This window comes from Miscanthus floridulus, chromosome 8, assembly GCF_019320115.1.
Source record: "Miscanthus floridulus cultivar M001 chromosome 8, ASM1932011v1, whole genome shotgun sequence".
NCBI lineage: Eukaryota > Viridiplantae > Streptophyta > Magnoliopsida > Poales > Poaceae > Miscanthus > Miscanthus floridulus.
Genome location: NC_089587.1, coordinates 13,562,784 through 13,702,448, shown reverse-complemented (window position 1 = coordinate 13,702,448; position 139,665 = coordinate 13,562,784). Strand labels below are relative to the sequence as shown.

General features: G+C 47.9%; 14 protein-coding genes and 4 pseudogenes across 17 annotated transcripts; 7 read left to right on the top strand and 11 right to left on the bottom strand.

Annotated features, from left to right (window-relative positions):
- Positions 1-39,126: 39,126 nt before the first annotated feature.
- Positions 39,127-40,145, bottom strand: LOC136471155 (early nodulin-like protein 18). The gene is made up of 2 exons (XM_066468884.1): positions 39,919-40,145; positions 39,127-39,830 (listed from the first exon to the last, which is right to left on the bottom strand). The coding sequence occupies exons 1-2, from the start codon at positions 40,094-40,096 to the stop codon at positions 39,127-39,129; spliced, it is 882 nt and encodes a 293-aa protein (XP_066324981.1). The 5' UTR covers positions 40,097-40,145.
- Positions 40,146-41,234: 1,089 nt separating this feature from the next.
- Positions 41,235-42,997, bottom strand: LOC136471154 (CRIB domain-containing protein RIC10-like). The gene is made up of 5 exons (XM_066468883.1): positions 42,871-42,997; positions 42,536-42,626; positions 42,239-42,333; positions 42,041-42,128; positions 41,235-41,636 (listed from the first exon to the last, which is right to left on the bottom strand). The coding sequence occupies exons 2-5, from the start codon at positions 42,591-42,593 to the stop codon at positions 41,407-41,409; spliced, it is 471 nt and encodes a 156-aa protein (XP_066324980.1). The 5' UTR covers positions 42,594-42,626; positions 42,871-42,997; the 3' UTR covers positions 41,235-41,406.
- Positions 42,998-46,224: 3,227 nt separating this feature from the next.
- Positions 46,225-49,171, bottom strand: LOC136468589 (uncharacterized; annotated as a pseudogene).
- Positions 49,172-49,558: 387 nt separating this feature from the next.
- LOC136471153 (uncharacterized) lies at positions 49,559-54,886 on the top strand. Of its 2 annotated transcripts, XM_066468881.1 has the most exons (17): positions 49,559-49,957; positions 50,180-50,341; positions 50,429-50,557; positions 50,661-50,843; positions 50,930-50,987; positions 51,135-51,185; positions 51,265-51,347; positions 51,618-51,705; positions 51,887-51,931; positions 52,001-52,075; positions 52,183-52,251; positions 52,738-52,853; positions 53,377-53,489; positions 53,720-53,799; positions 53,975-54,095; positions 54,204-54,270; positions 54,388-54,886. In XM_066468881.1, exons 1-17 carry the CDS (start codon positions 49,638-49,640, stop codon positions 54,518-54,520), a joined length of 1,893 nt encoding a protein of 630 aa, XP_066324978.1. In that variant the 5' UTR covers positions 49,559-49,637; the 3' UTR covers positions 54,521-54,886. The 2 variants fall into 2 exon arrangements, with proteins under 2 accessions (XP_066324978.1, XP_066324979.1); XM_066468882.1 differs by lacking the exon at positions 50,429-50,557 and having other exon boundaries at positions 49,560-49,957; positions 54,388-54,884.
- Positions 54,887-55,554: 668 nt separating this feature from the next.
- LOC136475778 (polyubiquitin) lies at positions 55,555-58,022 on the top strand. Its single transcript, XM_066473369.1, has 2 exons — positions 55,555-55,712; positions 56,673-58,022. The coding sequence occupies exon 2, from the start codon at positions 56,673-56,675 to the stop codon at positions 57,816-57,818; it is 1,146 nt and encodes a 381-aa protein (XP_066329466.1). The 5' UTR covers positions 55,555-55,712; the 3' UTR covers positions 57,819-58,022.
- A 1,599-nt stretch (positions 58,023-59,621) lies between these two features.
- On the top strand, positions 59,622-61,582 carry LOC136475780 (uncharacterized). The gene is made up of 2 exons (XM_066473371.1): positions 59,622-60,382; positions 61,129-61,582. Exons 1-2 carry the CDS (start codon positions 60,018-60,020, stop codon positions 61,580-61,582), a joined length of 819 nt encoding a protein of 272 aa, XP_066329468.1. The 5' UTR covers positions 59,622-60,017.
- Positions 61,583-70,825: 9,243 nt separating this feature from the next.
- LOC136468588 (uncharacterized) lies at positions 70,826-71,446 on the top strand. Its single transcript, XM_066467101.1, has one exon. It carries the CDS (start codon positions 70,826-70,828, stop codon positions 71,444-71,446), a length of 621 nt encoding a protein of 206 aa, XP_066323198.1.
- A 715-nt stretch (positions 71,447-72,161) lies between these two features.
- On the bottom strand, positions 72,162-74,030 carry LOC136468587 (pentatricopeptide repeat-containing protein At5g50390, chloroplastic-like; annotated as a pseudogene).
- A 4,710-nt stretch (positions 74,031-78,740) lies between these two features.
- Positions 78,741-81,714, top strand: LOC136475781 (polyubiquitin 11). Its single transcript, XM_066473372.1, has 2 exons — positions 78,741-78,889; positions 80,806-81,714. Exon 2 carries the CDS (start codon positions 80,806-80,808, stop codon positions 81,493-81,495), a length of 690 nt encoding a protein of 229 aa, XP_066329469.1. The 5' UTR covers positions 78,741-78,889; the 3' UTR covers positions 81,496-81,714.
- A 3,795-nt stretch (positions 81,715-85,509) lies between these two features.
- Positions 85,510-89,298, top strand: LOC136475779 (peroxidase 30-like). The gene is made up of 4 exons (XM_066473370.1): positions 85,510-85,863; positions 85,973-86,164; positions 86,263-86,425; positions 88,706-89,298. Exons 1-4 carry the CDS (start codon positions 85,594-85,596, stop codon positions 89,143-89,145), a joined length of 1,065 nt encoding a protein of 354 aa, XP_066329467.1. The 5' UTR covers positions 85,510-85,593; the 3' UTR covers positions 89,146-89,298.
- Positions 89,299-90,139: 841 nt separating this feature from the next.
- On the bottom strand, positions 90,140-91,159 carry LOC136471152 (receptor-like protein EIX2; annotated as a pseudogene).
- Positions 91,160-92,970: 1,811 nt separating this feature from the next.
- Positions 92,971-94,660, bottom strand: LOC136471151 (probable leucine-rich repeat receptor-like protein kinase At1g35710). Its single transcript, XM_066468879.1, has 2 exons — positions 94,466-94,660; positions 92,971-94,136 (listed from the first exon to the last, which is right to left on the bottom strand). The coding sequence occupies exons 1-2, from the start codon at positions 94,581-94,583 to the stop codon at positions 93,256-93,258; spliced, it is 999 nt and encodes a 332-aa protein (XP_066324976.1). The 5' UTR covers positions 94,584-94,660; the 3' UTR covers positions 92,971-93,255.
- A 1,117-nt stretch (positions 94,661-95,777) lies between these two features.
- Positions 95,778-101,905, bottom strand: LOC136475777 (zinc finger CCCH domain-containing protein 13-like). 3 transcript variants are annotated; one of them, XM_066473366.1, is made up of 11 exons: positions 101,605-101,902; positions 99,794-99,931; positions 99,650-99,683; positions 98,900-99,035; positions 98,755-98,817; positions 97,959-98,056; positions 97,794-97,865; positions 97,472-97,659; positions 96,850-97,040; positions 96,315-96,512; positions 95,778-96,135 (listed from the first exon to the last, which is right to left on the bottom strand). In XM_066473366.1, exons 1-11 carry the CDS (start codon positions 101,825-101,827, stop codon positions 96,100-96,102), a joined length of 1,377 nt encoding a protein of 458 aa, XP_066329463.1. In that variant the 5' UTR covers positions 101,828-101,902; the 3' UTR covers positions 95,778-96,099. The 3 variants fall into 3 exon arrangements, with proteins under 3 accessions (XP_066329463.1, XP_066329464.1, XP_066329465.1); XM_066473367.1 differs by having other exon boundaries at positions 98,755-98,805; XM_066473368.1 differs by lacking the exon at positions 96,315-96,512 and having other exon boundaries at positions 101,605-101,905.
- A 4,727-nt stretch (positions 101,906-106,632) lies between these two features.
- LOC136475771 (formin-like protein 10) lies at positions 106,633-111,248 on the bottom strand. The gene is made up of 6 exons (XM_066473362.1): positions 110,848-111,248; positions 109,760-110,444; positions 109,214-109,673; positions 108,933-109,132; positions 107,741-107,976; positions 106,633-107,609 (listed from the first exon to the last, which is right to left on the bottom strand). The coding sequence occupies exons 1-6, from the start codon at positions 111,001-111,003 to the stop codon at positions 106,785-106,787; spliced, it is 2,562 nt and encodes an 853-aa protein (XP_066329459.1). The 5' UTR covers positions 111,004-111,248; the 3' UTR covers positions 106,633-106,784.
- Positions 111,249-111,267: 19 nt separating this feature from the next.
- Positions 111,268-112,421, bottom strand: LOC136475776 (uncharacterized; annotated as a pseudogene).
- Positions 111,801-121,740, top strand: LOC136475772 (CBL-interacting protein kinase 26-like). The gene is made up of 2 exons (XM_066473363.1): positions 111,801-112,422; positions 119,772-121,740. The coding sequence occupies exon 2, from the start codon at positions 120,062-120,064 to the stop codon at positions 121,445-121,447; it is 1,386 nt and encodes a 461-aa protein (XP_066329460.1). The 5' UTR covers positions 111,801-112,422; positions 119,772-120,061; the 3' UTR covers positions 121,448-121,740.
- Positions 112,568-119,755, bottom strand: LOC136475773 (uncharacterized). Its single transcript, XM_066473364.1, has 2 exons — positions 118,845-119,755; positions 112,568-118,814 (listed from the first exon to the last, which is right to left on the bottom strand). The coding sequence occupies exon 2, from the start codon at positions 117,225-117,227 to the stop codon at positions 116,421-116,423; it is 807 nt and encodes a 268-aa protein (XP_066329461.1). The 5' UTR covers positions 117,228-118,814; positions 118,845-119,755; the 3' UTR covers positions 112,568-116,420.
- A 2,626-nt stretch (positions 121,741-124,366) lies between the features above and the next one.
- LOC136475774 (uncharacterized) lies at positions 124,367-125,074 on the bottom strand. The gene has a single exon (XM_066473365.1). It carries the CDS (start codon positions 124,874-124,876, stop codon positions 124,634-124,636), a length of 243 nt encoding a protein of 80 aa, XP_066329462.1. The 5' UTR covers positions 124,877-125,074; the 3' UTR covers positions 124,367-124,633.
- Positions 125,075-139,665: the final 14,591 nt, after the last annotated feature.

The following is a 139,665-nucleotide window of genomic DNA, read 5'->3' as shown; positions in this document are numbered from 1 at the left end:
CGCTCCTGGACATGTTAAAAACACTGACCAGACACTGTGATCGAACTCGCAGGTGCTGATCGGACGCGCAAAGTTCGGTCACAGACCTTTTAGCGCTAAAACGGCTATAACTCTTAGCTCCGAACTCTGATTTCGATGATCTTGGACATTTTGGAAAGCTTACTCAAAGGGCTACACATCCTATATGCATACTTGATCCAAATCACAATGGATCAAAATAGTATTCCAATCCAAAGACCATCCTATAGTTTGGAGTACACCGAAAACCCTTTTTCTCTTGTCTAAGTTGATCCACAACAACTTCAACTTCTTCTCCTTTGCAAATGTGCCAACACCACCAAGTGTAAGTGTGTTAGCTTTTTCACAAACATTTTTTAAAGGATTAGTCACTCAATTTACCACTCCACTCGATCCTAGCAACATCACAAAGTTAGATCACTCAAGTGGCACTATATGACCGATATGTAAACAAGTTTGCCCCTCTTGATAGTACGACCATCTATCCTAAACCCGGCCATCAACTTCTCTACACACCTACGACCGGTGAAATAAAATGCCCTAGGTTATACCTTTGCTTTGTGCATTCCATTCCATCTTCTCCAATGTCGATGCAACATATGCACCAACACGACCAACAATGATATGATCCACTTCATATCATCACGTGATCATATTGGTTCATCGATGTTGACTTCACTTGCTCTTCACCGTTGCCTCGGTCCATCGGCTCCAAGTCATCACTCAACTTGCCCTTCACACTTGCAACCAGTCCATCAAGCCTAGTCATGTCTTGATCTTCTCCACCTTGATTACATGACTCAATGTCGTGTCTCATGTGCAATGAGCTCCTTCATCATCACACGTGTGAGCTTTGCAACATCTCTAAGCCATTTCCACCTCCATGGCATATGTTGCTCACATACATGTACCTGTGGACTAATCACATGTGCATCTCACATAAACACAATTAGTCCACCTAGGGTTGTCACTCAATTACCAAAATCAAACAAGGACCTTTCAATCTCCATCTTTTTGGTAATTGATGATAACTCTACAAAGATATGGAAATTAAACTCTTTTGGATTCATGTTGCTTGCCCAAGCAATTTTACCATGTGTAAATGATTTTGGACAAGTACCACAAATCTGAAATGGTAGTATTAGCTCCCCCTACATATGTGCTAGAGTGTTTGGTTTGAAGCTCGCACATATGCATAGATTGAAATTGTGGGAGAGTAATTACTACCAAATGATGCTAAGGTGTATAGAATAAACCTTTAAAGTGTGATACCAATCGGAGTTGTACCTTTAAGTTTATCCTTAGCACCATGGTTAGCTAGATATCACTTGGAAACAAAAGCACTAGATACCTCGTGAGATCAACATTTAAAAGCAAGGTACTAGCACTACTTGAAAAGCATACCAAGTGTCTAGCTATCATCCTATGCATGCTAGTTTTCATTTCATCAATCAAATTCTACAACTAGCATACACCACACAAACATGCATATTGAATTTTAAAAGATTTATGCAATGCAAGCAAGCACATGAATATACACATATCAAATGCAATCGATCAAAGTTCATAAGCTTGCTCCCCCCTACTCGTGTGCTTCTCTTGTCCAAGAATTTTGATCCATCTCTTTTCTTCAATGTTGCTCCCTCTTTATCCATGTCCATGTCCAACCTCTACTTCTTTGTCTCAATCTCTCCCAAAGCTTTCATATCTTTGTACAATCTCTCCCCGTTTGTCATCAATTTTCATAAAAGGTGCTTCTCATTGATGCAAAGGTTTGCATTTGGGGTAGATGGTTGAGGCTTAAATCTTGCATTTTTTATGAACATCACTTGATTATTGGAATGACACCACTTGTATAGCTTCTTGAGATACCACACATAGAATCTTTGACCTTGATACCAATTTGTGGGACACCTCCCCCTATGTCATAGCATGGGTCATCCATTTGATAAACTTGAGCTCTTGTAGGTGAGGGATGCATTCTTCATTTGATGATCACTTAAAGTTGAGGATCACTTGTGGAACCATTATCTTGCATGATTCATACCATGTGTAGATGTGATAACACTTGAAAGAATTTTCTAGTATGGAACCACTTGTTGGATTTATCAATAAAAACCATTTCTTGAGCATTTGCATTGTTGTCTTGTGCTTTTACTCTTGTTACTTATCATGAGCTTCTAAGTTGACTTGAACTATATTGATTTGCCTAAGCTTCCAAGTCCGGTTTGAACCAATGACAAGCTTCTTCACACCTCTTATAAGGGTTATCTTGCCAGTGTTGTACTTGTCACTTGTTAGCAATCCAAATTAAATCAAGTACTTGGGTTCACTAGCTCATGAACAAATTCATATACTAACCACTAGATCAATTAATCATTCAAGCAATAGTGGCAGGATATGAATTTAAATATTTCATTTGTTATGCATGATCCTATGAAGCATGTACTATATGCACTAATCGCATACTAGTAAGGGATGAAATGATCATGCACATTATAATGATACCTTTGATATATTAGAGTAGAAGATAGTCACATAGATTCCAATTCATTACTCCAATAGCAATGTGAAGTCTAATTATAAACTTGGTGAAGACCAATCATAAATAATGGAATCCATTCTTCATCCATATGAAATGAGAACCACTAATATGATTAAGTGCACTATCTTGTTGTGGTTAGCTTGCTTCAACTTTTGATCAATGCTTGCATGAGAGCATTATTTGAAATACCACTTGAATTGCCACTACTAGCTCTCTTTTGGGTGTTGCTTGTTTTTCTTGATCAACCCTTTTGATTGCTTCAATTAAGCATCTCAAATATCCCTTAGATCACCACTTCCATGTTAGCCTTTCAAGTACCACACTTGGTTTACCTACACATAGGCAGCAAGCCCCTACACTAGGGAGAAGTGACATTTTTCCAAGAACCATTCTTGACACTCACTTGAAATATCTTGATTGATTGATCCAAGTGATGGACTTAACTTGATGAGTAACCTTGATTCCTTCTTTAAGTCCTTTTCTTTCTACTTGTTTAAGTCCTTTTCTTTCTACCAAATGATCTCCAATAATCTCTAGAACTTAAACTTCATCTTCATCTTGAGTTTGATCTTGATCTTCCAATTTGAGTACTAAATGTGTGCAAAGTACACTCCACAATCAAATGCCCTTGTACTCTTTGCTTGTCATGCTTCTAGATCATCTCAAAACCAAACTTAGGTGTCTCAATCACTTATAAACATGTTTCCAACTTGAGGACCTTTCAATCAAAGTGACTCTTGATCAATCTAATAATTATCACTTTCCTGACAGATTTTGTACCCTTCAATAAAAAATGCATATCTCACAAAGTATAAATCCAAATACCATGAAATTTAGTGGAGATGTGCTTCACTAAGTTATCTAGCAGATGTAAAAATTTGAGCTTCATTTAACATCTAGATTGCTATCAGATTTTAATTCTTCCACCACTGTTACATGCTAAAAACTGCTGCACTCTAGCTGATAAGGTCCACTCCAAAACCAAAGCATCTCTTATCCAATTCTCATGAAATTTCTACAGCATATTATAATATAAGTCTAAAGCATATACACCATTTTTTTGCCAATCCAATAAGTTTTGATCACTCAAACATGGCTAAGATCATAGCTCACTCAGATTTTCAATAAAGGACAAATTTCAATCACTTGAGCTATACTTCATCAAATGTGAATCAAACTTGAAATCAACTTGTTTGAATACTTTCACAAGACATAAATCCATTCAATCCACTTACTAAATGTCATCTTATAAACTTATCCAACACAAATCAATCCAAACTTGATTACTAAGCTATTTATCCATTCAAACATCTCATAGCAAGCAATATTGCATATTTATCCAATTCAATCAACTCATGTGCACCCAAATGAAATGATCAACAAGAGATATACCTCGGTTAGCTCATGATCAATCAATTTGCAAGCTTCAACTCAAATTCTTGCAAGCCATCAAATATATATCCAATAAATCATCCATAACTTGAATATGACACTTGTATGTTGTAGCACTTTTGGACTTCACTTAATTTTCACTTGGCATTGGGTTTGGATGTGCACTAAGCTTCATAACTTGACTCAACATATGATATGCAATCAATTGAATCAAGTCTCCAATGCCGACGGTACCTACAATCATTCATCCACTTTTTGATGGTACCCAAACTAGTTTGGGTCCTCTCAAGTTAGGTGCAACATACTTAGGCATAGCTTTAGTATGAATAGCGGGATATTTTGCAATTGCAACCAATGAGGTACCATTGCCATCCTTTCTAAGCACATTATTATCAACAATTGAAATAGGCTTAGAAATGTTACCTAGGGGACATGAATGTGCCATGTGTCCTCTTTCCCAGCATGAGTAGCACTTCCTCTTTGATTGAGCCTTCTCTTCCTTGCTCGTGTTGTGCTTCCCATTGCCGTGCCTCTCATGGATTGCTTGAGCCTTCTTCTCAAGCTTGGTAGGACACTTAGAGGCAAAATGTCTCGTATTTTCACACTTAAAGCACTTGATGTGAGCATAGACTTTCTTCTCATCTTGTGTCTTGCTCATCATCTTGGCATCTTGAGTTTGCATTGGATGCCTTGCCTTTTCACCCCTTCTTGTTTTCTTCTTCGTCGTCATCAAGTCACTACCATCTTCATGATAGATCTTGACTTGCTCTTGGGGTGTCTTCTCTTGCTCAACTTATGGCTTTGATTGAGGCTCTTCTAGTTGCTTCACCAATTGCTTGGTTGGGCACAATGAGGTAAGATGACCCCAAGTGCGGCACTTGAAGCACTTCACATGCTTGAGCCTCTCTTCTTCTTTTATCTTCTTGAGCTTCTCAATGTTAGGGCAACCATTTGCAAGGTGTCCCGCTTCATGACACTGGTAGCACATGGTATGAGAGAGCTTTCTTTGTTATAGCTTCTTCATCTTTCTTTCTCTCTTTCTTTCACCCTTTATCATCTTCTTCTTGAAGCCAAGGCCACACTTGTCACTATAGTTTCTTTGAGTCTTCAACAAGTGTCCAAAGGCAACTTTTGAGGTGTAGCATCTCTCTAGCTTGTTGCTCAAATTCTTCACTTTATTTTTAAGCTCATTGTTCTTCTTCAAAAGGTTAGTCTCACAAGACATAGAAGTAGAACAAGCATCTATATGTGAAGAGCATGTCATATCTAATAAATCATCACTAGAGGTGGATACATGTTTTTCCCTACATTACAAGAGTTAGTCACATGTTGCAATTGATCACTTGACTCATGTGATGAGCTCTCATTATTTAAGTTTCTTTGAAAACACTTTAATGAGAAAAGCATGTTGTTCTAATAATTCTTCATGAGATGCAAGTAGTGTCTCATGAGTCAATTTTAGCTCACCATATGAAGATTTAAGAACGTCAAGTAATTTCTTATGTTCTTCACATGAGTTCTTTAGAAATGAGTTTTCATTTTCCAATTTCAATGTTTTAGCTTTCTCATTTTCTAAAGACATGGTCATGCTAGCAAGTCTACTAACTAGCTCATCATATGAATCAACATGATCAACCATATTAGCATTTGATACCTTGGTGTCACCTTGTGATATGAAACAATGTGGTGTAGTGGATAGGCTTGTAGTAGCATCACAATCATGGCCCAAGCACGAACCATCATCACCATCAAGTGTGCATGGGGTAGGATCATCATGTGCAACACTTGTGGCATCATCATCAACCTTGTCAAGTGATCTTGTGGTAGTATGATCATCATCATCAATTGACCATAAGGTGGAGCAATCTTCCACAAACACCAAATTGTGGTCATGCTCAACACACTCATGTGCCTCCTCCTTGGGCTTCTCCTTCTTGAACTTGCCATCATCCCACGTGGAGGAATCACCAAAGGTGTGCTTGATTGATTCCCATATCTCACGAGCAGTTCCCACATAGTTTATCCTTTTCATTAAATCAAAGCTCAAAGCATCCATTAGATAACAACAAGCATGTGCATCAAGTTCATAGAGAACTCTTTGAGGTTTGGTGAGATTTCTATGGTCCAAGACATGGGTGAGACCACTAGTGACAATCCACCAAAACTTAGGTCCCTTTGCACGAAAATGATCAAGCATGTGATTTTTCCAAACTGCAAAGTTTATGCCATAAAAAATGTGTCTCACAAACATCTAGCCCACTAGACGTCATCCTCTCGGGTCGGTGAAGACCACAAATAAGAGACCTAGCTCTGATACCACTTGTAGGGTCGAGATGACGGACTAAAGGGGGGAGGAATAGTCCTTTTTAAAACTTAATCGCGCTGGCTAACCAAAACAATTGTGGAATTAAAACTATCGGTCTAGCCAAGACTACACCCCTCTATCTATGTTCTCTAGCACCTTGCAAAGATCCTAATTAAGCAACCAAGGTGCCAAGCTAGCTAGAGCTCACCTATCCAATTCTAGGAGCAATGTCACACAAACCTATGCCACTAGAATTTTGCACAACGGGGAGCTCCTACACAATTCTAGTAAGCAAAAGCACAAAGCTCCTAAGCTCACTAGCAATGCTCAATAATAAGGCAACCAATGTCAAATTAGAGAGAGCAAATACTTAGCTACACAAACTAAGCACTGTGACTAACAAGGTTACCAAAACTAAATTAGCCACGCAAGGGAACTACTTCTATGCTACACAAGTAAGAAGTAACTAGCAAGCTACACAAGCTAACTAATTACAAGAGCAACTACAAAAGTACAATGTATATGAAACTAATTACAAGCTTGTGTAAGGGGATTGCAAACCAACGGAAAGAACAATGTTGACACGGTGATTTTTCTTTCGAGGTTCACGTGCCTGCCAACACGCTACGTCCCCACTGTGTCGACTGCTCACTTGATGGTTTGGCGGCTAAATGGCATCACCCGCCAAGCCCGTAGGTCGGGCACCGCAAGAACCTACCACAAAAGTGAGGGTAGTTCAATGGCACGCTCAAGTAGAGTTGCCCTTCGCGGCTCCTGCGGGGTGAGCACAATGCCCCTCACAAAGCTCTTCTCCGGAGCACCGCACAAGCTTGTTGTGGGTTTCGACAGAGACCACCACCAAGCCATCTAGGAGGTGGCAACCTCCAAGAGTAACAAACACCACTGGCTTGCAACTCAAACACCTAGTGCCACTCAATGCAATCTCACAATGCAACGCACTAGAATCACACTCACTCACACTCGATTCGCACTCTTGCAAGCACAAGTGAGTTAGAGAGCATCCAAGCACTCCTACACAACCACATAGGTGTGAGGGTATTCAACAACCAGCCTAAGGCCGATCAATGCTTGGTTTTATAGCCCCAAGAAAATAGAACCGTTGTACCCCTTCCCTGGACACTTTTCGAACTGATCGGACTCGCAGGTCATAACGACCGGACACGCAGGTCACAGAGTCCGATCGCTAGGATGAAGCCACGCGTCCCCTCCTTTCGAAGCCAACCGTTGAGCTTCAACGGCTAGCTCCCGCATGAGCATACTCTTTACCGGACACGCCTAGGTCCAATGACCGGACTCACCGAGGCTGAGTCCGGTTACCAACGCATTTCTACACGACTGACCGGAGTCACCTTTATCTTATGACCAGACTCGACTCTCCCAGCGTCCGGTCACTTTCTTAGAGGTTCTAGAGAGCTCTTTTGATGACCGGACGCATCAGGTCATCACTGACCGGACTCTCTGTGCGTCCGGTCACTCCTAGACATGTTAAAAACACTGACCAGACGTTGTGACTGGACTCGCAGGTGCTGACCGGACGCGCAGAGTCTGGTCATAGACCTTTCAGCGCTAAAACAGATATAACTCTTAGCTTCGAACTCCGATTTCAATTATCTTGGACATTTTGGAAAGCTTACTCAGAGGGCTACACATCCCACATGCATACTTGATCCAAATCACAATGGATAAAAATAGTATTCCAATCCAAGTACCATCCTATAGTTCGGAGTACACCAAAAAACATTTTTCTCTTCTCTAAGTTGATCCACAACAACTCCAACTTGTTCTCCTTTGCAAATGTTCCAACACCACCAAGTGTAAGTGTGTTAGCATTTTCACAAACATTTTTTAAAGGATTAGCCACTCAATTTACCACGCCACTCGATCCAAGCAACATCATAAAGTTAGATCACTCGAGTGGCACTAGATGACCGATATGCAAACAAATTTGTCCCTCTTGATAGTATGGCCATCTATCCTAAACCCGGTCATCAACTTCTCTACACACCAATGACCGGTGAAATGAAATGCCCTAGGTTATACCTTTGCCTTGTGCATTCCATTCCATCTCCTCCAATGTCGATGCAACATATGCACCAACACGACCAACAATGATATGATCCACTTCATATCATCACGTGATCATATTGGTTCATCGATGTTGACTTCACTTGCTCTTCACCATTGCCTCGGTCCATCAGCGCCAAGTCATCACTCAACTTGCCCTTCACACTTACAACTAGTCCGTCAAGCCAAGTCATGTCTTGATCTTCTCCACTTTGATCACATGACTCAATGTCATATCTCATGTGCAATGAGCTCCTTCATCAACACATATGTGAGCTTTGCAATATCTCCGAGCCATTTCCACCTCCATGGCATATGTTGCTCACACATATGTACCTATGGACTAATCACCTGTGTATCTCACATAAACACAATTAGTCCATCTAGGGTTGTAACTCAATTACCAAACCAAACAAGGACCTTTCAGCGGCTGGCTCGGCCGTATAGACCTCACGGTGTGTGAGCTTCTGGTAGCGCTTGAAGTCATAGGCCGCCGACCCCCCAAAGATCATGAGGTAGCCATCCAGCGTCAGAAAGCCACCGTCCTTCTCCTCGGCATCGTCCACGGTCGGCCTAGGGTCCTTCCCATGCTCCCCCTTGTTGAAGCCTCTAGACAAGAACCGCTTCATGAGGCCACAGTCCTTGTATAGATGCTTGACAGAGAAAGCATGGTTCGGGCATGGCCCTTCGAGCAGCTTCTCGAAGTGGTCCGGGGTACCCTCTGATGAGGACATGACACCCATGCATATGACCATGTTTGGCGCATGGTATGGAGGGGTAGGAGGCCAGCAAGGGTGTCCAAGTCAAGAAGGAGGTCCGAGGCTAATTCGGTTCGAGTCCCCGAGGTGAAGGCCCAAAGCAACTCAAGTTCGAGTCTGCCTCGGCCTTCAGGACCAGTCTGCCTTAAACTGGTCACCTAGGACACATCCGGACTCCATTTTCGACGATCCACATATGGTTGGAAAGCTAATTTGATAAGGAAGCCAATACAAGTGGTCTCACGTCAAAAGACCTTCATAATCTACAGGAATCATCAAAACAAGTCAGCATCTAGAATCTAGCAGGGTGCTACAACACCGTCTTTTGGTCCGTTGGACCGTGTATCATGTTTGGGCCCATTAGGGGGCGTGTCTAGGGGGGTGACACCCAAGACTCTATAAATAGCAGCCGTCGCTCTCCTTAGGGTTTGGGTTTTGTTTAGCTCTTGATTTTCCCATGAAACAGACATCGTTTTGCTGCAACTGTGCCGCCAAGGCTGCTTGCTATGAACCAGGGCTCCAGTTCTTGATCTTGTTTGCCTGTGGCGATTAGTCCTTTTGAATAAAAACTTGAACTCCTTCTTGTTATCATAAGCCTCATATTTATTTGCAATTTCAGATTGTGTTCATCCTGTTCTTGCTTGTGTTCTCGATTCGCTTGCAGGAAAGCCTTCTCGGCGAGGTCAATTGCGTTCGCGTGATTGATAACCAATAGAGCAGTGGTGTAATGGTTGCGATGGTCCGAATCAGTCTTGGTTCGAAGCCTAGATTGTGAATGTTGAGTCTCCACCAATCGACGCTATCATACCTTTTAGAAGATCGGGCCTAGTCTACATCACCCTCGGTGGGCTTTCGACCCCCCTACGGTCGGCGGTGGCCACGAGCGAGCCCTCACGCCGCTACTTGTTCTTCCTCTTGTTGGGATGGTTGCAGGCACCTTCACTGGTGTCCTCATCCTACTTCGCCTTGCCCTTGAGGCAGTCGAAGATCGCTCCGACCGCCTCTTCGCCCGAGGCATGGCTGGTGGCAATGTCGAGGAGCTCCTTGGTGGTTCATGGGCCCTTACATCCTAGCTTGTGAACTAGGGACTCGCAGGTGGTCCTAGATAGGAAGGCTCCTATGGCATCAACATCGGCGACATTGGGCAGCTCGTTGCACTACTGAGAGAAGCGTCGGATGTACCCATGAAGGGTTTCCCCGGCCTTTTGTCGGCGGTTTTGAGATCCCATGGGTTCCAAGGATGCTTGTATGTGCCCTATAAGTTCCCACAAAGATATCTTTCTGGTCCGCCCAACTTTGAATTCTATTGGGCGGAAGGTGTTCCAACCATGTTCGCGTCGAATCGGCCAGGAAAAATAGAAGGTTGCGGATAATGAAATCGTCATTATCCGCTCCACTGGCTTGGCAGGCAAGCCGATAATCCTTGAGCCACAGTCTGGGGTTCTTTTCCTAAGAGTATTTTGGGATGTTGGTTGGTGGTCGGTACCGAGGCGGGAAGGCGGCGTTGAGGATGTGTTGGCCAAAGGCCTAAGGTCCCGGCAGATCGGGGCTCGGGCTTTGGTCCTCGCCGCTGTGTAGCACCAGCCACGATGAGGGTGGTAGCCACAACAAAGGTGCTAGCTCCCTCCCTCGGATCATCATGGGCGCGCCTGTGGGCATCGAGGGTGTCGCACGCGTCACGGTTGGGGCCGAGACGCTCATGCACTAGGACCACAGTGCATGGCCTGCCGCCTCGTGGCGCCTGGTGGACTAATGCATCCTTGTCGGGTCACTCCGAGGGCGTGCACTGGCTGGCATCGAGCTCATGTTGTCAAGACAGTGAGCTCTTGGCCTACTGTGCCACCACATGCTCGAGTAGCGTGCAAATCTTGCGATGGGCCCGACGACCTTTGGGCGTCGTGGGCCCCGAAAGCCCCTAGAGCAAGGCCACCGCCACAGCAATGTTCTGGCTCACTCGGATGAAATGTTGGAGGGCTTCATCATCCTCGATGATCCTTCGGTTCATGTCATGGGCCATGGTGCACGCACGCCCACCGTCTCCATGGTGCTCGATCTCTCGCTCGAGCGCCGCGCGCTCCTGCTCAAGTTGAAGTTGCGCTTCCTTGAGTTCTTGGTGCTGGACCTTCAGCTGCTCCACCCGCAGGCGAGGTGGGGCCCCTGCATCTCCCTCGACCTCATCATTGAGGTCATTCGTTGGGGTAGCCTCTTCCTCATGGATGCTTTTGACGTGTCCCTTAGGGGTACCTGCCATGAAACATTCACGAGAGGGGTGATGGCTTCCCCAACTGGAGTCAGAGGTGGAGAGTGACTCCGTTTCACCCGTGAGGAGGTCATGGAAAGACTCCGCGACATATTCGGTCATCCCCACAAACTCATCGTTCGTGGGGGATGGAGGCATGTGTTGCACCACAAGGTGGCCAACGGTCTCTGCGGTGTTGCGAAGACTGAACAGGAGCGTTGTCGGGGCGCTTCGAATGAGGTATTCCGAGGAGAGGGGCTCTCCACCGGCAAGCTGTGCCATGATGTTGGCGAACGAGAAGGTGAGGTGGTGTTGGTCCTCCTGGGATGGTCGGGGTCCCATGAAGGCGCTAAGCTAGCGCTCTAGCCTTCCGTAGTCGAAGCCGAGGAGCTGGTCGCTCCTAAGAGCGTGGGCCTCCAGTGCGTGCAGCTGCAGCTCCTCAAGCGCCTCGACGATTTTGTTGAGGCCGGTGAAGTGGAGAGGTTGGACGGTGGCGGGAGCCTACGCCAACTCTCCCTCCATCGTGATGATGAAGTCTAGGTCCTCGAAGCGCACGTGCACGCCTAGGACCCAGCTGATGTTGTGACTAGCCATCTGAGGCCTGGTGTGTATGTCGAGATGCGCAAAAGGCCCCTACCTGGCGCGCCAACTATCGATGTTTTGAGTAACCACCGATGAGTAAATTACTAATATTGTGAACGTGAGGCCGTTCAGAGCCAGTGGTCCAGGTGATCTGGCCGATGGTGAACGTGAGGCCATTCAGCGTAGCCATGGAACCGGGGATGATGACCATCTTGTTTGTCTAGAGAGCAGTACACACACCCCCTACCTAGCGTGCCACTATCGATGAAATATGGTCGGCAGTCTACCTAGAGGTATGCCCAAGGTAGTAGATTATCGGCAGACAGATGCACAAGCTACAAACAAGATGGTGACGCAAGATAGATATGAGGTTTTATCCAGGTTTGGCCGCCATGAAGGCGTAATACCTACGTCCTGCGTCTAATTGTATTGTTGTATGTCAATGAGAGATGTTTTTGAGAGGGGTCCCCTGCCCGCCTTATATAGTCTAGGGGGTAGGGTTACAGATCTAGAAACTAATCCTAACCAGTTTCAACTACCATAGGTGGCCGGATCAGGATCCCTATTCTAACCGACCAGGATCTTGCTTGATCTCCAAATCTGCCTTGATTCCTTGCGTAGGACTCCGAGCAGATTGGCCGGGCCACACGTCGTCTTCTAGTGGGCCAGACCTCCTGGTCTAGGCTAGCCCAAGCCTAGCCATAAGGGTATAGGGGTTAATACCCCCACAGCTAGTCCTCAAGCACCATGTATTATGTTGTGACATGCCATTCGATCTTCTTCGACTAATGTGATCTGTCTTCATGTCATCTCCAACTAGCTGAAACATTGACCAAGCAAATGTGCTAGTATTCTAGTCAGTACAGAGAGCAGTAGACCATGATTATAGCCAAAGATTCCGGTTGTCCGAAGAATGCATGGTGCTCTAAAGAAAAAAAAAGATTTCTTTCCTGATCAAGTGTGCCCACTTGTATTTCTGAAAAGAAATGTAAGTGACCCTTGTACAATAGTAGTTATGGCCAACAGTCAGAGCGTAGGGGTCGATAAAATAAGCACATTCACCGCAAGGTGAAGTGTGCCCACTTAGTCCCCGAGCCTGGTAGTAGGTGACGCAGGCACGTGGTGCCAGGATCTAAAAAGAATTCCTAATTAAGTTGAGAATCCAATCATCGTACAAGCGATACGAGATGCACCAGCAGGTGCATCGTACCGATGTAGTCCCCAAGCTTGCTGGAAGGCGACGTATCAGCCTTGTAGCAAGGTCTAAGTGAGAAAAAATAAATGCCTCTCAACTGTATGTGAGTACAAATCACATGTAGCCAAGGAGAGCGGTCTCTGAGCAATGGTCGAAGAGTGGTCGGGGCAGTCCTCGAGCACGAGAGTCCCCGAGCACGATGGTGGTCTGGACAGTCCCCAAGCACGATGGTGGTCTGGATAGTTCTCGAGCATAATGGTGGTCTGGACAGTTCCCGAGCACAAGGATAGTCGCGATAGTCCCTGAGCACGAGGGTGGTCTGGTATATCCCCAAGCATGAAAAGTGTGGCAAAAAACCATATGCCACTTGTACTATTATTTTATGTATTTATTTACTTGTTCCGTCAAGTCCAATCTGACACGTCTGGTCAAAAAAGTAGACGGGTATAGCACGTCATACTGCCTTTTTGTCTTGTCAAGCAAACAGTTGCATGGCACCTGTCAGTAGGTGCGTCAGCGTGGGCCCTCCCACACTAGCAACGAAGAGGCACATATATTGGCGTAGATCTCGAGGCTATGAAAACAATCGTCTGCGGCGCGTGCGCACGTCTCCTAAGAATTTCAGGCAGACGAAATGGCATAACTCTTGGGTTAAATACAGTATATGATAGGTTAGTTACTATTAACTGAACCCCATTGCCATTCGCAACTGCAGCTTTCTTCTTCCTCTTGCCAACCCTAATACATCTGAAATCGCCACCAATCAATCCGCCGCCATTTCCCCATTCACTAGCAAGGCCAGAGTCATGGCAAAAAGTGATGCGCAGAAGAAAGCAGGGTCATGGCAAAGAAATGGTGGAAATCGAAAAGCAACGAGCAGACCATTGAAGACCTCATCACCATGGGGGTACTCCACAACAAGGAGCTCGCAGGATGGCGTGTGCCGGAGGGTGAGGGGTACCCTGATACACAACCAGATGAGATTGTGGTGTTCGAGGATTTCTTTAAACGGGGATTTGGGGTTCCAGTACATCAGTTTCTTCAAGGGCTCTGTCTTTACTATGAGATTGGGATTTGCAATCTGCATCCCAACTCGATCCTCCTTGTCGCCACTTTTATACATCTCTGCGAAGCATATGGTGGCTTCTAGCTCCATTTCGACTTTTTCTGCCATCTTTTCTGCCTGTGGAAGAAAGGAAGCGGTGGTTCGAAGATAGCCGGAGGTGTGTACCTCAACCTCCGTGACGGCATGAAAGCCCAGTACCTGCACTGCCCATGGAACACGTCACTCGAAGACTGGTACAAGAAATGGTTCTACATTCGTGAAGAGCCAAACACGATCATGCTGTGCGACGTGGGCTACATTCTGGAGAAGAGGACAAGCTGGTCAGAAAATCCTGAGCACCTAGAACAGATTCCAGAAATATTTGGAATAACCCCGTGGAAAAAACTGGATGGTCCGAGCATGGTCGGGAGCTTCATCAGCCGATGGATCCAGCCCTGCTAGAGGAGGGTACATCCTGGCTATGAGTATCAAGGGAGCGCGGACCTGATGAGGACGAAGCAAGGGGCGCTTGACAAAATCGAAGTCAAAGCCAGAATTGGCGAGCTATTTAACTTAGCCGATCCAAATTATGCCAGATTGAGCGACATCGAGCATGCTTTCAAGCTTGCCCGACCTCCCCCAAAGGTAACTCGTCTTGCCTTGTACCCATAGTCTTATATTGTGGTAGGATAAGTAGAAACTTCCTATGTTCACTCCCTTTTGTTACCTAGGTTAATGGTCGGGATAGAGCGACAATGTTTGTGTCACCACCCCCTAGAGTAGAGTGGCCACAAGGAGCTGATCCCACCACCCAAACCAGCGTCGAGATCGATGACAAGGACGTCGACTGGGCGGTGCTTGGAGCTAGAGAGGAGGCAGCAGCCAAAGCTGCTGGTAAGTGGCCGGCTACCCCTAAACAGTCAAAGAAGAGATCAGTAACCACCCTGCTCACCAGGGAAGCGCTAAATATCAATGAGCCCGAGGGGGGCCGGAGGAGAACATGGCCAACAAGCGTCGGTAGGCGATTTTTGCCTGGTCGGACAATGACGCAGAGGAGGGAGAGGATGCAGACATCTTTCGACTTGTCCCTTGAAAAAGGAGGAAGCAACTGGAGTCGATGGAGCAAGGTGGCTCCCCTATGCCTGTGGGACCTACATCACCGACAGTGGTGAAGGATGCAGCCGGGTCGACCTTGGGAGTACCTGGGCAAGGAACTTGACCGGCGACGGGAGCGACAACTCAATCGAGCACGCCACCGACCACTACAACGCGAAGGACGAGTGGCGGAGGGGTTGAGCACCAAGGCCCAGCGATAGTGCTGGATGTAGAGGGAGAACAGGAGTCATCCGCACAACACATGGAGCAAGTATGGCCGAAGAGACACGCCTTCTCCACATCATTCCGTGCTTCCAACATGTAAGTATTTGTAACCTTAATGTAAGTTAGCAATTTGCATTGAATATGATTGCCTTCTGAACTTATCTCGGATGTACTAGTTCGGCGTCCACAGAAAGTCCAGACCAGCTAGCCGAAAGTAGCGTGGCTCCGCCAATAAGTTTAGAGCAGACTGCCCAGCAGCCGGCCACCGAGGAAGCCATAGCAGAAGATCCGTCGGGGCCTCAGCAAGCAAGCAGTCAGACAACAGTCCCCAAGCAGGTGGTCGAGGGACCAACCGAGCCAGGCATGGGTGCTCTGAGCGCTAGACCTGCTGAGGGCAACACCTCAGCGTCGAGGATGACAGAACAGACCGAGGAGCAGCGGCCCGAGGTGAGAGCATAGCCCACATTTACCGATGCTACAGCTCGTGGGAAGGCTGTGGTGATCACAGATGCTGCCGACGCCAGGCCAGCACTAGGACCCAAAGAAGAGCCTGAAGAGGATGAAGTGGAGGAGGTCCTGGGCCATCCGCAAGACAAGCGACAACATGTGTATGTGTCGCGTTGGTGGAACGACCAATGGGTTGTCCATGAGGAAATCCTAGAGGTCGAAGAAACTAAGAAAGTTGAACGGGCGGTGAAACGGCTTGTGATGGAGGTGCAGGTAAGCTTTGCTTCACCCCCTGGTCTTGCTATCTAGTCATAGTTGTCTTACTTAGCTATCTGCACACAGGACTTAATGAAGACCGCAAGGTACCGCAAGAAATGCTTCGACCAGATCGAGGGGATCGCTACAAGCAACAAGGAGCTGACGGCGGAGGTGGGACGCTTATGCCAGCGACTTAAAGTCGCCAATCATGAAAAGACGGTGCAAGAGTCCCAGAAGCAGAACTTGGTCATCCAGCTCAGTAATAAAGAGTTGGAAAGAACAAGTAAGTAGCCATTTTATCATACCGACTACTGACAAGTGTTGTTGCGTTGTTGGTAGTAACAGCTGTAGTGCAGGCTTAGAAGCTAAATTGATCCGTCTCTGAGAGGAGAACAGTCGTGCGGTCGTGGAGTGTGATCGCCTGAACGAGAACAACAGAAAACTGGCACAAGACCAGTCGCAGCTCCGGGACCACACGACCAAGATGATAGAGGAGCTAAAAGGTAAGTTGTCCAAACCCCTTTGCTCATTTTTGTTGCTTGCCGTAGTTTGGCATGGTCTGACGTTTTAATAGCGTGTGCGGTTTGCAGTTATAAAAGTCAATGCAAAGAAGCATCTGGAGGCCATGATAAAAGACCATGACGGCTGGAAGGCGCAATGCCAAGAGATCACCAAGGACCGTGACACCTGGAAAAGCCAGTGCCAGGAGGTGGCAAAGGGCATTTTGCCAGTCCTTAACCTCATCGATCCGGCGCTAGTAGAAGATGTGCCAAGGACGCCGTAGCTGGGATTGATCGAGAGATGCCAAAAGGCATGGGGATGGTTCTAGGAGTTCGTGAAGGAGGTAGGAGAGTACGCAGGCACACATGTGCTGAGCATGGTACGTGCTCACTACCCCCTGATCGATCTCAAGCGCCTAGAGGCTGGATACCTGAAGGAGGTAGATCTAGACAAGGCTAAGGAGCTACGGATGACCCAGCTAGACTTGTCGGTGAAAATAATTGGCAACATTAACCTTTGTGGAGGTGCGACACCACCCATACAAGGAACGCCGTCAATAAGTCGGCTGGGAGCGCCTTTATTTTCAAGCTAGACAACGAAGCCTGTGGTCTCGACCAGCCAGGCGTCGGCAGGGCCATCTTCTTTAGCTCGATCAATGCCAGAGTCCCCGAGACCCAAGCACGATGTCAGGACCAGCGAGCAGCAGGTGTTCCCCAACCAGCCATTAGTGTAGGCTACAGCTGTAGAAGAAGATGTTGTTGTGTTATTGTAAACTTAGACCTTTTCAGGCAAGCTTGTAATAACGTAACTGTATATCAATATGAGCTTGTTTGTTTTGTAGAAAATGTGTTTAAGCTCGGATATTGTGCTGATGTAACTAAGTTAGAATGTGTTGGTGTTCTGTTTAGTTGTACCAGTTTAGTCGACACATCATCCTGAAAGGTTTGTATGGCCCTGGCTTGTCTTGTGGTCGGAGTGTGAGGTGCATAGCTTGTGCACACGTAGAAACACACAAGTCAAACCAGAGAGCACCTGCCGATCACCCGTAGCATAGAGAGCGGATCCCATGCACGTGTTGGGAGGAACCAGAGACAAGGCCTGCTCCGAAAACCCAAGAAGGAATGGTGGTCGGTTTTAACTGGTAGAGTTAGAATAACAATAGACTTTGAAATGACACATTAGAGTGGTCGGAGAAATCATAATAGCTTTATTGAAATAAATCAATAGTACAAGAGGGGTACATATCTTAGTAGCTAAGCATAGAAACGTCTAAGCTTGATGATGTGCCAGGAATTGGGTACGTCTGTGCCGTCTAGGTGAGCTAACCTATAAGATGTAGGGTGTGTAACCTCCTTGATCATGAAGGGTCCTTCCATGGGGTTGTGAGTTTGTGGACACCAGCCTGATTCGTCTTCCACTTTAGGACTAGGTCCCCGACCACGAAGAACCGCTCCTTGATGTTCTTGTTGTAGTACCTACGCAAAACAGCAAGGTATTTGGCTGTACGTACGCAAGAATCGAGCCGCTTCTCTTCTGCACTATTCACTTCTAGCTCCCATACTTCATTGGCCTTGTCTTCGTCGAAGTTCTCTACCCATGCTGATCTGAAGGCTATATCTGCTGGGAGCACTGCCTCAACGCCATAAACCATAAAGTATGGTGATACGCCGGTATTGCGACTGGGCTGGGTTTTGAGACCCCAGACCATAGCTGGTAACTCTTTGAGCCATCTTCCAGGAGCTTTGTCATTCTCTCTGTACATCCTCTTCTTGAGTGTGTCTAGGATCATACCATTTGCTCACTCGACCTGTCCATTAGCTCTAGGGTGTGCCACCGAGACGTATTTTACTACTATGCTCCTTTCATCGCAGAAGTCCCAAAAAGCATTCTCGGTGAACTAAGTACCTAGATCAGTGATGATGCTATTGGGTATGCTGAAGCGGTGGATGACCTGGTCGATGAACGTGACAGCCTTTTCTAAAGATGCCTTGACCAGGGGCATGTACTCTATCCACTTAGAGAATTTGTCGATCAGCACAAAGACGCATGTAAATTTCCCAGGGGCCGGTTTGAAAGGCCCGATCATATCTAGTCCCCAGCATGCAAAGGGCCAAGAGGCTGGTATAGTCTGAATCTCGTGTGCTAGTATGTGGATTCTCTTGGTGAAGAACTGACAACCTTCACAATGGCGGACTAGCTTCTCTGCATCGGCTACGGCTGACGGCCAATAGAACCCTGCTCGGAAAGCCTTGCCAACCAGCATTCTCGAGGCCGCGTGGTTGCCGCAGGAGCCAGAGTGGATTTTGTCTAGGAGATGTTCACCATCCTCCTAGGTTATACACTTCATCAAGATTTCCTCCTTCGTGTTCTTGCGCCACAATTTGCCATCGACGAGCAGATACTGCTTACTGTGACCCATCAGGCGTTCATTTTCTGTCCGATCGGTGTAACCGCTACCATCTGTCAGGTACTTGATGAAAGGTACTCTCCAGTCAGGCTCCTTAGTGGTCGAAGGTGGTTTGGTGGTGTTTGACGCCGGAACCATAGCCACCAATAGCTGGTCTGGAGGCTTGTCGACCGCGGGATCCTCTTCTTTGATGGAGGGCACGAGCAGGTCTTGGACAAATACGCCATGTGGTACTTTGGCTTGGGATGATCCTAACTTTGACAGTGCATCTGCTGCTTGGTTTTTGTCCCGGACCACATGTGTGTACTCAATGCCATAGAACTTGTCTTCTAGCTTTCTGATCGCTTTGTAGTATGCGTCCATCTTTTTGCTGGTCGTATCCCAGTCCTTGTTGAGTTGGTTGATGACTAGAGCTGAGTCTCTATAGACATAGAGATGTTTGACATCGAGCTCGACCGCAATGCGTAGACCGTGTAGGCATGCTTCGTACTCGGCGGCATTATTAGACGCCGGGAAATAAATCCTGAGGACATATCGAAGCTGCTCCTTGGATGGTGATACGAAAAGGACTCCTGCTCCTGCGCCGTCGATGTTGAGAGAGCCATCGAAGTACATATTCCAATACTCGATGGGCCCTTGAGAGGTAGGTGTGCTTAAGTCTATCCACTCAACGATGAAATCGACAAGTGCCTGAGACTTGATTGTAGTACGGCTTGCAAATTCCAAGGAGAAAGGGCATAGCTCCATTGCCCATTTGACGATGCGCCCATTTGCATCCTTGTTGCAAATGATGTCTCCTAGAGGGTACTCAGTCATGACCACCACGCGATATCCATCGAAGTAGTGTTTCAACTTTTGGGATGTGATTAGTATGGTGTAGATCAATTTCTGAATCTGTGGGTACCTGGTCTTCGATTCATTAAGCACCTCACTGACGAAATAAATTGGTCACTGTACCTTGTAGACGTGGTCGGGCTCGTCGTGTTCGACCACCATGGCAGTGGAGACCACTCGATTAGTTGCCACGATGTAAAGCAGGAGGGTTTTGTCTTCCCTAGGAGCAGTGAGGACCAGAGGTGATGTAAGGAATTGTTTCAGCTATGTAAAGGCAGCGTCTGCTTCCTCCGACCACTCAAACTTCTCAGATGCTTTGAGCAGCTTGAAAAATGGTAGTCCTTTTTCACCTAATCTTGATATGAAACGACTGAGGGCAGCCATGCATCCGGTAAGCTTCTGAACATCCTTCACCTTTTTGGGCGGCTTCATGTCCAAGATAGCTTTTACCTTCACTAGGTTAGGACGTCTGCCATCATGACTGACGACGTTGCCGAGCAATATACCAGATGGAACACCAAAGATACACTTCTTTGGGTTTAATTTCCATTGGAATGTGTTAAGGGCTGCAAAGGTACGTTCCAAGTTGTCAACAAGGGTGTATGCTTCCTTGGTTTTAACAACTACATCATCAACATAAGCCTTGACGAGGTTGTCTTTTATCTCGTCTTTGAGGCAGGCCTGTATGGCGCGTTGGTAGGTCGCCTCGGCATTCTTGAGCCCAAATGACATGGTCATGTAGCAGTAGGCGCCGAAGGGCATGATGAAGGATGTCTTGATCTAGTCGTCCTTTTTTAGAGTGATCTGGTGATAACTAGAGTAGCAATCGAGAAAGGAAAGCAACTCGCAACTGGCAGTTAAATCTATGACCTCGTCTATGCGAGGTAAGCCAAAGGGGTCTTTAGGGCAGTGTTTGTTGAGATCAGTGTAATCAACGCACATTCTCTATTCATTATTCTTTTTGCGTACAAGAACCGGGTTGGCTAACCACTCTGGATGATACACTTCTTTGATAAATCCGGCTGCCAAAAGTCATGTAACTTCTACCCTAATAGCCTTCTTTTGTCGTGAGCAAACCGTCGTAGCTTCTGCTTGATAGGTTTGGCCTTGCTATCGACATTTAAGGAGTGCTCGATCAAGTTCCGAGGTACACCGGGCATGTCAGTGGGTTTCCATGCGAACACACTCACGTTGTTCCTCAAGAACCTGACGAGCGTGTCTTCCTATTTAGGATCCAGGTTGGCCCCGATAAGGGCCGTTTTGCTGGGATCACCGTCGACCAGCTGGATCGCTTTGTGCTCTTTGGACTTGATGTTCTTGCATGGGGCCTTGAGCTCTAGGATCTCTAGGTGGTCGGCTGGGGTCTTCTTGGTGTCGAGCGTGGTCTCAGCCATGTGAATAGAGAGGTCATGAGCCTCTGCTATTTTGAAGCTGTCATCCTTGCAGGTGTAAGCTACGTATACGTTGCCCCTAAGAGTTAGAACCCCCTTCTCAGTAGGCATCTTGAGCACCAAATACCTATAGTGAGGTATGGCCATGAACTTGGTGAGCGTTGGTCGGCCAAGGATAGCATGGTAGGTGCCTTCAAAGTCAATGACCACGAAGTTGATGTAGTCGGTGCGGAAGTGGTCTGGGGTACCAAATTGCACAGGTAGCGTAATCTACCCGAGAGGTGTGTAGCTCTATCCGGGGAGAACACCCCAGAACTGTGCCTCATATGGCTTGAGATCAGCCTGTGTTATCTTCAGGGCTAGTAGACTGTTCTTGAATAGTATATCGATGGAACTGCCACCGTCAATCAGCACTCTATCGAACTGAACCTTGTTGATACAAGGATCGAGAACTAGAGGAAAATGCCATGGCTCAGGTATTGCAGCCCATTGGTCCTTTCTGCTGAAGGAGATCTCACGATGAGACCAAGGAGGGAGCCGCGGATCGGCAATGAGGTTGTCGGCGTTGGCCACGTTCAAGCAAGCGCGGGCGAGCAGCTTGCGTTCTCGTTTGGTCTCGATGGACACTTTGCCCCCAATGATGGTGTGGACGCGGTCGGTTGGCTTGACGTACTTGTGACGGGGATCCGTGTCTTCATCATCGTTGTCCTCGTTATCCTGCTCCCCTACGTCGTTAGGCTTGTCGGATGTATCCGGAGCCTATTGGCGCATGTAGATAGATTTGAGAACACGACAATTCTCCATGGTATGGTTTGACTTGGGATGGAGCTGGCAGGGTCCTTTCAATGCTTTGGCGTAGTCTTCTTCATAGTTGCGACGTCCGCCACCTTTTTTAACGGTGTTGACTTCACTGTCATCTTCCTGAGCACGCTTGCCCCTATAATCGTCATGGCGGTTACGCCGCTGATTACGCTAGTCACGATGGTCGCAGGAATCGTTGCGCTGGTTGCGGCGATCAAAATTGTCGTTCCGACCACGGTTGCCGCAGTAGTCGTCGCGGTGTGGGGGTGGTTGGAGCGTGGAACCCTACCTGCTTCTTTGATGATTATCTTTTTAGCATCATCGGCATCCGCATATTTTTTAGCAGTGGCTAGGAGCGCTGTGACCGATTCAGGTCTTTTGCGGAGGAGCTTGTCCCTTAGGGCGTCGTGGAAGCGGAGACCAGTGATGAAAGCTTCAATTGCCTCGTTGTCGGAGATTGATGGGACCTTGATGCGCATCTCCGAGAAGCGTCGGACGTACTCGCACAGTGGCTCATCTTTGCGATCTCGAATCTGCTACAGATCATATTTGTTGCTGGGTTGTTCGCAAGTAGCAATGAAGTTGTCGATGAATGCTTGCTTGAGCTCTTGCCAAGAATTAAAGTAGTTCACCGGCAAGCTGACCAGCCATTGGTGGCCTACATGGCCGATGGTGACTGGGAAGTAATTAGACATGACATGCTTGTCAGCCATGGCTGATCTGCACGTGGTTTCATAGAGCATGACCCATAACTTGGGGTTCTCCTTGCTGTCGTACTTCTGGAGTTTTTTGAGCTTGAAGTTTTTGGGCCATATGACTTGGTGAAGGTGAGGAGTAAACTGCTTCAAACCCAGAGGGCCGTGGGTAGTATCATATTCCATACGGTGATAGCTTTCGTGGGATGCATGATCGTTGGCCCTTTGGTTAATGCGATCGCGCAGATTGCGTTCTCCAAGGGAATGGCGGAGATCGTTATTGCCATCATGGCGATCTCGATTGCCACGCTGGTTGACCCTATGACCATGGTTATCACGGTGATTGTCACGGTTGTCTCATCGATTATCATCCCAGTTGTTGTGGTGGTTGTCATCCCAACCACCATCATGACCATTGTTTCTGCCTTGACGGTTGTCTGATGGGTTGTTGTTGCGCGAGCCACGTTGGTTGGGTGAATGTGGGCGACTTGAGTATTAGCGACTGCAGCTTGATTTGACTGAGATGGATGGAGCCCGGGCTTGGTTTGCAATCTCTGCGGTCTAGGCTATAGTAGCCGTCAGGTAGGCTTGTACATCATCACGAATTGCCTGGATTTCTGGGGTATTGGGTAGTCGTTGCATTGTCGCCATAGCAACAGCTACGTTGGCGCTTGGAGTCCTAAAGACCTGCTTTTCCCCTACCCTATCAAAGGCATTGTTGAGATCGCGTGGCTGGAACCTTATGCGTCGTGCCTCCTCTTCTGCCTCAGCTTTGGCTTGTCTACGATTAAACCGGTCAATATTGCGTGCTTCGCGTGCTAGCCTTTCTTGTTCTGTTTCACCAACTACCAGTGGTTCGTCATTACTGACAACATTGATCAAGTCTCCTCGCCTTGGTGGGAAGGATGGGAATCGTGGGAACCCCGGGGCGTGGTCTGGGATATCTAGATCGTATTCAACTCCTTCATTATCATGATAATGGAGCTCGGTGTGGACGGAGCCATTAGATGCGATGCCGAACGGGGAGCTTGAGCCGCCCTCTTGAACTGTGTGGACCGATCCTTCTTGATACTCCTCAATCCAGACCATGTTGACGAAGTTGCGTAGGCCGTAGGGCTGAGCCTGGTAATTCTCCATCAAGGCTTCGCACTCGGAGAGCCAAAGACCTGTCGCGGAGGCTAGTCAGCGATGAATGGAGCGCCCTTCAGGAGTAGACATGACCACAAGATCCATACCGAGTTGTGTAGGACGACTGGCCCGAGCTGGTCGGGTAGATCTATTGTGGGTAGTGGTTACCTGCTCAGTAGGTTGATTTTGAATTGAATCTACCAGAGCTAGGGTTTCAGCAAGCTTAGTGCTGACCCGATCGATGGAGTCGAGCAGGTCGGTGTTGTCGATCTGCCTCCCTTTGTAGCGAGGAAGCGGACGACGGGTTGTCGGCGTGGCTGAAGACGATGCTGGTGTGGCCGGATCCAGATCCAACGTGGTTGGAGCCATAGCCGATGCTGGTGAAGCAGTGGTCGACGTAGATTGGATCCACGCCTCCTTCGTGGTCATAGCGATGAAGTTGTTGGAGCCAGTGGTCCAGGTGATCTGGCCGATGGTGAACGTGAGGCCGTTCGGCATAGCCATGGAACTAGGGATGATGACCATCTTGTTCGTCTGGAGAGCAGTACACACACCCCCTACCTGGCGCGCCACTATCGACAAAATATGGTCGGCAGTCTACATAGGGGTATGCCTAAGGTAGTAGATTATCGGTAGACAGATGCGCAAGCTACAAACAAGATGGTGACGCAAGATAGACATGAGGTTTTATCCAGGTTTGGCTGCCGTGAAGGCGTAATACCTACGTCCTACGTCTGATTGTATTGCTATATGTCAATGAGAGATGTTTTTGAGAGGGGTCCCCTACCCGCCTTATATAGTCTGGGGGTAGGGTTATAGATCTGGAAACTAATCCTAACCAGTTACAACTGTCATAGGTGGCCGGATAAGGATCCCTATTCTAACCGACCAGGATCTTGCTTGATCTCCAAATCTACCTTGATTCCTTGCATGGGACTCCGAGCAGATTGGCCGGGCCACACGTCGTCTTCTAGTGGGCCAGACCCCCTGGTCCGGGCCTGCCCAAGCCTAGCCATAAGGGTATAGGGGTTAATACCCCCACAGGGACCAAACAGCGTCATCACTGTGAGCAGCGCGTTCTTGCACGCCTTCACGTGCGACCGTGAACACTACGAGCTCGCCACTGCGGTCGTCAACTCATCCAAACTCCCGCGGCTCAGGGAGTCATCGGTCCCGGCAGCCCCGGAGTGTAACCAACCAACGTCCTCATCGGCCTTTCGCCCGCTCAAAGAAACCAAGGTGGTGGAAATCGATCCCACCAACCTAACCAAGATAGTTCGGGTCGGGACCCAGCTTTCTGCCAAATAGGAAAGCGAGCTCGTCGACTTCCTGCGCGACAACCACGATGTCTTCGCATGGCAGTCGTCTGACATACCAGGGATACCCTAGAAGGTCGCCGAGCACACACTATGCCTTATCCTAGGCTCTAAACCCGCCAAACAACACCTGCGTCGCTTCGACGACAAAAGGCATAGGGCCATAGGTGAGGAAATCGCCAAACTCCTGGCAGCCGGGTTCATCAGGGAGGTCTTCCATTCCGACTAGCTTACTAATCCCGTCCTAGTCAGAAAAAAGACCAGGAAGTGGAGAATGTGTGTCAATTATACTGGACTTAACAAAGCGTGCCCAAAGGATCATTTCCCATTACCACGCATAGACCAGATAATTGACTCCACCTCGAGTTGCGAAATCCTCTCCTTTCTGGATGCCTACTCAGGCTATCACCAGATCGTGATGAAAGAGTCCGATCAGCTCGCAACCCCGTTCATCACCCCGTATGGTTCGTACTGTTATGTAACCATGCCTTTCGGCCTGAAGAACACTGGTGCCACCTACCAAAGGTGCATGCAGCAATGCTTCGCCGACCAAATCGATCCGCTCGACTAGCCCGATCAGGCCGAGCGGCCAAAACCAACGATTGCCGTCTATGTTGATGACATAGTGGTCAAAATGGCTCAAGCTTGTGACCTGATCGTAAACTTGGCCGCGACGTTCGCAAACCTCCAAAGGTTCAACATCAAGCTGAATCCCAAAAAGTGTGTTTTTGGGGTTCCAAAGGGGAAACTGCTTGGATACATTGTATCCGAGCGCGGCATCGAAGCCAACCCCGAAAAGATCATGGCCATCTCCAACATGGGCCCCATACACAACGTCAAGGGCGTGTAGAGACTCACCGGTTGCCTGGCTGCCTTAAGCCACTTCATCTCCCGGCTCGGCAAACGAGGGATGCCGCTCTACAAGCTCCTCAAAAGGATGGACGCCTTCATCTGGACTGAGAAAGCCCAGCAGGCTCTCGAAAGCCTCAAAACATCCCTAACATCAGCCCCAATCCTCGTCGCTCCCAAGTGGGGAGAACCCCTCCTCCTCTACGTCATGGCAAGTAACCATGTGGTGAGCGCCGCCCTAGTCGTATAGAGGGAGGAACCGAGACACCAGCTCAAAGTGCAGCGACCCGTATACTTCATCGGAGAAGTGCTCATCGACCCCAAGGTCCGGTACCCCCAGGTGCAGAAACTCCTATACGCCGTACTAATGGCGACTAGGAAGCTCCTACACTACTTCACCAACTATGAAGTCACAGTCGTCACTTCATACCCACTCAGAGACATCATCCGCAACTGTGACGCCGTGGGACGAATCTCTAAGTGGGCCCTTGAACTCATGGGCCATGACATTAGGTATACCCCCTGCACCGCAATTAAGTCTCAGGCTCTCGTAGATTTTGTCGCCGAATGGACGGAGGTCTAGCTACCGGCCCAGGATGTCTCCCACGAGTACTGGACAATGTACTTCGACAGATCCATAATGGCACCCGGCTCAGGGGCTGGAGTGGTTTTGATCTCCCCAGATGGAAGTAGGCTCCGCTATGCCATCCGCCTCCACTTTTTGGCTTCAAACAACGCTGCGGAATACGAGGCCCTTATCAACGGACTACGCATCGCCATCGAGCTCGGCGCTACGCGACTCTACGTCCGCAGTGACTCAGAACTAGTTGTTGATCAAGTCATGAAGAAGTCCTCCTACAAAAGTCCCCTCATGATAGCATACTGCTAAGAGGTGCACAATCTCAAGGACAAATTCTAGGGAATCGAACTGCATCACATCCCTCGAAGGGACAACAACGCCGCCAATTTCCTCGCAAAACTAGCCGCCAGGCGAGATCCGTCCCCGAGTGGAGTCTTCGTCAATGATGTCCATGAGCCATCCGCTCGCATTTTGGAAGATCTGACCCAGACACACCTCGATGGCCAGCCGACGCTCAGGGGTTCTAATCCCAGTACCTCTATACCAATGTCACCCGCGGACGTCACCGTATTGGTACTCGATCAAACAGATTGGCGAGTACCACTGCTCGCCTAAATCCTCGAGGAGGTTCTCCCACCTGAAAGAACAAAAGCCCGACAAATCGCTCGACGCGCCAAGACCTACATCATGCTTGGTAACGAACTCTACAAATGAAGCCCGTCAAGAGTATTCATGAAGTGCGTTCCCGCCAGCTGGGGAAAATAGATCCTCCTCGAGGTCCATTCTGGGATATGTGGGCATCATGCGGCCCCAAGGTCCCTAGTTGGAAAAACCTTTTGCCAAGGTTTTTACTGGCCCACCACACTACGAGATGCAGAGGAGGTCATCCACAGGTGCGAAGGATGCCAGTTCTATGCTTGGCAAACCCATTTACCAGCGCAAGAGCTCCAAACCATCCCAATCACATGGCCATTCACGGTCTAGGGCCACAACATGGTGGGACCTCTCAAGAAAGGTCTAGGCGGTTTTACCCACCTACTCGTAGCAATCGACAAGTTTACCAAATGGATAGAGGCCAAGCCCATCACCAATCTCCGCTCGGAAGAGGCGGTCAAATTCTTCCTCGACATCATCTATCGATTCGGCGTTCCTAACTATATTATCACAGACCACGGGACCAACTTCACCGGGAAGAAGTTCCAAGACTTCAGCAATGGATATGGCATCATAATCAATTGGGCTTTGGTCGGACATCCATGAACTAACGGTCAGGTCGAACGCGCCAATGGCATGGTCCTCCAAGGACTCAAGACGCACATCTTCGACTGACTCAACAAACACGTCGGGCGGTGGGTTGCAGAGGTCCCAGCAATCCTCTGGAGCCTAAGAACGTCCCCAAACCGATCCACGGGATTCACACCTTTCTTCCTGGCCTACAGAGCGAAAGTTGTGTTGCCCTCCGACCTCGACTATGGCGCACTAAGAGTAAAAGCTTTCGACCGCGACCGAGCCACGGCGGCTCAACAAGACGCAGTCGACCTGCTCGAAGAGGCCCGTGAGACAACCGTCGTCCGCTTCACCCGCTATCAACAAACCCTCCATAGGTACCACAAAAGGAAGATCAGAGGAAGGATTCTCAAAGTCGGTGATCTCGTGCTACGAAGGACCCAATCAACGAAGGAAAAACACAAGCTCTCACCATGCTGGGAAGGACCCCATACGGTAGCCGAGGTAATCCGACCGGGCACCTACCGACTAGAGGACAACAACGGCAATGTTCTCAACAACACCTAGAACATTGAATAGCTACGTCGTTTTTCCCTTAGAATCGGTCTAAACACCTTCGGTTAAAGCACATGCTCCTGTAAGAGCGCCCCTGCCCGAACACTTTCAACCCAGGTCGCTCGGGGGCTCCATAAATATACAAATATTGAGTACTACCTCTCTGTTTTGTTTACTATTATATGAAGAAATTCCTTCATACCCTAACGAAGGGGTAGTTCATTCCTTTAAATTTACCTTACGTAGCTTTGCTTTAAAAATTCCGACTGATTGCACCCCACCTTTTCCTACGGCTACAACCGGCCGAGCCTCGTGGGCCATGCCCCGGGCTCACGAAATTGTGACCTACGGAACAAACGGGCAGGTACGAGAAAGAAAGAAATTTAAAACAAAATTATGCTAAGGAGAAACTAAGGAACAGAAGGGGACAAGCTTCTCCGAACGGAATAACTCCATCACAGAAAACGAAATACCATTATAGCTATTAGAGTACTCTAGCTGTTAAGCACACGAATGTTTTATACGAGGGCTTCCCCCACAAATTCCAAACTACTATGGTCACTCGACAACTTCACTTGAATGCCATAAGAGACAACCAAACCTCCCTGAGTCGATCGAGTCACCTAGGATAGATCAACCCGCCTCTTGAGTCGATCGATTCACTCAGGATAAGCACCTAAGATACAGGTAGAAAGCGAAGGGGCACCCCATGAGGGCCATGCCGACTCCGTCTCAAATGACAAGCAGGGTCCCGGTCGGACATTTCCGACTGAAGCTCTCCGAACCCCGTCTCTTAGGTCATCAAGGTAAGCATGTGTTCATTAAATACAAAATTATTCACACGAGCACTAACCCACGATTGACGAGCGCAGGTCCCGAACGGACATTCCCGACTGGAGCCCGACGAACCCCGTCTCTCCAGTCTTCAAGGTAAAACACTATCAAAGCCCCTCTATTTCTTTATAATCATTTCATACATCCATACGCGCATTTCATACATACGCCTAAACCCCCCGGATGGTTAGGGCATGAACCGCCTGGGGGCTTGGGAACTAAGCATCGCACATGCAGCGAAATGCATCAGAATGCTCTGTGTTGCACCACGAAGCGGTGGCTTACCTCATTCGATATGAGCAACCGAACAGAGCTAGGGGAGAAAACCGTAGATGAGCACCTTGCGGCCTTCACCCGGTCTAGCAAACTAGGTCATCTCAACCTTCTCGTTCGATCCTGAACCTCTCGCCAAGCCCATAGAATCTCTATCAAGGGGAGGTCGTCAGGCCACCTGGGTCGGTCTATGGAACGACCTAGGCATCTGTCGGGCTATAGGTAAAGGAGTAGTGGAATGCCGCAAGAGGGCTATGCCGACCCCGTCACGAACGACAGACCCAGATTCCACTTGATCACACCTGTTAGCGAGCTCACCGAGCTAGTCTTCGAGCCCGAGCGATCGGGACAGGCGACAAAACTCAGCCCCTCCAGTTGTGAGGAACCGGATGGGGTAACGCAAAATAACTCACCTCGGCCCCCACGAAGGCCCGATAAGGCTCGGGGGCTTAAAAGTCATGGGACCACAACTCCGAACTCGCGTCGACGGGATAGGCGACATCCGGCTATGGCTCTTGGGACCACGACTCCTAAACTCGTGTCGACGGGATAGGCGACATCCAGCTACGGCTCTTGGGACCACAACTCCTAAACTCGCATCGACGGGATAGGTGACATGTGGCTACGACTTTTGGGACCGCGACTCCTAAACTCGCGTCGACGGGATAAGCGACATCTGGCTACGGCTCTTGGGACCGCGACTCCTAAACTCGCGTCGATAGGATTGGCGACATCAGGCTATGGCTCCTGGGACCATGACTTCTAAACTCGCATAACGGCTTCCTAAACTAACTAAACTAACTCTCTCAGTCCATGACAAGCACCGACGCCTAGGGCTACTTATGACTCCACCTTACCTGATCCCATGGCGTGCACCAACGCCAAAGATCGAACTCTGTTGCATCCAAAACTAAGTTATTTCCATTCACGGCTCGCACTGACGTCAGGGCTTGTTTCAAAACTAAAAACTTCCTCGTCCAAACCCCAGCGCGCACCGACGTCGGGATCATTAAGTTCTGTCTCAATCCAATCCCCGCGCTTAAAAACACCTCGGCTGCACAACGATGCCATGGTTAAACAAAATTCTGTCTCAAACTAAAAACACGCATACACGCCTGCTGTGACAACACCCCCAGCCGGTTTGGCCCGAACCATCTAGGGCTCGAGGGCTACACCCACGGGTGCGCTCGCGCGCACCCACCGGTAAGACAAAAATCCCCCAGACAATTCTGTCCGAATCGCTCGGGGGCTCGGGGGCTCCTGTCGAGTTCATAAACCCAGGGTCCCTCGGGGACTGGCTTCCATGCCAAGGCTCGGCCCAGAAGGATGGCCTTTTCTTCTTCTGGACCAGCCCAAGAGTCTGAACTCAACAGACCGGAGCACTCGCTTCAGGCCCTGGCCGCCTTCGGCCCATCTTTCCGACCGGAGCACCTCAGGCTCATGCCAACTCTGAATGGCCTCTCTGATCGGAGCGCTAGCTTTAGGCCCCGGCTGCCTTCACATGGCCTCCAATCGAAAAGCCTGACCCGAGGACCGCCTCCGACCTCGACCCCGTGTCTCCGACCGGGGTTCATAGAAAACCCTGCTCATCGCTATTCTCCGACTGGCGCGCCAGAACGGACTAGGGACTATCCGACCGGGGACACCCGCTCGGAATGAACCAGAAGGCATGCGGAGAAAGGCAAGGCATGGCTCACATGTCAAAACCACTGTACCAGGGACCATACCCTACACAAAATAGTGCTCTACAGCCACCCTAACACAAAGTATTGTAGGGGCCGCTAGAAACTCCCATATGGTAGCCCCCCCCCCCGCGTGTCTCTAGACATCAATCATGGTATGGGCTCCAGAATTTGCCATACCGGGTGAACATAGCGTGACTCCTCACATGCCACTAGGCATCAAGAAGTATTTTGCAGGTACCAGCGTCATCCTTCCTAAAGAAGATAGCTCGACCTTCCGTACAACATCTGACATCCTACAACGACATCGACAATATTGGGGGCATCAACCATTATCCAATTTACATCACCATAGGCAGCAAGGCTTAGAAATATCTATACTCTCCCCCTCTCACCTGTAAAGCCATCCCCTTCATCTATAAAAGGGGATATGCTCCCTCCAACAAGAGAGATCAACTTCTTCAAGCTCAGACTCACTAGATCGACATTAACACTCCCAACCGCAGGACCACCAAGTTCCGACCGTGACCCTTCCGGTCGGAGCCAACCGAACCTCTTGTACACCCCCTTCTTCCTCCTTCTCATTTGTACCCCCACTACAGACACATTGCCCAAACTAGTATAAATCCTATGTCATTGAGCGCTAGGCCACCTCCAATCATAACGTACAGCAAAACTATAAATATTTACTAGTTGGTCACTTTCTGCACCGATACTTGCCATCAAGAGCACTAGTCGATGAGCGGTTAAGCAGGTGTACAGCGGTCATCACGGCCTCCCGCTAGTAGACCGCCGGTATACCGCGCCGCTTCAAGAGGGCACGTACCGCTGCCACCACCGTCTGATTGCGGCGTTCGACCACGCCATTCTGTTGTGGTGAGTAGGGCACAGAGTAGTGGCACTAAATCCCCTCGACAGCACAGTACGTCGTGAACTCGGCCATCGTGAACTCCCCACCGTTGTCCGTGCGGAGCACCCGGAGCTTGCAGCCGCACTCCTCCACGACTGCCTGATGGCGCTTGATGGCGTCTACAGCCGGCGCCTTGGAATCGAGCAGCATGGCCCACATATAGCGGGTGGCACCGTCGATGAGTAGTAGGAAGTAGCGCCCACCTCCAGGAGTGGCCAGTGACACTAGACTATAGAGGTCGCCGTGCACCAGCTCGAGCTGCTCAGTGGTGTGGTAGGAGGCTTGACGTGGGAAGGGCTGGTGCTTTAGCTTGGTCACCACACAGGTATCACAGAGCTGCTCGACATGGTCGACGCAGGGCATGCCACGGACCATCTCCTCCTTGCTGAGCTACTTTAGGGCCTCAAAGTGAAGATGTCTAAAGCGCTCGTGCCAGCACCACGCCTCATCATCCCAGTGCATGGCAAGGCAAAGGAGGTGCACCACCTGCACATGAAGCACGTAAAGGTGATTGCTTCCCTGATTCACCTTGGCGAGAAGGTGGCGGCTTCTATCCTAGATACGCAACACACCATCCTCGATCTCCACCCGCGAGCCATTCTCATCTAGCTGCCCGACGCTGATGGAGTTTCTCAAGGCCGGAATGTAGTACACGCCGGTGAGGAGGCGGTGCTCCCCCGTCTTGGCCTTGAAGATGATCAAGCCAACTCCCTTGATCTCGACGGTGTAGGCGTCACCGAACTTGATGGAGCCCTTCATGCCTGAGCCCATATCGGAGAAGAACTCGCGTCGACCAGTCATGTGGTGCGTGGCACCGGTGTCGAGGTACCAGCCGTTGATCTTGTCATCGTCTGCGCCTTTGCCGAGGATGGCGTGGGCGCGCGGTTCGTTGAGGTGGAGATGTGCGAAGCCAGTCAATGTGGAAAGGGGAAAGCTTGGACCTTTCACCCCCTCAACAGCTTCTCGTTGTGGCTTGACACAACCATGCACCAGGAACAAAGCAGCATCCTCCTCCCCTGCTTGCACGGTGAGAGCCTGCTCACCGTGGCATGGAGGAAGATGGCAATCCTTGGCCCAGTGGATGGTCCTATCACATTTGTTGCAGGTGTCATCTCAGGTCGCCTTACGCTCGCCGGCGGCGCCGCCATCAACGCATGTCTGACCTTGGGGCCCCTTCTCCTTCTTGTCGCCGCAAGGATGCCGATGACGTTCCTTGGAGGAGCCAGATGGTCCGGATCCTTCCTCCTTCTTGAAGGCGCGCCACTGCTCTATCATGTACAGTAGCTTGCCTTCGGCGGCACTTGGCTCGATGTGAGGCCTCTCCTCGTAGCCCTGCACCGCCTTTAGCCTCCCGGTCACATCCTCGACGGTGAGCTACTCAAAGTCGAGGAGCGTCTCAATCGACATGACGATCTACACATACTTCCTCGACATGCAATGGAGGAATTTCTCCACCGTGTGCTCCTCCATGAGGTTGGTGTCGCCATTGCGTGCCATCTGCTCCATCAGGTTGGTCAGCCGCATGGCAAAATCCTTGACTTGCTCACCGCGCTGAAAGGCAAGGCCTTCCCATTCCCCTCAGAGGCGCTGCAACGTTGCTCGGCGTATGTGATCTCCGCCGACACGTGCCACGGCGATCGACTCCCACACCGGCTTCGTCATGGCCTTGTTGGCGATGTTAGTGCCAAGCTCGGTGGGGACGGTGGCGCATAGCGCCTCCAGCGCCCTACAATTGTCGTCGTAGTCAACGCCGCCATGGACCACCTCCCACAGCCGCCAAGCCTGCAGCTTGACCTTCATTAGCAGGTTCCACTCATGGTAGTTCAACTTGGTGAGCATCGGCCATGGCGTTCCCGCTCCGGAGTCGCGGTAGACCATCTGCAGCATCGGGGAGCGCCTGCGGCGACCACGACGCCGCTCTGGTGACGGTGACTAACGGCGACGCTTGTCCAGGCTACGGGACCCTCCTCCCGTTGGCTCCGGCTCCTCCCGCTCCATCTCAGCATGCAGCGCCGCGGCTGCAGCCACCGTGGCCTGGGCCGCATCCACTACCTGCCTGGCCGTCTCGGCCGCCGCCGCAGCCACTGCCTTTGCGGCAGCAAAGCGCGTCACGCGGTTGTCTGCTCCTGCTCTGGCCCTGGTGCCGGCAGCAGCGCAGGCTCTGATGATCTGGCTGATGGTGGACATGGCTCTCTGCTCACTCAAGAACACAAAGCTCTGATACCAATTGTTGGCTCAAATAGATCTCAGATTTAGATTTAGGAACTACAAGAGGGCAGCTAGCCCTTGGCCGCTTGGATTGAAGGAAATGCAATGGCTTTTTTTTACAATGACACTCCCTTGCCTTTTATAGGCAGAGGGACTCCCACTTGCTACAGCATATTCTAACCACTAAAGTAGATGCTGAGCATATTCCTACCACTAGGCTTGGAAGCCTAGAAAAGTAAAAGTGCAGGAAAAGTAAGATACAAATGCTTTAGCACTAGGCTTATCTATCACAGCAGAAAATTTTGAAAATAACCAACAGTCCATAAGCAATATGTTGCACGCGTATGAAAAATCCAAAATTATTAGACCCTTAAGCAGTATTGTACTACATCAATGCCTACTGAATACATATTATAAATCCGCTAACTCATCTATAGAGTACAGAAACCAGGATACTTGACAAGCTGACGAGATAGAAGCAAACTTCAGATATGATTTCAGAAAACCTAAAATGGTGGTTTGTATCCAAACTATAATCAGAGAAATTCTAAAATGCTTCTTACAGCACAAAGTTCAACATGTCACAACACATATTCAGAGATATTTCATTTTAAGATATGCTAATTCGGTGGTAGTGGTTGAATACATTATGCATGAACACTTAATATTTTAACTGAAGTAAATTCGCACTGTGCAACTCACACTTTTGAGTTTTTAGCCTTGAAATAGATAGCAATTAGCAATTATGCATTTTACCTGATACTTGTCGCAGATAGAGCTGAATGGAAAGGATGAGTAATTTACCCTGTCTCCAAATGTGAAGCTTCAGAGTTGGGAACTTTAGTATGAAGAGATCTGTATAAAAAAAGGGGGAAGAAAATGCTTTGCTTATGAGAGTTGGGAACTTTATAATGTCTAAGGTTAGAGCTTAATGCTTTGCTTATAATGCCTAAGGTTGCAAGAAAATATAGTATTTGATAACTTATCACACCAAAATTGATCAAAACAATAATTTACCTACAAAGGCACTCAATAGAATCCTTGTTGCTCAGATCACACAGACGATGCAGTAACTGTCAAAAGCATGATCCATGTAATTTTTGTTCAAAAGAGGATAGTTCAAACAGAATATAGTTTATTTAAGAATATAATCACATCTATAGGAATGTGCTTGACGAAACCCACACAAACAAATAGGACACGTGATCTATGCATTTATCAATCTTCCGGTGCTGTATTTCTTTTCTAAACTGGAATTCAGTTGAAAACAAAGCTGCAAATATTGTAATCCTTTCCAGTTAGTATTGACATGGCCAACTAACTGTGTCTTAAACAAATTAGATAGTGTTCATGAAACATAACTCTAAGAATCAGCATTAGGGAGGAAGGGGATGGAAGAGAGAAAAAATCAATACCTAAGGGAGATCCAGCAGGGGCGAGCTGAGGTACTGATGCCGTGTGCTTTCCGACAAGTCACGGTCTCACAGAAGGGAAGCGGCGCAGATGGGCGACGGCACGAATGCGGATGACCTACGACGCAGACGGGCTATGGCAGCGCGGATGGGAAGGCAGGATGGGCATTCAAAAAGAAACAATTGGATGAGGTTAGGGGAGGGGTGAGACGCAGCTTACCAGCCAGGCTCCTCGAACCCTTACCTAGACGCTGGAGGCCGCAGTAGCGGGAGGAGAGCGCGCTTCTTCGGCTGCTCGGAGCTCCTTCAACGGACTCTTTCGCGGCGCTCGTTCCCCTAGGTTCTCAGAGCAGTCGAGCAGGGAAGGGCGTGGCGGGGCGACGGCGGCACGGGATGTGGCCGAACGAAGGTGGCACGGCGACGGAGTGGACTGCACGGGCCCTTGCGGTGGTGGAGTGGAGCGCACGGCCCTTGCGACGTTGAGGAGGCGGAGTGGAGCACGGGCGCCCTAGCGGCGGTGAGGCGGCAGAGCGGAGCGCCGGCTTGGGCCTTGTGGTGGCGAGGCGGTAGAGCCCAGAGTTGGGAGGATGCGGATGTGTATACTTTTCCAAATGGCACTAACACGGTGGGCCGGCACGGGCACGGCACTAAAAAGCATGGCCCAGGCCCGGCCCGGCCCGGCCTACTTCGTGCCCGTGCCTGGCATGGCCCGGTAGCAGTGCCATGCCTGGGCTGCCACCTCGGCCCACTAGCATGGCCCAGGCATGGCACGGCTAACAGGCCGGCACGGCCTTGGCACAGATCCAGCAAAGGAGGGCCGTTGATCCCCTCCCCCAGATCCTTCATGACCGTTGGATCCGACCGTTGGATGGGTCGACTATATAAGCCAGCGCCCCCATGCCGCCCCATATCGACGAAACCCTAGCTCATTTGTTTCCAGCTCCCTCTCTCTCCTGTCTCTCGCTCTAACCTTTGCGAGCGGCTCTCTCCTCTCTTCGTCTCCCTCTCCGGTGGTGTCTCCTCTCTTCTTCTCGCCCTCCGGTGGCATCTAGAGCCACTGCTGGCCGGCACGGGCACACGGCACGGCCTCATCTTGATCTCGCCCCGTTGATGTAGCCTTGTCGTCCACCTCGTCGTCTCATTCGTCACCGTCGTCGACCTCGCCGGGCCCCTGGCAACTCTAGTGCTCCGGATGTCGGTAAGTTGAGCTTTGCTCCCCTCCAGATCTGGCTCTTCCTCTCTTATCCCCTCCTGGATCTCGATCTGATGTGCTCCCCTCCTGTAGGTCCCCTCTTGATTCGCATCCGTCGAGGAACCAGAGGGCCGAATCCCGCGTCGTCGACGTCGCCGGCGTTCCCGGTGCTCCGGCCGCCAAGGTACTGTAAACCCTAACCCTAACTAGATCTGCTACTGATTCTTTGTTTATGTGTGAAGCCGTTGAGGAACCGGGCGCCGGCGAGTGACGATGGCCCGCTCCTCCGACGAGACCATTGAGGTCAGCGCTAACGATGAGAGGCGGATGTGCGGGCTAGCCGGAGATGACGACGAGGATGACCTGCGTGAGTTTTACCTAGACAGGTTTTTAATGAGGCAGCCATTGCACTAAAGCTCCAATAAAATTTTATTTTGTTCTCTCTGGTCTGTTTCTGTGTTTGTGATCTTCTGAAGTTTCTGTTAAAGTTTGAACTTGTATCTCTGCTGTCAAAGTGTGATCTTCTAAAGTTTGATGTATTGTACAAGTTTCTGTTAAAATTCTGAAGTTTCTGAGGTGTTTGGCACTTTTAGTGCCAGTGCTGGCACGAGCACTACGGGCTGCCGTGCCCAGTGGCACGGCCCGGCATGCCTAAGCCATGATAGTGCCGTGCCTGGGCCGCTGAGTCGGCATGGCGGCACTATCAGACACGGCACGGCTAACATGCCGTGCCGCGTAGTGCCGTGCCTGGCCGTGCCAGTGCCAGTGCCGTGCCGGGCGACCCGTTTGGCCATATATACGGATGTGGGACAAGAGTGGGAGTCGCGGGGTCGTGCGCGTGGCCCACCTGTCGGCGCTAACAGGAGTTAGGGAGGTGCTCGTGGCATAGGCCTCGTTCGGCCGACACAAAGTACGGTTCACAGCTGAAAACACTGTCCACGCTGAAATTTTGTGAGAGAAAAATACGATTCCAGATGAAAAAAGAAGCGGATCAAGGTTCAAGGTCAGCCGAACAAGGCCATAGCGGCTTCACCACGGAATGTGAACGGATCCTCTTTATCTTTTTAGGAGTATAGATTCTTTGACGAAAACTTGCTACTGTAGCTGCACCACTTGGTGTTATTGTACCACTAAATATCTCTTTTAGAAAGACGGTAGTAGGAAACAAGTTAACAAAGTGGCAGCATAGTAGCTAGAATAGCGAACATTCATTTAACATTGGGAAGGATGCCTTTTTTTTCCTTGTTAAAAAATAATGAATACTTCTAGGTAAACTCAATGTATAGATACCAATATCAACACAAGGTTGTATGTGTCCCAAAAAAATTGACGGTTCAATATACCGCTAAAAGTAAAAAAAAATTATGGGGTTCCGAAAGAGGAGGGGGGATTTACTCTTACAAAAGACAATTTAGCAAGAAAAAACTGGAATGGAAATAAATTGTGTGCTTTCTGCTGGACGAATGAAACTATCCAGCATCTCTTTTGATTGCATATACGCTTACTCTGTTCTAGGGCTGAAACCTCCTAGAGATGTACACAACCTTTTTTAATGCATGATACAAACATGGTATAAGTTCAAATAAGTCCTTAGTGTTGATAGAATGGGTAGTTATTTGTTGAACAATGTATCTTATAAAAAATTGAAGTCATTTTTGACAAATATCGACGTAAAACTTTTGTAGATACTGTTTAGAAAAACTCATTGGTTGAGCCATTCGGCGCAATTGCAGCAAGGTAAAAATAAAAGGAACACATCTTCCAAGTTTGTCAATCACTAGAGACCGTCGTGATGAACTTCTTTATCTACTTTGGATGGCCAATTAATTTTAAAATTGAGTTTTGAGTTTGACACTTGTGGTTTTTTACTTAAAATTATAATGATTGGTTTGAATCTCTTGGTTTCGAGAGATAGCCGGATTTGTTTCCTTCATAAATTTTTTTTCCCAAATTCTAGGCATAATGAACCGTTGATTTCTTATTCATCCGGCGGATAACGAATTTCTTATTCATCTGGAGGAAAACGAATGCAAGATTTAGCAACAACATGCACAAATCGCATGTCTTTAGTTACATGTAAACACATATTTACTCGAGTCTTCCGTTCGTTGTATCGTGTTCGTGTCCACAGTCCACTTCACTTCATAGAGCAAGCATGGTGTAGCCAAGGATGCAGGCCCCGAAGGAGCTGGCCAAGCCTGTGGCCACCGTGAGGGCGGCGCCATTCTTGTCCTTGGAGCCGGCGGGAGGCGACGATGCCGTGCCCGTCGAGTTAGTCGTCGACCCATGTGCGCTCGGAGCCGGAGAGCTCGCCGAGGGCGCCGGCGGTGCCTGCGGGGCACCGGCCGGGGCTGGTGGCGGCGGTGGGGTTGACGACGCCGGAGGAGGCGACGATGCGCTCGGAGCAGGGGGTGACGACGATGCGGCCGGCGGCGTTCTCGGTGTCTTGGTGGGAGCAGAGGCCGGAGGCGGAGCCGAATTGGCTGGCGGCGCCGGTGGCGACCCCGTGGTCGGGGCGCCCTTAGGAGCGGGCGACGACGGTGGGGGCGGGGTGGAGCTGGCGGGAGGGGGCGATGCCGGCGACGCCGGCGGCGGCGCCGTGCTCGGAGCCTGCGCGCCGCCGCCGGTGCCGTTGCTGCGGGCGGCGAGGACCATGACGATGAGCTTCTCGTTGGCGCGGCAGTTGGCCTCCACGCCGCTGATGAAGAAGAGCGGGCCGGAGCGGTCGAGCGTGACCACGGTGTCGCCGTCGTCGAACTTCTTCACGTACGACGACGTGTTGCAGGCGTTGTAGTCCGCCGGCTCCACCAGCAGCACTGAGTCCTGGTCCTTGGGGTACACGAACACTACGGGCACAAGCAAAAACCGTCAATGGCGTCGTGCACGGCGTATGCATTGGACATTTGGACATGCATGTAAACCAATCTCAATTACCTAGGGAGTCTCCGATCTGAAACCTCGTCCTCTCCGCCCAAGTGTTGAAGGGCTCCGCGCCGGCGGTGGGCACGCTCCAGCCATTGGCGCCGCCGACCGTGAACTGCGTTCCGCCGGCGACCGCAGCGGCAATGGCGAAGCAAGCAAACGCAAGACCGTAGCTACTTGACTTCGCCATGGGTGAGAAGAGAAGCTACGCAGGTAGCTAAATTTAGGCTTTTGCAAGTGATCTTGTGCTGGCTGGAGGTTGAAGAAGCACGGGCTTGCATTGCTGCGTATTTGTAGGTGTCAATGGCTGGGGCTTTACAAGCTGTAGGGTTCCTTGCTTTCCATGGCCACGTTGAGCTGTGTTTCCAAAGCATATGGCACCTCGCTCGCCTTTCTATCTTGTCTAGCTCGGCTGTCTTCTCTCTGCTCTGCCTGCCTCCTGGTCCTGGATCCATAGCTTGGCTGAGGCATTGCCAATTGCATGCCGCTGGAATATGCATCGCTTGTGCACTGGTCCATGCATGGTTCATGGACAATTGTCACTCTCCAAACAATTCATTGTTTGTCAATGCCGCGCCGTCAGCACACGTGGCACGTTGTGATACGCCTTGGTCAGAGAACAATGTGCTAATAACCTAGTTAAGTGGATCAATGAATCCTTCGTAGAGACCTGTTTTTTTTAATGATATAACTACTGAAGGTTAATAAAAGGTTGTTTCAGAAAGTTTCACCTTTTTTGTCCATGCAAGGCTCCTCTGTCATTCTGTGTCATCTCTGCACTGCAGGCTGTATGGCATGTCATAGGGTTCTTGACCTTGGTGCTGAGGTTATGCTTCCTCCACTTACAGGGAAAAACAGAAATGCAGCTGCAGGCTGCAGCATCACAAAGAAGCATTTTTTTTCTGATGATTTTTGTTGCCAACTTTTCAGCCAGTCCAGCTTTCTTTTTTCCCTCACAATACTTAAACAAAGTGCTTAAGATCGACATGATGCAAGCAACACGGCATCATGTTTGTCGATGGCACGTCTGTCATGGCGTGGATACACCGCTTTGTAGGGCCTGGCCAGCCTCTCATACATCAGTTCATGGCATAATCGATGGCGGTACTCAGAACATAGCCATGCCAACTAGTCCCTGACAGTTGTATATCTTCACACAAAATAATAATAAAAAATCCTGAAACAAGAAGCTGTCTGTGCTTGGCTGTAAACGTGCTTGAAAAAAAAATGTGAAGCTTTGCACGGTGGTCTACAATCTGGTCAGCCAGAGATTCTGTACTAATTAACAAGCGCGTGTTCAGCATTAACTTGAGTCAACTTCCCTTTCCATTTCCAACTACACCTTACTGCAAAGATTCTGAGAAAAAAAAAAGACAAAGAATCAAACAATTCCAAACCAAGCTGTCTCCCTAAACCGAAAGCATTTACATTTACAGTTACAGGCATGGCGATCGATCTGCATTCACACATGGTTGTTTCTGTCCTGCCGCCGTGCGCCATTCAGGCGACCCGGAACCCTCTCTGTGACTCGCTGAAGGCATCGTACGCCGTCGCAAATGAGGCTCTGGACCTCGAGGAAGATGACCTTGCTGACGAAGCAGGCGACGACGCCCTGTTCTTCTTCCTCCTCGCCTTCCTCGCCCCCCTTGGAGGCATGTCTGCGTTCTCTTGCCCGGGCCTGTTGTCCTGGAACATCTCAATCGGCACCATGCTTCTTGGCTGTTCAAAGTCTGCAACGGATTAAAATTTAGAAAATTCAGCTCAGAAAGGATCTGTGAGATTCTTTCAACAGTTATTTTTGTTCATTATTACAACTTGCCTACATGCAGGCGACCAAGAGGTGCAGTCCTTGGTGTAGAGTAGACGTGTAGTGGTGTGCCACTAATATCATTATGAAATAGGACAAGAAGATTCAGGCGCCTAATCATAAGCACAAATGATTACTCGTGCTGCCTGTATGATTATGACGCACAGATTTGTTTAAGGGCGTGGCTGGAATGTCGTATGCAACATCAACTTCATTTATCTTTCTGAAAGTATTGACTCATTATGCCATTTAATTAGTCTGTTTTTTTTTTGTCTCGACTGAATTTTTTTGAAGGGCAAGCAATGTCAGAGCAGAGGTGAGAATCACCTGCAGAAGCCCAAGAAGTCTGCCTTGACTGCGCAGCTGTGCTCACAGAGCCTGCTGATAAATCATCTGTTCCCTTGAATTCAGCCATCTAAGAGTAAAAAAAAGGTACATCACCATCAGTTAAAGAACTATGTGGAATAATGTAAACTCATGACAACAAATAAAGCATGATGCTGCATATTTTTATGATATTCTTACCCAGCTTGGAGATGTGTCACTGGTGCCCAGACCTATGTGAGCCACATGCTTTACATCTGTAGGGTACCCAATCTCCATCTCATGCTCCTTGTGCACTGCAAAAGAGCAGATGTCTAGTCAGGTACTTGTGCTTTCACCATTTGCTTTTAAGTTGGTACTGCTTTTTCATACATTTTACTATTGAAACTTTTAGAATCTGGATGTGGATGTAGAAACCAATTCAAAGAAACTCAAGCCAAGTAATGCAAAAAATGCAGAAGTAAAGTAAAAATATAGAAGGATGGGTGGGATTATTACCAAACATTTGAGAAATTATCTTCAGCCCTTTGAAGATCCCCTTCATCTTTATCGCCATTGGTGAAACCCTTTGATGGAAGAGAAAGAGCTCCTGCAAGAATGTAGAATAAGATCAAATGTTCTTGGAGTACGAAAAAAATATTTTAGCTTTCATGCTACAAAAGATACACTAAAACATGGCAAGGAAAAAAGAGACAACAAGGATACAATTTGCATGAATGACAAGGATACACATATCTCCTGAATGTTCACATTGAAGAAAAGATTGCCAGAGGCTTGTGCATACAGTAGAATGGATCACAAACAGAAAAAACAAAGCACAGCCGCCATCTTACCTCTGGAATTATTCTCTCAGTTTGTAGAACTCCGACTAGCAGCTTTCGCTTCTGAATCGTTAGACCAAAGTTCACTCTGAAGATGAAGAGCAAAGCAGAAGCAGATGAGAACAAGCAGTTTGGTTTAGAGGGGTACGAAACAGAGGGAGCTAAATCTTCCAAGAAGGTAGCATAGAACCTCCTTAAATATGGTGACAAGTTAGTTGGGAACAACTCTTGTTGTCGCTGTTCTTTTATTTTATTCTGTATAATTGCAACCAGGCTTTTCTGAAAAATAGACGATACTTGACTGTTCTAGCTTGCAAGCTAGCTGTACATGGATTTCGTTTATGCAGTGATCATTTCTTTAGATGTCAATAGGAACTCATTGGCATTATCATATACTCAGTTAGTAGTTGAACTTTTTATTTTTCTATATAATTTTCTGGAGAGACTGGGCTTCATCTCTCCTTGCTTTGCCCCTTCGCAAAAGCCGTCTGGGATCAAGTGATAGCTTGGGAAAACTTTGTGGTGCAATGGCCACAACAAGGACCGGCCTCAGTTGCCGATTGGTGGGAGCAAGCGGCAAGCAAGATACAAAAGCAAGACAGCAGGCATTTCAATGGTATGGTGATTTACATTATGTGGAATTTGTGGAAGGAGAGGAATAGAAGGATCTTCGAAAATGTGCATAGGACGGCACAACAAGTCGCCTCAGATCAAAGAAGACATAGTGCAATGCCATAGGGCAATGAATTTTGGTGGGGGGCCAAACTAGCAGTGCGAGGCGTGTTTTCCTCCTCTATGGTCTTCGGACCACGGTGTTTTGGCACCTTAGGTTTCATGTGTACATAAACCTCTTTTTACTACTTAATTGAGTGACAGAGCTCCTGCCTTTTACTTTAAAAAAATATATTTCTAGAGAGACTGGGCACGACTTTTTTTTCTGAAGAAAGCTGGATTGTTCCCTCTGAAATTTTAACTGTCAACCGTCAAGTTCTTTCCACATTTTTCTGATTCGCCATACAAACGAAACCAACATCAACGGCTCAGTTACACAAGGCCTTAAAGGTTCCAGGCCCAATGTTTGCTCAAATCTGTTAACGAAGCTCACATGTGCCTCATGGTCCTTGCACTTCCGAGTTCCAACCAACACTGCATACTACTGTTTCATTGCTGGTAGCAGCAAAGCCTAGACTCAGGACCAGTAAGCTTAGTTGGAAATCTCATCTCAGAATATCGCGAAACTTATTCTTTTGTTCCTGATGAATGAGAGATGTGCATAAAGCTTACATGTAACATGAGCAGATGGAATTCATGCAGATCTGGGAGAGTAGCACAACATCAAGTAGACACTACAGTTATGAGATTTGATTCTATCTTGGAAGTCACACGTCTGACCTACCTATTTGATGAATGGTGACCTGTCCCATTCCATCAGATCAACAAAGCTTTATATCATGAACAGTTCTATGTATTCCCTTGGGTTAGTTTATATATGTGAAATTTTCCATGCTGATAGGCACAACATCAGCAGCCAATCCCTAGAGGCTGCTTGCCTTATCCTCTTATATTAAAATTTCTAATTAAATGGCTGAAAGTGTGACAGATGATGCCATCAATCTCAGACCAATTAAACACAGCACAAAAGAAAATAAAATAAAATAAAAAAGGCAGTCTCTATCTTCCTGCAAATCAGAATTCGCCTGGTGTCCATCTTCTGACAATACTTTTCTAAACCTTTTCTAGAAAAAAATGCAGGAACCCATTTCTATGGTGCAGAAATAGTAGGTGACATCCATCTATCATGTGCTTTGTGACCTGAGCATTTTCTGAATTGCTTGGTGATGGCGTGATACAATGTCCAAAATAAACCTTTAGATTATCGCAACGTAGAAAACCCTGTTTTCTGAGCTTTGGAGGTAAAAGCCTGCATTATGGCTTTTTTATGCATATGAAGCAATGTGTATTCTGCAAATAAGAGTTTGCTGGTGAAAACTCATGACCAGAGAAATGAGCACAGCTAGCTAAGCCTGAATTACGCGTTTCTGAACTTGCTGAGTGTTGCATGCCTGTAATCTAAGCTGTTGCCGACTGGATTAAGAAGGGAGATTTGAGATGTGCATTTCCATTTCGTATGGAAGAGAAGAGAATAGCAGATCACATTGCATGGTTGGCTCCGATTTGGCAGGTGATGGGCGTCCACGCGACAAGATCGGGTCATGCCTCGCATCTTGCCCACCAATACCGTTGCAAGTCGTGGCAAGATCATCAAGTGGCATCTTTTTAAAAAGAAAAGAAAAGAAAAAATAAACCATACATTTACCAAAACCAAGTTCTACTCTCTCTCTCTCTCTCTCTCTCTCTGTTGTATTCATGTTATTCTTTTCGTGGCCAGGTCACAGAGAGTCACAGACTACCTCTGTTGAGTTGAAATCCAAATTGGTAAAAATAGTTTTTAGTGTAGCAAAAAGGGTAGTTGAAATACAACATAAATCCATTTATCTCCCGTAGAATGGAGTACACTTCTTTGTCTTTCACAAAAAAATTGATGGATTCTGCAAACACAAGAACAGATCCACAAAAATTTAGTTAACAGCACAATTTCCCTTCACCCAAAAGCAAATGCAGATCGACAAAATCCAATTTACCATCAAAATGTTTGCGACGAATGGCTTTATTAGGACCGATTAAGACCTTGTTCGGTTCATGGGAATCCAATCCGCAAGCTAATTTTTTCCACCCCGGGAATGAGTGGATCCCTGGCTGTCACTCCAATCCCTATTGGGGATCATTACCTCTTAGCCTTAATCCATGTTCTCTGTTTGTTGTTCGGTTAGGCCAGGGATCGTTACAATTCAGTGCACACGTGTCCATAGCCATTTCCATTGATCTGGTTTGCACCCATAATAAAGCAAAACATGATCTGAGACAGTATGCTTATCATAATCACAAATGTAATCACTCAGTACAGCCTAGCACTGTTTCATCATCAGATGGGGCCATTATACATTCCGATCACACATAGTACATTAGAGACGTCTCTCAAAGCCACAACAAGCACAGATGAATTTCAGCTCTGACAATCCTTGCAAAAAATAGTTGAAATCTAAAAGGCTAACACCTTAGAAGCTGCCACGAATCAGTGTTGAATTTGAGCAGTTGTTGTTGCCAGGCTTTATACAACAGTTGAACTAGGCTTCAGAAACAGTCGCCAGGTATAATAAATTGTTGTGCTCAGAAATCATCACATTGATTTCTTTTCTTCATATATAACTGATGATGGCACTGATTCAGAAAACATCAGCCAAAAACCGCCCAAAGAGGGGAAAAAACTACTACCCCTACTGGTACCCAAATTATGCCAAACTTTGATGAGCTCCCTCTCATGGAACAGGGGTGGTCGCCTCTGGACCAAGTTACTACTGAACGAATCCAATCAGATATCCATTGCTTGAGAGCTCGATGATGCGCCCTTCTTCCTCCTTTTCTTTTTCTTGGAGTCCTTACCCTGCCTCATGGCATCGTCCTTTGCACCTGCAGGTAGCTACGTTGCTAGCAGATGCTGATGGATTGCAGCAAATGGGTCAAGCTGGAACTGCAGGTTGTCCAGTAGAGCCTTGAGATGAGCAGCCTCCCGTAGCCTGGACAAGAAATTCGGGTTTAGAGTCCAAAAGTACAGTTGAGAAACATTTCGGGTTTAGTCCAAAACTACAGTTGAAAAACGTGAAGACCTGAAGCAAGGTGTGAAGAGAGGATTACACTAATGTCTGTCTTGACTTGCAGTTCAGCTTTGCTTCAGTCTTCTGCTCTGGTGCAGCTGGTTCTGGGAGGAACTCGGACAGTGCCGAGAGATCATATGCTTTCAGTTTCTTCTGATGCCAACTCTGTATTTTTCTGCTGAACAAAAAAATTGAAACAGATAGTAAAACATTGGCATCATAATGAAAAGTGAAAGGAAATGCAAATTATACAAATATGATGACAAGTGCATGTGAATTTACATATTGGATCCATATCAATAGTGTATGGTGCACACTGCAATAGCAATACAAAAGAAAATAAATATGCCAAGCCGTAGGAGTCTACTTTGGAATGGAGTAGACCTCTAAAAATATCCACAAACATATAAGTAGCTAAGTGAACGCGACAAAAGGATTTCAAGTTAGTTTTAAGTTCCCATCAATTGGCAAATCATGACTGTAAAAATCTGTTTATGGTGACATGGTTATTTGCTTTATGGTGCATGCATATACATGAACATGTGAATGACATTGGAATATTGCCCTTCTGCAGCATTTGTTCACTACTACATCAGGAACACACAGAATGATGTGGGGCATACAGGAAACTGGCGCTACACCATAAGACTGACCAAATACACATCAATAAGGACTTATTACAACAGAGACAAATACGCTAATGTCGCTGACACTTTGAAATTTGAACCATTTATTGATGTTATAAACTGTGGAACAAAAAAAAAACACATCTTCCGTCAGAAGTGGAAATTTTCCTGTGTATCCACCTAGGCAATTTTCCTAATCCCTGACTTGAGGACAGGCTGGCATTGCTAGGGCAATGGTTGCACCTGAGCAACTGCTCTAAGTGATATTCTAAGTGATATTCTCAAATAACGCTGATGTGGCGTGCTAATTGTATGTCAACAAGTTCGGTGACGTAGATGACACCGCCATACAAGTTTTGAGACTCAAATATCAAAACTAGATAGTTGGGGACCTAAGTGACACCTGTTAGAGGCGTATGTCATGGGCCTATCAGGCCTAAAGTGGCAGTATAGCCCATTAGTGTTATGGTTAATTAGAGATAAAGGTGTCTTCCTTAGGAGTCAAGTAAGCCATGCTTAGAGGTCAAGTAAACATCTCTATATAAGGAGAGGGGATGTATCAATTTAATCAAACAATAATTAGAAGAAAAAACCTTCTCTATTGCTCCGCCGTGGGCAAGGCCCCCCGGCCGGCCCCCTCTCTCCCTCGCAACCATAGCAGCCACATAACACACCACAGTACAAGTTCAAGGACTCAAATATTAAAAATCGAGAGTTAGGGACCCAGATTACACCACCGTACAAGTTTAAGAACCGCTCGTGGATTTTACTCTAAGATTTACTTTACATTGGCAGAAAACTAATGCTTAAACAGTCTTTAATTACTCAAATGAAATCAAAACTTCAGAGTTTAACAGAAATGGAAATTCCAGGAAAAATCAATTATATATGCTAATGAAGGAGAGGAATTTTAAGTACCTTACTGATAGTCTTCTTAGTGTTTAAGGAAGTAACTGCATCTTTTACTTCTGGAATAACAAAACAACACTTTCAGGAGTTAGAGCACAAATTATGGTAAATGAAATAAGCCATGTTGTTATGCAAAAAAAAAGGAAGGTAAGGAAATGCAAATGGAATGCATGAAACATGAAAGACCCAACTTGAAAAGGGTCCTGTTAAAACTTAGAAGTGAAATTTCATAAAGTATGCGCAATACAGTATATGAAGCTAAGATCTTCTCCATTACACTATGCAAATCAAAGAATGAAAATACTCCTTCACTGCCTACAGTGTAGAAACTAGCAGGGGGGCATTTGCAACCACAAACTAACCCCTAAATACCAAACCACTTGAGTTGAACAATGCAGGCCCCCCCAAGTACTAACTTTGCTGAAAATTTCTGCTATGCTAACTATTTGGTGCAACTTCCATTCTTCTATAGAGACTTGGAAGAGCTACTGCCCTTCCTCAAAAATATGTCAGCCTGTTCGCTTGCTCGTATCTGGCTTATCAGCCAACGAATAGTATTTTTCTCTTACACCAAACCAGTCAACAGTACTTTCAACCATGGCTTATAAGCTAAACCAGACCAAACGAACAGGGCGCATGTTCACCAACAGCAGGAAGTTGTTATGGCAAAAGCCAATGCCTGTATCCTAAGGTCAGCACTTCAGTTGGTTCTTCCGTACAATCAAACTTTTAACCCTCAACATCATCCTACCTACATATGTCTGGCTTATACGTACATCTAGTTAAACAGGTAGTAAAAGACAGATGACATAAACAGCATGATGGAATCTATGAATAAGGATCATATCAGGAAAAAAATTGTCAACTTAACATAAGTTCACACCTACTTGTGTAAAAGCTGAGCTTCTTTTCCAATTTCTGCTTAGATTTGAGCTCATGCTTCTTAGACGAGCCAGTCCTGCAGGCATTTTTCAACAAGGAGGAACTTTCAGAAATGCAGTGGCCATGGCCAGAGAACAAAAATAGCATGGTCTACTTCAGACATGTCTAAACAATGGCAATATTTTTTTTGGTTAAGCTTCGGGGGGGGGGGGGGGGGGGTGGAAGGGGCGAAGCCCTCCAAGTTTTAGTTTACAAGAACAAAACAAACCGAAGCAATGAAATGAAACGATTACATAGGAACAGAAGCTCTCCAGTGAGCAGGCCAGAGTGGCGTTCCTTCTAAACAATGCCAGTATTGTAATCAAGCACTACAGAACAATAACTTCCTTAGCCTTCAACTACAAACAATCGAAGTGACAAATGACCTTAATACTATCTCCAACATCCTAATGCATCAAATACCTAAGCGTTGGTCGATGAACGCCTGTACTAAAACGTATTTTATAACTACGTCTTCTCCGCAGCGGTCGCGGAATCTACAGCGGCACGGCGCACACACAAGTCACCATTCACCAGCAGAAAGATTCCGCCCATCGCCCACTGCGCACTGGGCACGGGCTTCCAGGTGAAGAACCCAAGCACAACCCACATGTCACCGGCGGCGAGGCGCCTCCTGCTCGCCGGAGCCGCTCGTCGCCGCCGCTTCTCCACGGACTCCGCGGCGTCGGACCCGTCCCGGCCGTCGCAGCAGCTGCCCAAGGGCAAGCGGTGGGACGCGGTGGTGATCGGCGGCGGCCACAACGGCCTCGTCGCGGCCGCCTACCTCGCCCGCGCGGGCCGCTCCGTCGCCGTGCTTGAGCGCCGGGGCATCCTGGGCGGCGCGGCGGTCTCGGAGTCGGACCTTGTCCCCGGATTCCGCTTCTCCCGCTGCAGCTACCTCCTCAGCCTCCTCCGCCCCGCCATCCTCCGGTGAGTAACCACCCCAAAGGATACGTCCTTTGCGATTACCACACCTCGGTTCCTGTTACATTCATGCGCCGCAGCCTTGCACTTAGATGCTTTCTATCAATGTCGGTTATTCTCCTCTGTACACAACTCTGAACTGCATACTGATGTTTTGATTTGTATCTGGTGATGATGAGTTGATGACACTACTGCTGTTGTTGCGGGTGCTTGCATATATACTATAAGCGACCTGGAGCTGGAGAGGCACGGGCTGAAACTGCTGCCGCGGAGCCCTTCGTCGTTCACGCCATGCCTTGACGGCAGATACCTGCTTCTTGGTCCGGATGCAGAGCTAAACTTCTCAGAGATCAGCAAGTTCTCTAGGAAGGATGCAGAGGCATACCCAAGGTGCATTTTATCTTGGAATGATCTTAGATTAAATAAATGGTTAAGTTCCTGATTCCTGTGGTATCTATGTACATTAAAAAAAAAAAGGGCGTACCCAGTGCAGAGAGCTCCCGCTCTGTGCGGGGTCTGGGAAAGGGTGTCAGTGGCAAGCCTTACCCTCGCCTGTGCAATGCGAGGAGACCGCGACTCGAACCCGGGACCTTCCGGTCACAGGCGGTAAGACTCTACCGCTTGCACCAGGCCCGCCCTTCTGGTATCTATGTACATTGTATCTCTTTATTACAATGATGATCTTGGTAGGATCTGTATGTGAATGCAGATACGAGGAGAAGCTGGAGCAGTTCTGCAAGCTCATGGACTTTGTCATAGACTCGGCTCCACCCGAGCTGAGGCAGGAGGTCCACTTCTCAATGGTTGACAGGATGAAGCATAGGGTCGAGAAGTCAGCGTTCTGGGGCCACCTTTTTCGGCATGTGATGCAGCAGGGGCAGGCGAACATGGTGTGAGTACTAAGTACTGACCCCTTGTCAATGATTTGATCGGCACCATTTATGCAACCCTTTCTAAAAATCAAATTGTTGTCGGCAGGGAATTCTTAGACCTCCTCCTTTCTCCGGCATCGAAAATCTTGAACACCTGGTTTGAGGTCAGCATTAGTCCCATCTTAAACGCTTCTGCTCACATTGATCATATGAAGCAATTGTGTGGTTGCTTTATTTCAATTGACAGTCTGCATCTAATCTTCTTTGATCTGTGAACGAAAAGGCTTCTCATTGACTTCTTTCTACTGCAGAGCGAGATTTTGAAGGCGACTCTTGCAACTGACGCCGTGATAGGAGCTATGGTAAGGGTGCTTTGAATGAACTAAGCAAAATATTTTGCCTAGTATATTGGCATTTGACTGCTGGATATCTCTTTTATAGGCTGGTGTTCACACTCCAGGTTCTGGATATGTTCTCCTACACCATGTCATGGGGGAGACTGGTGGTCAACGTGGTGTTTGGGCGTATGCTTCTAACTTTGACTCTCTAAGATGCTTCTTATTTTTGTTATTTTCAGTAGGGAATCCCAAATGTTTCCTCAACTGGTGTGTATATCCACTGGCTGGGAAAACAAGTTTTCAAGGATTAGTGTTATAGAAAATGGCCTCATACAATGTAGTCAAATCTGCTTGTTAGTATGTTGGGTTCATTATTAGTTCTTTCGTCAGTTCATCTTTGTTTCAGTTTTCAGAAAACTTCTTGTTTAAGTAAAGAAAATAATACACTTGCTACAGGTATGTCGAAGGTGGTATGGGTTCAGTGTCATCGGCTATAAGCAAAGCAGCTCTTGAAGCAGGAGTGCAGATTGTAACAAATGCCGAGGTGCCTTTACAATTCTTATAGCATGTAGGGCTGCTCTTTGGCAGAGTAATTTTTCCAAATTGTTAAATGTAGTTCTCAAAGGAAAAAGATCATTTGTTTTATGTAGTGGCAATTTTTCATAGTTGTGGTTTACATTCCATATTAGGCATCTTGCTTGACTTGATCCTTTGTTCTTGTTTAGGTTTCCCAAGTAATGGTTAACAAAACTAGTGGAATGGTAAAAGGGGTAAGTACTTTGATTAACCTGTAAGTGCATTTCATTCCTTTCAACCTATTGAAAGATTGGGATTTGTAGGTAGCTTTGGCTGATGGAACAGTGGTGCACTCGCCAGTTGTTCTCTCAAATGCCACTCCATACAAAACATTTGTGGTAAGGAAAACTCAGAAATATGTAATATTGCAAAGATTTACAGCTCTAGTTTTGCTAGCATAACTAAGCAAATATTTTTTTATACTGATATGTGGTTTCTCTTGCAGGATCTAGTACCTTCTAGTGTTCTTCCGGAGGACTTCCTCTGTGCAATTAAGGCAGCAGATTACAGCTCTGTAAGAACTTGTGTACAAGCATATTTCAGTACTATAATAATGGTGTTTTCTTTTCAACCAAAGAAATTGCACCTAACAAATAGTCACTGAGTTGAAAAGCACCGTCATAACTATTTACACCAACATGCCTGTCTGTGGCATCTGTGAATGGGAAAACATTTTTTTAAAATGGAATGGGAAAGCATTATAAAACTTGAAACTTAGAGAAAGTCAACATGCCTGTCAGCATGTTGTTGATTATGATGTTGCGAATATTATTTGTTTCTTCTGCTTCTTTCATTCTTCACTACATGATGTTGATTGTTACCGTCTCCAAGATGTTTTTTCAAAATTCTATATTGGTAAAGTAGATATTCATATTTTATAGAATTACTCTTAAGATGAATAGTTTGAACATTCCGATAATCAACAGTGACTCTAACAACTAAAATATTATAACTCTGATCGATAATCGTTAATGATATAATATGATTTTTTGGGGGGCAGGCAACAACAAAGATTAATGTGGCTGTCGACAGGCTGCCACAGTTCCAGTGTTGCAAAGACAGCAACCCTGAAGGTGGTCCAGAGCACATGGGCACCATACACATTGGGTCCGAAAGGTATATAACTAAACTGACATATTTTTCATATTCAGTTGTCTTTGATCTTTATTTGCGGTTACTGGATAAACAAATAAGGTGTCAGATACTATTTATTATCACATTTATCCTTTTTGTTAATGTATTGCACATCTTCCCCCAGAGCCAACTTTTTTTAATGTATTGCACAGCCTGTGCTTATCAACATGAGTAGGACAAGGGAAATGATCTCTTAACTCAAGAATGTTATTACTCGATAATAAGTTGTGCTGTTCTGAAACAGTGCCCTGCACTAGTTATCCTGACTTTATTTACAAATTTTGTTACCTATATGTATAAATTGATGTAACCGCACTCATGTTATATGAGGCCAGCCTATAGTTAGATATTCATTCCTCATTCTTTTCTCATAAGGAAAGCCAGATGATCTGGCCTCTCATGTGATTGTGTGAAAACTATTTATTTGAGAAGAGAAATAGTATCACCTTGACTGAGTTATTCCACACTTAATGTCTTCTAATATGGAAATTCTGCTTTCTTCCAGCATGGAGGAAATTGACCTTGCATATAGGGAAGCAGCAGGCGGAGTCTCATCCAAAAGACCTGTTATAGAAATGACAATTCCTTCTGTCTTGGATAAGACCATCTCTCCACCAGGTATGCATGTTTCTTGTTCCCTCATCATTGCAGTGGCATTAGGCAAAATATATAGTGCAAACTATCTACTAAGACATATCTCACTATCCCAAAATCCCAATAGAGCAAGAAATTATATGGGGGCATGCGTCGTTAAACTGTCATACGATCTTACCGCTACTCTTTGTGTCCAAGGCAATTTCGTTCCTACTCTGACATCTTTTCCATCTTTTGCTTTATCCTTTCGATAGGTCAGCATGTTATTAATCTTTTTGTTCAGTACACACCCTACAAACTTTCAGAAGGCAGTTGGCAGGATTCTAATGTCAGAGTATGTTGATCTTACTCACACTTTTATCTCGCTATACATTCTGTGTTCACGTTTGCACATGCGGATGGCTCACAAATATTGTTAGCCATTGCTGCTAACACCATCTGTGGATAGACTTATTTGCTGGATTTACCGTCAGGCATCAGTAACCATTTTGATGGGAACTAATTTTCAGAAAGCCTTTGCTGAGCGATGCTTTTCTTTAATTGATGAATATGCACCGGGCTTTAGCTCATCGGTGGTAGGCTATGATATGCTGACTCCACCTGATCTTGAAAGAGAGTTTGGTCTAACAGGTATACACAGCCTTCTTCTGCATGTCATCTATACTTGATCCTTTCTGTTTTAATTTACTGTATCAATAGAAGACTTGGCGCTAATAAAACATGATTCACATTTCACAGGGGGAAACATTTTCCACGGTGCAATGGGCTTAGATTCTCTTTTCCTCATGAGGCCTGCCAAGGGATGGTAATAGTTGTCTATTGCATTGATCCTTTTTTTCTCCTTGCCAATCTTTGAAGCTTCAGTGTCAGAATCCGTGGCTTTGGGATCATGACTAACCTGTTTGCACTTTGGAGCATGCAGGTCAGATTACAGAACTCCTGTGAAGGGGCTGTACCTCTGCGGGAGCGGCGCACACCCAGGTGGTGGGGTGATGGGTGCGCCAGGACGCAACGCCGCCTCCATTGTTTTGGAGGACCTGATGAAGGCAAAATAGATGTAGCTCGCTGGAAACGGAGATGTCATTTTCATCATCAGGAGAAAAAAGAAAAGCCTGCAACAAACACATCATTCATTTGTTATGGTGCAATTTTAGTGCCATTCATTCATCGAAACTGAGTTTTGGTTGCGCAAGTTCCTTTTTTTGGAGAGTTATTGTCGCAATCCATAGTGGGACCCGGCGCTGGATCCAAACTCTCAGCGAGACTGATCATGTGAAGACTCATGAAACATTTTGGTCCGTATCCGGCGTGAAATTAGAATTGTGGTAAAATGTGGAGCCACCTCTTTGGACCACGGCCTATGGGCTTATTTTGTGATGAAACAACCAATCACGGCTCATTGGACATTTTTTTTTAGATAATGGATAAAACAAATATCCGACCTCTACATTCAAGGATGTACACAGTCCATTATTACAAAGTTTTGAAAGAAAAAATGAGAAAGCCATAGTCTTATAGATCGATCAGGACGCTAGTTCAAACAATATAAATGTTTCCATCCTTTATTGGATATCTCTAAAGCAATAATTTCTAATTTCTTGCTCATCGTTGAGAGCGCGTCCTTGGCTGTCTCATCACGCTGCAGCTGGGCCCAAGAGCGTAACCATTACGCTCCTCTAAAAATTACCTGCATAATTAGTTGATTAAGCCCATGCATATGCCAGAATCATGGCCTGTGGACTGCTCGAGTTGCTATTTTCTTGTACTACCCTCTCAAAAATAATCTACTTTATAAAAAAGTACCTTTCAAGCGGGCAGGCCACATCCGTCAGTGAGCATAGAGATACTAACGACGTGGCGTTGACAGATCAACTAACGGCATCCAACCAGCGAACCACAAGCGTGGCAGCGAAGCAGATGGTCGAGACGTTGACATTGAACGGGTCTCTCTCGCCTGCTCTGGAAAGCTCCGTTGCATATGCATTGAACGGTCTCTCTCGGCTGGCGGCACCCGGAAATTGCGTGGCGGAGCGGAGCGGAGGCGGGCTAGTCTCACACGGCACGAAACCGTCACGGCACACGGCACCAGGATTTCCTTCCCCTCCCCTGCCCTTCTCCTCATAAATACCCACCCCTTCCTCCGCCTCTCCACCAAAATCTTCATCTCTTGTGTTGTTCGGCGCACGCAGCCCGATCCCAATCCCTCTTCTCGCGAGCCTCGTCGATCACCCCTTCCCTCGCTTCAAGGTACGGCGATCATCCTCCCGCTTTCGCTTTCCCGTCTCTTGCTATACGATTTACTATGGGTTATATGGGGGCTTTGAGTCATCGATCTGGCGATTTATTATGGGTGCTCTGAGTCCACGATCTGGCAACCGTGGGATGGTGTAGGCGGCTCGGAGATGGGTCGGGTCTTTGTGATGATTTCTTCGGCTCGTTGTTTAGGGTTGGATCTGCTCGTGGTTTTCTTCTAATTAAATCCCTGATGCAGAATGATGCATTGCTCGTCCTATTAGATTAGATGGAACCAGTAGGATGACTCTGATTTATTTATCCTTGATCTGGTTTGATGTTCCTAGCTAGGCCTGTGCGGTCTGGTTCGTCAGATCAGTTTTGTTGTTTTTGATCTGGTTGTGAAGCCCGTCCAGATCATAGTAGAATAGAGAATGGTTATACGGAGTATGAACTAGCCGCTGTCTTATTAAACTTTGATCTGCCTGTGTTAACATATATATGTTAATAGAATTAATATGAGCTAGTATGAACTAGCTGCTTGTCTTATTTAATTTGGATCTGCATGTGTTAACATATAGTTTTCATAAATAATCAATATGATGGATGAATATGTGCTTCAGATATATGCAGTTTTCTTCTGAGGCTGTAGCTTTTGTCTGATTATAAAGTGCATCATGCTTATTCGTTAAACTCTGGGGCTGTCTTAATAAGAATTCATGTTTGCCTGATGTTGGAGAAAACGTGCATTGACCTGTTGTTTTGTTCGATATGTGCATGCTTAGCTATTACTTGATGAGCATGCATTGTCCTGTTTTGTTTGATATGCATGCTTTGAAAGATTAAGATATATGCTGCTACTGTTCCTTGATTCTGTGCCACCTACATGTTGAGCATGCATATATGTTTATCATTGCTTCTTTTCCTTCTTGGTGTACTACTATATGCTTACCCTTTTGTTTGGTTTCTCTGCAGATGCAGATCTTTGTGAAGACCCTCACCGGCAAGACTATCACCCTTGAGGTGGAGTCTTCCGACACCATTGATAACGTCAAGGCCAAGATCCAGGACAAGGAGGGCATCCCCCCAGACCAGCAGCGGCTCATCTTCGCCGGCAAGCAGCTCGAGGACGGGCGCACGCTTGCCGACTACAACATCCAGAAGGAGAGCACCCTCCACCTTGTGCTCCGCCTCAGGGGAGGCATGCAGATCTTTGTGAAGACCCTGACCGGCAAGACTATTACCCTTGAGGTCGAGTCTTCTGATACCATTGATAATGTCAAGGCTAAGATCCAGGACAAGGAGGGCATCCCTCCGGACCAGCAGCGTCTCATCTTCGCTGGCAAGCAGCTCGAGGATGGGAGGACCCTTGCTGATTACAACATCCAGAAGGAGAGCACCCTCCACTTGGTGCTGCGCCTCAGGGGAGGCATGCAGATCTTCGTGAAGACCCTTACTGGCAAGACGATCACCCTTGAGGTGGAATCCTCGGACACCATTGACAATGTCAAGGCCAAGATCCAGGACAAGGAGGGCATCCCACCGGACCAGCAGCGTCTGATCTTTGCTGGCAAGCAGCTGGAGGATGGCCGCACCCTTGCAGATTACAACATCCAGAAGGAGAGCACCCTCCACCTGGTGCTGCGCCTCAGGGGAGGAATGCAGATCTTTGTGAAGACATTGACAGGCAAGACCATCACCTTGGAGGTGGAGTCTTCGGACACCATCGACAACGTCAAGGCCAAGATCCAGGACAAGGAGGGCATTCCCCCAGACCAGCAGCGTCTGATCTTTGCTGGCAAGCAGCTGGAGGATGGCCGGACCCTTGCGGACTACAACATCCAGAAGGAGAGCACCCTCCACCTGGTCCTCCGCCTGAGGGGTGGTATGCAGATCTTTGTGAAGACCTTGACTGGCAAGACCATAACCCTGGAGGTTGAGAGCTCTGACACCATCGACAACGTGAAGGCTAAGATCCAGGACAAGGAGGGGATCCCCCCAGACCAGCAGCGTCTGATCTTCGCCGGCAAGCAGCTGGAGGATGGCCGCACCCTAGCAGACTACAACATCCAAAAGGAGAGCACACTCCACCTGGTGCTCCGTCTTCGTGGTGGTCAGTAAGCCATCAGTCGTTGAAGCTGCTGCTGTACCTGGGTCGCCTAGTGCCTCTTGTTTCTGCCATGGATTGTGTCTTTGAAGTATTTGTATGATCTGTGTCGTGACTGAGTTTGTTTCATGGACTGGTTGTGTTCCGTCTTCTACCCAAAACTATTGTACGGCAGCATATGGCTTAATCATGAATAAATGTGATGTTTGGATTTAAAATATGTGCTGAATATTGTTGTTTTTTGTTATGTCAGTTCATGTTACTAAATTGGTTGGTGTTTGTCGCACGTTCATCTTTTTACTGAATGTTTACTTCACATTCTGGCAGTCTCGAGACTGGTTAAAACTTACTGCCTGAAAATAATGCAGTTCCTGATTTTCATTTGAATTTTTGAGACTGGTTAAAACTTACTAACTAAAAAGAATGCAGTTCTTGATTTTCATTTGAAGTTTGATTAGAGATAGCGGACCATCAGGTTAATTGTGCATAGAATCATAAATATTAATCATATTTTCTATGAATTTAGTCAGACTTAAAGAAAATTTGATTAATACAAAATTTTCTCTGTCTTATTGATATACATGTTTGATTGTCTGATTACATGTTTGATTATTTGGTTTGTTATTACTGTTTTACTAGGTTCAGATCGCTATTTCTTGTGAATCTATGTAGGCTCGTGCAGAACCTTTTTTTTTGTGTGTGTTCCCTCGTTTTGTTCCTGACAAGAGTAAATTTTCTGAAGGCTTACAAGTGGCTTGCTTTTCTGCATGTCCAATTTTTTGCTTGGCCATTGCAAAACAAACAACTTACCTAACTTGTGATCTCTTGTGATCAAATTAGTATACTGGATACTGATAGAAGTATGACCCTTGATTAAAGAAATTTCACGATTAAAACTGGTGGATGGATGTTATTGGCCTGGAAAGAGCTGCTTGCTGATTGATCAAGCTTTGTTTGATTTGTTAAATATCAGTATTATCACAATGTGTTCAGAGAAATTAAATTCTTCATATCCTTTAGTTCGTATTGCACTGATCACTATTGAGAGCAAGTTCTGATAATGTCAATTAATATTGCTTTGGCTTTGGCTTTTGAGTTTCGTTAGGCTAGTGTTCATCGAACCTGCAGGTTCCGGTTGTTTCCAGTTTCTTGTTGGATGTTCACTCTGTATTGACTAAATGTTAGCTAGAGTATTCAGATTCCGATTGTCGGAATAATAATTGTAAATGTCCTAATGTGGGCACATTACACTGTGGGGTTGTAGATTAACATGTTTGGTTAGATTCAGTTCTTTTTGAATCAAGGAGATGAAGGTCATGGATTCATGTTGGCTTGGGCAGAACCTTATTATTTTTTATTTAGGCGTTACGTTTTCCTGTATATGTTATCACTGCTCAGACCAATTCAAAATAAAATAATAAAATAAAATAAATAAAATAAAATAAAAGAAGGCAATCTCTTCTGCAAATCAGAGTGCACCTTCAATCCCATTTTCAGACATGCTTAACTTTTTTTAGAAATAAAAAATCAAGAACCCGTTAACTATGGTGCAGACATATACAGCCTGTTCGCTTGTTGGTTTCAGCCAGCCCAAACCAGCCAGTCAACAGTGTTTTCCTCTTACAAAAAACCAGCACCAGCCAGCCCAAACCAGTACCAACACCAACCAGCGAACAGGCCCATATAGTAGGTGATTGCCATCTGTCGTGTCCTTTATTGTCATGTGGGGGCGCACGTACACTAGGCGTAGACGGGCTCGTGACGTGCGCCGTGCCACAGAGCGCGCTGCACGCGCAACAGACGCGCGCGAGGACGCGCTGGAGGACGTGGCCACCGTGAGTGGCTAAGCTAGGAAAGAGAGATTAGTTTCCTATTTATATTCCTTAAGTTTAGGAGTGATTGGTTGAGGCCTTGGCCTTATATGCTGTAATCGAACAATGCAATTGGCAAGCAAGATTATTATCGTTTAATCTCCCTCTTCCTCTCAACCAACAAGCCTACGGCGGAGGGGTAAACCTCGCCGGAGAAGACGGACCGCGGCTACGAACTCCGTAGCCAAGGGCCAGCTACCCGAGGGCTCGACGTCCTTGACAACCTGGTATCACGATACCGGCGATCCTCGCTTTCTCGATCCACCTCACCACCAGCCGCCGCCACCCCCGCCAGCACTTCCAGCCGCCGCGCCGCCCTCATCCACATCGCACGCCGTCGCCATGGGTGACGCCTCCGACCTCAAGACCACCGTGGAGGCCCTTACCAAGGTCATGACGTCGCTACAAGCCACGGTCGAGGCCAACGCCAAGGCCATCGCCTCCCTCACCTCCGCCAGCACGTCATCCTCGGGCGCCAAGCCGGGTTCCGGCGAGCACCACCAGGACCGCTCGCCCAAGCATTGGCGGCCCGATTTCCCGTGGTATGACGGCAAGACCGACCCGCTCGTCTTCATCAACCGATGCGAGTCGTTCTTCCTACAACAACGGATCATGCCGGAGGAGAAGGTGTGGATGGCCTCGTACAACCTCGAGGACGGGGCGCAGATGTGGTACATGCAAGTCCAATCGGACGAGGGCACTCCGTCGTGGATGTAACATCCTGGCTCAGGGCTTAACAGGATTAATAGGATACTCATACCAATAAGTTGCAACTTCTTTTCCGGAAGCCCATCTGCAAATAACTCCGAGGTTAAGCGTGCTTGGCCTGGAGCGATGGGTGACCGACCGGGAAGTTCTTCCCGGGTGCGCACGAGTGAGGACAAAGTGCGCAGAAAAGACATGTGTTGGTCTATGAGGGCAGTCTATATCCTAGAGAAGCTGCCAGATGTAAGCGGGCCCGGCCTCGGAGAGGTAGGACGTTACAGAATGGTATCAGAGCCGACTCTCGCGGTTTCACGGGCGCGTGTGTCGCAGTTGCGCAGGCATGGTGCGCATGGCTGGAGTGGATCCGGCGTGGTCACACAGCATGGCACATGCGCTGGCTCTGGACACACGGACGTGGCCAAGAGAGGACGCTCCTGGCTTGGGATTGATCGACGAGGACGTCGATCTCTTAAGGGGGTGAGGATGTAACATCCTAGCCCAGGGCTTAACAGGATTAATAGGATACTCATACCAATAAGTTGCAACTTCTTTTCCGGAAGCCCATCTGCAAATAACTCCGAGGTTAAGCGTGCTTGGCCTGGAGCGATGGGTGACCGACCGGGAAGTTCTTCCCGGGTGCGCACGAGTGAGGACAAAGTGCGCAGAAAAGACATGTGTTGGTCTGTGAGGGCTCTCTATATCCTAGAGAAGCTGCCAGATGTAAGCGGGCCCGGCCTCGGAGAGGCAGGACGTTACAGTGGACTCGCTTCAAGGAACTCCTCAATCTCCGCTATGGGCCCCCGCTCCGATCTGCCCCCCTCTTCGAGCTCGCGTCCTGCCGCCGCACGGGAATGGTGGAGGAATACCAGGACCGCTTCCAAGCGCTCCTGCCCCGCGCCGGCCACCTCGACGAGGCGCAATGGGTCCAGCTGTTCATGGGCGGCCTGCTTCCCCCGCTCAGCCTCGCCGTCCAAGTGCAGAACCCGCAATCCCTCGCCGCCGCCATGAGTCTTGCACGGCAGTTCGAGCTCATGGAGCAGTACACCGCCGCTCCGTCTAAGGCTCCAGTCCGGGGCATGTTGATGATGCCGGGGCCGCACCCTGCTCTGCACCAACAGCCAGCGCCCAAGGCTGGGGCGCCCACCGCCACCGTCGAGGGCTGGCCGGTGAAACGGCTCAACCAGGCGGAGCAAGACGAATGACGCCGCCTCGGTCTATGCTTCAACTGTGACGAGAAGTACAGTCGCGGCCATAACAAGGTATGCAAACGCTTGTTCCTATTGGACAGCGTGGCCGACGACGATGACGATGGCGATGAGGACACGGTCGACACGGAGACGCCGGTGTTCTCCCTCCACGCCGTGGCGGGCGTCCACATCGGCAACACGCTGCTGCTCCGCGTGACTCTGGGCACCGCCTCCCTTGTCGCGCTGGTCGACACAGGGTCGACTCACAACTTCATCGGGGAGGCCGCTGCCCTGCGCACAGGGCTGCCCGTCCAGCCGTGCCCACGGTTGACCGCGACGGTCGCCAACGGAGAGAAGGTCGCCTGCCCAGGCGTCCTCCGCCAGGCGCCCATCTCCATCGATGGCATGGCGTTCCACGTCGACCTCTACGTGATGCCCCTCGCTGGGTACGACATGGTCCTCGGGACGCAATGGATGGCCACGCTGGGGCGCATCGCCTGGGACTTCTCCACGCGGACCATGGCGTTCCAGCAGCAGGGGCGTGACATTTGCTGGCGCGGCGTGGAGTCACCGAGCGGCCCGGGCGTACACGCGGTCACCCCCGGCGACTCCCTCCTCAATGGTCTCCTGGGCTCCTTCGCCGCTGTCTTCACCGAGCCCACCGGACTGCCTCCCCAGCGCGCCCGCGACCACAGCATCGTCCTCAAGCTAGGCGCGTCGCCGGTGGCTGTCCGGCCATACCGGTACCCGATAGCTCATAAGGATGAACTCGAACGACAGTGCGTCGCCATGATCGAGCAGAGCATCGTTCGACGCAGCGACTCGGCATTCTCCTCGCCGGTCCTCCTCGTCAAGAAAGCCGATGGCTCATGGCGCTTCTGCGTCGACTACCGCGCCCTCAACGCACTCACCGTCAAGGATGCGTTCCCCATCCTCGTCGTCGACGAACTCCTCGACGAGCTCCACGACGTGCGTTTCTTCACCAAGCTTGACCTTCGGTCGGGGTACCACCAGGTGCGGATGCGGCCTGAGGACGTCCACAAGACTGCCTTCCGCACCCACGACGGCCTCTATGAGTTCTTGGTAATGCTGTTTGGGCTGTGCAACGCCCCTACGACATTCCAGGCCCTCATGAACGATGTACTCCGCCCGTTCCTATGCAGATTCGTTTTGGTATTTTTTTGATGATATTTTGATATATAGCAAATCTTGGACGGATCACCTTCGCCACCTCCGCGTAGTCCTCTCCGAGCTCCGCCAGCACCAGCTCTTCGTCAAGTGCGCCAAATGTGCCTTCGGCGTGACCTCCGTCTCCTACCTCGGCCACGTGATCTCAGAGGCGGGCGTTGCCATGGATCCAGCAAAGGTGCAGGTGAAAGGTCCTTGTTGGTTTTGGTAATTGAGTGACAACCTAGGTGGACTAATTGTGTTTATGTGAGATACACAGGTGATTAGTCCACAGGTACATGTGTATGAGCAACATATGCCATGAAGGTGAAAATGGCTTGGAGATGTTGCAAAGCTCACACATGTGATGATGAAGGAGCTTAAATGCACATGAGACATGACATTGAGTCATGTGATCAAGGTAGAGAAGATCAAGACAAGACTTGGCTTGATGGACCGGTTGCAAGCGTGAAGGGCAAGTCGAAGGCTTTGGAGTGATGGATCGCGTGGCAGTGAAGCTTGAGCAAGACTTGGCGCCGATGGACAATGACAACGGTGAAGAGCAAGTAAAGTCAAGATCGATGAACCAATATGATCACATGATGATATGAAGTGGATCATATCATTGTTGATCATGTTGGTGCATGTGTTGCATCAACATTGAAGAAGATGGAATGGAATGCGTAAGGCAAAGGTATAACCTAGGGCATTTCATTTCACCGGTCATAGGTGTGTAGAGAAGTTTATGACCGGGTTTAGGATAGATGACCGTACTATCAAGAGGGGCAAACTTATTTGCATATCGGTCATCTAGTGCCACTCGAGTGATCTAACTTTGCATCATCGCTAGGATCGAGTGGCGTGGCAAGTTGAGTGGCTAACATCCTTTGGGAAATGATTGTGAAATGCTAACACACATACACATGGTGATGTACACTTGGTGGTGTTGGCACATTTACAAAGGAGGTGGTGTTTGCAGGGTTGAGATGGGTTTGCAGGATCGAGTGGATTCGGCGCTTTCGGGAAAATGGAGTGCCTATTTTCTATTGCGCCGGATGCAAATTCTTGATGGTTGACTCTTTGGAGCAAGGATGAAGAAGTTAGAAGTGAGAACGAGTTAGTCACGAAGATGCTGGCGTCGGTCAACTGACCGGACGCTGGATCTGAACGCACCGGACGCTGGCAGGCTGCGTCCGGTCAGGCTGACGTACGATGACGCAGAAGCTAGAGTGTGATCGGACGCTGGCTGCGTCCGATCAAGTGTGACCGGACGTGTCCGGTCGAGGTCGGTACCTTACTGGAAACGACCGGACGCTGGGGGTTCAGCGTCCGGTCAGTTGAAGCTGCTGCGTCCGGTCAGGTCAAGTGACCGTTGGAATCTGGACACGTGGTCGTCTGCGGGCGACCGGACGCTAAGGTCCAGCATCCGGTCAACACGACCGGAGCGTCCGGTCAGCCCGACCGTTGCCCAGTGAAGGGGTAACGGCTAGTTTAGCCCTTGGGGCTATAAATAGAAGTGGCCTTCGGCCATGGCTGGTGCTGAGCACCTCAAGGGACTTAGTGTCCATGCTTGTGAGTGCTTGGGAGCCCTCCATCATACACATACTTGATAGTGATCATCCGATTGTGTGAGTGAGCGATTCTAGTGCGATTGCATCGTGAGGTTGCATCGAGTGGCACTAGGTGATCAAGTTGCAAGCCGGTGGTGCATGTTACTCTTGGAGGTTGCCACCTCCTAGACAGCTTGGTGGTAGTCTCCGTCGAAGCGCGCAAGAAGCTTGTGCGGCGCTCCGGAGAAGTGCTTGTGAGGGGCATTATGCTCGCCCCGCGGGAGCCACGAAGAGCAACTCTAGTAAAGCGTGTCATTGAGCTACCCTCACTCAAGGGGTAGGTTCTTGCGGCGCCCGACGTGCGGGCTTAGCGGGTGATGCTAATTAGCCGCCGAACCACCAAGTGAGCGGTCGACACAACGGGGACTAGCATGTTGGCAAACACGTGAACCTCGGGAGAAAAATCATCGTGTCAACCTTATTCTTCCCGTTGTTTTGCATCCCCATTACACAAGCTTGCAAATTACTTTTATACATATTAAGCTTGTGTAGTTGCTCTTGTAATTAGATAGCTTGTGTAGCTTGCTAATTACTTTCTTGCTTGTGTAGCATAGAAGTAGCTCCCTTGCGTGGCTAATTTGGTTTGTGTAACTTTATTAGTCACATTACTTAGTTTGTGTAGCTAAGTCTTTGTGCTCTCTAATTAGGCATTGGTTGCCTTGTTATTGAGCATTGCTAGTAAGCTTAGTTAGCTTTGTGCTTTTGCTTACTAGCATATGTAGGAGCTCCCTTGTAGCTTAAAGTACTAGTGGCATAGGTTTGTGTGACCTTGCTTCTAGAATTGGTTAGGAGAGCTCTAACTAGCCCGGCACCTTTGTTGCATAATTGTTATCTTTGCAAGGTGCTAGTGAACATATATAGTGGGGTATAGTCTTGGTTAGACCGATAGTTTTAATTCCGCATTTGTATCGGTTAGCCGACATAATTAATTTTAGAAAAGACTATTCACCCCCCCCTCTAGTCCGCCATCTCGACCCTTCAGCAGGCCATTCACGACTGGCCGGTGCCTCGCTCGGCGCGGGCGGTACGCGGCTTCCTCGGCTTGGTGGGGTACTACTGCAAATTCGTCCATAACTACGGCACCGTCGCTGCCCCGCTAACGGCCCTCCTCAAAAAGGACGGGTTCTCCTGGACCACGGAGGCAGCCGCGGCTTTTGACGCACTCAAAGTCGCGGTCACTTTGGCTCCGGTCCTCGCCATGCCAGACTTCACCAAGCCGTTCGTCGTCGAATGCGACGTGTCGTCACACGGGTTCAGCGCGATGCTCGTCCAGGACGGCCACCCGGTCGCGTTCTTCAGCCGCCCCGTCGCACCTTGCCACCGCTCCCTCGCCGCCTACGAGCGGGAGCTCATCGGCCTGGTCCAGGCCATAAGGCACTGGCGGCCGTACCTGTGGGGACGCCGCTTCCTCGTCAAGACGGACCATTATAGCCTCAAGTACCTGCTCGATCAGAGGCTCGCGACGACCCCCCAACACCATTGGGTCGGCAAGATTTTGGGCTTCGACTTCGCCGTCGAGTACAAGCCCGGGACAGCGAACGCGGTGGCCGACGCTCTCTCGCACCGTGACACCGTGGAGGACGGGACCATCTTGGCCCTCTTGGCACCTCGGTTCGACTTCGTCGCCCGTCTCCGCCAAGCACATCTCTGTAACAGAACCGACCAATTATACGAGATTAAGTAAGAAAATCTTCCGCTGCGGCAGATAATTTAGCAAACTTAAACCCGTATAACCCGGTAGTCTGTGAAACCACGAAGGATTTCAGACCAATCGACATACAAACCAAGATCGTACAAGTTTAGCAAATACCGTCACACGTTACATAAAGTTCACAACGACATTGGATACATCAGAGTTTTAGAACATAAAGTTATTACAAACCGAGTTCAACTGAAATAGCGGAAGTAAATAGTTTTAAAGCCACACACACACTTTTAGTTCAGATACAGTGCCAGTAGGTAGTCATCTCCATCAAAAGCATCAGATGAGATATACGGAGTGACCATTTGCCCTTGGTCCTAGTTGTCACCCATCGCCGGGTACAGGCAGTTAATGCAATAGCCGTAGTACATTTGACCATCTGCAACAACAATGGGAACAATGCCCTGAGTACGAGAAGGTACTCAGCTAGACTTATCCATCTTAAACCAAAATAAAGCGACACCAAGGATTATGCAAGGCTTTCTTTAGTGGACTAGCTGACTTGTTTGCGAAAAGCATAAGCTATCCTGAAAACATCATTTTAGATACTTTGCATCATCTTTATTAGAACCTATTCATCTAGGTAAGCACCTGTACTATAGCAATCACATGATTAACCATTAACATCCAGTTACCAATTTAGCTTTAACATGTCCATACCATCTAGATAACCATCACTGTTTCATAAACATTTCTACGATGCCGTAGCTCAAGTCAAGTGCTCACTATCCAGGAGCGATGGCGATTCGAATCGATTCCTAACCAGCTGGTGATTTATTCCTCACACAAACCACACCCACCGATCAAGTGAGCTACAGATCACCAATGACACTTTCCAGGTAGCCGCGGGACAATCTGGAGCCGCAATACCCAGGGACCGCCCGACTGCCAGGAATCAGGTCACACCTGCCCTTGGGCTCACTCTTCGCACCCCTGTCATACCCCCATCAGCACCAATACGCGCACTCGTGTAGATCCCGGCCCGAAACATGCCACTAGCTTCGCGGTCGAAAGGTACTTTATTCGGCCAGCTAAATGTGAGGCATGCGTTCAACATGACAAGAGGGACGAGCGACGATCGGCCCTTAAATGACATAGATGGAAACTAATAGCACCCCAGAACCCTGTCTGGTTGCCTCCAACTTTTCCGTCCGGTCTCCAATTTTTCCATCACATATGGTTAATTCCAGGATATCCTTCTTTCCATAGCCAATTTCTTCCAATTACCACCTATAATGTAGGTGATCGGGTATCACCGATCGCTACCGGTCTAAGCAAGGCTAAGCAGTTATTCGACCCTGACCTAACAGGGAAAAAGGTAGTAAGGTAGACAAGGATAGTAATAAATGCATCAACGGTTTCAATCAACTCCTACAACTTAATGCAACAATATATAACTCATATATATATAAAGAATTGCGTTTATAAAGTAGGAGACTTATAATGCTCCGGGGCTTGCCTCGTTCGAACGAACTAGGTTGGTGATCCACGCACTCCGGCAAGTCCTCTCCTTGCTCCTCTTCCTCTGGCACCTCCGGTGCCTGGACTTCTTGTGGATCGGTTCTGGTCTGCTCTTCCTGAACTACTACTAGCAACTCCTCCTGCGATCCTATATGATGCAGATGTATAAGTGCTAATGCAGAGGTGCATCGGAGAGATGACATGTAATGATTATGATGCATGAAATGTATAGGTCGTAGCAAAGCTCTTCTACAAGGTAGTCAACATCATCCAAGAACAGGTACTACTATCTACTATGACAACCACTGGACTAACATGCCAAATCACCACAGCAAACTAAGATGCTTCAAAGATACACCAAAGTGAACGTTATTAACTAACTCGCATTAACGAAGATTGTTTTATTTCATTTTAAACTCGGGCTACAACAGCAACATATATTTCTGGTGTTCATAAAAATCTGAGAAAATTACAGTAGCATAGTACTACTCTAAGTAGACTACCATAAAATTTTCATGGCATTTGGATAAGCAAAATATTCTACACAAAAATGACAAGACATTTCATAAATATGAGCATGAAAATACTTTGTACTATGAAAAGTGTCAAACAACAGATCAGGTATTTTTTCTATGTTCTTCATAGCATACAATCACTGTACAAAAATTATCACATGCATGTTTTATGCAACCTTGGCTCTTTAGCAAAAATAACAAAAGTCAGCCCTTAAAGGCACTTGAACTATACCTCCTAATTTTTCTACAAGACATGCATGGAATATATTTTTCACAGAAAGTAAATCACTCAAGGAAACTAACAAAACTGGAACCATATTTTTCTGAGGTATATTTTATTTACTAGACATTTTCTAAGGAATCAGCATTTATTCACTTTAATTAAAACTACACAGAAAAGTATCACAAATTGGACATGCTATATTTTTAATAGATGGATCTGGTGATAAGAAACACAACAAAATTGGTTTCATGCGATTTGGACCAAAAATGACCAAGATATGGTTTTTTTCCAAGCTTTAAACCAAATCTGAAAAATCCTTTTTCTTTAAATCGAAAATCAGCCGAGTCCTAATCTGCTAAGTGCACCCGGCTCTGCACACACGCAACCACACAGAGCGACCGACAGATGGGACCGGCTGGTCAACTGACCCCACTGGTCAGTCGAACCCGAGCAGAGCTCGTGGTTGACCGGTGGGATCTCACCGTCGGCGAGGTTGCCGGCGACGAGGTCAACACCACCGTGACCACCGTGCCAAGGCGGACATGTTAGTGCAACTGGCATGGCTAGAGGTGCACGAAGGCGACCTCACTGGCGTGCATGGCGGCACGGTGGCTCGGCTCTCCAGCGGGAGCGCGGCTCCGGCCATGGGGTGGCGCGGGGAGCGGCGTGGGAGCTCCACCGAGCTCGTGCGGTGCCTGTGCACGCGAAAGGAGAGCTAGAAGGAGGACGGAGGGGCGAGTTCCACGGAGCGGAGTACTCCGGCGAGCTCGGCCATGACTCTGGCGAGCGATTATCGGCTGGTGAAGGCTTACCACGGCGAGCCTACGCGAGCACGAGGTGCTAAAGGTGGTGGCGGAGCTTAGGGCAAGACGTAGCGGTCGACGGCGAGCTTCCGTGGCCGAGCGAGGCAACACCAGCGAAGCACACGGTGGCGGAGCTCGAGCGCGCGGGAGCTGAGGCTGCTGCGGCTGGCGGAGTGGCGAGGTGAGTGAGGAGCGTGGCGCGGTCGGGCAGGTAAAGGCGAGCGCGTGGCTTAGTTGGGCCCACCGGGGTGCCACCCGTACGCCGTCGCCGGCGTTCGGCGGCCACGCGGCGGCTGCGGCCTGACACCGATCGGGCGTGGCGCGCTGGCGAGCGGGTGAGGCGCGGGGCAGGCCAGGCTGGCTTGCGGACTGGGCCGGAAAGTGAGGCGCAAGGCCCACAAAGGTAAAAACAAGATTTTTTTTAAATTAATTTAAATTTCTTTTTCATTCAAACGAATTTTTGGACTATATCAAAGCAGTTTCAAACTTTGGCCCAAAAATAAAAATTGCTCAAAATTTTATTCTCTACAACTTTGCTTTTATGACCAAAGTCAAATTCCAAATATATTTTGAACTATAGATTTAAATTCAAATAAAATCCCAAAACCCTAGTTTTGAAGAATTAGTTTAAAAGCAAAATTTGGCAAGAATTTAAATATTAACTTGGCTCCAAATTGTATCCTGATTGATTATAAGCTATCTTAGTGATCAACCCAAGAAATCATGGCATCCAAACATGAGCATGGCATTCCCACTAGTTTAAACATGATGAAATTCAATCAATTTAAACATCACATGAAATGATACGTCATTTCTTTCAAAATGAAATGCATAAATGATGCTTATGCATAATGAAATGACGATTATGCTCCTAAGATGGAATGTTAATGCATGCTTAACACCGAGGTGTTACAATCTCACTAATCTGGCTCTTGTCGCCATCCAGGACGACGTGCGTGCTGGATCCCGCGGGGCGCCATGGGCGGTTGTGGACGGAATGGTCCAGTACGCCGGGCGCCTGTACATTCCCCTGGCCTCTCCCCTCCTCTAGGAGATCCTGGCAGCCATCCATGAGGAGGGCCATGAAGGCGTTCAACGCACGCTGCACCGACTACGGCGCGACTTCCATTTTCTTAACATGAAACAAATGGTGCAGGATTTTGTGAGGGCATGCGTCACGTGTCAGCGCTACAAGTCAGAACATTTGCAGCCGGCGGGGCTCCTCCTTCCTCTTCCCGTGCCGCAAGGGATCTGGACGGACATCGCCCTCGACTTCGTCGAAGCGCTGCCACGCGTTCGGGGCAAGTCCGTCATCCTCACGGTAGTGGACAGATTCAGCAAGTATTGCCACTTCATCCCTCTAGCGCATCCGTACTCCGCCGAGTCCATGGCCCAAGCGTTCTTCGTCGACATCGTCCGTCTCCACAGCATTCCCCAGTCCATGGTGTTCGACCGTGACCCAATCTTCACGTCCGCATTTTGGCACGAGCTCATGCGCCTTATGGGCACCAAGCTGCACATGACCACTGCCTTTCACCCCCAATCAGATGGGCAGTCCGAGGCGGCCAACCGCGTCATCATCATGTACCTACGCTGCCTCGCCGGGGATCGACCACGCTAGTGGCTACGCTGGCTGCCATGGGCTGAGTTCGTCTTCAACACCGCCTACCAGAGCTCATTACGGGACACGCCGTTCCGCATCGTCTATGGCCGAGACCCTCCCTCCATTTGGTCCTACGAGCCGGGAGAAACCCGGGTGCCTGCCGTCGCCAAGAGCATGGAGGAGCGGGCGGAATTCCTCGCCGACGCCCGCTATCGCCTGGAACAGGCACAGGCGGTCCAGAAGAAGTACTACGACGCCGCACACCGTGCTGTGTCGTACCAGGTGGGTGATTGGGTGCTACTCTATCTACGTCATCATGCGGCGGCGTCTCTGCCTCCAACGGTCACCGATAAGCTCAAGCCCCGGTTCTTCGGACCATACCGTGTCACAGAGCGGATCAACGACGTCGCCGTTCGCCTGGCCCTACCAGTCGGTGCCCGCCTCCACGACGTCTTCCATGTCGGGCTCCTAAAAAAATTCCACAGGCCACCGCCAGAAGCCCCTCCGCCACTGCCGGCCCTGCACCACGGCGCCATTGTCCCCGAGCCAGAACACGCAGTCCGGACACGCCTGGCACGAGGTGTGCGCCAGGTTCTGGTGCAGTGGAAGGGCCAGTCAGCTGCCTCCGCTACTTGGGAAGACGCCGAGCCATTCCTCGCCAAGTATCAGGCATTTCAGCTCGAGGATGAGCTACCTCTCGAGGAGGGGAGAGATGTAATGTGGGGCGTACGTACACCAGGCGTAGACGGGCTCGTGACGTGCGTCGTGCCACAGAGCGCGCTACACGTGCAATAGACGCGAGGACGCGCTGGAGGACGTGGCCACCATGAGTGGCTAAGCTAGGAAAGAGAGATTAGTTTCCTATTTATATTCCTTCAGTTTAGGAGTGATTGGTTGAGGCCTTGGCCTTATATGCTGTAATCGAACAATGCAATTGGCAAGCAAGATTATTATCGTTTAATCTCCATCTTCCTCTCAACCAACAAGCCTACGACGGAGGAGTAAACCTTGTCGGAGAAGATGGACCGCGGCTACGAACTCCGTAGCCAAGGGCCAGCTACCCGAGGGCTCGACGCCCTTGACATTTATGACCTGTCAGAATTTTCTCAATTTCTTGGTGATTGGTGGTGGCCTTATGCAACGCCCAAAAGAAACCCTTAAGACCATCACAACATAGAAAATCCTTTTTGGGGGGATTTGGGATATGAAAGCCTGAGTTATGATTTTGGGGAATTTTGCTCAGGGACACTGAAGAATGGCGTTATTTGTCACCGGACACCGCCAACTTGCTTATTGGCTCAGTACCATTATGAATCACAGTTTATTTGGCAGAAGACACCGCAGTCATTAGTTTACTCTTTTCTATCATTTTAGAGAGAGAATATGCACCGAATGGACTAAGTTGCCCCTGGCTCGCTAGCGCACTGCCTATATGGTTCGGTTGAACCAAGTCGTGTGACCCGTGCGACCGTCTTCCTCCTCCAGCCGCCATCCCCATCCGTTCCCCGTCTCACCCGCCGGTCGTCTTCCTCCTCCAGCTATCCTCGGCCGTTCCCCGTCTCACCCGCCGGTCGTCTTCCTCCTCCAGCCATCCCCGGCCATGGTTTGGCGCAACACCCTTAGCTATCAGCCTCTCGAACATCTCGATCGCCTTATCCCCCATGCCATGGTAGCCATATCCAGCAATCAGAGCGTTCCATGAGATCAAGTTCCTCCTAGGCATCCTCTCAAAGACATTCCTCGCGTCCTCCATCCTTCCCCATTTGCAATACAAGTCCACAAGCGTCGTGTTCCCAACAATGTCCAGTGGCAATCCTCTCTGGATCAAGCCAACGTGCGCCTGCTTCGCATGCTCCAGCAGCCCCAACCTAGAGAACACCCCTAGCATGGTCGAGAATGTGAACTGGTCCATGGCGACATGACTCCTGCACATTTCTTGGTACAGCTCCAACGCCTCCTCGCTGTGGCCATGAAGCACAAACGCCGCCAACATGGAGTTCCACGCGACGACGCTCGTCCGATGAGGCTGTGGCAGCCCGTCAAACACCCGCCTCGCCTCGTCAATCAAGCCGCACTTGCTGTACATGTCGAGCAGTGCGCACGCCAGGTACCGGTCAGCGACGTCACCACACGCCCTCGCCTTGACAACGCAGTAGTGGCCGCCCGGCTCGCGCCGACCCCGAGGACGTAGCCGCACTGAGAACCACCACGAGGGACCTCGGCAGCGGCGCGTCCCCGCCGGCCGCCTCCGCCCGCATCTCCCGGAACAGCGCCAGCGCGGCGCGGGGGCGGCCCGGTCGATGAGGCCGCCCATCATGATCCCCCACGTGACGCCGTTCCGGTCGGGCATCCCGTCGAACGCCCGGCGCGCCTCGGCGAGCATGCCGCACTCGAGGTACACCCGCAGGACGTGGTTGTGCGTGTACAGGTCGAGCTCGAAGCCGGAGCTCTCGACGTGCCAGGCCACCGCGGCGGCCGCGTCGGGCTCCCGCAGCGCGGCGGCGGCGAGCAGCAGCGCGTGGTAGGTGCGCACCGGGAGCGCGCGTGAAGGGAGCCCCCGCGCGGGCCAGGCGGAACAGGTCGAGCGCCTCGGCATGGCGGCCCGCCGCCGCGTGCCGCTCGATAGCGGCGTAGAGGGCGGGGAGGCCGGTGGGGTTGGGCCGGGGCCGGGGCCTGGGCCTGGGCGCGGGGCTGCGAGCCGTGCCGGAGGAGGCGGCGGAAGCCAGGTCGTCGCCGGAGCTTCGTGGATGCGGTAAGAGATGTGTGCCTTTGACCGACGCAGTCTGGTTCAACCAGGGGCATCGAGCGTCATTTTCAAAATTTTCTCTCTCCAAAATGACAGAAAAGAGTAAAGTAATGACTGCGATGTCTTCTGCCAAATAAACCGTGATTCATAATGGTACTGAGCCAATAAGCGAGTTGGCGGTGTCCGACGGCAAATAACGCTATTCTTCAGTGTCCCTGAGTAAAATTCCCCTATGATTTTTTATTCATATACGAAGCAATTTATATTTTACTTGCAATAGATAGAGAAATGAAAACAGCTAGCAGAACTTGAAGGAGTGTCGCAGCCCTGTAGGCCTGTAGCTAAGCTGTTGCGTGTTGCCAACTGAATCAAGAACAGAGCTGGAGACGAGCATTTCATATGGCAGACAGGAGATTGCATACGCTTGGCTTATAACTGTACTTTTTTAGCCAAAGAACAATATTTTTCTTTCACAACAAATCAGTCAACAGTACTTTCAGCAATGGCTTATCAGCCATAAAACTGCTTCATGCAGCTAAGTGAGAGGGACATTGTCTATAGGTTCTATCCAAAACGCATCATATCTCTATCTAATAATTCAAAGCTGAAAGCTCTGTTAACCTTGATGACCATCACACTAATACTGTGCGTGTACTTGTTTATCAGAAGGAACGGTGAGTGGGTAACCCCTTTGTGATTTCTTTTGTGACCAGTTGGTGATGGTACCAAGAAGATGTGGTTAGAAATTTCAGCTAGTCTCCTTTGCATTTTGGCTGTATATACATCACACACTTTGTGACCATCGGCTTACTTTTGTTTAGTTCAACGGTCCCGGCCGGCCTTCCGGGCACCTAATACACTGATCAATCTATTGCAGCCAACCTCAAAAGAAATGCATTTGCATTGCAGTTGTCTGTCCCAATCAATCCACTTGCAGACTCGCATTATTGATGGAGGAAATGAAATTCAGCCTTTGACGTGGATGCAACAACTGCACTGCACATGATATCTTAGCCGTTGTGTCGAAGTTTGCTTTGCTAACGTTTTGAGAAAACCAGCTTTGACCAACACGAGACGAGCGCCTTACGTTTGGCACAATGTAATGTAGCCCGGCACGGCAAGTTAGACTAGTATTGTGTTAGCCGGCCTCTTTACGTTTGGCACAGTTTAATTGAATCCGGCATGGCAAGTTAGACTGGAGTGTGAGCCGGTCATTGCAAAGTTATTATGACATATATATAAGAGCACAAGTGTATAATAAGATAATGTAAGCAAGGCAGCAAGCTATATGAATTGTCACGTTATATTTATGTTGAGATGTTGAGATGAAGAAGAGAAAATAAACAGCCTATAAATTCATAGCGAGTGATAGACGGGCACAAGGCCTCCTATTTCTTAAACCGAATTTTGTAAGAACAAAAAAAAGGACTTATAGGAGAATGGGATAGACCATATATCAACGGGAAAGGTACACGTTGCTCGAGTGTTTTAGGCGCTCCGCTCACTCGATCCTGTAGCTGTCCGATCTGCGGCGTCAACACGGCGCGCAACAAGCGGTCGCGGGCCCCTCGGTGGCCGCGGTCGGACCGGACGATGGCCTATGGCGACCCGCGGCCTGGGCGTGGCCTGTGCGTGCATGCGCCATAGGCCCATAGGTCCCGGTGCATGGTGCAGGCGGCAGGTGCATGGAGTAGGCTTTGGTGCTGGTGCAGGCTTTGGTCAGGTGCAGGAGGGGTAGGTTTTGGTGTGCAGGTGAGAGGTGAGGTGCATGCTGACCCGTCACATCACCTTACTCCTAGCCCTAAGTCATGCATGTATGCAGATTTATTCTTTTAGCAGCGACAGGTTCCAACTTAGGTATCGTTTAAATTTAGGTACAAAAAATATAAGGGTGTCACATCAAATGTTACACGAGATATCATATGGGAGTGTTTGGATATCATATGGGAGTGTTTGAATAGTAATAATAAAATAAATTACACAAGTCCTTAGTAATCCATGAGACGAATTTATTAAATCTAATTAATCAGTCATTAGCACATGGTGCATTCATGCCTCTGCATATTATTTTGTGTTGCTTGGTTGGAAGTCGGATTTCAAATTGAGTTGAATTTGCATTTTGAAATTGCTTTGGAAAATTTGGAAAAAAGAAAAAAATGAATTTCCCTCCCTCCTTTCTCCTTTCCCTGCTTCCGGACCCTCTGTGTAGCTTTAGAGTTCTAGAGCTATTGAACTATTCGAGTTCTCAGATCGAGTGCTCGAATCATCTACCTTCTCATTTTTTAGGAGAGCCAGAGAGCCAGATTCAGAATAGCCAGCCTTCTTTTTAGGAGAGAGCTCATCCCCTTTTATAGTTGAAGAGGATGGGCTCTTATAAGTCAGAGAAAGAGAGAGAATGTATACGTGTGCTATCTAGTCTTGTTGCCCACGCTGTTGGGTACGAGACGGTTGTCGGCGTCCACAATACTGTTTTATGTCCAGATGCATGTGGCAGGCTCAACCGTGTTCGCCTGGTATGGCAAATGTCGGCGCATACAATACTGTTTGGGTTCTGACACGCCTGAAATGTTGCATAGTGCCTATCTGGCATGGCCTGGTGGTACCGTCCGGCAGGTGCGCATGATATGCCAGGGTACGGTCCTCGGTATTACGGTTTGACTTGAGCGCCTTACCTTATCTGCTCCGCCTGATCTTCGGGCTCTTACCGAGCGGGCGTCCCCGGTCGGTCGTTCCCAGTCGGCCCCGACTGTGTCGGTCGGGGAAGATCTGCAAGCAGAGGTCCAGCGTATCCCCGATCGGAAAAGGAAGTCGGAGTCGGACTATGTCTTCACCTTAGCCAGACCTTCCGGTCGGGACCGGATCATTCTCTCGGCCTGTCATTAGGTATCTGGGTCGGCCCGGGAGGTGCGCGTTGTCACTACACTGTCTGCTGGACCGAGTTTCTGCTGGGAAGCGGGTCCATTGGGGACCCCGAGTTTATGAACCTGACACGTGGTCACTATGCTGCATACTCCCTGTACGGCCGCTGACCAGCACGCTGGTTCACCGCGTCGCCCGCGCAGGACAGAATGGGATGTCACGACCCACTGACAACGCCGGGGCATGGCATCAGCGGCGAACAGGCGCCCGGCGTGGAGCCGTCCCTGTCACCATCTGCAGTGTCGACAGGACCCGCATAAAAGGAGAAAAAAAGGCCCGGCGGTCCTGGAAGCCTTCCTCTCCTTAGCTCTTCTCCCTCTTTCTCTCTGTGTAACCTGCTCTTCCCCTTCATCTATAAAAAAGGGAAGCAGGACGCCCCAGGAAGAGGAGGGCGGTTCACCACTCTACATGGTTGTAGACATAAAAACACACGCCCTAACACGCCTTGGGAGCACATTCACATCAGAGACTTGGGACCTGTCCCTCTCTCGCTCGTTTGTAACCCCTACTACAAACTTTTAGTGCTAGTAACACGAGCAGCAGCGACGAACTGGATGTAAGGACTTTCTGTCCGAACCAGTATAAACCTCGTGTCCTCTAAGCACACCATACAAGCCAGACGCGCAATACTAGAAATTTACTAGTCGGTAACTCGAAACACCGACATCTGGCTAATCTTTTTGTTTTATTTGGTTTCCCTTTGAAATCTTCTAATTTAGCTTTCATAGAAATAATCTAGGTATTTTTTATTTTATATGTTCTATCTGTTTGCATTAATTTTAATCATTTGATCTGAATGCTGTGGTCACGAGAATCGAGTGTTTCATGGCCTTAAAACACTCGATTATGCCATCTGACCCGTTTTCAACCAATCTAGTGTTTCTGAGCTATATCAATGGTGCAGCATGTTAGTATACATATCTAACTATTACTCCGTATATGAGTGAGTTGTTAAATTTATTCCAGGTGAAATGGCATTAACGATAGCCAATAGGCGGCTAAATTAATAGCCATACTCTAACAGCTCTAAAAACATATATTCATCGAGGCACTTTTATGCAACCACATAGTCAACTTCAACGTCGCTTGCGTGCGTTCTCAAGTTTTCTTTCTTGCAAATTACATTTTTTTTTAAAAAGTATAATTTGTATCGTGCGATTTTTTCTCTCTAGGTGTGCGTGAGTGCGTGACTGTGGGAGTAACAATTTTGAATCTCAAAAAGGAAATAAAAGAATAATACTGCTGCCTACTTTGAGGATTTCAATATTTTTCTCTAAAATGTTTTGGTGTGATATCTAAACAGTCTTTAAAGCCAATTGCTCAAGATTCATTCAACAATTGAAACGTCTCACATGACTAAATGATATAAGGTTGCTAAGGTCTTGCTTGATAAGCTTTTTTTATGAATTTCATCTAAATTTTCGAGTGAAACTATTAAATACTAAGGTTGCTAAGTGTCATTCTTGCTCGAGAAGTCTAACGCTTTAAACTTTAACCAAATATATACAAAAAAAATATTAATATTTATAGTACATAATTAGTATCATTAGATAGATCGTTGAATCTATTTTCATAACAAACTTATTTGAAGAAACAAATGTTGTTTATATATTTCTATATACGAATACCATAGCGACACTTATTTTAGGATGTAGGGAGTACTCCCTTTGTCCCGCTTTGAGTGTCGCTTTGGCAGCTAGTACCTCTGTCCACCTTCACAGCTTGTGCCAAGTACCTAGACTCTTCCTCTGTCTATATTCATTTAATCTCTGTTGTACCTCGTCCGGAGATAAAACGACTCTGATAAAGGGACGAGGGAGTAGTATGTTACAGGAGTGAAGTCTACTCCCTTTGCCGCAAAAAGGTAATCCTAAGTGTGAATTGTATTCTTTTTTGACCAAAGGAATATACAACAAGAATGATGTCATCATCATGCTTCGATCCTTTTTTTTTTTGGTAAAGCTTGAGCTTCTGTAAAAATAGAGAAATCAGGGGGGAAATCACGTTTTGGTGGTTTTGATTTCTAGCCTCCACAATAACTTTGGTTTTACTATTTTTTGTTTGATTTTAGTTTCAGAAGTCCACTTTTGTACGTGCTCGTAGAGCCTAAACAAAAGGCTTTCCAAAACGACCTTATCTTCAAGTGTTGTAAAAAAAATGAGCCCGTTTAACGGCGTCGACAAGTCTAACGGACACCAACCAGCGAACCACCAGCGCCGAGCCAAGCGAAGCAGACTGCAGACGGCACGGCCGAGACGTTGACAGTTTGACACCTTGGCGCGGCAACGGCATCTCTCTGGCCCCCTCTCGAGAGTTCCGCTCCACCTCCACCTCCACCTCCACCTCCACCGGTGGCGGTTTCCAAGTCCGTTCCGTTCCGCCACCTGCTCCTCTCACACGGCACGAAACCGTCACGGCACCGGCAGCACAGCACGGGGGATTCCTTTCCCACCGCTCCGACCCTTTCCCTTCCTCGCCCGCCCGTTATAAATAGCCAGCCCCATCCCTCGTCTCTCGTGTTGTTCGGAGCACACACACAACCCGATCCCCAATCAATCGATCCCCGCTTCAAGGTACGGCGATCCTCCTCCCTCTCTCTCTACCTTCTCTTCTCTACACTAGATCGGCGGTCCATGGTTAGGGCCTGCTAGTTCCGTTCCTGTTTTTCCATGGCTGCGAGGTACAATAGATCTGATGGCGTTATGATGGTTAACTTGTCATGCTCTTGCAATTTATAGTCCCTTTAATTTCGGATAGTTCGAGATCGGTGATCCATGGTTAGTACCCTAGGCTGTGGAGTCGGGTTAGATCCGCGCTGTTAGGGTTCGTATATGGAGGCGAGCTGTTCTGATTGTTAACTTGCTGGGAATCCTGTGATGGTTCTAGCTGTTCGGCAGATGAGATCGATTTCATGATCTGCTGTATCTATCCGTGGTATGATGTTAGCCTTTGATATGGTTCGATCGTGCTAGCTACGTTCTGTGCACTTATTGTCAGGTCATAATTTTTACCATACCTTTTTTTGGTTTGGTTTGGTTTCGTCTGATTTGGCTGTCGTTCTAGATCAGAGTAGAAACTGCTTCAAACTACCTGCTGGATTTATTAAGGCAGCGTTTGGTTCCTGGTATCGAATCATACACGCACCAGTGCATCTTGGATAGCCAGCTGGGGGCCGCGTGTCCAACCGTTTGGTTGCCGGATCGAACGAGTCCATTCAAGACCGAACCATGCAGAGCAATCAAATATTCTCTTGTGATGCTGTATCATCCAGTTCGGCAAAAAACGCCGAATGACGCCATACAGGACACCGTACTGAGCGTCTGCAACTCTGCATCCCACTCACTGCTCACATCTCCGCTTGCCGCCTCACCCATCCGACTCAGACCGGAGCCACACGGATTACTGCTGCTGGTGTGTGTATTAACAAAAGATCCATTTGACCGGAGCACATGCAGCTTGGACGGAAAAAAAAATATTATATTCGTCAGTGCTGCATATGTACTCATACTTAAATAATGGTTTTATTTATTCGACCTCATCAGTCCTGGCACTATGGAATAGTATAGATTTTTTAATATAATATAAATCAGTGGTGACTTATCTTGCTTAATTTTATTTTCTTATTATGAAATATCGTTACATTCATAATAGCAAATTTGTGCAAATATATAGAATCTACGTGAAATTCTTGGTTGGACCAATACAACAAACCCCTCAAACATTCTCTTGTACTGAACCATACCATTCCGTACAACCATCCAAACAAAAATCATGTATCATCAAGTACATGTAACCAAACAATTAACACGCACCATCCTATTCAGACTTGTCTCATCCATAATCTATCTATCCAGGATGATCCATCCCATTCATCTATATACACCCAACCAAACGTTACCTAAATTTGGATCTGTATGTGTCACATATATCTTCATAAGATGGATGGAAATATCTCTTTATCTTTTAGATATGGATAGGTATATATGTTGCTGTGGGTTTGTTAGTTATATATATGTGCTTACATACGTGAAGAAACGTACTGCTACAGTTTAATAATTCTTGTTCATCTCAACAAATAACGATAGGCGTATAAGTTGTTGTGGGTTTTACTGGTACTTTGTTAGATATATACATGCTTACATACATGAAGAAACATGCTGCTACAGTCAAAAAATTCTTGTTCATCTCAAACAAAAATGAGGTGTATATGTTGCTGTGGGTTTTACTGGTACTTTGTTAGATATATACATGCTTACATAGATGAAGCAACATGCTGCTATGGTGTTTAATAATTATTATTTATCTAATAAACAAACATGCTTTTTAATTATCTTGATATGTTTGGATGATGGCATATGCAGCAGCTATGTGTGGATTTTAAATACCCAGCATCATGAGCATGCATGACCCTGCCTTAGTATGCAGTTTATTTGCTTGAGACTGTTTCTTTTGTTGATACTCATCCTTTAGTTCGGTCACTCTTCTGCAGATGCAGATCTTTGTGAAGACCCTCACCGGCAAGACTATCACCCTCGAGGTGGAGTCTTCTGACACCATTGACAACGTCAAGGCCAAGATCCAGGACAAGGAGGGCATCCCTCCTGACCAGCAGCGGCTTATCTTCGCTGGCAAGCAGCTTGAGGACGGCCGCACGCTTGCTGACTACAACATCCAGAAGGAGTCGACCCTCCACTTGGTGCTCCGCCTCAGGGGAGGCATGCAGATCTTCGTGAAGACCCTGACCGGCAAGACTATCACCCTCGAGGTGGAGTCTTCTGATACCATCGACAACGTCAAGGCCAAGATCCAGGACAAGGAGGGCATCCCCCCTGACCAGCAGCGGCTCATCTTCGCTGGCAAGCAGCTCGAGGATGGGCGCACGCTTGCCGACTACAACATCCAGAAGGAGAGCACCCTCCACCTTGTGCTCCGCCTCAGGGGAGGCATGCAGATCTTCGTGAAGACCCTGACTGGCAAGACTATCACCCTTGAGGTGGAGTCCTCGGACACCATCGACAACGTCAAGGCCAAGATCCAGGACAAGGAGGGCATCCCACCGGACCAGCAGCGTCTGATCTTTGCCGGCAAGCAGCTGGAGGATGGCCGCACCCTTGCAGATTACAACATCCAGAAGGAGAGCACCCTCCACCTGGTGCTCCGTCTCCGTGGTGGTCAGTAAGCCATGGGTAGTTTAAGCTGCTGCTGTACCTGCGTCTGTCTGGTGCCCTTTGGTGTACCTCCATATGGTGGTTGTCGTCTATTAAGTATCTGTGGTTTGTGTCATGAGTCGTGACTGAGTTGGTTTAAAGGGCCGGTTGTGTCCTGTGTGTGTCATACCCAAGACTGTTCTGCAGCAGTATGGCTTTATCATGAATAAGCTTGATGTTTGAACTTAAAAGTTTGTGCTCAATGTTGTTTTTTAAGGTTATATCTCCTAATATTTGCCTGAGATCAAATTTGATTTGCTGGTTTCTATTGGACCTCCAGGTTCTCGCTATCTACCGTTTCTTACTGAATGGTAACTTGGTACTGTCAAGCTCAGTTTTTGACTCTGGCTTACAGCTTAACAAGTTTGATGGTTTGTTGGATGTTAACTTGGTTCTGTCAAGCTCAGCTTTATACTCTGGCTTACAGCTTAATATGTTTTACTGTTTGGTTTGTTGCTATGTTGTTGGGTTCTGATTGCTAGTTCTTGTTGAATCCAAAAGATCATGTAGTATTCTGCTGAACCATTTTATTTATTTGAGTGATCCATGTTATTACTGTGAAGGAATCTTCTAGCTAAGTAGTCTACTTAGATTTTTCTACAAGGGTAAATTTACTGGATGCTTCAGTGTTTCTGTGATCATTATGTATTCTGGAGACAGTAGCATCCAATGTAAGACAGCAACTTGATCACATCAACTCAAGTAACACACAACAAGGTTCTTTATCTCACCAAAACATTGGAGAATATACACAGCACCGTAGATGCGCATGCTTCCCAATCTTAGTTCGAGAAATTTAAGCACAAAATCTCAAAGCTGTCTTCACTCTTTGCTCTCAAAGTCATGAGTCGTGACTGAGTTGGGTTTGATGGACCGGTTGTCCTAGTGTGTTCTACCCAAAACTGTTGTGATGGCTTAAATCATGAATAGGTTGTGATGTTTGAACTAAGTTTTGTTTTCTGTTATTTCTCTTAAATAATACGTTAGGACAAATTTGTTTGGCTGGTGTTCATCGAACCTTCAGGTTCGTAGCTGTCTACCGAGGATTAAATTTGTTTGGCTGGTGTTCATCAGACATCCAGGTTCCTAGGTAGACGGATAAATTAGTTTGGCTGGTGTTCCATCAGAACTTAGGCTATCTACCGTTTCTTACTGATACTGAATGTTAACTCTGAATGCTAACTACAGGATCTGGAAAGCTCTGTTTTTTTTACTCTGGCTTACAGGTTGTTGCTATGTTACTGGGTTCTGATTGCTAGTTCTTGCTAAATCCAAAAGAACGTGTAAGATTGTGCAGAATAGTATTATTTAATTAGGTGTTCCAGATTTATATCTTATGGGTAAATTTTCTGGAGGCCCCAGTGTTTCTGTGATCATAATTCATTTGGAGGCTGTGGCTTTATGTTTTCTGGAGACGACAACTGAAGTACTAGACAGCAAGGTTCTTTGTCTCGCCAAAACATTGAGCACTGTAGAATCTCGTTGGCTGCTCATTGGAGTGCACGCAGCTGCAGGTGATGCACGTGCTTGCCAGTTCGGTTCACTCTTTCTCTGCGGAGTGTTGATCAATCTTACATGTCACAAGAATGATGGCACAAGAAAAAATCTGCAAACTGTAATGAAATTGTAATGCTTAACAGTTAACTCAATGCTGAGGAATGAAACGCATATATGGTCGAGATGATGTCTTTCAGCGTTCTTTTTGCTGCTAACCCAGTGATGATTTTACCGAAATGTAAAACATATTTCTTAGCTTACTATAAATAAAAACCCTTCTTGTTTCAAAACGAGGAAAAGATTGCTCCACCTTAATAAAACAAAAGAATGTTTAATTTGCTCCACTGATTTAAACCAGTGTTACCCAATGAGACTTGTGAAGGAGGTTGTCGGTTTCGAGGGGAAGCTTGTGTGGGACTCCAGCAAAGCAGACGGCATAACCAGGAAGGCAGGAAGCTCATGGGTAGCTGCAAGACAGGGTTGCCGTAATGTGTCAAATACCGCATAAGCCTAACTGCTAGAAGCATAGTTGATATTGAACACTCCCTGTTGATTAAATACAGTCTTACGACCAAAACTGATGGATCACGGATGGATGTTCTTGGCCTATAAACATTTGCTTGCTGATTGGGCAAGCTCGGTTTGATTTTTTAAATATCACATTGTGTCGAGAAAAGAAAAAACCAGTGATTCATGTCCTTAATTTGTACTCTACTTGTACTCTACTGATCACTATTGAAGAGCCGTTGATCAAAGGGCACTAAATTGGATGCGCAAGCTCTGGTTTGCATTTCTTCTTATTTTTGTTTACGTCAGTAATACTGTCTAAAGATTAAATTTGCTGGCTTTTGAGCTTTGTTTGGCTGGTGTTCGTCGAATCGAACCTGCAGGTTCTCTGGCTGTCTCCAGCTGAATTTCTTACTGGATGTACACTTCAGGTTCTGTTTTCACTGAATGTTAGCAGCTCTCAATTTCGAGGTTCGTGTTGGACTAGTGGTCACATTGATCACATAGACAATTAAGTTTTTTTTATCTCACCAAAAAAAAAAAACTGCAGAACGATTCTGGAAATCGTTGGACACCGACACACCGTATGTAAGGTTTGCTGAAAGCTGGAGGACACGCCATTGCAGAATTCCATTGGCTGCGATTCAAAAAAAAAAGAATTACATTGGCTGCTCATCAGAATGCACACAGCGGCTACAGACACATGCACTGGTTACTAACAATAGTTGATGTATTCACGCACATGCTTGCCAGTCTTAGAAAAGTTTTATTCGAGAAATCTAAGCATATGATCTGACATCACATTGCATGGAACGAACCTACAGCTTTGTTACACTCTTCTTCTCCACCCAGCAAGTCATTCTGGGAGGAGCTGCTTCCCTCGGTAAAAAAGAGCTACATACGGTGTGGCCCTCAAAACTGAAAGGATACTTGAAGGAAATCTTTGCTTTTTGATCGGCTCACTCTTTCTCCTCTCCTCTTCTCTCTACTACAAAGCCGCTGACCGATCAATCTTATCTTATGCCACAAGACCCACAAAGGAGTGATGATCTGCAGCGCCAGAAAACTTTTTGCAAATTGCGATGCTTAACGCAATGCAGAGGAATATAATCAAACGCGTACACGATCAAATGATGATTCCCTCTAACTTGCTGTAAAAAACTGGTTCTTTGCTTTGCTAATTAACCCAACGATTTTATCCAAATGTTGAACAGAATTGTGTCATTGTGTGGCGAAGAACACAATTAATACAAACAGCAGAGTGGCTGATTAGCGGGTTGTCGGTGACGCAGCATGGAAGCAATGTAGTAAAGAAGTAAGATGATCTGAAAGAGATGATGATGAGCCACTGAAAGCTGGGCAAAAGAAGGCCATAGGGCCTTTGAGGCCATTGCAGGAAAGGATCCTGTTCTTTTCTTGCTCGATGTTTCTTCCATCCACAAACGTCGATGGTCGATGCCTCCACTGCAACCGCAGCCATGATGAGGATTGGAAAAGAGACCACACGGTCTTGGCTTGCTCGATGTGCCGCTGCATGTGGGGCCACACGCTCATTCCCGGCTTCAGAATCACATTCCTGATGGGCAGTGGGCACACACGCACACGTGCTGCCTGGGAGAGCGCGAGTAGACCATATGAAAGCGCTACGAAACTTAACCGGGATGCAGCTTGCGACCTCTACCATAGCTTGATTCTCTTAGACCGGCCTCTACTGCTTCTGCAAGAAATCCTATCGAATATTTATCATTGCCGTGTATGTGCAGCTGATAGTGCACTAGTGTGGCAAACTGGCAACCTGTCTTTTTTTATCTGAATAATTCAGTGCTTAACTCTGCATGGAGACATGGAGTATGTCATAGTGATAACTGTTAAGTAAGCTCTGGAGTCTGGACCAGCACAAAACAAAAGAAACATTCCATGTATTTATAGACCCTCCCAGTTCAGAGACTTGTGTAGACTTGCTGTACTCTGCGCCACACACGGCTAGCTGCCTGATAGTGTACACAGAGTCACAGACCAGTAGGCCAAGTGAGTGAGTGAACATTGTGTCGGCTAGGTAGGCGGCAATGGCGGCGAGCACCAGGAGGCGGCACAGCAGCAGCAGCAGCAGCAGGATGGCCGTGCCGGCGCCGGTGGTTCTTGGAGTGGCCATGGTCGTCGTCGTCCTGGCCAGCAGCGCGACCGGCGCGAGCGGGCAGCTGAGGATGGGGTTCTACGCCGAGAGCTGCCCCGGCGTGGAGCGGATGGTGGGCGACTTCGTCCGCCAGCACGTCCGCCGCGTGCCCACCGTCGCCGCCGCGCTGCTCCGCCTGCACTTCCACGACTGCTTCGTCAGGGTACGTGACTGCGTGCGTGTGCGTCCATTGCACGGCGTGCCAGTGCCAGACTGCCAGTGCGCGCACTGACCGTGTGGGTGTGCATGCGTGTGTTCCACTGTCTCGCCAGGGCTGCGACGCCTCCGTCCTGCTCAACTCCACCGCCGGCAGCGTGGCCGAGAAGGACGCGCCGCCGAACCTGACGCTGCGCGGCTTCGACTTCGTCGACCGCGTCAAGACCCTCGTCGAGGAGGCCTGCCCCGGCGTCGTCTCCTGCGCCGACGTCCTCGCGCTCGCCGCCCGGGACGCGGTCGTCGCCATTGTGCGTGAGCGGCTGTACTTCTCTGGTTCCTGGATGATGGACCATCGACCATGCATGAGCTGACAACTGAGTGCTCGATCGATCGGACTTGTTGGCAGGGTGGGCCGTCGTGGCGCGTGCCGACGGGGAGGAGGGACGGCACGGTGTCCACCATGCAGGAGGCGCTCAACGACATCCCCAAGCACACCATGACCTTCCCGGAGCTGGCCAACCTGTTCGCCAGCAAAGGCCTCGGCGTCCGTGACCTCGTCTGGCTCTCAGGTATACCCACCTCTACATGACGACTACTCTCCTCCACATGGCAGTAATAAACCAAATATTTGTCACTAGACGTGGATCATGTATGTATTTTATACTCGTAATAAAACATGCTTAAGGCCTTGTTTGATACATGTGTATCCACCTCAATCCACATGTGTTGGAGTGGAATAAAATAGAATTTAGTTCAATTCCACTCTAATCCATTTCAACACACGTGGATTAATATGAATACATGCACATCCAAACAAGGCCTAAGTACATATTAGTAAAAAAAGATTAGGGATTATTCCTGCAACTAGATCAAACGTGAATTTCACAAAAGTTCGATAGGAGGGAGATTTTAAACAAAAAATGCCGGCCGGTATGGTTGAGACTTGAGAGAGGCGTAGGCCGGGCACTGAGCTGAGATAGCTTGGTTCTGATTGCCCATTCCTTGCATGTTGATTGGGCAACAGCAACAGCAGTACTACATGCAAAAGCAGCACAAATAATGGTTGTTTTCGCTGCCACTCTTAAACCGGATCGCCAGATTCCTTGAGAGAAATGATCCAAATTTACTTTCAGCTCCGATCCACTCATCGCTGCCAGCTTCCTGTCCTCTCGATATGTCCGCATCAGATGCTCCTTTCACTATATATTTCATAATAGTTGAGCACTGACCATTCCTGATTCCTCTGAAATGAAATTCCTGAATTAGAGCTGTTCTTGAATTCAGTTTTTTTTTAAAAAATAAAGAAAACAGTGCAGCGCCATCCACCAATGTGTGTGTGCATACTGCATAGTTCATATATACATAGGTCACTAAATTAACTTGTCGATTTTCAATGTTTTTTTTGCTCCCAGAAATTAAACTGTTCATTTTCCTCCCAAAAAAAAATAAACTGTTCATCAGCAACCTGAAAACCATCTGAAAAAATGCAGACTTTTCCTAAAAAAACGCAGAGACAAGTGCTTAAATCTTTGGGAAAACGGTGTTTTTGCCCCTGTCCAGAAGTTCAATTGTGATTTTACCCTTATTTTTTCAACTTTACGATTTTACCCCTGTTATTTTGAAACGAAGGAGTAGTTTGCCCCTGGTTTGGATGTCCGTTATTTAGAGTCTGATTAAATGATTTTTTAAAAAAACACATAAAATCAGATGCGAAATGACTGAAATGCCCTTATCACAGTTATCCCATCCGCACCGTATCCACCGGTGCCTATTGGGCAGGGCGCGCGACGTCGACGGGGGAGGCACGGCCAGCGGGCTCGCGGCGCGGCGGGCGCGGCAAGGCGGGCGCTGCGGTGGGTGCGGCGGCCGCGACGGGGGCGCGGCTGAGCGGGCGCTGCGGACGTGCGAGCTCGCGGCGCGGCGGGTGCCGCTGGGCGGGCGTCGCGGCATGGCCGGCGGGCGCGCTATGCCGCGGGTGCGCAGGCGCGCAGCTCCCTCTCTCACCTCTGCCTCTCGCCACCGTTGTGCTTGCTCGCTCTCCTTCTCCGCCCTCGCCGAAGCCGCCGACGTCGCTGCGCTCTTCCTCTACTCTACCCTCTCTCCCTCTCTGCTCCACCCCACCGGACCGACGCCGGCGCCCAGCTGCTCCGCTCTCTCTCTCTGCCTTGCTCCCTCCTCTCTCCCTTTCCTCTCTCCCTCTCTCTCACACTTTCTCTCTGCCTCAACCGTGACCAAGCCAACAGGGGGATGAGGACGGACCGAGGCCGTTCGCCCTAGGCCACGTCGCCTTGGCCAATGGACGGGCGACACCTCACCTTACGGGTCCCGCCTGTCATTGGTACAGAGACCCACCCCCTCTCTCTTTCTCTCTCTGTAGACCCGGTCTTCGTAGACCAAAGGGAAAAAGAGGATAGGTCTATAGATCGGTGCACAGGCACAGTGCTGGTCAGCTGTGACCTCTGACTGGCCACACGCGTCAGACTCTAAGCCACAGGGAAAATGCTATGTGCACACAGGAAAAAAAAATCTAATTCCAAATTAGGGTAAAATCACAATTAGACATAACAAACAGGGGCAAAATCACATGAGCATTCATGTCCTTTTGTACAAAGTTTAACACCGTTAGGGGTAGATGACGGAGAGAGGACAAACTGGTGCTTCGTTTTGAAATCATAGGAGTAAATTCATAAAGTCAAAATTAACAAGGACAAAATCACAATTTCAATACAAAACCAGGGTAAGACGCGAGAGCCCCTAAATCTTTCATGCAGTTCAGGCTGTTCTAGTACTCTTTGTACGCCATTGCCCTCTATGTTTGTGACACATGTGGAATGCAACGGATCGAGCAGGCGCGCACACGATCGGCATCGCGCACTGCTCGTCGTTCGCCGTCCGCCTATACGGCTATCCGGGCGCCCGCGGCGGCAACGACACGACGGACCCGTCCCTGGACGCGACCTACGCCGCCAACCTCCGGAGGCGCAAGTGCCGGGCGGCGAGCGGCGGGTACGCCGAGGACGCCGTGGTGGAGATGGACCCGGGCAGCCACCTGACGTTCGACCTGGGCTACTACCGCGCGCTGCTCAAGCACAGGGGCCTGCTCCGCTCCGACGCCGCGCTGCTCACCGACGCGGCGGCGCGCGCCGACGTCGAGGGCGTCGTGGGCGGCGCCGAGGAGGTCTACTTCCAGGTGTTCGCGCGGTCCATGGCAAGGCTGGCGACGGTGCAGGTCAAGACCGGAGCCGAGGGGGAGATCAGGAGGAACTGCGCCGTCGTGAACGGCGGCTAAGTTACTTGCATTTTTTTTTCTTTTCGTTTTTCCATTCTCCCTCGTGATCATTACTGCTAGTGAAGAATACTGTGATTTTGCTCTTACATTTGGGTGATTTACACTCAGTACGATTATTATGTTCAAAATTTTGTTACGCTTCACTTATTGTTAGAGTATATATATCTTGAGACGTTTGATGGTTTTGTATACGTACTACCTTATATACTGAGTTATTATACATAACAAATTCTAAGCAGTTGCCCCTGTGTCTCCCCCTGGGCCCTGGCCTGCCCTGCCAACCGCGCCGCTGCCGGTCGAGCACTACCCGCTCGCCCGCCGCTGCCCCGCCCCGGCGGGATCCAGCTTCTCCGCCTCCTGCCCGACCCATCCCACCCACAGGCCAGCATCCTCCCCGCCTATCTCGCGCGCGCCGGCACTGGAAGGCAACGGCACGGGGGCTTCTTCCCTGGCGCCTTGCTTTCCGTCCCGGCCTCCTATTTGGCGCACCGCCCGGATCCGACGTCCCTCTCCCTCCCTCTCTGGCGCACCCCTCAACGGCGAGGACCGGCCCCTCTCCCTGTCTAGCGGGCAGCGGCTCCATAGAAACTCAGGCAAGCAGGAGCCCCGATTTATGCGATATTACTGCAAACGCTCGTTCAAAGCAACCTGCAACTGCAAGCTGTGTGCTTTTTAGCAGTTCTCGCTTTGGGCAATTCAATTGGCCGCCTAACACAATTTTGATGGTGGCAAACATTCAGGCTATTAACCTACCGAAGAATCAGGATTATCTACTCAGGTTGCATGAACACACATGAATCAGGGGTTATATGCATACATGACTGATAGAATCCAGAGAATAAACAAGTGTTGATGATACAGACATACAGTTATGAGCTAGCAAAGCCACCTTTTATGCCCTCAGCGCACCTGAGGCGAACTGCAGATCATGCGACTATAATAGAACTCTTGAGACACGCATAGGTGGCTAAACAGAAACCAAAGTACTCTGTTCTCAGGTGTGCTTCATCTTCTACATAACTTTATTTTGCATGGCATCAATGGCACTGAAGAAAGAAAACCTCCTGGACTTGCAGAGGAATAATGCTCCAAACCACAGCCAGAACCCAAAGACAACACCAGCAATTATTGAGTAGTATAGCCATATGATATCAAGATCTTGGTGGAGTTCATTTACCCCATCCAAGGTATGGTTTTCACAAGCAATGCTTAGGGGAAAACCACAAAGTCCTGGATTATTGCTGTAAGAGGAATTATCAAGCGTTCTGAGTTGATCTCCAATAGGTATCTCTCCTGACAGATTGTTGCTCGAGAGATTTAGTGAAGTGAGACACGACAAGGATGACATGCTTAAAGGAATAGGGCCTGAAAGTTTGTTCCAAGAGAGGTCAAGTGATTCTAAAAGTGACAGATCGCCAATCTGTTCCGGGATACCACCAGCTAGATAATTTCTTGACAGATTCAGCATACGGAGACCCTTTAATTTTGTCAACTCTGAAGGAATTCCGCCAGAGAGGGAATTGCAAGACAAATCAATAGCTGCCATAAAGTCAGCTGATGACTGAAACATATAATCTCGTCCTTTCCAAACTATGTCAACGTGCCCAATGTCGATGATTTCTTGCTGCATGATGGATTGCTTCCACATTGAATATAAGTTGGCCAGTGTTTTTGGTATTGAACCTGTAAAATTGTTTTGAGCTAGATCAAGCAGATGGAGATAGGAGAGCTGTGAAAGTTGCCAGGGAATACTTCCATAGAATAAATTTGATCTCAGCCGGAGAATCCTCAACAAAGGATTGCTCTCATGTATCCATGGAGGGATCATTCCATAAAACTTGTTTCCAAGATCCAGAATAGCTATGCTTTTCAAGTTCTTCAACACTTCTGGAAGGTGTAACGCACCGACCTGGAAAACGGCTAAGGTCCACTTTACACGTTAAATGAACCACACCTGCTAATTAACTCTCTTGCACTTTCATCCTTGCTTCGCACAAAAGAAACGATCCGGAGTTAACAATCTCCCAGGTCCAGGCTTCCAGACTTTTAAGCTGGCTCAGCTCTCCTCCAACTTTCAGTATGGTTCGAATACTAAACCAAGCTACCTAGTAGGACAAGGCTTTTAAGCTGGCTCAGCTCTCCTCCAACTTTCAGTATGGTTCGAATACTAAACCAAGCTACAACAAATATTCAGGACCGACTCTCGTATTCCTAACTCCCCGGCCAAAGTGCCATGCTCTTGCATGGCCATGTGCAACATGTCCAAGCTCCCGAGCCATACGTCCGTGAAACCGCGAGAGTTGGCTCTGAATACCATTTGTAACACCTAGGCTCGGCACACGGCACAGACCCCAGTCTACCGAGGGGTGGGCCCCACCTACGTAGCAACCCGCTTGCGCTTTCGTCATCGTTTCGCACAAAACGGTTAATCAAAGGTTACTACGCGTCCTTGGCCTGGCTATTTAAGCTGGTTTGACGAACTCAGAATTCACGGTATGGCACTAACCTTCTGGGTGTACAGTATTGTCTGCATCTACAGTACTCGTCGCTACAGTACCGGGTTCAGCCCAGCCCAATTACGCGTTATAGCTACAATAGCCCGCCCCACCGCAATTCGGCCCATGAGCTGGGTCTCACATCCACCCACTCTCAATGGGTTCGACGTCCTCGTCGAGCTATCGAACCAGCTTACCCATACGGGACAAATATTCAGGATCGACTCTCTTGGCCACGTTCATATTCCCAGCTCCCCGGCCTAAGTGCCATGCTCTTGCGGAGCCATGCGCAGCCTGTCTGAGGTCCCGAGCCATACGCCCATGAAACTGCGAGAGTTGGCTCTGAATACCATTTGTAACACCCAGGCCCGGCACACGGCACAGGCCCCACTCTACCGAGGGGTGGGCCCCACCTACGTAGCAACCCGCTCGCGTTTTCGTCCTCACTTCGCGCAAAACGGTTAACCGAAGGTTACTATGCGTCCTTGGCCTGACTATTTAAGTTGGTTCGGTGAACTTAGAATTCACGGTATGGCACTAAACTTCTGGATGCACAGTGTTTTCTGCAGCTACAGGACTCATCGCTACAATAACCCGAATTCAGCCTAGCCCAGTAACCCGAATTCAGCCCGGCCCAATTCAGCGTTATAGCTACAGTACCCAGCCCAACCGCAATTCGGCCCCTGAGCTGCGTCTCAGAAGGCTTCCCGTGAAGTTGTTGTTGGATAGGTGCAGTGACATTAGTGAAGATTATCTTGGTTGGCACTTCTCCAAACAAATTATTGCTAGACAAATCCAAGAATCGTAGGTAAGGATAGTTCCAAATGCAACCTGGGAGCTCTCCAAATAGTTGGTTGTTGGACAGATCCAAGATTTGCAAACTACTATCTATGAGTCGACATAAAGTGGGCAACTCCATGCCATTGAGATTAGAAATGCTACTTGTGAGCTTATTGTCAGACAAAATGAGATATCTGAGATTTGGGAGAATTGATATAGATGCAGGAAGCTCGCCCTCAAGATGATTGGTGCTGATGTCAATGGATACCACCAAAAATGAGAAGTTACCGATTTGCAGTGGTATCGTTCCAGTAAAGTGATTCTCTGACAAGTCCAGATATTCTAAGTTTGCCAGGTTTTCCAACTCTATTGGGATTGAGCCAACAAAACTGTTGCCAAAGAGGGAGAGAATCTGAAGGTTCATGGAGTTCACGATCTGCGTTGGGATGCTTCCGTTGAACAAGTTGTCAGACAAGTCAAGCACGAGTAGCTCCGTGCAGTTTGTAAATAACTCCGGCGGAATGGCCCCGCTGAGATTATTTCCGTTTAAATAGAAGGCTTCTATTCCTTGCATCTTGGCAAAAGACGTTGGTAAACATCCATGCAACTGGTTCTCTGATAAGTCCATCAAAACGAGGCCGGTAAGGTTCCCCAACTCCGCTGGGATGATTCCATGGAACGAGTTATCAGACAAGTCGAGGATGAAGAGCTCCGTGCAGTTTGTAAATAACTCTGGCGGAATGACCCCACCGAGATTATTCCTGTTTAAACTGAAGTATTTTATGCTTTGCAACTTGGCAAAAGACGGTAAAGTACCATGCAACTGATTCTGTGATTAGTACATGTAATTGAGGCCGGTAAGGTTCCCCGACTCGGCTGGAAGAGTTGAAAACAAACCAGCATTAAATATTTCAAGCGACTCTAGCATTTGAAGTTTCTCGAGTGATGCTGGGATCGATCCACCAAGTAAGTTGTTTGATAGACTAAGAATACGCAATCTAGGTATCATCCCCAGCTCTTCTGGGACTCCAGCAGTGAGATTATTTGTATCAAGATCTAGTTCCCTGAGCTTTCGGAGCCTTGAAAGTGAACGTGGTATTGCACCAGAGAATCCATTATATGACAGATTCAAATAGCTTAATCTCGGGACCGTCTCTGGCAGTGAGCCTGGTATATGTCCCAGGAAGGAATTAGATGATAAATCAAGTGATCTCATCCACGTGCAGTTGAGGATAAACTGGGGGAAGGTGCCGTCAAGACTATTGTTCCTTAAAGATAAGAATTTCAAACTGGGCATAGGTAAAAACCTGGCAGATTCTGGGTTGAACAAGTGGTTGTTACCGAGATCAAGATGGGCGATCATAGGGAGCTTACTGAGTTGGTAGGGGATGGCACCACTGAGACTGTTGCTGTTCAAGTCAAGAAAGGTGAGAGTGAGCAACATGGACAGGTTCGCCGGGATGGTACCAAAAAGGTGATTGTTGCTGAGGTCAAGCCTGGTGAGATTCTGGAACGTGGTGGAGTAGAAGGCATCAAGCTTGCCGTTGATCCCTGCACTGCGAAGGCGGAGCGCAGTGACGTGGCCGGCACCGTCGCAGGCGACGCCGAACCAAGAGCAGATTGAATTGGCAGGCGACCACGAGGACAGGGAGCTGGCTCCAACCAGGGTGGATTTCCATCGGAGAAGTGCATCTGCTTCTGGGTTGATGGCAATGGCTGGGCATATTAGCACAAAAAAATGAGATCTGGAGGATTAGCTGTGGCTCCATGGAGTAAGTTGCAGTGGATTGCAGGTATCTCTGCACCCAGCGACGAAGCCAGGAATCGACGAAGCCAGGGCTGGCTTCCTCTTCTTCTTCCTCCAGCCCCTCCTTGCCTTCTTCTTCCTCCTCATGGCGGTAGCCCGGGCTCCATGTAAATCATGGCCATAGGGGGGGCTGGAGCACGGGTAGCCCCCCGCTGGCTTCGTCGCTGTCTGCACCTTAATTTGGAAATAGCCACAAGGCTTATAGAAGAAGAGATTTTAGAAGACGGAAATAACTCACTCTTCTCTGAAAAAGATGGAACGTTCAGCCTCACTTGACCGGCAATTTTAGATAGATGACCATTAGTCAGCAGTCGTCCACTAATCCACCAAGGAAGTGCTGATGCAGCATATACCATAATTAGTGCACTACTGGAAGACTAAACCCACCATCTCGGTATTCCACATCAACTTCATAATCATCGCTCACTTAAGTGTCAACATTGCTCCATTCTAAAATATAAGGTATTTAAGTATTTAAAATGTATCCTAAATTGTACTCCCACTTTCCCAAATTAAATAAACTTCTAGAGACATTCTTAATTTTGATCAAAATTAAAAAAAGAGCACCAATATTTATGGCACCAAATTAGTATCTAGATGCATCATGAAATATATTTTCATAATATACTTATTTGGTGTCATGTTGTTATCTTTTTTATATAAAGCTGGTCAAACTTAAGATAGTCTGACTTAGGGTCATTACAAGAATTGATTTATTTTGAGAGGGAGTAAGATAGATTTAAGTGAAATCACCGCCAACTCAATTTTAAAAAGAACATTTAATGCATACCTACAATTGGTATTGGTATCTAATTGCCAACCATTTTCACACGATTAAGGGAGTTATATGCATCATTTATTTTTACCCCAATAATTTGTCCTAAAATTTCTAGAATTCATTATATTTCAGGACGGAAGGAGTAAAATAAATTGTAACTTATTTTTTCACATCTATGGAAAGAAATTGGCAAGTGCAATTTTGTGATAGTACGACACATGCAAGTAAGCATTGACTGTTAGATTTAATAGGACTTGGACTACTACATATTAAATTTAAATCAAATTAACTCCCAAGTCCTATAAAGCGTTGTAATATCGTATTTGAAATCGACTAAAAAGTTGACTAAGTTTGTGGCTTTTGCGTGCACCAGTTGTAAAGTTGAGATTGACAAAAGTCATGCCACATGCGTGCACCTCTGCCACTGCTGAGCCGAGGCATGTAATACGAATCGAAACAACGTGGTGCGTGTTCGGGCCTCGAGGTCCAAGGGGAGATGACCATCAGTCAGCAGTCGTCCACTGATACACCATGGAAGTGCTGATGCAGCATATCATCCAGAGACCTTCTGTAACTTTTAGGGACTGTAATTCTTAGCCCACCGAAGAAAATTATGTAAACAACCACCTTCATCCTCTACTATCTACTACCAAAAAAAAGGTAGCAAGGGCCACGTGTTACAGTCTGATAGATGATGTTTCATCAAGTGTGATAAGACTGAGTGCACAATGTCATCCCATGTGGCGCCAATGCCATGACTTTGCCGACATCATCAACCGAAGATCAACTGCTACGATTCAAATAATATACTCCCACGAAACATCAGTGTTCAAGTGCCGCGAACAGCAGAGCACGACCACTCAAAAGAACCAGGGCACTGACAAAAGACTAGCCACCACGGGGTATATTTAGGTACAGGTAACAGGGCATGTTTTGCCTTCAGGAAAGCAAGAAAAAACTTGACTGCTTATAAACCGCATCCACAAAGGATCAATATGAAGGTTTTTTATGCAAGGTAAATTCTAGCATCAAATACATAGGGCTTTACACATGCAAGAGCTATAGATCATTCCAGTACCATCTCGACATTCTACTTAGTCCACGTCGACTTCCTCATCATCAGCCTCGTACTAGGAAACAGACAAAACAAATTGTGAGCATATTGTTTAGCAGATCTACAAGAGAAAATGAGGAACTAGTTTTGAATGTGTAGTCAGTCTGATCGCACGTGCAAGGTTTGTCATTTTCAACAGGATGCAAATTCTTTTTTATCTATTCTTCGAAGGACGTAGGATGCAAGGTTAGTCACCTGCTCGTAAGTATTAACCGCTGGTGGTGGTTGTGGGGGCATAACAGGCAACCTAGTTTCGTCATCAGCATCATTTTCTATTGATGCGGTTATCGGATCATGTCTATCCTCCAGTTCAACAGCTTCAAACAGATCATCCACAGCATGAGCAGCCATACCAGTGGAGGGCAAAACATGTTTGGCTGGAGATTCTTTGACCTGTAAGTTTAAAAATATCTACTCAATAGAAGTTTGAACTCATACTACACACAGTCCGAATCATGTCAACGGTCATGAAGCTAACAGGACCGATGACAAAGGAAGGCTATACAATTTTATATATTGCTACCACTTGTTAAGATGTTTTAATGGGTAAGCAAGAGTAAACAGAGCAATGAGGGTCAACCTTAAACTTCACTAGTTCATGTTGTGGCTTAGAATGAAAATAAGAGCATATGCATAGAAATAGGATGATGTCCATGTTATACCAGCCAGCTATGAGAACATGATATAGATAATATCATAAAATTGAGTTAGCACATGAGAAATATTGCACCTTGTCAGTGTTGGCTGAGGGAACAAAATTGCCTATCTTATCCTTTTCATCTTCCCACAGTTTCTTCTTCAAATACAAAGATTTTGTTGGCTCAGTCCCCTTGCTTGGTTTTTCAAATTCTGCAATAGTACCTTCTGACCTATATTTATCTGGCCTAGTTGTGTCAGAGTCTCGCTCTCTTCTTTTCTTCACTGAAAAGGACAAGATTAGACATGAGTACATAATTGATAGGAAGACATATCTTTAAACACAGCAAGAAATGTTGCTGAGACATAAATGGGGAAAAAAAAAACTCTCCCTTGTCAAAGAATATGATTCATTTGGACAAGTTCAGATGTTATACTTTGAAAGTACTCAAATTCTAAAATATCAAATTTACAAATGAAGGGAACACTTTATTAAGTGTTTCTATAAAAGGGTAGCCAACTAATCATATCAGCTCCAATGTTTGAAGTTCAACAGAGGAAGGATTAGCTTAGACTCCAAGAAATAAATACATTGACAACAACCGTAGGAGAAACGGATGCTATTTAAGAAGATTCATTCGCATCATACTAATGTCAACCTTAAGACAACATCATCACTGTACACTCTTCAGAGACAGAGACTAAGCTATACCCACCGGCTTTCGCTTCTTCGCTTGTTGAGTATGGTATTGATCTCTTCTTAGCTGTAGCAGCATTGGGGCTCCTTTCATAAGGACCATTTGGATCTTCATCAACATTGATACTGGAAACTTCTTCATTAGCACCACGCTTCAGAATATCTGAAGCAAGCAAATCACCAAGTCTCTCAAAACGAGCTTGTGACCTGCACAATTCCATTTAATTAATAATAATCATTAATTCATAATCAAGTGGATATAGACATGAACTGGTGCAGCAAGACAGGACAAAAATGTTTTCCAAATTGTTAAGCTGAAAAGTGATGAAAGCACAATGTACCTTTTCAATTCTTCCTGTGCTTTCAAAAAGCGAGCATGGGCTTTAATGAACTTTTTCATTTTTGAGGTCATCCTACATTGGAAATTTAAAAAAAAAAAACATGACAACTATATACTTGAAGACACCATGGAGCTAAACAAAAGAGGCACCCTATTGTGTAAGTACCTGTGGCATTCCTCTTTCTCCTTCCTTAGCTGCAGATCAAGATCATTTACTCTGCTAGAAATCTTGCGCACTTCAGCATTCTTCTCATCCAAAATTATCTATGGAAGGAATAGTTAATATGACCATTGAGTTTGGATTTACACAGGATAAAGCTATTTTAAAGGATAGGTGTTGAATTGTGAAGATTCAGAGTTAAAAGAGTACATGGCCAATGACAACTTGTAGGATTTAGAAAGTAAAAGAAACATTATCAGCATATAAAGCATGTAAATAAAGACACTAAGAAGAACTGTTATGCTAATGCTCTAACCTAGTACTCCATCAAAATGTTTAAACCATTATGGACATTGCGAAGCAAGGAACACACAGAAACTTTTACAAATTACTGCTCCATCAAAATGTTTAAACCATTATGGACATTGAATATAAGTTTAAACCATCAGGACACCAAATACTCTTCATCAGTCAATGAGAATAGTTATTGCAATCAGCACCGAGCAAATCAAGCCATTAAAGCATGATTGATGATGAATGGTCAGTGTCCCACAATATGAACAGAATGGTTGAGCTTACAACGGAAAATAGGCAAGTGTTATAAATTGCAATTACAAAGTCCTATATACATCAATTTTCTAGCCAGTACACTAGTGCAAAAAGAAAAGTAACAAAATACCTAAATCTGACCACACACACACCACCACCACCACCAATTACCCATAGAAACATCAACTAAAAACTGACATGGTTTACCAGCATGCAATATACGATAGTATAAGTAGAGACTGTCAAAACTAACCTCCAAGTGAGATTTATCATCGCGCAAAAGTTCCATATCCATTTGTTTCAGCTGCAGAATAATCTTACATTCTTACTTTTAATTATACAGTGGCAGGGTGTGCTAAAAGGTGACATGCAGCTATACATTGTATAATGCATCAGACCTGTATTTCGTGATCCTCTTTATCATCACCACTTAAGAGTGTCTCCCTTTTTCTGTCATCGTTATTGTCAGAGACACTCAAACTCCTAGATGAGTTAGTTTCTCCATCATCAGGCTTCTTCTCATGCCTCCTTTCACTGAGAGAGGGGAGGTTATAAAGTGGAAAGGTAAGCTACAATATCAACATTTATGTTCCATATTTCACATATTCAACGCAGGTCAGGAACCCAAAACATCAGTAAGATTTCAGAGGTACATAGGTAACATATTCTATTCAGAAAATTTTATCAGAAGAAGCAATTATATTTGTAACAAGCAGATTTTAGTAATTGTTGACATAAAATAAAGCATACAATGTGCTTGCACGTTCTCTAGGGGCACATCTAGCATGCTTATGCCAATACAATGAATACATATAATATGGTGAATAAATGCCACAACTGTGAGTTTGCAAGAATATTAAAATAATGGTTTCAGAGAGGATGCTTTAACATAGTATTCAATGATAAAGGTTTTTAGTTATTTTTAACATAGTATTCAATGATAAAGGTTTGTAGTTATTTGAGCTCCAGATCCATAGTTAACAGAAATGAGGAAATTGCATCACATAAACAAGGCAGATAACAAAGAGATAATAGATAGTAATAAATAAAGAATCGATAATTTGAGCAGCAGACACAGATGTGTTACATGTGTAAAAGCATATATTTACAAATGAATGACTTAATCATATATTAAATGAATTGCATACCTCTTCCTACTGGGAGACCGTGAATAGCTAGATTCTGCAAGTAAAATTTCAGTTTTAATAACTTATACGCCATCGGACATGGAATTCAATAGGAATGTAATAAAAGTGACAGGTCTGGATTTAAAATAAGAAGGCCGTAATTACCCCTTTCTTGGGAATTTGGTCTTCGGTCATGAAGGGAACGATGGCCCCTGGAATCTCTGTCAGGGGAATGCCTCCTATGAGGCGAGCGCCTCCTATCAAACCTATCTCTGAAGTCACCACCTCTATAATCTCTTCTCCCTAGAAGTCAGGATAGAGAAAAATTTATACAAGGATATATGAAGCTGAACGAAAAATGTATCAATATGAACTTATGGAGATAGGTCACCCATAAGCCTGTAACCTTACCACAGCCTTTGAGCTACAAGATAATTCAATGCACAATAAGTAGAAGGGTCTCCAGGATAATACCACTAGCCACAACAAAGTAGGGCTGAAAATTAACGCCATGGGTAGATACCAAAGTATGGTATGAAACCACTGACGTACCCATTAAGATGATACCAAACTCATAATGTTGATTGTTGGAAATCAAATTGATGAAGCACCATGAACAACATCACATAACAATTACGCATGACAAGTTGAGGTCTTCTATAATCCCAATATCATCACAATATAAATCTACTATCATTTGTCCAGATATCTTCCGCGGCGACTTGCAAGAATAACAATAACTTGCAATTACCAGTGAGAATAACAATTCCCAATGAACTAACTGATGCACAATATTCAAGGGTATGTGGCTCAATTAACCATTAAAGCTGCTAAGCACATGACCATGGCACATCAAATGTATTATGGACATCATTCAGTGGAGTCATCATCCAAGATACTGATATGCCAACCTTCTTGATATAGGGACAAGCATTACAGTCACAATAAATTGTTGAAATGCCAACTGAAGAATCTATATAAAGGTCATCTTATCCTCTGGCAGCAGTTGAATCTAATAATCTGCTCAGGAGTCTGCTAATTTGAATGGTAGTTAAATCAAAAGGCAACCAGTAAGAATGCCGCCTAATTCTGCAGACTGCAACAAGCTTCCACTTGTTAGAATTATTTTCTATCTGCAGCAACTGAGGTTGAATTCAAGCACAAATTTAATAAAACACACAAGCACTTAATACAAAACATAGAGAACATGGTACTACAAAATCATGGAGCAAAAATAAAGTTCCACTTGAACCACAATGTCCAGAGGTAAATTTGTTACCCGGAAACCTGTTTCTCCCCGCACCCTTTTTTTTTGCCAAATGAGACACCCAGCACCAGTGTCATTATGACACCATGTTGGATTCCAGGTGCTATTTGGCGTGTCCCAAAAAATCTGCTAATTCAGACACCTGCACCTAAATCAGACACTGATACCCAGACCCATGTGGGCCATGTCCATGTAACCCCTTAAAGCTCCAAAGATGGTCATCCATAAATGATTCAAGTACATGTATTCATTCTTTGGCCAGTCACTATCCTGGCTAAATTAACCTAATTCATCCCTTCTGAAATAATAGATATAGATATTCATATCAGTGACTTGGCATGTATCACTTTTCCTTTTTTGTTGCATGGCACAGCAATGTATCGTACCATCCACCATGACATTTCTTCTCCATCTAATAAATCGAATGGGCCCATACCATTGTTCTTCCCAAACAGATAGATCACATGGATTACATGGGCAACCATCCACGGCAGGGTGCAGAATTCGTGACATCTACAACTAAACCTACCAATAAAACAATACGAGGAACAGAATTTGCAAGAAAAATTCATACAACCAGACCACCCGATTTACCACGAACGCTACACCACCAGGGGATCCCGATCTCATCAGAGGTTAAACATTCAACTAGTAGGAAAAAAAAAACGTGCGAGAGGGTAATGGGGGCACGAGAAAAGGCTGTGTATACCGGCGCGGGGCGGGAACGAGGTGCGGGAGCCGGGGAACCGGCGGAGCTCGGCGTGCCCGTGCGCGAAGCTGCAGGTGTCGCGGGAACAGCCGCCGCGCTGCCACAGCGCGCACAGCTTCGTCTTGTACGCCGGCCCGCGGCGCGGCGGGCCCAGCATCCCGGGCGGCGGCCGATCCCCGCGCTCGCGGCTCGGGAATTCGCGCTCAACCGATCGATCGCGCATTGCGTGGGTAGGGTTTCGAGGGGAGGAGGAGCAAAGCCCTAGGCGAGTGGAGGGGAAGAGGAGAAGCGTTTTTTTTTTAATAAGCGTATCTGTATTACTCAGGTAAGGAAAACGTACACATACGCAAATGCATACAGATACGAGGGTACAGGAAACAGAGACAGCTGTCCTATCAGTTTTGCACAGAGGCCCCTAAAGAATAGAAAATCACAAGAAGCTCCCTGGCCACCGTGCTCGCCGAGGAACGCCGCCACCTTCCATCTCCGGCGTTGGGAACTCCCGCCGCCGCCCAGATCTGGAGGAACTCCATCGCATGAAGGCTTTTTAACGAGCCGCGGTAGTCGCTCGATGCCGAGGTCGGGACAATTTCGTCGTTGAAGAAAAGTCGGTCGGGGACGCGCCCCAAGCTCCTCAGATCTTGAATCAAAGCTTGTCATCCGCAGGCCGTGAAGGGGGAGTCGAGCTCGATCCACACGCCCGTAGTCCGCAACACCCACACCCATCTCCACACCCTTGAGGAAGCGCGCCACCAGCACCTGGAAGGTCCTTGTGTGGTTTTGGTAATTGAGTGACAACCTAGGTGGACTAATGGTATTTATGTGAGATACACAGGTGATTAGTCCACAGGTAGATGTGTGTGAGCAACATATGCTATGAAGTGAAAATGGCTTGGAGATGTTGTAAAGCTCACACATGTGATGATGAAGCTCATTGCACATGAGACATGACATTGAGTCATGTGATCAAGGTGGAGAAGATCAAGACAAGACTTGGCTTGATGGACCGGTTGCAAGCGTGAAGGGCAAATCGGAGGCTTTGGAGCGATAGACCGCGTGGCGGTGAAGCTTAAGCAAGACTTGACGCCGATGGACGAAGGCGACGGTGAAAAGCAAGTGAAGTCAAGATCGATGAACCAATATGATCACGTGATGATATGAAGTGGATCATATCATTGTTGATCATGTTGGTGCATGTGTTGCATCGACATTGGAGGAGATGGAATGGAATGCTCAAGGCAAAGGTATAACCTAGGACATTTTATTTCACCGGTCATAGGTGTATAGAGAAGTTTATGACCGGGTTTAGGATAGATGGTCGTACTATCAAAAGGGGCAAACTTGTTTACATATCGGTCATCTAGTGACACTCGAGTTATCTAACTTTGCATCGTCACTAGGATTGAGTGGCGTGGCAAGTTGAGTGGCTAATCCTTTGGAAAATGATTGTGAAAATGCTAACACACATACACATGGTGGTGTACACTTGGTGATGTTGGCATATTTGCAAAGAAGAAGAAGTTAGAGTTGATGTGGATCAACTCGGTGAAGGAACAGAGGCAAGGGTTCAGAACTCCACCGGCGCCCTATACAGAAAAGACAGGGTCTCACAGAGTGGACCGGACGTTGGTCACGCAGTGACCGGACGTTGGGGTCCTGCGTTCGATCAGTGGCAGCAGAGCGTGCGTAGGCATCAGTCTTCGACCGGATGCTGGCGCTGAAAGTGATCGGACGCTGGCACAGTGCGTCCGATCAGGCTGAAGTACGGTGACGTAAACGACACAAAAAAGTTGGAGAAGGACCGGACGCTGACGCTGCGTCCGATCGTGACCGACCGGACGCGTCCGGTCGCGTCTAGTACCTTACTAGAAATAATCGGACGCTAGGGTTGTTGCGTCCGGTCAGTTTGAGCAGCTGCGTCTGGTCATCACTTGACCGTTGAGATCAAGTGACTGAAGTTGAATGGAGGCAACACGTGGCGAGCATCCGTTGACCGGACGCTGAGGTCCTGTGTCCGGTCGATACGATCGGAGCGTCCGGTCGTCCCGAGTTTTGCCCAGTGAAGGAGTAACGGCTAGTTTAGCCCGTGGGGCTATAAATAGAAGGTGGTCTCGGCCATGGCTGGCGCTGAGCACCTTGAACGACTTTGTGTCCATGCTTGAGAGTGCTTGGGAGCCCTCCATCTCACATATGCTTGATAGTGATCATCCGATTGTGTGAGAGCGATTCTAGTGCGATTGTATCGTGAGGTTGCATCGAGTGGCACTAGATGATCGAGTTGCAAGCCGGTGGTGCTTGTTACTTTTGGAGGTTGCCACCTCCTAGACGGCTTGGTGGTGGTCTCCGTCGAAGCCCGTAAGAAGCTTGTACGGTGCTCCGGAGAAGAGCTTTGTGAGGGGCATTGTGCTCGCCCCGCAGGAGCCGCGAAGAGCAACTCTAGTTGAACGTGTCATTGAGCTACCCTCACTTTCGGGGTAGGTTCTTCCGGTGCCCGACGTGCGGGCTTAGTGGGTGATGCCAATTAGCCGCCGAACCACCAAGTGAGCGGTCGATACAACGGGGACTAGCGTGTTGGCAAGTACGTAAACCTCGGGAGAAAAATCACCGTGTGAACCTTGTTTTTCCCGTTGGTTTGGAATCCCTTTACATAAGCTTGTGATTACTTTTATATACATTGTGCTTGTGTAGTTGCTCTTGTAATTAGTTAGCTTATGTAGCTCACTAGTTACCTTCTTGCTTGTGTAGCATAGAAATAGCTCCCTTGCGTGGCTAATTTGGTTTGTGTAACCTTATTAGTCACATTGCTTAGTTTATGTAGTTAAGTATTTGTGCTCTCTAATTTGGCTTTGGTTGCCTTGTTATTGAGCATTGCTAGTGAGCTTAGTTGGCTTTGTGCTTTTACTTATTAGCATGTGTAGGAGCTCCCTTGTTGCTTAAAGTATGAGTGACATAGGTTTGTGTGACCTTGCTTCTAGAATTGGTTAGGTGAGCTCTAGCTAGCCCGGCACCTTTGTTGCTTAATTAGTATCTTTGGAAGGTGCTAGAGAACATAAATAGAGGGGTGTAGTCTTGGCTAGATCGATAGTTTTAATTCCGCACTTGTTTCGGTTAGCCAACACGATTAATTTTAGAAAGGACTATTCACCCCCTCTAGTCCGCCATCTCGACCTTTCAGCACCGTCGCCTCCCTGAGACGACAGATCGGCCGAGCGCGCGGACTCCTGTACAAGCCTCACCATTGGCGTCGGAGGAAAACGCCACCGGTGCGAGGAAGGGGTCGGGAGGATTTATTCAACAACGCCGCCGTCACCTCCTACTCGCCGACGGTGGCCAGAAAGACGAGCCACAGAGGAACGCCGCCCTCCCAGCAAACCCTAGCTCCACCGTCAACCGACGTCAAGCAAACCCTAGACCTAGGACTCGATCCTAATCTATATACACCCACACGGCGATACCCCCACCATCCTCCCTTTCCAGCACCAAACCGGTGACCGGAGAAGAAGGAGGCCGGCGAAATCGCTGCTGGAAAACTGCGTCACCTCCTTTTCACCTTCGGTACTGTAGCAGAGGAAAGGGGAAGAAGGAGCGAGAGCGGGTTGGTTTTTTCCACAATCACGTTTCTTGGGCGGTAAGACAAGAAGCGTTGATGGCCTACGGTCTAGGTAATGCCGTCCGGAAGGGCAGTTGGGCAGCAGGAGAACCGCGGCGGCGGACGATAACGAGATTTGCCTCTGACCCCTGGGCCCTGGCAGTGCACCCTCAAGAAAATGGATTACTTGCATGACAGATCTCGATAGATTTGACACTTAGCACACTATTAACATTTTAAATTTTTTATTTACCTCAATTTTTCTGTTTAATTTGACATTTTACTTTGATTCATAAATTTTGTTATTCTCTTTAACTCATTTCTATATATTTTTCTCTTTATTTATAACTCATTTTCTATTTTCTAGCATTGGGAAATATTGTCCCTAGGCTTATTCATACCCTTACGATGAAGTTTTGTTACATTACATGGATTTGCATTAGTTTGAGGGAATCTCTGTGAGGATGTATACGACGAAAGATATAAGTAGATGTTTAAGTTGCACGTATTTTATTCTCTATATACTAATATCATAAGCTTTTGCATGCCCATATTGTAATCACATTATGACACAAAAATGGATTTCAGCTTTCAAGGATAAAGGGCGCAAATGAGGGCTTGTTTGGTGTATCACCAACAATGCAAGATTTTCAGTTTTAGACTTTATAGAATAAAATAAACCGTTTAAACATCACTGTTTTATACAAAAGAAAGAATAACCAAATTTCTCATTCTCATATCTTTGATGTGCCTATAGCTCCAAATGTAAGACTCCTTTGAGCAAAAAAAAAAAAAAAAAAAAATCGATCCACGGGGGTAAGACAACCCGTAGCATTGTGTTTAAGAAGAAGGCCTTCTCACGCAGGTCGAGAAAACCCCCAAACCTCTGCCCCACCCATACACAGCGGCACTGCAGCTCCTGTGAGACTGGACTGGCCTTAGACCTGTGCTTTGGCGTAGTGCAGACGAGGGGATTTTTTTCAACGCGTACATAAACTACGCCTCCTCCGGCCAACAAATCCGCCCCAAGAGGGTTCGAAGTCTGACTGGTAGAGTGCAAAGCGCACAGCCAGACCAACTGATCTAGCGTTCGCTTGCGACTTCTTTGAGTTAAGGATGACAAGCTTTCGAATTTTTTACCGTAAGAGCTGTAATCCCTTCAATTCCATAATTCTTGGTTTTGATAGCGATGTGATCTCCAAATTGTAGCTTTGGCTATGATTTTTTTATATACGAAGAAGTAGAAAAATATTAAAATGTCTTTTAAGACCAATCTATGCATGTTGTCATAGTGTCTTTAAATTATATATTGTAATAATAATCGATAATCAAAATTTTAAAGTTTGAGCTCAAAGTTGTCCAAAGCAACAAGAATTATAGAACTCAAGGGAGCATTGATTTAGAGGTATTTTAAGAACCACTAATTTAGAGGTATGACGGAACCATATCAAAAACCTATGGATATCAATCAAGATACGTATGTAAATCTACATGTATGCTATTCTCACAAAAAAAAACATTACATGTATGCTAACATATTTCCTCTTCAAAATGGATTTTTCTTTACAACAAAAAGATCAGTATCTCATCGTTAATCGTTAGAACGTGAACTATCTGAATGGCCATCAATAACAGCAGGGAACTGTTGCTCCTGTAGGATTGACGGGAACGTAGGGTTGCCATTGCCACTGCTTCGTGATTTATTTGTACCCTTCTTCTGTGATGCCCCAACTTCCTTGCATGCCTTATCTAGCATCACCAAGAAATCTCTTACAATCACAAACAACCGGAAACCGTCGTCTTTAGAGTCATTTCCATGGAAATATCGTATTGTTTTCTTCACTAATGATCTCAATCTCTTCTCTTCTTTCATCAAAAAATTTGTCTCATTATCTGCATGTTCCACAAAACATTCCAATGAGCGTCGGAATCCACTCGTCTCTTCTATTGTTGCAATTTCATTCAGGAACTCCTTTGATTTCAGTAACTCTTGTCTGAGGGTTACCACAGTGGCAAACAAAGGTTCAGCATCTAGTGCGGCTACCCTCTTGACATTGTCCATCTCACTACTAAGTCCTGATACAATGCTAAGTCCACAGTTGGAGTAGTAATCACCATCCTCTTCAAGAGATCCATTGGAAGTGTCATCTGAAGTACTACGAGTTGGACTTCTTCCACTTTCCATGGCTAACCTTGCTTCACGAACACCTTCAGACCGAATAATCTCTTGAACAACAAAGTGCAGCAACGTGGTCTTTCCATCAGCACCCTTGACATCTGATAACTTCAGAAGAGTGTCAAGCTTGAATGCATTAGCACCACCACGGAAGGTCCCATCATTCAAACGGTTTCCGGTTTTGAGAACAGCTTCTAGCAACTTCAGAAAAAGGCGGTGCTTTAGTTCCCCACAAGCAGCCTACCAACAAATTCATCAGCAAAGTTTTCTAAAAGAAAACTCATACTTAGGTGTATGTCAACAGTTGTACAGACTTAGTACTTGGTTTTCCCTTTTTGCAGATTTGACACAACTGTTGTAAGGTAGATTACCTCCAATTGGTGGAATGAATCCCTGAGACTTGAAGCATCTTCTTGCAAGGAGGACATGAAAAGCAAAGTGTCGACCCTCTTGAAAGCAAAAGGAGTATCAATTAGTGCCTTCATCACTTGTTCTGCATGGCCTAGCTGCAAGAAATCCCCATTATAAAGCCTGAGCTTCTGCTCCTCCTCGTCAGTTGGCTTCATTCTCAAGATTGTCTCAAGAAGCACCCTAGGAAGTTCATTCCCTTGTGAACAGGATGAGATGAAAATAATGTCAGAAAATTTGATGGCACTGTAGGAGCACCAGAACACAAGTCTATTAAGATTAAATGAGAAGTATACAAAAAGGATCCTCATCTGGGAGGCTGGTGAATCGACATGAGAGAGCCAAAAAAGGCCACAAGAAGAAGCAGAACAACTCCCAAATGCAAACAAAATACAACATCAGAAAATCAAATATTGAGGTCTCTACAGTGGACCATCTCGATAAATAAAATGCATATTCTATAAGGCTAACTGATACGTTTCTGTCTTTCAGATTCATGTTGATGGCAGTAGATAAACAAAAGTAACAGCAGAATATATATTCTGAAGCCAAAATTTTCCTTGAGTCCTCCATAAATGAAATGAGACAAGCACAAGGCACTAAAATAGAATGTCCAACATGAAGCAGATAGAAAAACCTGCCTGCTACATAGTCAAGCAAAGTTCATGTTATACACAAATGGTTAGCTTAAAAAAGGTAGTGAGTGACCAATATGTGATCATCAGCAGAGTTTCTAAAAATACACTTATAAGTGTATTGTCGTCTAAGTTCATGTAAATGTCTTGCATCTAGATTCTAGATATATATTGAAGAGGCTTTTATTCTCAATCCAATTAAGTAAGCTACAAGGGAAAATTGATAATACCTTCTTCTGAATAAACTTTAAAAAAGTTAGTGGCCACTGTACAATTCATCAGCAAAATTTTCTAAAAAAACTAATTTTAAGTGTATAAAAAAAGTTAGTGACCACTGTACAATTCATCAGCAAAGTTTTCTAAAAGAAAACTCATACTTAGGTGTATGTCAACAGTGATCTAAGTCTGTGCAAATGGCTTGGCTTATAATTAAGAGATATACTTAAGGGCAATTTTTTTCTCAAATACAAGTAAGGTACATGGGCAAATCGATATCGGCTTCTTGTGAATAAACAGCTACCTTCAATAAGAGCGTCATGAATGTCTTGTACCCTGATATTCATTGCCTTAAAAACAACTGCCAGGTTGCATGATTTCTTAACATTGAGAAGAGAAATGTGCTGAGATGCAGGATACGTAGAGGGGAGTTCCTTATCCTTGAGGTTATTTCCGTTGCCACCACTATAACCAAACAATTCCTCTATCATATCCTCATTAACACTGCAAAATCAAATTGTGAAAATAAGCACTCTGCAGACAGAGTGTATTAAGAGTTTATTTATTGCTAATAGTAACACTTACTGAAAAGAACCGAATTTGATATCATGCCATGCCATTGACTGATCAGGATTAGCAGGAACTTTGTCCCAATAGAAAGGTCGAAGCTTGGCTCTTGAAGCATTAACTTCTGCTTTGGATGATTCGCTGGTCTGCTCGCTGGCAGATGATCCTTCAGAACGACTTGACTCAACAGGTGACAGCTGAGCAAGTCTTGCTTTAGAACCTCTGGGAGGTCCAGGTGGGGGCGGAAGAGCCTTCTTGATCGGAGGTGGCAAAGGTGGAGGAGGTGGAGGTGGCATCGGTTTAGGAGCATCACTTGTGACATTATTCTCTGGTGTTCCTCCAATCACTTCTGAAGATGGTGTGGCATCAATTGATCTTTTAAAACAGCATGAAAAGCACTGACCCATGCTTACTCCAGAATGACTTTGATTATCCTTGTGAAGTGGACTGGCAGGAACACAGGCATCGGGTGATGAACCTGAGAACAGAAGGTTGCATGTTATAGTATTATACTAAAGAAGTAAGAACAATCCATCACAGGTTGAGAAAGGGATACTGTCTCACCAGGCACATTAACCAACTGCATGTGAAGAAGAGGATGATCATCTCGTTGCTCTCCGACAGAGACCTTGTTCTTGTTGCATCCACAGCAGTAGAAAATTAGAAATGCAGCAATGAACGAGAATGCCGCTGTTGGAAGAACCACGATCAAGACTAATCTAACATAGTCTTTATGCTTCTCCAGAAGTGAAACTGGAGGCACTCCCTGATGCTTCTGTGCAGGTTTACTGTGATGAGGTTGTTTGGGATTTTCATTGTTGTGAGAGCTGGAAGGCGCATATGGTGTTTCTGTAACCGATTGAGGAGACTTCACTTCATCGCCAGAGGACATGGACGGCACAAATTCTGGAGCCATGGAAGGAGCATCTCCAATTGAGTTGTCAGCCAAATGCCGTCTCACATAGGAGTTCGAACCAAGCAACAGCTGATGGCTCTCAAGGTAGGTTGCCAGTGAAAGACTGAATTCTTGTGGAATGCCCAAATCGAAGTAGTTTGCATGGATACAATCATAGGTACTGGATAATTTTTCAGGGGAAAGAAGAGATAGAAACTCCAGAAACAGCATTGCCTTCAAAGCATTCTTTGATGACTGACTCAATAGTTCATCTGAAGCAAATTGCAGTGAATTGCCCAATATTTCCTCTGCACCAACCATGTCTGGTAAGCAAATTGACCATATTCTATCCACCTGCATCCATCCAAGAACCATCCTACATCAGTCTACCTTTGCTAATGCCTCATTTTTTTTTTGAACACAATAATGCCTCATTTTCTTTTTCTTTTTTTTTTGAACGCAATAATGCCTCATTTTCTTGGATCTTGCAGAAGAACAAAGTTCAATAGCAAATACTCCAACCAAAAGTACCCAGAATACAGAGAAAAACAAACTGACAATTGTTTGAAAAGCCCTATCCCTGCATTCATTTGGTAAGTGAAGTACTTTGTGAATTTTGAATCCTTTTTTTTTATTTTAAGTAGCAGGTCAGCAGCTAATTTCAAAGAAACAATTTTCGAGAACGCACAAGCATGCATTCCATGAATCAATTGCTACTGTCAAATGCTACGAAGAATAAAGTGTCTGCATGGCTTACCAGATCCCCATTCAGAAGTGGCGCTGGAAGAGAAGTATACTGCCTCCACTGCAACAAGAAACGCTCCCAGCCCTCCTCCTCTGCCCCTACTACTTCTGATGGCTTGATCAATGCTGCAGCTGCCACCAACAGCAACACGAATCCTAAACTCCTCATCACTTGTCGCCTCCTATGAGCTCATTCTTCCTCTTCCTCTCGTCCACCAAGAAAAAGAAAATAAGATGGCACTTTTTCTGGTCTTTGTGGAGTGTAACAGACGGAGATTCCTTTGGCTGCCAAACTAGCTAGATTTGTCCTTAGAGACGGCCTGGGGTTTGTGAGGAGGTTTGCTAGTGTGAAGTGTCTAGAAGAGTCAAATCCCAACGCATTGATTAGCAACAAAGACTAGTGAGCTGAAATCAAGGTCACAGATGCTTTTACTTTGAGCATCACAAGAGTTAGGCCGGATGGCACAAGGAGTCGGCCAATGGTAGAAGTAGAAGGAAATGTTGACTTGGGCACGCGCACCTGCATCTGCCTGCACCCAAGAAATAAAAAAAGAACACATTTTTTTATATATGCTGTGGTCAGAATCTCCAGTGTTGTGGACTATTGGACGGTACAGATCCAGATTCAAATGCATTCTGTGCGTCATGATTCGAGCTCTAGCTTAGCTTCGTTTCTTGAAATCTTGCCAAACATTGTAAAAAGCTTTGACGTGTTGCTGGGTCTACTACCGTGGAGGCGTGGAAGCCATGGCCGCTCCCCCTCAAGAGATAGAAAAACGTAGTAGTAGTAGCTTGCAAGAGGGAAAGCCAAGAAGGCGTGTCTCGCACCTGTCTCTGACCAACACGCGCGCGGGGAAGAAAGCGTCGGAAGGCAGTTGAGATGCGTGGGCGGGCGGGCGGCCAGGCATCCATCCACACGTCTGACGCCTCCCCTCGGTCGGCGCCACGGTGGGGCTATAGCAGCGTGCCCCGAGGGGGCCTTCGACTTGAGGCCTGGCAACCCCCGCGTGCGCGAGGCCGGCCTCCATGGACCTGCTATCCTCGCCACCGGCGATGGACGCCCGCCGCATCCATCCCTTCGCCTTCTCGCCGAGGCTACACACACACAAGAAGGAAAAGGGAAAAATGGAAAGGAAACGAAAGGAAAGAACGAGCGGCGTGGGCCGTTGGCCCATCGGGCCCTCGGAGAAATTAGGCAAGTGGGGCCCAGTGACATGGCCGCGCTGGCTGTCCATGGCTGCGAGTGAGAGCTGGGCTGAGCCGCCGTGACGTGCGGAGCTGGGCTGAGCTGAGCTGCCGTGCCGTGCGGAGCTGGACTGTGCAGCAGACAGGAGCGCATCTCGCCTCTCGCGGCATCTGCGCATGTAGAAGCTGTGAAGAGGAGAAGACGCGGAGAGGAGATGCTGCAATCCTGCAACAGAAGCCGGACGAAAAAAGAAAAAGGACGGCTCCGCCCAAGGGTCAAAGGGAGGAGTCGCCGCGCCGTCCCCCGCCGGTTCGATCCTTTGCGTGAGATCGAGCTTCCCCGGGTTGGGGTTGGGGCTGGCGACATCTGGGATCCGTCGTCTGTCCTCGTGTTCTTCAGCAGGTGAGGATTTACTCTTGTTGCGTGTGTATGTGTGTGTTGGGCGGGCCGGGGGGGGGGGGGGGGGGGGGGGGGGGGGCGGGCGGTGGTTTGGGAGGGGGGCGTTGATCTGCCTGGTTGTTTTTAAGGGCGTAATCGTATTGTTCTGTGGTTAGTTTAGGACCTCCGAAAGGTCGTAGCTTACTGTTGCGCTGAACTAGGATTCGGAATGCTTTGTGATTTGGCCTTCAGTGGGAAGAGGAATGGAGGATTCTGTGATGCTTGCTGATGATATTTTGCTCTGGTTTCGGATTTTGAGGTGCTAATTTTGGTAGCCTCTGCTGAATGGTTCGTTAGAGCAAACTGAAATCCTAGCACTTAGCTGTGCTGCGTGGTACGCCTCAGATGGGGTGAGCAATATGGATGTCTCTCGTTTTAATAATGCTTGGTAGCTGGTCGGAATCACAATGAAATAGGGAGATGATTCCGAACTTGTCGGGGATTGATATTAGGGATACCCAAAGTAAGGAAGTTAGCGTCCACGTTGACTTTCCCGGATGGAGCAAGATGTATTAAAAAGTATCGTCCGACCCTAAGGTCGCGGGCTCCGTCTCGCCCGATCTCGAGGCCACGGGGTCTCGTCCAAGGCTGCAGGCTCCGTCTCGCCCGACCTCGAGGCCGTGGGGGTCTCGCCCGACCCATTCGGTGTGGGCTCCATCTCGCCCGACCCCTCGGGTGCGGGCTCCGTCTCGCCCGATCCCAAGAATGCGGGTTCCGTCTCGTCCGACGGGGACCCATACCGTCACCAACCACTCCAGGTCCAAGCGTATGGGCCTGGGTCAAAACTCTGACACCAAGGAAGAGACTGACACGCCTCGATGTAACCCGTGGCCATGAAAGGATACCTGAGAATTCACATCAAGAACAACGTCGGACGTGCCGGTGCTGTTCTGCCTAACCCTCGTACGAACGCTGACAGGCGCGTCAGTTCACCACGACATTCGCCCGGACGGAATGGAACGCCATGACCGGCAGATGACGCTTGCGCATGGCGCCAGTGACGAACAGGGCCGTGATGTGGAGCCATCCCTGTTGACATCTACAGGATCGGACGGACCCAGATTCCACTCGGACATGCCCGTTAGCGAGCACACCGAGCGCGACACTCGAGCCATCGAAGCAAGTGACGTTAGCTCAACCCCTCCGGTTGCGGAAACCGCGGACGGGGTGACGATCACAAAGATGGGCTGACCTCTCGACCGGACCCATGCAACGCGCGAGGGCACGAGGAAAGTTGGACTCGCAAGGAGACCGAATGCGCGGTCGCAGAATGATGGCTCGGATCCTAGGGAGGGGGTACGTACAAAAACTAAGAATAACATTTCTGAAAAAAAACGCATTCTCCTACCAGTTTCATTATCGTCTCCTCGATCTTTAGTGAAACCCGACTCCGGCAACGGCAAGGGGTCGGGTCTCACTCGGGGGCTGATAAAGGTAAACATATACCCTTTCTGAAACAGTCACCGTGCCCGACCCTTTCCCACGTTAAAAACATAGAGGCAAGGTTTGCGGAAACGAGCGCCGAGTAAAACGGGTCGGACTGCAAGAAACCTACGCCCCAGCGGCTACGACACTCTTGCTTACTAGCGTGACCAGAGTTTCTCGCCCACACCTTGAGCTCTATAGTCTTCAACAACAGGAAGGGTCGGAACGCATTACCCCTTTTCACACATAAAAAGGGAGAAAGAACAAATTTGTTCAATCGAAACGAGAAAACAAGCTTGTTTAGACGAAAGAGAAGGGTTGGAACTTGTCCACTTATTACAAGTGGACCGCCTGACCTATCTGACTAAACTAACTCCTCGGGGGGATGATTTCATCTTCTATCTTGCTAGAAAGGTCATGCGCCTGGGGGCCACCTTCTCAATGTCGTCTAGCTCGGCGACGGTATAGATGGGCGCGAAGCCTTGGCTCATCGTCGCCAGATCGATGTTCTCGTAGTGAGAACGGGCGATCGCGAACGATCGGTGAACGCCAAAGCGAAGCGCGCTCCTTGCCATATCACGTGCCCGGTCCGTGATCTGGCTGGCGCGAACCGCGAGCGTGCTTGTCTCCTGATCCGGGGTCAGCTCGAGCTCGTCGCAGACCAGCTGGACTGCGACGCGCAGGTTGTCGTGTTCGTCGCTCTCCTTCTGGAGGGTGTCCTTCACCTCGCTGAGCTCCTTCTCTAGGCCACGGCTCTTCAGCACCTCCGCCCCGAGCTTGTCGTCGAGGCCTGCCCAAGTCACGCACCGACCGTGTCAAAAGGCTTACCACAGATTCCAGGGAGAAAGACAACAAGGGAACCGGAGACTTACCGTTCACATTCGCTCGAAGCCTGCGCACCTCATCGCGCTGCCGAATCGCCTCGGCCTCCAGGCGCCGGACCTCCTCTTGGCGCAGCCCGACCTCAGCGGCGAGCCTGGTGGACACGCCCTTGGCTGCAACCTTCAGGTCCCTCTCCCTTCGGAGCTCATTCTCGAGGTGGCCGACCCGCTGCTGAGCGTCGGCGCGCTCCTGGCGAGCCAGCTCAGTCCCCGTGCGGAGCTCCTCTACGGCCCGGAGCAAATCGTCTCGCTCCTTCCGTAGCCGTTCGGCCTCCACGGCGTCCGTGCGCGCCCTCTCGATCAGGGCCGCGAGCTTCTCCTCGGCCTCGCGGGCGTCATCGTGAGCGTCCTTCTTCCTGACTCAGAGGTCGGCCACCTCTCGGGCGGCAAGGGCAAGCTCAGCCACCTCCTCCCGGGCGGCAGCGAGCTCTGCGGCCAACCCCTCACTACACCGCATCTCCTTAGCAAGGAATTGGGACTTCTCCCGGCTGCGGGCCACAAGGATCTGCGAAGAAGACAGGACTTAGAGACGCGGAAAGAAAAACATGAGGGTCGAAAGCACGGTCATATCATACCAGGCCAACCAGGGCGACGATGTCACGCATCGAGCTCAACATGGTGGTCATAGCGCGAATCGTGTCCCCAACCTCCGTGTGGACACTCCCCCATTCCCTCTCCTCTGTCGCTTCATCGAGGGCAGCCACCCGTACCAGAGACCGGGACGTCCCCACACCGACCTCAAGCGGCACCGACCTCTCTGGCGGCGACAGCTCCTCCAGAGCGGCTCCTCTAGCGACAGAGGGGGCGGGTGACGCGGACACGGAGGCCTGCCCTGTCGCTACATCCACGAAGGATGCCTCGGGTATGCCCCCTTCCGTCCGCCCCGCCGCGGACACGGCCACCTGCACGGACGGCGGCTCTGGATGCGCCTCCTCCACCTGCGACGTCGAGGGCACGACTGGCCGCGCCGCGCTCGCCACGGGCGCCCTAGACGCGCCCTCCTCCGCCTGCTCTCCCGTGGACACAGCCATCGGCTGCGCCTCCTCGGTCGACGCCGTGGCCGCCCCGACGCCACTCACGCCCTCCACCGGCACGGCGACAGCTGGCTCCTGGCGCGTTTGCCGGAGGAGGATCTTTTTTTGGAGCAAGCCGCAGGAGAGTCCTACGTCCTCCGACGCTGCAAGGGACATGGCGGTCAGGTCGCGGCAAAATTCGTTAGGACAAAAGGATGACAAAAACTCTTGACTCACCTTGACGCCATCATACGAGGACGTTTTGGGGCCGGCTTCCCGACCCCGGCTGCTCCTCGTCGGCACGTTGCCGCTTCGAGCCCTCCCTCGGCTCGGAGGGCTCGGACGAATCAAAATGGCCGCCTCCCGTCGACTCCGGAGGCGCCGCCGAGGTCTCAGACGGAGCAGGGCGACCTGTTTCCGCCGGCTCCGGGACCGCCGTCAAAGGCCCGGATGAGGCGAGGCGGCTTGACTCCGCTGGTTCCGAGGCAGCCGTCGAAGGCCTGGACGGGGCGAGGCAGCTTGATTCCGCCGGCTCCAGGGGCGCGTCCTCCCCCTCCTGCCTCGTGACATGCCACGGGAAGGGCCCCGCCTGCGACGAAGGCGGGTCCTCGTCCCCGGCGGCCAGGTCATCCCACGGGATGGGCTACATGGAGCCGTCATCCTCCTCTTCTTCCGACGAGCCTTGACGCCGCTTCCCTCGCTGCAGCTTCGCTCGCTGCTTCGACCGCCGTTTCTTCTCCTCGTCGTTCTTCTCCTTCTTCCTTTGTTCATCCGCGGCACGGTTCGTCGCCCTCACGGCCGCGTGCTCTGGTAGCGGCGCGACAGAATCCCGGAAGGTTAACCCCGCCGGCAGCTCGATGAAGCCCGCGTCCGGCCGCATCGCGGGATGCCCCGGGATTGGGAACACGACGTCGGCCTCCCCCGTGGCCTCCTTGACGCGTTGCGCGACCTCGCTGTCACGAAGCAGCCCATGGGCGAGCGTCGTCCCGACGAGCTGTGCGGCGGGCGTCATCTTGTACATCGGGAGGACGCGCGCCATCAGCGGCACCACCCTCCTCGCGTGATACCCCCGGATGACGCTGGCCCCGCGGAGGCCGCGGGTCTTCAGGAACGTGATGGCCTCGAGGAGGTCGCGCATCTTCTTCTCCTTGACAGGCGGCCCCCACAACCATGACAGCGGTACCTCTTCAACCAGGCGCACGGAGAAGATCGGCAAGGGAGCGGCAGGGTCGTTCTTCAGGTAGAACCAATGCGAGTGCCACCCCTTGTTGGATCTGGAAAGCTGGCAGGGCATGTTCTCGGCAGCCCGCTGCCCCTGGAGGTGGATGCCCGCGCATCCCATCGGCACTAGGGTCTTGCGGCCTCTCTCCTTCTTTTTGATTAAGTAGATGTAGAAGAAATATCTCCAGAGCTCGAAGTGGGGCTCGATCCCCAGGTACCCTTTGCACATCGCGATGAAGGCCGCGATGTGCTGGATCCCGTTGGGGTTAAGTGCTGCGGCTCGATCTGATAGTGGTACAGCAGACCCCGGAAGAACGGGTGAGGAGGAACCGCGAGTCCACGCTCGTGGAAGAGTGCGAAGGAGATGACGTAGCCGTCGAGCGGCGCCGGCGCATCCTCGCGGCCGGACACAAACCACTCCGCCGCGTCGGTCCTCCCACGGAGAAGACCACGCTTGACGAGGCCCTCCATGCGCGCATAGGTAACATCAGAACGATACCACGAATCCATGGAGGATGGAGGTGGCTACGGAGAAGCAAAGGCGACGGAGGAGCGGAAGCTACGGATCTAGGGCTCCGGCGGCGGATTAGCAAGCATGGCAGATCCGAACGGCGGCGACGGAGAAATAGAGAAGGTAAGGCTATAGTTTTGGTGTGCAGGAACGCAAAGGGGGAGGCCGCTATTTATAGGGCGGAGCCGGACGAGAAGGCGAACCGTCCGCCTAGATTCATGCGCCCGCTGCGCCGCGTCACGTCACCTCCCTCCGAAGATCGCGCGCATGCTATCTCTGGCCGCGCCCCCGAAGGATATGCCGGATGACGGTTCGACCATTGAATGAGCCAAGAGCCGTCACAGGTAAGGTGGGATACGGAGCTGAAAATGCTCCTACGGCCCATTTAGGCTCAGGACTTCGAAGGCTGGCCCTCCGACGGGTTCACAGCCGCTTCGAGGCGCCCTTAGAGTGAGGGGTGGAAAGGGATGGGCCCACTAGCGGCCAGTACCCGGGCGCTCGAGCGCCGCGGGCATCTCGGCCCACGTTCGAGTCTTGGTCGGTTCCCAGTCCATGGTTTTTCCTCGAAGTAAGGCAACGAGCCCCCGGGACCGGTTGAACGGACTCGAGAACTATATGGATTGGCCACTGAGAATCTGGAGTCGGTCACTAGTTGACCCATGTCGGACCCCCGCGAACGGGAAGCCGGGGCCCCACTCGGACTAGCCCGTTAACAGTTCACCAAGCACCATGTTTCGTCCATCAGAAAGACGAGCCGACCCTCGACCGGACCCCTGCTACGCGCGGGGGCTTGAGGAAAGTTGGACTCGCAAGGAGACCAAACGCGCGGTCGCGGTATGACAGCGGACCGATCGGATCCTAGGGGACCGGAATCAAGAAAAATATTTCCGACCTCCCGAAACCTACGGTTACATACCCCCAAGAAGACCGATCGTGATAAAAGGGGAACCGCCGACCTACCAGGACATGCCGCGGGCTACAAAAAGAAGGCCAAGGCCTTTAGAGTCCTCCCGTCCGGAAAGGCCTCCAAAGGAGTATTCTACTACTCCGTAGACTCGGGGGCTACTGTCGGGTATCGATATTAGGGATACCCAAAGCAAGGAAGTTAGCGTCCACGCTGACTTCTCCGGATGGAGCAAGACATATTAAAAAGTCTCGCCCGACCCCAAGGCCGTGGGCTTCGTCTCGCCCGACCCCAAGGCCGCGGGCTCCGTCTCGCCCGACCTCGAGGCCGCGGGGGTCTCGCCCAAGGCCGCAGGCTCCGTCTTGCGCGACCCTAAGGCTGCAGGCCATGTCTCGCCCGACCTCGAGGCCGAGGGCTCCATCTCGCCCGACCTCTTGGGTTCGTGCTCCGTCTCGCCTGACCCCAAGGACGCGGTTCCGTCTTGTCCGACAGGGACCCATACCGCCGCCAACCATTCCAGGTCCAAGCGTATGGTCCTGGGTCAAAACTCTGACACCAGGGAAGAGACTGGCACGTCTCGATGTAACCCGTGGCCATGACGGGCCATACCTGAGGATTCACATCAAGAACAGCGTCGGACGCGCCGGTGCTGTTGTGCCTAACCCTCGTACGAACACTGACAGGCGCGTCAGTTCACCACGACGTTCGCCGGGACGGAATGGAACGCCATGACCGGCAGATGGCGCTTGCGCATGGCGCCAGTGACGAACAGGGCCGCGACGTGGAGCCGTCCCTGATGATATCTACAGGATCGTCAGGACCCGCATGAAGGAGAAGAAGGGCCCGACGATCCTGGAGGCCTTCCTCTCTGTCTCGTTCCTCTCCTTTTCCTCCTCTGTAACCCGTGCTTTCCCTTCGCCTATAAAAGGAGAAGCAGGGCGCCCCTACCAGGGGTCGGACCACGAGAAAAACACACAGGAGCACGACACGAGCACACGGCTGAGCAACAATCGAGCTCTCAGCACCCGTTCACTCCTTCCACCAGAGACTTGGAATCCTCTCCCTCTCTCGCATGTTTATAACCCCTACTGTAAACCAAGTGCCGGTAACACGAGCAGCAACGAACTGGACGTAGGGACGTTTCGCCCGGACCAATATAAACCCTTGTGTCCTCCGAGCACACCATCCGAGCCAGACGCGCAAATACAAATTTACTCGTCGGTGATCCGAAAACACCGACAGAACTAGAGCCTGCCTTGATATTTATACCAGCCTCTGATCTCCATTTGAATTACTACTAGTTGTTGATTCCATTTGCATTACATGTTTGCCCTAATTAGATTTCCCCTTCCATGCAGTTTTCCACTGGTCATTTCAACTGAGCACTAGGAGGCTTTGCTGTTTGTGCTAAGTGATCCTATCAAGTTCTCATAGGCTGCACACTGGTACAACATTTCCCCTGTGTTTTGGGCCACAGAAGAGGGGAAATCAAGGACTTTCAATCTTGTAAGCCAGTAAGCCACGACCTTGGTGATCATAATCTGTGCCCACTTACCCTAGTCTATAAGTTGGACATTCTAAAAGTGAGGCGCATCTTGCTTTGTATAGCCTATCTGTTTCTCTGTCACTGTATATAGAGATCCATATAATGGACGAGAGGAGGACTATTTTGATGGACCGTTATGAAATCGGGAGGCAATTAGGACAAGGAAACTTTGCTAAGGTGTATTTTGCTCGAAACCTGACTGACGGGCAGTCTGTTGCAATAAAGATGATTGATAAGGACAAGATCACAAGGGTTGGGCTAATAGTGCAGATAAAGAGGGAGATCTCTATAATGAGACTGGTAAAGCATCCGAATGTTCTGCAACTTTTTGAGGTAATGGCTAGCAAGAGCAAGATTTACTTTGTATTGGAGTATGCTAAAGGTGGTGAGCTGTTCAACAAAATATCAAAGGGAAAGTTCAGCGAGGATGTCGCGAGGAGGTACTTCCACCAACTGATTAGTGCCGTGGACTACTGCCACAGCCGAGGTGTTTACCATCGTGACTTGAAGCCGGAAAACCTACTTCTAGATGAGAATGAGAACCTTAAAGTCTCTGATTTCGGTCTAAGTGCCCTAGCTGAATCCAAAAGGCACGATGGCCTCCTACATACCACCTGTGGAACTCCTGCCTATGTTGCTCCTGAAGTGCTTAGTAGGAGAGGCTACGATGGCACAAAGGCAGACATATGGTCTTGTGGAGTAATTCTTTTTGTGCTTGTGGCTGGTTACCTGCCTTTCCATGACCCAAATCTTATTGAGATGTATAGGAAGATCTCCAAAGCTGAATACAGATGTCCTCGTTCCTTTTCTGGTGAATTGAAGGACCTGCTTTTTAGAATGCTTGATCCAGATCCAAGTACTAGAATATCTATTTCAAGGATAAAGAGAAGCACTTGGTACAGAAGACCTATTGAGGTAAATGCAGCAAAGATCAAGCATGACACAACAAGAGACAGGGTGTGCAACGGTGAAGCCACAACCTCTAACTCAATAGAATGCAGTAATCCAGAGGAAAATCAAGGGTCGTCGAGCCTCCCTAACCTGAATGCATTTGACATCATTTCTCTTTCGACTGGATTTGACCTGTCTAATTTGTTCGAAGAAAAATATGGCCGGAGGGAAGAGAGATTCACCACAAGGCAGCCAGCAGGAACAGTCTTTGCTAAGCTAAATGAACTGGCTGAGCGGTTAAAGCTCAAAATTAAGAAGAAAGAAAATGGGGTTTTGAAACTGGCTGCACCAAAGGAAGGAATAAAGGGATTTCTCGAGCTTGATGCAGAGATTTTTGAGCTTGCTCCTTCTTTCCTTCTAGTCGAGTTGAAGAAGACCAATGGTGACACCATAGAGTATCAAAGGCTCGTGAAAGAAGAAATAAGGCCTGCACTTAAGGATATGGTCTGGGCATGGCAGAGCGACCGGCACCAGCAGCGCGAGCAGTCTGTGCAAGGAGAGCAGCAGCAGCTGTCACCTTTGCCACCACAGCAGTAGTCACTGTTGTCATTGCGGCAGCCACAGGACTGATTGCAGACCTCCTTGATAGCACAGTGTCCAGAGCACAGGACAAGCCCCAGCTACCGCTTAACCGCTGCAGTGCTGCACTGCCAAGGTGGACAGTGGCCTCCAACAATTGTTGGTGCCACATTAGAGTAATATACTTGACTTTTCAATTTTTGAAACGTGTGTTTTCGATGTAATTTTGTAACTAGTGTAAGTACAAAGCCGATTTGTCACAGTATCTTGTCATGTTGATACTACCATATTATATATATATATTTAACCATGGATCTTTTTTCCCCTTGTCGTGAGAGTGTAACCATAGTTGATCGGTGTAGATGAATCTCTTTTTGAATCCCTGCATTTCTTCTCATATATATTGTATCTGTCATGTTTGCAGTACTAGGTTTCAGTCCCGGAAACGTGTGTTTACTACAGAGTACAGAACTACAGATACTTGCAGTCAGTGTTGATACAAATTAATGTTGATTATTCATGTAGGCACGCAGCATGACCATGTTTATCCATGGATGATTGATGTGCAGTACAATGTTTAGGAAATAGATGATGACTGATGAAGAACCTGGACCTCTTCTTATTGGTGCGAGAAACGATCTGCTTGATGTACTGGGATGCATCTTGCAGTACAGTCTGTACTATCTGCTCGACATATCGAAGAGGATCCAGAGTTCAAACCAGCAGCGAGCCGACGACGCCGACGCCAGCGCTGGATTGGATGGAGGCTGCCTGGAGCCCAGTTGACCGTGGTACAGGGCACGCGCTACAGTACCTGCTGCGCTCCGGCAGTTGGCCCCCGGACCCAGACCCATAGGGATCGATCATGGTCGTCGTAGTACAACGTTTGGCGGTAGTACAGATTGGGAGCGCAGACCTGCACGCCCTCTGGAAATGAGAAATCAGCAAACGCTTGCAGTACAGTCCCGTGCTCCCTGCTCGCAGGCGTCGTTATAATGATCGGTACCGTGAGCAGAACAGTCATGGAATGGACTTATGGGCATCAGATCCAAGAGATGAGAAGCAAAGGCATCATTGAGTGCAGCGTTGATGAGCCGGCCGGCCGTGCGTCCCCTGCCGCCGCGGCTCACCGGCGCTGCACTCAATTACCCCTTTGCTTTTTCCGGCTGGCCGGCCGGCCGACGAGTCGCGCGCGCGAGCGTCTCCCGTTGACCGCGTGTGCAGGACAGGCGCGCGTTCGTCATCAGTCATCAGGTTTGCTTTACGCACTCGCTAAAGGCATGTAGATCTGCCTTCCCTTCCGGCGTGCCGTGAAGTTAGGCAAGAGAAATGATACTACTGCCTCGTGCAGCAAAGGGCGCAGGATCTGAATCTGATGGCTGTTGCCTTCTTCATCTGCACTCTTGCCTGTATGTCGACCTTTGCATTCCACTTAACCGACGGCCGACGCTCGTAGTGACAATACATCAGAGAGAGCAGAATGCACAAGGCCATGCAAGCCAGCTCCCAAACTACTGTAGGAGCACCGTTTGGAGGGCAGAATCGGTTTCCATTCTCACAGGAATCGGAAGAAATTGCACCAAACAACCTAACCGCGGAACGATTGTGCCTTGGAACGGTTTTGTATGGTTTCGCCCTCTTTGCCTGGACGAACCGAACAGCGTGGGACTTGTTTTGCTAGATTTCTTTCATATACTAGTCTCTCCCAAGTGCTAGCGGCCGTATTTTTTCAAGTTATTGTTTTTCAAGTGCCATAAGTTAAACTGGGTTGTATTCAGTTATTTTTTTCGTCCAAAAAAGTTCTGATTTTTTAATATATATCTCTATTTATATGTTTTTGCATAAAAACTTTTTGAACCAGAATTCAACCAAACTGTTCCGTAAGTGATTCTGATTTATCACCAAAACTTTTCTTGAGAGAATTTAAATCTTTTACCACATAAATAGTTCCGTAAATAATTCTTGATACAATTTGGATCTAACACATTTCAGAATCTGGACCAATACTCAGGTGTGGGCGTCCATTCCATATCGGACTGAGGGGAAAAAGAGCGACATTTCCTCACCACTGTACTGCGTCGCTCGCCTTCTCCAGTGCGGGGGCGCCTCGCCGTGGGAGGCCGCACCCGCGCCGACTGCCGCTGCCACCTCCACCGCGGATGCCATTCACCGGGGACACCGCACCCGCCCTATTGTCGGGGTAGCGCAACCGCTCACTAGGGCTGCGCCACCGCTGACCCGCTGCCATCCTCCACCGCGACCTAGCGCTGGATTCCGCTGTGTAGTGCTCCGTCCGCCCGCCTATCGGGTTTTGCTGGAAGCGTATATTGTAAGCGTATGTTTCAAGTGTTTCACATGTTTGAGAGGTATGTTATAAATGTTTTATATGGATGTTGCAAAAGTAGATCGAAATGTTACATATGTTGCAATGACTGTAAAAGTATGTTGCAAACGTATGTTCCAATTGTTTCATTTGTTTTCATACGTATGTTGCAATTGTTTTATCTGTATGTTGCATATGTTTCACACATATGTTGCAAGTGTTTTTACCTAGATGTTGCATATATTTTGCAATAGCTTTTAAGTGGATTTAGGTTTTTTGCAAGTGTTTCAGACGTATTTGAGCTGTTTCACATATATATTGCAAGTGGTTCATCTGGATGTTATAACTACAAAAGTAGATTTAATATTGCACAGGTTGTTATCGGATCTCATCTGCCGTACTCGCCTGCAACTGCTGAGGCGTCACTGTGCATGTCCGTAAAAAGCGGGGGGTGCGACTCATGAGCAGTTCCCACGTGGGCTACCGCTTGCCAAGTGGTCAAACGAGATCTAGGAGTTAGGAGTGTTTCGGCTGATAGTTTCTGCGTTTGATAAATCTAATGTTATTCTGTTACGAGAGAAAAAAAACGTACTATGACTGATAAGTCGGGTCGATAAGTTAAGAGCAGAGGACGCTAAACTTTTAGCTTCTGTAATAAAAAAAACTAAAAGTAATTTTTTTAGGCAATCCTACACAGCTCCGGACCCCCAAACGACCAAAGAGCATTCACATCGCCCTCTCATCTCATCTGCCGACGGGCACGGATGGAATCGATGGATGGATCATCCATGGATGGAGTAAAAGAGCAATACACGAGAGAAGCGAAGAAGAAGCCACAGCGGTCAGCGCGCTACGCTACAGCTACATCCGACGCCTGCCGATCAGTTGGGTCCCCAGCACACGAGGTGGTAGGCCTTACGCATCCTCGCCGCGTCCGCCGACGCCGGGGGCACGGGCACCTCCGCCGCCACAGACACGGAGTCCGAGAGCGCGGCGGCGCGGTGGTAGAGCGAGCGCAGCGCGTAGTCCCAGCGGCACAGGCCCGCCTGGTCCTTGAGCGCCTCCACCGCGCCCATGCTCGCCGCCACCACCAGCGACGGCGCCTTCCCGCTCACCGCCGCCATCCCGATTCCCGCTGCTGGGCTCGACCGGTTCGTGATCTCCGTGGGGGTAGGGGACTGGACAAACGACGGGAGCGATCGAGGCGAGGAGAGAGTGGCAGGGAGCTAGGCCGTTTTTATACGCGGAAACCGGCGGAGAAGCGGAGGCGGGTCGAGCGGAAAACAGGGAGCGCGTCGCGGTTTTGGACCCGACGGGAGGCGCTCACTCTGTTTCCAAGGAACCAGGGCGGTGGGCCGGTGGCATGGTGCATTGGTGCATCATGCGTCTTTCTTTGCCAAGCCGTTGCAAGCTTTGCAGCACGGCCTCATGGGGGAATGTGAGGCTGACAGGTGGGACCTACTGTTAACGATCGCTGAGTGTTAAAAATTGGGATTACCCAATTTCTCAAATCTCTTCTACTAGGGCCGGCCTCGACAGCGAGAAGTAACAGAAATGCTATATAACACATATGTATTTTAGCAAAAAAAAACACATGAATTTTTTTTATCTCTCTTTCTCTCACCGGTGACCACTGGCGCAGGCGCTGGCGACCTGCGAGCTCGCCCCGGCGCCCGCGGCGGCGGCGGCGGATCTGTGATTTGTCCTTCCATAAAAAAAATTGTGATCTGTGATCTGTGGAGACTGAAAATAGAAGAAGGGTGGAGGCTGTTGGATATGAATCCTATGGTGTAAAAAATTCATGTGTTGAAATTACATAAAATATATGGTTGTGTAGTAGACATACTCTAGAAGAAACCAGCCTAGCTTGAGCCTATTTAGAACACCATTTTCTATTATAAAAAACTAGCGGGCTATCGATCTATGCAGGTTCGAGTATGCTCACGGAGTATTGAGGGCATGTTCGGCTAGTATTAAAGCCGGCTGATAAGCTGATCTTAGTTAATTTATTGTAAAAGAAAAAAATATAGATTATAGCTAATAAACAAGCTGATAGTCCAAGCAATCGTACCCGTCCATGGATTTTTGCCTAAAAACATCTTGGACTTTTCTCAACTGGCCGAAGAAAATGTCGAGGTCTAAGGACAGCTCCAGTGTAAAGGCGAACCATGTCATCCACAAAAATGAAGACAACTTAAATTTGATAGCTGTAGTGTTTATATCGATTTGTGGAGCTCACATGTTACAGTAAAATAAAGTATTTCTAAGGAGCAGAGAGCACGCGCTAGATTGCTATGCACGAACGGAGCGACCTGTATCTATTATTTTAATCCACTCGGTTCAAATGCTCCGCAGAGTCCGATTTTGGCTCTGACAGCCTCGGTTCAACTGCTCCAATATCGATGGACCACCTAATTTTTTTCACAATTTAGCCTTTTTTTAAACAAAATTTACGTTTGGCCCTCTGGAAGTAAGCATGGCAACGGGGTAGATTCGGATCGAGTAGAGTCTTTGTACACCCGAACTCGAAACCCGAAATCGAAACCCAAAACCGCACCGAACACCGATTCGAGTGATAATCCGTCCCCAAAACCGAACCCACGGATACCCGAAACCCGAATGGATACCCAAAAACCGCTTTGTACGGCAACATAGTAAGAGAAATAAGGACTTTCTATAAACATATGCATGATATATATACACATATTCACATGTATAAACAAGAGGCAACAAATAATAAATATTTTCATGAGTCAACTTAGAATAAATTTAATAATATAAGTAAACAAATTATTATTAGCATATTATAAAACATGAGTTTTAATTCTAAATGATTTATTTCGGATATCCATTGGATATCCACAGGTGGAAAACCAAATCCGAAACTGAACCCGATTGGTTTCGGGGCCCCGACCCGAAAACCGTGGGTGAGAAATCATCCCGAACCCGCAAGACCCGAAACCCGCGGATATCCGACCCGAAACCGCCCCGTTGCCATCCTTGCCTGGAAGACTTAAACTCATCTTTGGACCCTGGGGGTCGGCACCAGGAATCATGGCGCCGAGGTAACACGTCTCGGCGCCACAGATCTTAGCGCCGAGGTGCCTGGCCGAGCACAGCAAGCCGTCCTAGGTGGCGTTTACGTGGCCGGTACTTTGGCGCCATAGATCTTGGCGCCGAGCTCGGCGCCACAGATCTTGATGCCGAGCTCAGCGCCACAGATCTTGGCGTCGAGCTCGACGTCATGTATTCTGGTGCCGAGCATTGATTCAAAACCCAAAACCAAGTTTCCCTTGCCGACGCTGCTCTCATTTCTTCATCCCCTCTCGGTTTCTTCCTCTCCCTACCCTGTCCAATCTCTTGAATCGACGGATTTGATCTTGGATACTTGGATTTGATCCATACATCTTCGCGAGCAAGGTATCCTCTCTCCCCTTATTAAATTTTACGCATTGATTTTGTATATATTACATCTATTTTGCAACCCTAGATACGTTAGTACCTAATGTTTGAAGTGATTTTTTTATTTTTTGTATTATGTGACGGTAGGATGCCAAGACGTGGTAAAGTTAGTAAGCCAAGGTAATCTCTTATCATCGTGTTATATTATGTTTTTATTTTTTTGTATTATGTTTTATTTTTTGTATTTATGTTCAATTGTAGTTATGGCCGGATCATCGGAAATGCCTTCGACTCGTTGCCTCTGCCTAGTGGTGTTCCAGTGCCCATGTGTTTTTGCGGCGATCCTTGCAAGGTAGCCAAGTCCGATGAAGAGGACACGTATAGGCAGAGGTATTGGATGTGTGTCAATTTTGCGTTTGAGCCTACACTTCGTCAGTATCGCATTAACAAGATGGTGAGAAATTGATATTATTTCATATTTATTTTGTGTCAAATGAAGTCTTGCATGATTTATTTGTTTTGTAACAATTGCATTTGTTGCAGACCCCTCCACCGCTCTGTGATTTTGAGCAGTGGATCGACACTGAGATCAAGCCGGAAGACAAGGAGTGGATGCATAAATTGTTACGATGGGAGGCAGAGGACAAGGAGATGATGGAGAAGAGACGCAGAGAGGAGGCTCTAGAAAAGGAGCACAAGGAAGATGAGGAAAGGAGGCGTGTTGCTTCGCACAGGGAGGAGGGGGAGAGAAAGCTTGAACGTGCGCAGCGAGCGAAGACAGTGATGGAGGAGAATCCCGATGCCCAGAGAAAAGAAAAGTGGCCTCGTTGCACTCAGTAGTCTTCATAACTTGCTATTTCTATAGTATATTCATGAACAATGTTGTCTAATCTTGGACTTTGGATTGTGTTGTCATGTAATGCACTTTTAGTTTGTCGTCATGTACTTCAAATGTTGTTATGTTGATAATATGCTCTATTATTGGGCCTTTTATAGTGTCATTAGTTTCATTATTTGTTGTCATAATATTGAGTTTAATATTGCATAGGTAGTGAAACGAGCTCACGTAGTACAAATAAAACGTAACGAAGTAGTGGATTACCTAATTCAACACACACAACACATGAAATGACATGTGATAACATGTACCAAACTAGGGTACATAGGTCCTGGACTAAACCTAACATGCCTTAGGTAATTGAGACAAACAACAAGCACATGAAATGGCATGTGAGAACATGTGTCAAACAAGGGTACATATTTTCTTCAACTAACCCTAACATGTCTTAGATGATTAAAGCAAAAAAACAAACACATGGATGTCGTCTGTTAAAAAGATTGGTTTGTCCTAGTAGTGTGGCCACATAGCAAATTGTGTTGCACCTTCTCCAAAGTATCCTCCTATTGTTGGTGGTGGTGGCGGCGGGGGTGGCCGCGGAGGACCCTTGTTCCTGTGATTAGGGCAGACGCAATATGGATCATTGCAGAGTGCTTTCTGTGAACTGACACCATTGTTGTCGTCTTCCTGTTCGTCGTCCTTGTAACCACTGCTAACTTTCCTTTTTAGATCGAAGATACAATCCTACAGGTAGTAGATGTACTCTGCATGCGGATAAATAGGTCGAGGATCGACCCACCTAGTGAACCCATAGTTTTCTTTGGACAAGGAAGACTGCAATAAGTATGTCACGTAAGTTGTATAGAAGAGGAACATATTGAAGAAACAAATAGTAATAGCAATTACCCATGCTCGTGGACATTTGAAGAAACATCGGCCTCCATCTATTCCCTCGGTGAACATCTGCACTAGACAGTTCTCACCATGCATGCATTTTGGCCACTCTTCTTTTCGTTCATCGTATCCTCTCAGTGGTGCCTCTTTGGTAAAATCACTTTTGCTCTCAACTAGGAACCTCTCATAAAGAGTTTTCTCAAAGAAATCGGGACCAAGAGGACCCTCTCACCTAATGGTAGTTCCCTTCCCCTTTCCTCTCCCTCTGAACGACCTTCCAGACATTGGTACTGCAATGAAAGATAATGTTGAGGAGTGCTCTTCCTCCTTGTTGTGTGTTTGAATGAGAGGGAGTGAGGGATTATTTATAGGTTGAGAGGAGGAATGAAGGCCTCTCAATGTTCCATGTCAGCGATCCGTGTGCCTCTTTGCCTCAGCCCTTGGATCAAACAGTAATAAGATGGATGGTGGAGATGGAGTGGAGTTGTGCTTCTTTGCATGCCTTCGTATCTATAGGTGTACTATTGTCTGAAAAAACCTAGATTCGTTCACTGTTACTGAAAAGCCTATATTCATCTGCAAAGCGTCTGTACGATACGATTGGACTATACACATTCTAAGGAATTTATATTTAATTTGTGTACTACATTTGTGCCTTTGTAGCAGTGTAGTATAATTAATGATTCACGGAAAAAATTCACAAAAGTTTCCATTGTTTCAGGAGCATCCACAGTTACAAGCAGAGACATCATTATATAATCCAAACATTTAATCGTCCAAAGACCACAATACAACCACATCGAACATCACAATCCAACATAACATGTCCTGCATAGTCCAAATAGTACACAATGTCCATACAGGTCCAAATAGTTATAGAAAAGTAACTACATACTTTCCAAATCTCCACACATGCAAAATAAGCAAAGTCCATGCAGCCCAAATAGTTTGTGTCATCGGATCTAAGTTGTTACCATAGTCTTAACCTACAAGTCGTCGTCACTGTCTCCTAGTCTTATCCTTGCCCTTATGGCCAAGAGCGTCGGTGCCTGAAGTGTACGTGCAAGATGGACGACGTCTTCTCATTCCTGCAACTTGCGTAGGCTGAGTCGAAGGAGCGTCCTAGAGCTGGGACTTGCCAAGCTCATCATAACCATGCTCCTTGGCCTCCTCGTCGCCTTCCTTGTCGTCCTTGTCTCCATGGCCTTGGAAAGTGTCCACAGTCGCAGCGATAGTACCTCCGTGAGAAGAAGAACCGAGGCCTACAGGTGTGTCCCATTGTCGTGCGTGTGGCCCGTGTACGTCCATCACAGCGCTAGTACCACAACCACAACGAGCTGCAGCATGACGCAGCCTACGTGCTAGCCTCTATCATACAAAGATGCAAAGATATTAAGTAGTAAACCACTGGCTCCAACGACTTACTTAAGCATAAAACAACAAGAGGGCTAGTGTTGACTTACTCCAAGAAAGTTGTTTAGTGTGTGCTCGTCCATGTTTGTCCTTGGAAACCGTTTCAATCTCAATCACAGATTGCTTCAGCGTGTTGCCCTACAAAAAAAATATTAATGCGCTTAAAATCTGAAATTAGAATCTTACTGAAACTTTGATATTGAAATTACTAGTTCAAAATGCAAACCGAGAAGAAACGAAATACAAAATGCAAACTGACAATGACTGAAATTTCAGAAAAGTAGCATAACTGGTGTCGATGAACTGACTAGTCATGAAAACTAAAAAGTACATGACTGAGCTAAGATTGTTTTATATATATATATATGCTGCTTGACTGTGTCGATTATCTCAGAGCTTGCTTAGTTATAAGCCTGTTCTATATTGCTACATCTTTTTTTTGAAAGATTGCTGCAGGGATGGGGATAGCTTAGGCAATGAGCTGGGTAATGGTAGATGGACAACCCGAACAGTGCAGAGCAAGCAGTGGAGGTGTACATAAATTGAACATTTGATCAAAATTAGCTAACCATGCATTGAAGCCAACTATCATGTAAATCATGCGTGCATGCTAATCCAGCTTGCATTGAGTGACATTTTATAAATTTGTTTGCTTAAACTATAATTGGCATGGATCATTCTGTTTGTGTGGTACAAGAGTTCACATGTGTATTTTTGTATTTTAGATAATTAGCCCCAACATAATATGTTGCAGATAGAGGTGAAGACTCAAGAGCATACCCAGCTGAAATAAATAAGATGGGGTTATAGTTGACATTACCACTCGGTCCAGGATCGACGCAGGCTCCACCTGTGTCCCGGTCCTCGTCACAAGGTCGTAAGACGTTTGTTCATCGTCGGAGAACTCAATGTTGACATAGTCTGTTTGGGTCTATTGCACCTTCAGCTTGGTCCTTGTTGCCCATCTGTACCAAGACAGGTACGCTCTGAAGTTCTCGTTCGTGTAGGGCCGGTCATTCTCATACAAATTCTCATGAAAGTGATCCCAGTGGTCGATGTAGTCACGATATAAGGTCTCAAAGTATGTCTCCTTCTTTTGTTTCCTTAACCTGGTCCCAAAGATAGGCATACGTCGCCGATGTCGAAGGCCATGCACCTCGAACCAGGGACGAGGATCACCAACTTGGGGCCGACCGACCGGTAAACGAGACCACATCCAAAGCTAAAGCAGGTAAACACATCCTCCTAATGAAGAGTTCATCGAACTCCGACGACAAGCCTCGCAAAGCTGCCAGTACAAGTACCCCAGCACTGCGGAACCCCAGCTGTAGCCCCTCGCCGTGTCCCAGTCAGTAAGATAGGGCAGGTACATCCATGACGCGGTGTCTCCCATCGCGTCGGGGAACATAACACAACCAAAAAGATACATGATCCATGCCCTACAGTAGTAGGTAACTGTCTGCTCATCTGCATGATCAGGACACTGACCAAAGTTCTGCCTCAGCCAACTAATGAGTACTCCTGATGAGCGGGCACCCGATGTCTCTGGAGGAAGCTCTCTTCCAAGGAAGGCCTCCACTCTACCTCTCCAACTAGCAGCAGTGTAGGGGCCGATAACAGGACGACCACTTATACGGACACCTAGGAACTTCTACGTGTCCTAAAGAGTAATGGTCATCTCTCTGCAAGGTAGTTGGAAGTTGTGCGTCTCTGGCCTCCATCTACAAAAACAAGAAAGAAGTACTAAAGTCATATGCACATCAAGAACCAAAAATATAAATGGAAGTGAATCTGTTCATAATTTTGGTACCTATCGACTAGAGTTGAGATCGCCGCGGGGTTGAAGGCAGACACCCAACGACGAACCTAGAATGATACAACATCAAGTCCAGCCCTCTCAAGGAGAGGAGTGTACCTGTCGTCGTACCGCATGTCCTCGAACTTATCGTGGGAACAAGGACGAAGAGGGTTCAGTTCCTACAAAGAATAGAAATTATTATATTAATTCATGAACACAAGTACATGTGCAGAGGAAAAATAACATGCAGAAGTAAAGTCGTTACCTCCCCCTACGCGGTGAGTCATCCTCGGTGGTTGTCCTCGTAGTACGGCTCCAGTAGGTGGAACGGATCCATCCTACAAAATATAATGAGAAAGTACATATTAGTTTTATATGAACAAATAAATAACTTTTTGGTACTAGTAAACATGCATGTGAAACATTAGTTATTTACACCTGACTAAGCGGCCAATGACATGTACGTGAATTATGCCCAAGTCTACCACATTTGCCACATTGGTTCTGCTCGGGGTCAGTAAGAAACGAGGTTGCTCTCCCTCGCCTCATTCTACCAGAAACCTGGTCCATGACCATCTTGTGCCTCGTTCTCTTTCGGGTTCCACGTTTGTCCCAACGGGTACCTAGATCCACAATGTATTTCGGCCCAGTGTAAGGTGTCCACTGACCCTCGTCTAGGAAAGGCTCGAAACGAGAAGACCAAGTCTGTACAAGGATGTCAACACTGAACTCCGACGGTATCTGGGTCTCGCAGGCAAAGTTGCGATGCTGAGATGCTGCAACATAATGAGACAAGGGAAGTGGTACTGCCTGGTTTTCCCACATCAGCATGAGAAATTACTAAGTACCACAATATAACTCCTTGATGGCCGGACCTCACCATCGGACGTTGTACCACCCCTTTTCTGTGACCTGGTACTTGCCGGTGCTGTGGTCAAAGCAATCGACGTCACATGTGACAACCCTTTCCTTTGCCTTGTCGAGATGCTTCTTAGGTTTAAGTGCCCATTTCTGATTATTACTCTGTAGTGCCATTGCTTGAGTGTGTCTATCGTTAAACCATGCAACTAGCCTATAAAAGGTGGATGATACAATGGCATTGACGGGCATGGCACGTATACCCCTGAGTACACTATTAAATGACTCCACCATATTGCTAGTCTGAAACTCATACCTTCATCAACCATCGTCGTAGGCTCTTGCCCTTTTCTCATGTTCTCTCATCAATCCTCTCAGCCACTGCCTACCTTCTGTGTTTGTTGCCATTTTTAGCTGCTCCAACTTCTCCTCGAAGAACGACACCTCAAGCATGCGAGCAACCTCCTGGAATAGAGGAAAGTTGTCCTTCGTACCATCCTTCCGAAGTAAATTCTTGGCAAGGTGTCGAGTGCACCAACGGTGGTGCAAAGGTGCATACCCCGGAATCTGCTCCTATACGGCACTGAGTATGCCTTGGTGTCTATCAGATATGACACCTACCTCCCTATGAGGGCCAACGACATGGATCCTAACAAGCCACAAGAACCATCCCTAGCTATATTTGTTCTCCCTCTACACTAAAGCGAAAGCCAAAGGAACCAAGACATTGTCTGCGTCACAGGAAATGGCTACCAAAAGTGTGCCCATGTACTTCCAAATAGAAAAGTACCATCAATAGATAACACTGGACGACAGTGCCTGAAGGCCTCGACGCACTAGGGAAAGCACTAGAATGCACAAAAAAATATCTGCCTCCCGTCCTTCCATTCATTCGGCTTCGGGATATACTCGTAATGCATGTCTGGATTTGCTGCTTTCATTGTATTGAACATTGCAGGCAACTGCTCGTACCTCTCCTCCCAGTCCCCATATATCATCTTCCAGGCCTGTTGCTTTGCCCTCCATGCTTTCCCATACTTTATGTCATACTTAAATATCTCCTTACTCATCTCCATAATTGTCCTGACCTTCAAGTTAGGCTGACCATTCAAAGTTGTGTATAACTTTCTAGCAATGAGGGTAGAGGTCAACTGTCTATGCTTCTGTTTTAGATCTGTCTAGGCATAAGTGTGTGGACCTATAATTTTGGTGATCTTGAATTTTCCTGTGGCCTTCTGTTTGTGAGCACGGACCCTCCAATTGTAATCTGTCATATCACACACCACCGTGTAACGGCGCTCCACATGGGAGTGCCTCACCTTGAATGGTCTCTTACGTCTCACAGAATATTCTTATAGCCACCTTCTTAAGGTGGGCAAGTCCTTGAAGACCATGCCTAACTGAATTTCCACGCTGCCATGGGCCTCAGGAGCCTCTAGCAGCTCGTCATCTCTTCCTTCTCCATAAGCATATTAAGAATGACTAAGGTCACTGAATTCATGAACCAGTGGATCATGATCAGGACACAAGCGTCTGATGAGCTCCATTTCTTATTCGCTCAAAGCTACAACTGGACGGTCATCATCAGAATCAATGGCCCTTGCTGTGCCATAAGGCTCCTCATCATCCGTAATATCAACATCTACACTGTTAGAGGCCATAAACCCTAGGTCCACGTTGGTTGATGGAGGAACAGGAGCACAACCATCATTATCACGATTGTCTCCTGCATTTAAAGCACAAGGATACCACTGAGACAAAGGAATGGAATGAACAAAGAATAAGGAGAGCCAAAGTGTTACTAAATCACTTACTAGGATGATTCTGGGTCAAAGGGATCTCCTGAGGGGCACCTACAATATCATCAGTCCCACATTCTACACGGACATCAGGACATACACCAACCTCATTGGGGGTAGATTGAGCATCGGGCACCACAACCGCATCTTCCACATCCACCTCACGGTTGGGTAACAAAGGCTCATAGGGTGTCGGATTCTCTAGTGCTGGCGACAACCCATGAGGGGGTGAATGAACATTAGGGGCTGAATACCCATGAGGGGTGGGATCATTGGACAACTTCCGCACAACCAAATCTAAACATTGAAACTCATTCTTTATGACAGTTTTGACATATTTGTCCCATTGAGTCTCTGATGCAATTGGGACCAACCGCCTCAAAATTGTCCCTAACCTGCCATGGTGAAGTACCCCCTCAACTAAGATGGCATCTTCATTTGAATTGCATTTAAGCTCATCACGAGCCCTACCCAATAACTCACAAAACAATGGCCGATCATCGAATATCACTGGCACCCTTTGCATTCCAACAAAACTGACATTACCAAACTCATCTTCCTCCACACTTCCTCCATGATACAGGGTGACTACGTTGTCCATCTAGTTGGTATGCACATCAACCAAGTTATTACGGGTATATTATTATAAGATAACTAACCATAATATCTAACTACATTTACTAATTAAATTACCTAACTATCGACCTAAACAAATAAGTATCTAACTGTCTAACTATCTCTATAACAAGATAAGAGATTTGGTAACTACACTTACTAACTAGCTAACTAAATTAATATGTAACTAACTCCCCAATTATGTCTCTAACAATCTAATCTAACTAAATAAGCTACATACATATATTCCTAAGTATATAATATAACTAAATATATAAGCATCTAACTTTCAACCTATGTAATTAAATTTGCTAACTAAATTTGCTAAATATTCTAAAAAATTACTAACTAAATTATCTAAAGTACATTATCTAATTAACTAAACCTATGTAATAAATAAGCATACCTGGATGGGCTGCTCGCGCACGCCCCGGAGGGGCAGGGGGGCGCAGGGCCCCAAGCCTAGCCGGCCGGCGGGAGCTCCGGCGAGCAGTGGTGGGCCGCCCTCAGCGCCGAATAGAGATGAGGAGGAGGGAAGGGGCAACAAGGGCGGCCGGGCTTCGCACGGCGATGGGGGCGCGGCGGCAGCCTACTGCGGGCGGTTGCGCGGGGGCGCAGGAGCCGAGAAAGGGAGGGGGCGCAGGGATCGGACCGCCGACGGTGGCCTGCTACCGGCGCAGGAGGCGCGGTCGACGGCGGCGCGGACAGGGCGTAGACGGCGGCGCGGACAGAGGCAGAGACAGAGCGCGCGCGAGAGAGAGTTGCGGCCGTGGGTTTTGAATCAATGCTCGGCGCCAGAATACATGGCGCCGAGCTCGGCGCCAAGATCTGTGGGGCGTCGAGGTACCGGACACGTAAACGCCACCTAGGACGGCTTGCTGTGCTCGGCCAGGCACCTCGGCGTCAAGATCTGTGACGTCGAGACGTGTTACCTCGGCGCCATGAGTCCTAGCGTCGATTCCCATGGTTCAAATATGAGTTTAAGTCTCTCGAAGCGCCAAACGTAAATTTTGTTTAAAATAACCAAATTATAAAAAATTAGGTGGTCCATCGATATTGGAGCAGTTGAACCGAGGCTGTCAGAGCCAAAATCGGACTCTGCGGAGCATTTGAACCGAGTGGATTAAAATAATAGATACAGGTCGCACCGTTCGTGCATAGCAATCTAGCGCGTGCTCCCTCATTGCCTGCTCCGAAATAATTTATTTTACTGTAACATGTGAGCTCCACAAATCGATATAAACACTACAGCTATCAAATTTAAGTTGTCTTCATTTTTTGTGGATGACATGGTTTGCCTTTACACTGGAGCTGTCCTTAGACCTCGACATTTTCTTCGGCCAGTTGAGAAAAGTCCAAGATGTTTTTAGGCAAAAATCCATGGACGTCAATACTCCATGAGCATACTCGGACCTGCATAGATCGATAGCCCGCTAGTTTTTTATAATAGAAAATGGTTAAAAATGGTGTTCTAAACAGGCTCAAGCTAGGCTAGTTTCTTCTAGAGTATATCTACTACACAACTATATGTTTTATGTAATTTCAACATATGAATTTTTTTACACCATAGGATTTAGATCCAACAGTCTCCACTCTTCTTCTACCTTCAGCCTTCAGCCTCCAGCCTCCATATATCATAGATTATATTTTTTTTCTATGGAAGGATAAATCATAGATCCACCGTCGTTGTCGCCGCGAGCGCCGGTGGTCACCGGTGAGAAAGAGAGAATGAGTAGCAGAGTAGGTATACATACGTGTGGTGCATAGAACGCCTTGGGTCGTCGTAGTAGGAGTAAATCTAGCATAGACTTTTGCGACCGAATTGGTTGGTACGACTATACACAACGTTATTTCGTTTATCGTCATCGATGCATAGGCTGACGTGGCGAAACCCAAACCGAATCTTCATGCTTCATCAAGAGTACTCGATCGAGCGTGCGTAGAGAGTTGAGTCCACTCTAAGATTCAGGTTACATAAAAGGCTGAGCTAGATTCATGTGTGTGTGTTTTTATTTAAAGTGGTGCCCCCCATGCTAAATGGTGAAGATTCGGCTCAAGAAACTTTAGTACGTGGCATATGAAGTGAGTTATCCACTGGAGATGTCTTAGCGAAAAAAGAAAAAGAGAAGGTAAACACATAGCATGACGTGGAAAAGTAGTTAAAAAGAAAGAAAGTATATAGCTTTTATTGTAGCCATAGCACTTGAAGGTTACCTGGCCACAAGTTTGCCGAGCTCGGTCAGGGCCATGGTCCAGGTCCTCATTCCGAGACGAAAAGCATGGGGGCACTAAACTTCTCGCAAAAATAATCTTGAAATTTGCAAAATATTGTACGTCCGCCAATCTCACAGATTTTCTCTAGTATTTTTCGTCACAGCGATCGGGCGAACGAGCAAATAGCGAATGCTTAGTACATGATTTTTTTTTACAAGCTGGATTGAGATCGTCCTCTTTTTTTGGACCACGGCTGGCCAGATTTTTCTGTATCACGGCGACAAGTATGCACAGATCGCGCCCAGCCACCTCTCCTCCTTCCTTCCAAACTCCGGAGCAGTCTCGAACCCTCCCTTTCGCCAGCGAGCCCCACGCACATGAATGACCACCGATCCCTCCCTGTCTCGGATCGCGACCACCCGCCGGCGAACCGGCCGCGCCCACAGCCCCACGCCACCCACGGCCGGCAGGCCTGGCACTCCCCAACTTGGCGATCGACCGGTGGACCCACGGCTCGTGGAAAAACGCCGCGCGATGGCCGATGGCTCGTCTGATCCGGACGCGCGGCCTGACTGACCTCCGAGCAGACGCCACCGCACGCGCATGGAGTACGTACACAACGGAGCTTTCGAGACGGCGGCGTCCGCGCCGTGACGCCACCGAGGCCGGACGGACGAACCGGACCGCGGGAAAAGATCGCGGGCACGCAGGACCGCGCACGGCAACCAGAGATTCCCGGCCACTCGATGATCCTCTCGTCAATGACGCCACGTACACGATATTTATCGTCGCTTCTTATCTCTTCACTCACCTCACCTGTGCTGCTGTCCACTGGAGGACACGTCACGTCTCGGCGTCTAGCTTGGAGAGGCGCTTATATAACCGACCGGCTCGGTGTCTAGGTGCTAACGGCATGTGGTTCGGCAACAACACAAGAGGTGCCCGAGAGAGGTAGTAGAGGCGTGCGTGCTAGTGCTACGGCGCAGCAGCAGCGGCCATGAGCAGCGGGCGCGAGAGCACCACCAGCAGGTGGCCGGAGCTCGCCACCCTGCGGGCGCTGGCGCGCGACGCCGCGGAGCAGCTGCGGCTGCCGCGCTCCGGCGTGTCGGCGGCCGGGAGGGAGCCGGCGGGGTGGCGCGGGCGAGAGGACCACGTCCACGTCCACGGCAAGACGGCCAAGGTGATGCACCTGCTGCTCTGGGGACCCAAGTGAAGTGCGGGACGGGATGCATGTCCTCCTCAGTCCTCAGTCCTCACCGAGGTCTCGTGGCGGCGGCGCTCGCTTCGATCTCTGCCGCCTGTGTTTCTGGCGATCCGGCCGCTGGCCGCACGGATTGTACCTATACGGCTATATACCGTGTACTGCTGTACCTGTGCCATAGTAGTATTGTACTAGTAGTAAACTGCTGCTGCTTCCTTGTCTTCTCTTCTTGCACCACTTCGCTGTTTGCTCGATCGACTGCTCGTCATCGCGTCGGTCAGTTTGGTTGGCTGTAGTGTAGCCTATAGTATAGGCTATAACTGAGCTTCTTGTGTGTGTAGGGTGCAAGATCTGTAATGTAAGAACGCGTGCAGCTGCGTGTGAAATTTAACTTTCCAACGTTTTTTGTGCGTGTGTCGTCAATCACTGATTCCATCCAACACGTCTAATTTCTCTTTCGACTTGTGTAGCTGCACTTCAATTCACCTAATCTACATGTATTGGATTGGAAAATTATGCATATTGATTTGGATTAGAGTGCAACTAAATAAGACCTTTCAGATTTTAGGGGGAAGAGTTGCTCGTTCTAAGTCAAGATTGGAAAGGTGCCTTTTTACCTGAAATTTTCTTCAGAGCTGATGCTTTCCTTAGTCAGAACTCTGAAGGCATGGACGGAGCTAGAGCAAATCCAAGAAAAGATACGTTTGCAAATTGCTTTGTTGGTGCAATGATATGATATGAGATATAAATATAGTAAAAATTTGACCATTTCTATTGTTTTTTTAATTGTCGCATGGATGAGGATGCACTCTAGCCATGGCTAGCCCCGCCCCTGACCTCAGTCTTATTTAACGGTCTGTCTAGAAAAGAAGAAAGATTGG

What these genes read in the sequence shown, in the direction of transcription:
- LOC136471155 (XM_066468884.1), bottom strand. Translation starts at nt 40,096, where the DNA reads ATGGCGAAGTCAAGTAGCTACGGTCTTGCGTTTGCTTGCTTCGCCATT. An exon ending in TCAGATCGGAGACTCCCTAG is followed by an intron (nt 39,831 to 39,918) that starts GTAATTGAGATT and finishes TTGTGCCCGTAG; the next exon opens with TGTTCGTGTACCCCAAGGAC.
- LOC136471154 (XM_066468883.1), bottom strand. Translation starts at nt 42,593, where the DNA reads ATGGCGATAAAGATGAAGGGGATCTTCAAAGGGCTGAAGATAATTTCT. An exon ending in GTGACACATCTCCAAGCTGG is followed by an intron (nt 42,129 to 42,238) that starts GTAAGAATATCA and finishes TTTTACTCTTAG; the next exon opens with ATGGCTGAATTCAAGGGAAC. An exon ending in GACTTCTTGGGCTTCTGCAG is followed by an intron (nt 41,637 to 42,040) that starts GTGATTCTCACC and finishes AATCCGTTGCAG; the next exon opens with ACTTTGAACAGCCAAGAAGC.
- LOC136471153 (XM_066468881.1), top strand. Translation starts at nt 49,638, where the DNA reads ATGTCACCGGCGGCGAGGCGCCTCCTGCTCGCCGGAGCCGCTCGTCGC. An exon ending in GATGCAGAGGCATACCCAAG is followed by an intron (nt 50,342 to 50,428) that starts GTGCATTTTATC and finishes AAAAAAAAAAAG; the next exon opens with GGCGTACCCAGTGCAGAGAG. An exon ending in CAGGGGCAGGCGAACATGGT is followed by an intron (nt 50,844 to 50,929) that starts GTGAGTACTAAG and finishes TGTTGTCGGCAG; the next exon opens with GGAATTCTTAGACCTCCTCC.
- LOC136475778 (XM_066473369.1), top strand. Translation starts at nt 56,673, where the DNA reads ATGCAGATCTTTGTGAAGACCCTCACCGGCAAGACTATCACCCTTGAG.
- LOC136475780 (XM_066473371.1), top strand. Translation starts at nt 60,018, where the DNA reads ATGGGTGACGCCTCCGACCTCAAGACCACCGTGGAGGCCCTTACCAAG. An exon ending in TCGGACGAGGGCACTCCGTC is followed by an intron (nt 60,383 to 61,128) that starts GTGGATGTAACA and finishes TCGGAGAGGCAG; the next exon opens with GACGTTACAGTGGACTCGCT.
- LOC136468588 (XM_066467101.1), top strand. Translation starts at nt 70,826, where the DNA reads ATGGAGGAGCGGGCGGAATTCCTCGCCGACGCCCGCTATCGCCTGGAA.
- LOC136475781 (XM_066473372.1), top strand. Translation starts at nt 80,806, where the DNA reads ATGCAGATCTTTGTGAAGACCCTCACCGGCAAGACTATCACCCTCGAG.
- LOC136475779 (XM_066473370.1), top strand. Translation starts at nt 85,594, where the DNA reads ATGGCGGCGAGCACCAGGAGGCGGCACAGCAGCAGCAGCAGCAGCAGG. An exon ending in TCCACGACTGCTTCGTCAGG is followed by an intron (nt 85,864 to 85,972) that starts GTACGTGACTGC and finishes CTGTCTCGCCAG; the next exon opens with GGCTGCGACGCCTCCGTCCT. An exon ending in TGACCTCGTCTGGCTCTCAG is followed by an intron (nt 86,426 to 88,705) that starts GTATACCCACCT and finishes CGGATCGAGCAG; the next exon opens with GCGCGCACACGATCGGCATC.
- LOC136471151 (XM_066468879.1), bottom strand. Translation starts at nt 94,583, where the DNA reads ATGGTATATGCTGCATCAGCACTTCCTTGGTGGATTAGTGGACGACTG. An exon ending in TCCATCTTTTTCAGAGAAGA is followed by an intron (nt 94,137 to 94,465) that starts GTGAGTTATTTC and finishes TAATATGCCCAG; the next exon opens with CCATTGCCATCAACCCAGAA.
- LOC136475777 (XM_066473366.1), bottom strand. Translation starts at nt 101,827, where the DNA reads ATGCGCGATCGATCGGTTGAGCGCGAATTCCCGAGCCGCGAGCGCGGG. An exon ending in GAGAAAGAGGAATGCCACAG is followed by an intron (nt 97,866 to 97,958) that starts GTACTTACACAA and finishes TTTCCAATGTAG; the next exon opens with GATGACCTCAAAAATGAAAA. An exon ending in GCACAGGAAGAATTGAAAAG is followed by an intron (nt 97,660 to 97,793) that starts GTACATTGTGCT and finishes GGAATTGTGCAG; the next exon opens with GTCACAAGCTCGTTTTGAGA.
- LOC136475771 (XM_066473362.1), bottom strand. Translation starts at nt 111,003, where the DNA reads ATGAGGAGTTTAGGATTCGTGTTGCTGTTGGTGGCAGCTGCAGCATTG. An exon ending in TCATGACGCTCTTATTGAAG is followed by an intron (nt 107,977 to 108,932) that starts GTAGCTGTTTAT and finishes CCTGTTCACAAG; the next exon opens with GGAATGAACTTCCTAGGGTG. An exon ending in ATTCATTCCACCAATTGGAG is followed by an intron (nt 107,610 to 107,740) that starts GTAATCTACCTT and finishes ATTTGTTGGTAG; the next exon opens with GCTGCTTGTGGGGAACTAAA.
- LOC136475773 (XM_066473364.1), bottom strand. Translation starts at nt 117,227, where the DNA reads ATGTGCAAAGGGTACCTGGGGATCGAGCCCCACTTCGAGCTCTGGAGA.
- LOC136475772 (XM_066473363.1), top strand. Translation starts at nt 120,062, where the DNA reads ATGGACGAGAGGAGGACTATTTTGATGGACCGTTATGAAATCGGGAGG.
- LOC136475774 (XM_066473365.1), bottom strand. Translation starts at nt 124,876, where the DNA reads ATGGCGGCGGTGAGCGGGAAGGCGCCGTCGCTGGTGGTGGCGGCGAGC.